Source organism: Homo sapiens, chromosome 8, assembly GCF_000001405.40.
Source record: "Homo sapiens chromosome 8, GRCh38.p14 Primary Assembly".
Taxonomy (NCBI): domain Eukaryota; kingdom Metazoa; phylum Chordata; class Mammalia; order Primates; family Hominidae; genus Homo; species Homo sapiens.
The window spans coordinates 42658200-42780095 of NC_000008.11; the positions used below are offsets into that span (position 1 = coordinate 42658200).

General features: G+C 45.1%; 2 protein-coding genes, 2 long non-coding RNA genes and 1 pseudogene across 8 annotated transcripts, besides 6 other annotated features; 1 reads left to right on the plus strand and 4 right to left on the minus strand.

Annotated features, from left to right (window-relative positions):
- Positions 527-821: a silencer, noted in NCBI's record as "tiled region #2659; HepG2 Repressive DNase matched - State 5:Enh, and K562 Repressive non-DNase unmatched - State 23:Low". NCBI's record gives its function as "represses a minimal TATA promoter and a strong SV40 promoter by Sharpr-MPRA in HepG2 and K562 cells {active_cell/tissue: HepG2 | K562}" and the evidence as "EXISTENCE:reporter gene assay evidence [ECO:0000049][PMID:27701403]".
- Positions 3575-4075: an enhancer, noted in NCBI's record as "H3K4me1 hESC enhancer chr8:42516917-42517417 (GRCh37/hg19 assembly coordinates)". NCBI's record gives its function as "activates a minimal SCP1, AML or CMV promoter by ChIP-STARR-seq in naive H9 embryonic stem cells {active_cell/tissue: H9 hESC(naive)}" and the evidence as "EXISTENCE:reporter gene assay evidence [ECO:0000049][PMID:30033119]".
- LOC124900250 (uncharacterized) lies at positions 38299-40692 on the minus strand. Its single transcript, XR_001745887.2, has 3 exons — positions 40613-40692; positions 39127-39301; positions 38299-38376 (listed from the first exon to the last, which is right to left on the minus strand). It is a non-coding gene; the product is annotated as an uncharacterized LOC124900250 (long non-coding RNA).
- Positions 39167-79208, plus strand: CHRNB3 (cholinergic receptor nicotinic beta 3 subunit). 3 transcript variants are annotated; one of them, NM_001347717.2, is made up of 7 exons: positions 39167-39399; positions 46150-46282; positions 50518-50669; positions 52191-52235; positions 72395-72504; positions 73468-74350; positions 78285-79208. In NM_001347717.2, the coding sequence occupies exons 4-7, from the start codon at positions 52209-52211 to the stop codon at positions 78417-78419; spliced, it is 1155 nt and encodes a 384-aa protein (NP_001334646.1). In that variant the 5' UTR covers positions 39167-39399; positions 46150-46282; positions 50518-50669; positions 52191-52208; the 3' UTR covers positions 78420-79208. The 3 variants fall into 3 exon arrangements, with proteins under 3 accessions (NP_001334646.1, NP_000740.1, XP_011542692.1); NM_000749.5 differs by lacking the exon at positions 46150-46282; XM_011544390.3 differs by lacking the exons at positions 39167-39399; positions 46150-46282; positions 50518-50669; positions 52191-52235 and adding an exon at positions 59216-59415.
- Positions 45778-54640, minus strand: LOC105379396 (uncharacterized). The gene is made up of 2 exons (XR_007060900.1): positions 54459-54640; positions 45778-47794 (listed from the first exon to the last, which is right to left on the minus strand). It is a non-coding gene; the product is annotated as an uncharacterized LOC105379396 (long non-coding RNA).
- Positions 62099-62598: an enhancer, noted in NCBI's record as "H3K4me1 hESC enhancer chr8:42575441-42575940 (GRCh37/hg19 assembly coordinates)". NCBI's record gives its function as "activates a minimal SCP1, AML or CMV promoter by ChIP-STARR-seq in naive H9 embryonic stem cells {active_cell/tissue: H9 hESC(naive)}" and the evidence as "EXISTENCE:reporter gene assay evidence [ECO:0000049][PMID:30033119]".
- On the minus strand, positions 67136-68050 carry RPL7L1P17 (RPL7L1 pseudogene 17; annotated as a pseudogene).
- Positions 83556-83745: an enhancer, noted in NCBI's record as "active region_27313". NCBI's record gives its function as "activates an Ori minimal core promoter by ATAC-STARR-seq in GM12878 lymphoblastoid cells {active_cell/tissue: GM12878}" and the evidence as "EXISTENCE:reporter gene assay evidence [ECO:0000049][PMID:35858748]".
- Positions 83916-83985: an enhancer, noted in NCBI's record as "active region_27314". NCBI's record gives its function as "activates an Ori minimal core promoter by ATAC-STARR-seq in GM12878 lymphoblastoid cells {active_cell/tissue: GM12878}" and the evidence as "EXISTENCE:reporter gene assay evidence [ECO:0000049][PMID:35858748]".
- On the minus strand, positions 94421-110587 carry CHRNA6 (cholinergic receptor nicotinic alpha 6 subunit). Of its 3 annotated transcripts, XM_047422396.1 has the most exons (7): positions 110398-110587; positions 110153-110259; positions 106866-107005; positions 100870-100914; positions 98729-98838; positions 97647-98625; positions 94421-95111 (listed from the first exon to the last, which is right to left on the minus strand). In XM_047422396.1, the coding sequence occupies exons 2-7, from the start codon at positions 110229-110231 to the stop codon at positions 94980-94982; spliced, it is 1485 nt and encodes a 494-aa protein (XP_047278352.1). In that variant the 5' UTR covers positions 110232-110259; positions 110398-110587; the 3' UTR covers positions 94421-94979. The 3 variants fall into 3 exon arrangements, with proteins under 3 accessions (XP_047278352.1, NP_004189.1, NP_001186208.1); NM_004198.3 differs by having other exon boundaries at positions 110153-110587; NM_001199279.1 differs by lacking the exon at positions 100870-100914 and having other exon boundaries at positions 110153-110587.
- Positions 110410-110479: an enhancer, noted in NCBI's record as "active region_27315". NCBI's record gives its function as "activates an Ori minimal core promoter by ATAC-STARR-seq in GM12878 lymphoblastoid cells {active_cell/tissue: GM12878}" and the evidence as "EXISTENCE:reporter gene assay evidence [ECO:0000049][PMID:35858748]".
- Positions 110588-121896: the final 11309 nt, after the last annotated feature.

The window sequence follows — 121896 nt, forward strand, 5'->3', positions numbered from 1 at the left end:
TATTTTTTGAACAGACAAGGTTTCACCATGTTGGCCAGGCAGATCTCGAACTCCTGACCTCAGGTGATCTGCCTGTTTTGACCTTCCAAAGTGCTGGGATTGCAAGCATGAGCCACCGTGCCTGGCCCAGAGACTCTTTATTGAAATTAGTTAACAAGTAAGGCTTTGTCTAAAAATTTGGAGTCAGCAGAAAGGAATGTTTAAGTTGAGATAAAGAAGCCTGCTAACCCAGCGGTCCCCAACCTTTTTGGCACTAGGGACTGGTTTCATTGAAGACAACTTTTCCAGGGACTGGGTTGGGGGGATGGTTTTGGGATGATTCAAGTGCATTACATTTATTGTGCACTTTATTTCTATTATTATTACATTGTAATATATAATGAAATAATTATACAACTCACCATAATGTAGAATCAATGGGTGCCCTGAGCTTGTTTTCCTGCAAGTAGATGGTCCCATCTGGGGGTGATGGGAAACAGTGACAGCTCATCAGGCATTAGATTCTCATAAGGAGCACACAACCTAGATCCCTGGAATGCACAATTTACAATAGGGTTCACGCTTCTACGAGAATCTAATGCTCCTGCTGATCTGACAGGAGGTGGAGCTCAGACAGTAATATGAGTGATGGGGAGCGGCTGTAAATACAGAGGAAGCTCACCTGCCACTCACCTCCTGCTGTGCAGCTGGTTCCTAACAGGGTTGGGGGCCCCTGTGTTAACAAATACATTGGCTCAGAGTGACCTGTAGGAGTGTGTGACTTAACCCTTGCCTGGCTCGGCCTTAGAGCCTGTTTATAATTTGGCATCTTATTGGCACAAAGAGTCTGTTTTGTCAGTCAGATCTCTATTTCGACATTAATGCCGGTCAGCCATCGTGTCTAACTCCAAAAGGGAGGAGTATCACCAGGCACGTCCGACCTCCCTTCCCGTCATGGCCAAGAACTCAACTTTGGAGATTTCTCTGGGGTCCCCTTAGCCACGAGGGGGTCTGTTCAGTCGGTGGGGGACTTAGGATTTTAGTTTTAGTTTATGGCTCCTAACAGCATCTCAGTCACTTTCTAGCATAGACACCACCGAGGGAAGTGAAATGGAGGGAGTAAAAGACAGAAAATGTGGCCGGGCATGGTGGCTTATGCCTGTAATCCCAGCACTTTGGGAGGCCGAGGCGGGCGGATCACGAGGTCAAGAGATCGAGACCATCCTGGCTAACGCGGTGAAACCTGTCTCTACTAAAAACACAAAAAATTAGCCAGGCATGGTGGCGGATGCCTGTAGTCCCAGCTACTCAGGAGGCTGAGGCAGGAGAATGGCGTGAACCTGGAAGGCGGAGCTTGCAGTGAGCCAAGATCGCGCCACTGCACTCCAGCCTGGGCGACAGAGCGAGACTCCGTCTCAAAAAAAAAAAAAAAAGACAGAAAAGGTGAGACATCAGTAACGCATCTAGCTGACTACAGCTTTCCTTTCTTCTTAGTGGCAAGGGGCTCCAATGCCTGTAGACTGCTGGAGTGGCCGTTTGTCCCCTGGAGGCCTGGCGTGTGTCTCCCTCCTCCTGTCATCTCAGCTGCTTGCCTGACTTTAGCAAAGCCACTGGCCCCCTTCTCCAGGACTTTTCTCATGGAGCTGCTGAGGAAGGTGACCTCTGGGGTGATGGTACTGTGTGCTCAGGCCATCAGGTGGCTTCTCGCTTCTGGGGTGACAGTGCTAGAAGGGTGTGTTCAGGCCATCAGAAGGTGGCCTCTTGCTTCTGGGGTGACAGTGCTAAATGGGTGTGTTCATAGGTGGCCTCTTCTGGGATGACAGTGCTAGAAGAGTGTGCTTGGGCCATCACAAGCTGCCTGCCCCAGCACATGGAAGATGCCCACCTACAACCAAAGTGAACACGCAGAGGGGAGTGAGGCAAGCTGGGATCCAGTTAGCCTGCGATGAAGTCTACCCCTCTTCCCACTTGCATGTGCCAGTGAGCCAAGATAGCTCTATTGCACTCCAGCCTGGGCAACAAGAGCAAAACTCTGTATTAAAAAAAAAAAAGTACAGTCTAAAAAAAATGTACAGTCTGGGCCATGTGTGGTGGCTCACGTGTGTCATCCCAGCACTTTGGGAGGCCAAGAGGGGAGGATTGCTTGAGGCCAGGAGGTCAAGGCTGCAGTGAGCTATGATTTCGCCGCTGCACTTTGGCCTGGATGACAAAGCCAGACTCTGTCTCTAAATGAACAAATAAAAAAATAAAGAGTTAGCAGAGAAGCCAGAGTTCTGCCCAATTTTCCATTCAAGGGCAAGGATGATCACCTTCCACAAACACATTTAAAAGGACAATAGGAGACGAAAACACATTTGTTTTGAGCACACCCCATGTGTCAGCAGTTAACAGAGGTCATGATGGAATGGATATGTTAAGAACTAAATACCAAAAATAAGTACAATGGAAATAGCTCTTAATGAATGTGAGGCATTTACCGAGTGCTCGCTGTGGGCAAACCACTGCCTGGGAATAGAAATAGTGATATCATGTAGCTTCTGACCCCCTGGGGCTGGCAACCTAAAGAAAGGACACAAACTTGATACACTCTGGCCTGAGATGGGCCAGGGTGACAGCTGTCAGTCAAGCTCCAAGCCTCTCACGAAGGAACGTGCTGGCCGCAAGTGTGTGCCCTGGCAAGGAGTGGAACGCAGCCAGGGAATGCGCTAGCTCAGACTTCTTTCGACTGTTTATTTTCTGTCCTGCTATTTTCAAGTATGCTATGTTTGTGTTTACTTTATCACTTGCTATTGTTTCATAAATAGAAGGCCAATTTCTGATTCTTATAAACAGGATTTTTTTGCAAGCTCATGAACAAGATGAAACTAAAAACTTCCGGAGGCTCAGAGTAGCTGTGACAAGGTCATTGTTAGCCAGCCTCAACATTTTTGAGATGCAACTTATTTTTAAATCCAAACAACGTAGATTGTGGGGAGAGGAATCAGGGAAGAATAGATACTTATGGAGGTCCCATCTTCCTACAGGAGTTTGGCTACATCTGTTGACCAATGTTCATCTAGTAGAAGCAAGAAAGAGGTGTGGGCACCCCCTTGTTCTCCAGTCACCTTGCCTGAGCGCCACCCCCATTCTCCCTCCTCCCCCACCTTCTTTTTTTTTTTTTGAGATGGAGCCTTGCTCTGTCGCCCAGGCTGGAGTGCAGTGGTGCAATCTCGGCTCACTGCAACCTCCACCTCCCAGGTTCAAGAGATTCTCCTGCCTCAGTCTCCCGAGTAGCTGGGATTACAGGCACTCGCCACCATGCCTGGCTAATTTGTGTATTTTTAGTAGAGACGGGGTTTCGCCATGTTGGCCATGCTTGTCTCAAACTCCTGACCTCAAGTGATCCATCTGTCTCGGCCTCCCAAAGTGGTGGGATTACACGCGTGAGTCAGCATGCCTGGCCCACCCCCATCTTCTGAAGGGCATCTATCAGGTGCTCACCCCACATGTGAGCAGAGCAAGAGCATGTGGGCAGGACACTCCCTGCATTCTCAGAGTGGAAGGAAGGAGAACCCAGGTGCCATCAGTAGAAGTTTCCATCTGAGAAACACCAGTGACAGTCTGGTCTGGGAGCGTGTGGCTGGGGAGATTAAGTGAAGACACGGAGCTCTGTAAGAAGGAAAGAACATGCCAGCAGGGTGGGGGCTTTGGCCTGAAGTCCACAGCGGGGGAGGGAGGCCCCAGCTCTGTGCAGGGAGCAGCGGCCATGATCAGCTGGCCAGCGTGTGGTGTCTTGGTGAGTAGAGCCACAAAACAAAGCCAACTAGCTGGGCTTCCAGATAGGAAACCACAAGCCATTTGCAGGGAACAGACTTGCCTTTTCTGCACATTAGTTTACTGTGGCTGCCATAACATCACCACGAACTAGATGGCTTAGAACAACAGAAGTGCATCCTCCAGTTCTGGAGACCGCAAGTTCAAAGTCAAGGTGCTAGCCAGGCTCTGCTCTAGGGTGGGAGCCCTCCTTGCCTCTTCCAGCTTCTGGTGGTTTGAAGGGCTCCTTGGTAGTAGCCACATAACTCTAGTCTCTGCCTCTACCTTCAGATGGCCCCTTCTTTCTCTGTCTGTTTCTCTTGTGTCTTTGCGTGATCTTCCCTCTTCTTATAAGAACACAAAGATTGGATTTAGGACTCACTCTAATCCAATAGGACCTCATCTTAATGTTTAGTTATATCTGCAAATACCCTGTTTCAAATAAGGTCACATTTTGAGGCTCTGGGTAGATATGAATTTGGGAGGTTTTTCATCTTGCATTGCTATAAAGGAATATCTGAGGCTGAAAATTTATAAAGGAAAGAGGCTTGTTTGGTTCATGATTCTGTGGGCTTCACAGGAGGCATGGTGCCAGCATCTTCGTCTGGTGAGGCCTCAGGCCGCTTCTACTTACGGCTGAAGAGGAAGGGGCGCTGGCATGTGCTGACCATATGGAAAAAGGGGAGGGAGGGGCCGGGCTCTTTTCAATAACCAGTTCTTGCTAGAACTAAGAGTGAGAACTTAACTCCCACGAGAATGGCACCAAGCCCCCAAGACCAACACACCTCCCACAAGGCCCCCTCCAACACTGGGGATCAGATTTCAACATGAGATTTGGTGGGGCCTAAAAAACCATGTCAAACCATAACGGGGGAAATTATTGAACCCACTACACCCTGATTCCACATTCACTGAGCAACGTTCCCATAGTGTTTTGTAGAGCTGACTGCATTGATCTGACCCCTATCAAGTTATGTGTCTTGACACAAACTTAAAGTCTCATTCTGACTTTATACAATTGGTGTGCATTTACTAAACCTCCACAGTCATGCCTGCCTAGAACAGGTTTTTTCTGGAGTTTCTCAGATGGGAACCCATTGCGTTTATTATTCCCTTGGCAGCATTAATGACAGCTTCATGAAGACAGGTATACACTGCTAATTTTATTTACCTATGTATGTCCTCACACAGAGCACAGTGCCTGGTATAAAGTAGGTGTTCAATAATTTTGTTGAAAAAAAAATTGTAATATTTATTTATTTATTGAGACTGAATCTCACTTTATCACCCAGGCTGGAGTGCAGTGGTGCCATCTTGGCCCACTGCAGTCTCCACCTCCCGGGTTCAAGAGATTCTTGTGCCTCAGCCTCCTGAGTAGCTTGGATTACAGGAACCTGCCACCAAGCGTGGCTAATTTTTGTATTTTTAGTAGAGACAGGTTTCACTATATTGGCCAGACTGGTCTTGAACTCTTGACCTCAAGTGATCTATCTGCCCACCTTGGCCTCCCAATGTAATAGTTTATTGAGCACTGTGCTTCATAGATTACACGAATGATCAGGTTGGATTATAACAGCAGCCCCTTCAGAAAACTACTACTTTTCATATCATTTTGAAAATAGGGAAACTAAGGCTCAGAAAGGTAGAATGGCTTACCACACTCTGGAAACAGTGCTCAGTCTGAAGCCCAGGAGTGACTGCTTAGGTGAATATAAGACAATCGCTTTCAGTCTACTCAATTCTGCTCACACAGTTGATTTCTGAAACAGAAGGCTGAACTCTGACCCCTTGACCTTGGGGATGCCTCAGGGAGATGCTACCTGTGAGGCCACTGGAGACCAGGCTCTATTTCATCTCCCTGAAACAACAACTCTGCCTTCTGCAGTTGGGTTGAGGTAGAAGGAGGGACTTGGCTCTGGGGGCAGGGCTGGGACTCCAGACCAGATAGAGAACTGGCTGAGACAGGGAAGAGACGAGGGCACCTCCCCATAAGAAATGCCTATCCATGCCATATCAACTGCCATTGCCATGGCAACACCGGAAGCTATCGTCCCTTTCCATGGTAACAACCTGATGACCTGGAAGTTACCACTCTTTTTCTGGAAGTTTCTGGATAATCATCCCCTTAATTTGGATGTCATTAAAAGTGGGTATAAACGTGATGGCAGAGCTGCCTCTGAACTGCTCCTCCAGGTTCCCTGCCTCAAGGGTAGCCCTGCCTTGCAAGGAGCAGTCCCTCTGCTGCCACCGTACACTGTCACTCCAATAAAAGCTGCGTCTAACACCACCAGCTTACCCTTGAATTCCTTCTGGGGTGAAGCCAAGAACCCTCCCAGGCTAAGCCCCAGTTTTGCAGCTTGCCTGTCTGGCATCAGAGTCAGCCAGGAAAATTCTTTGTATATCCTTCCCCTTAGCGTATCTCATATATTCTCTTCTCTTTGCCTATCTTCACGAGAAAAAATACCTTTCCTCTGCATCTCTCCTTTTTTGTGTTTTTAAGTTGATATATCATAGTTGTACATATTTATGGGGTATGTGTGATGTTTTGATCCCTGCATACAATGGGTAATGATGGAATCTGCATAATTGGGATAGCCATCACCTCAAGCGTTTATCTTTTTCTTTGTTTTGGAAACATTACAAATCTAACTATTTCAAAATATATAATAAATTATTGTTAGCTATAATTTCCCTACTGCACCATTGAATACTAGAACTCATTCCTTCTAACTGTGTTTTTATACCCATGAACCAGCCTCTCTTCATCCCCCCATCTCTGGATCTTTCCACCTCCTCCACCTTGCTCCATCAATCACCTGCTTTGCTTCCATTTTTGGTTTCTTGTTTTCTTCAATCCACAGACATGCTCAAGTCTTCCCACTCTAAAAGAAATTCTTTCCTTAATCCTGCTACTTTCTCAGATGCTGCTCCTACCTCCTTTTCCTGGCAAGATCACCTTTTGCTGATGTAAGCAGAGGTGGCCCCGCTCTGCTGGGAGGCACCCTCCGTATTGAGGAAAAAGCGGTTGGGAAGATGGAGCCCAAGAGGGAATACCTATGGTCAAGAGCATTCATTTACCCGCTACCTTCTGGCTCAATCCATACATGGCTTTGACCCTGACTCATCTTTATAGTCTTCATTGGTGGGTGGGAGGAATCCCAGAAGCTGACATTGACCACACATTCACTCCATCAGTCTGGATTCTGCCCACTCCAGTTTTTGCTGCTTTCAAGACTGGTATCATATACATCAACAAGGTCTGTTGGGAGCATTTTGCTGTGTTGCTTCTCCAAGCAATTCATAGTTTGGTAGAGAAGAAACACCACACCAGAGAGTTCACTTTATTCCAAGTAATAGAGTATTCAAATTAATAATGTTTTCAATATAAGAACATTTATCATCGCAGCATTGTTCACAATAGCCAAAACATGGAATCAACCCAGGTGCCCATCAGTGGTGGATTGGACAAAGGAAATGTAGTACCTATACACCATGGAATACTACACAGCCTTTTAAAAGAGTAAAATCATATCCTTTGCAGCAACATGGATGCAGCTAGAGGCCACTATCCTAAGCAAATTAACTCAGGAACAGAAAAACCAAATACTGCATGTTCTCACTCCTAAGTGGGAGGTAAGCATTGGGTACTCATGGACATAAAGATATGAACGATAGACACTGGGGTCACCTGGAGCAGGAAGAAGGAGGGGACAAGGGCTGAAAAAATAACTATTGGGTACTATGCTCACTATCTGGGTGGTGGGATCACTCATACCCCCAAACCTCAATGTCACACAGTATACCCATGTAAGAAACGCCTGAATCTAAAATAAAAGTTGAAATAATTTTTAAAAAATATAAAAGGATTTATTGTTTACTTAACAATGAGTCTAGGCTGCTTAGAGCTTGTTTAGTAGCTCAGCAATGGCATCAAGGATCAGGTGACTTCAAACACCCTGAGTGTGTTGACATCTCGTCCTCATGCTTGCTGACTCCTGGTCACAGAGTGGCTGCAGCTGTTCCAAGCACCACAGCCTCACACTGCACCCACAGCAGGAAGCAGCAAGGAAGGATGTGGGCAGAAAAGGGCTTTCTTTTTAGCAGACAGGAAAAACATCTTCGCAGAAGGTCCCCCATAGTTTCATTGGCCAGAACTCAGACATGGCCCTGAGTCTCAGTTTCACTTTTTTCTCTGGCCTCCCAAACAAGAGCATTTCTCTGAATTCTTCAGTCAAACTTAAGAGGTCTTCTGTGTGTCCTCTCCGCCTCATGTCTACCCCCATCACAAAACCTAATGCTTTTCATAGCACCAGATGCCTTCCATTTATTCTTTTTTTTTGTAGAAGGAGTCTCGCTCTGTCGCCCAGGCTGGAGTGCAGTGGCACGATCTCGGCTCACTGAAACCTCTGCTTCCCAGGTTCAAGCGATTCTTCTGCATCAGCCTCCCGAGTATCTGGGACTACAGGCACGCCCAGCTAATGTTTTGTATTTTTAGTAGAGATGGGGTTTCACCATGTTAGCCAGGATGGTCTCGATTTCCTGACCTCATGATCCGCCCGCCTCAGCCTCCCAAAATGCTGGGATTACAGGCTTGAGCCACCACGCCTGGCACACCTAATGCCTTTCTTCCTCAATAAATGCCACCTTTTCATCTTTTTATCTCCCTGGTTCTTGTAGCTTATAGGCACTTACACATGCATTTCTGAATGAATGAGTAAGAAAGGAAGGGAGGAGGGGAAAGACTCTATCCCAAGTGCTCCTCTTTTTCTTTTTCTTCTGTTTCTGTTCTGCCGGGGACATTATCTGTTTTCACAGCTTCAGCCCTGACATGCCTTCCAGTCTGAAGTCTTGCGTTTTTGACTCCTGCTGGAGTTGGGAAGCTCAAATTCAACACATGTAAAATGGAACTTATCATCTTCCATCAAAAATAAAGCTTCTGAAATGGAAATAATATTTTTGGAAATATGTCAGTTGCTTTTCTCTATTGCAGTCCCGTGTTTGATTTCTGGCCGTTCCTCTGCCTCTGGGAGGGTTAGGATTGTTGCAGAAGGAATGCAAGGAGGAGGAGGAGAATGTTCAGCTTTGGATACGCAGAGTAGGTTTTCAATAACAATCGCTTATCATGGAAAATTCCAAATATATCCAAAAATAGACAGAAGGGTACAATGATTTCTCATGTACTCACCACCCAGCTTCACTAGTTATCAAGCCATGATGAATTCATCCATATAACTCACCTACTACTACTATAAAGAAATCATTTAATATCCAACCTGTGTTCAAATTTTCCTTATTTCCTTATTGTTTTACAATTTGTTTGAATCGTGATCCAATTAAGATTTTTTTTAATTTTTTTTTTTTAATGGAGTCTCCCTCTGTTACCCAGGCTGGAGTGCAGTGGTGCAATCTCAGCTCACTGCAACATCCACCTCCCGGGTTCAAGCAATTCTCCTGCCTCAGCCTCTGAAGTAGCTGGGATTACAGGTATGCACCACCAGGCCTGGCTAATTTTTGTATTTTTAGTTGAGATGGGGTTTCACCATGTTGGTCAGGCTGGTCTTGAACTCCTGACCTCAGGTGATTCCCCCACCTCGGCCTCCCAAAATGCTGGGATTACAGGCAAGAGCCACTGAGCTTGGCTAATCTGATTAAGAGCTATACGTTGAAATTTGTTGATATGTTTCCTGTTTTTCAAAAAACTATTGGTTCCCTTTTATTACTCTTTTTCCTTGCAATTGATTGTTGAAGAAACCTGGAGTTTCTCACAGGCTGGTTTTTGCAGATCACGCCCCTAAGGGGTGGTTTACGTATCACTCTGTCCACTGTATTTTCTGTTAGTTGGTGGTTAAATTTAGAGCTGTTCAGATTCAGGTTTGAAGTTTTTGGCAAAGAGGCACATAATGTTTGGTGATGTTAGCAGCTGTTTGTGACCATTGCCTAGAACGATAAAGTAGACGTTGCAAATTTATGATATTTTATTATTCCTTCTTCATTTATTAGATAGCCTACTTCTTTTTTGTTTTTTCTTTTTTTGAGATGGAGTCTTGCTCTGTCACCCAAGCTGGAGTGCAGTGGCACGATCTCTGCTCACTGCAACCTCCGCCTCCCGGGTTCAAGCGATTCTCCTGCCTCAGCTTCCTGAGTAGCTGAGATTATAGGTGCGCGCCACCACACCCAGCTAATTTTTGTATTTTTAGTAGAGATGAGGTTTCACTGTGTTGGTCAGGCTGGTCTCGAACTGCTGACCTTGTGATCCGCCTGCCACGGCCTCCCAAAGTGCTGGGATTACAGGTGTGAGCCACCGCGCCCTGCCTAGGTAGACTAATTCTTTAAATAAAAAACTTCTCTCATCAACTCTTTGGTTATGATCAGGTATAATTTTATGAGGGAAGCTGGGCAAATGAATTCCACCCCCTGCTCCATGGTTCTTTCTAGTAGGAAATGATACCATGGTTCCTTTTAGTAGTAAATTATATTTATTTGTTTATTTATTTAGAGACGGAGTTTCACTCTTGTCGCCGAGGCTGGAGTGCAGTGGCGTGATCTTGGCTCACTGCAACCTCCACCTCCTGGGTTCAAGTGATTCTCCTGCCTCAGCCTCCTGAGTAGATGGGATTACAGGCACACACCATCACATCCCGCTAATCTTTGAATTTTTAGTAGAGACGGGGTTTCACCATGTTGGTCAGGCTAGTCTCAAACTCCTGACCTCACGTGATTCGCCTGCCTCGGCCTCCTAAAGTGCTGGGACTACAGGCATGAGCAACCGCGCCTGCCTGGAAATGCTATTTAAATATTACAGTCTGGATGGTAGGACAGCTTAGGGATGGTTGCTGTTTGTAGGGCTTTTCAGTGGATGGTATTAAGAAACACATTTTTCAAAGATAAAATACGCAATGAATTCATTCATTAATAGATTCAGATAAGTTGAAGTCAAATTCAGGACTACATTGTCCTTCCTTAGGCCTTTCAGTCTCACACCTGTGTCTCCTTTCTCCCATGCCCAAATCCTGGTTCTCAATGACACTGTGATAATTACTAGTTTGCTTCATCTCACACCCCGTATACACCAATCTCAAAATAATAATACCAACACTATTATCAAGATGAAGACTGAAAAGTTTTTTTTTTTTCATTTTTGTAGTTCTTTTTGTCCTTAGGATCTATTTCACTATGGATATATGATCAAATTTCTATGAATTAACATCTCCTGAACTATCTCACCTCTGTGGGTTATGTCACCGACTTAACATATAGATCCATTTGTTTCATTGTTTGCTATTTTTAGGGATCGCTTTTATCCTTTTTAAATTTAATTTTGTTTTATAATTATGCAGAATATTTACCTGCTTTCAAAAATTAAATCTACCAGACAAAGTAGGGTCAGAGAAGTCTCTCCTTTATACCTATTCTCTCAACTCTACTCTTGTTTTCTCCATTTGAGTAGGCCTTTTCCTCTTAATGGTGGGTTGTTGTTGTTGTTTTTTAAATAGTCTGTTGCCCAGGCTGGAGTGCAGTGGTGTGATCTTGGCTCACTGCAACCTCCACCTCTCGGGTTCAATGGATTCTCCCACCTCAGCCTCCCAAGTAGCTGGGATTACAGGCATGTGCCACCACACCTGGCTATTTTTTGTATTTTTAGTAGAGACAGGGTTTCTCCATTTTGGCCAGGCTGGTCTCGAACTCCTGAACTCAAGCCTCCACCTGCCTCAGCCTCCCAAAGTGCTGGGATTACAGGCATGAGCCACAACGCCCAGCCCCACTTTATGGTTTTTCTATTTTTAAAAATATGAGTTCAGATGTATTTAAAGAAAAATGTGTGTGTGTGTGTGTGTGTGTGTGTGTGCGTGTGTGCATATTCATATCCCTCCTTTTAATCATATAAATCACATAGGTCTATCACCTAAATGGTATACACATTTATATGCTATATATGTTTTTCCATTTGCTTTTTCCGTTTATAGATATAACCCAGAAATAACTACATAGTAATAATATGTAGAAATATCTTCTTTTTCAGTTGAATGGCTCTCCATTTTGTAAATGTACCATAAGTCATCCACCAGACCTTCTACTGAGGGACAGCTAAGCGGTTGCCTCTTAGTGAAGTAGTGCTGTAATAATAGCCAAGCGCACGCATCTTTTCATATTTTTGCCACATTATCTTTGGTATAAATACCTAAAAGCAGGAAAGCCAGCTCAGTGAATGACTGCATATGTAGTTTTGCTAGATATTGCCAAATTCCCCTCCATAGCAATTCTACCATTTCACATTCCTACCAGCAGTGTATAAGAATGCCTGCTTCCCACAGCTTGGTCAAGAATATGTTAAACATTTTTTACTTTTGCCAATCTGCTGGGTGAGATATGATATCTTGGTGAGTTATTTATTTATTTATTTATTTTTTTATTTTTATTTTTTTTTATTTTATTTTTTTGAGATGGAATTTCACTCTTGTTGCCCACGCTGGAGTGCAATGGTGTGATCTCAGCTCACTGTAACCTCTGCCTTCTGGGTTCAAGCGATTCTCCTGCCTTAGCCTCCCTAGTAGCTGGGATTACAGGCGCCTGCCACCATGCCCAGATAATTTTTTGTATTTTTAGTAGAGACGGGGTTTCACTATGTTGCCCAGGCTGGTCTTGAACTCCTGAGCTCAAGCAATCCACCCGTCTCAGCCTCCCAAAGGGCTGGGATTACAGGCGTGAGCCACCGCGCCCGGCTGTATCTTTGTGAGTTTTAATTTACAGTTTTCTTATTATAGGGAAGACTGGGAATTTTTTCATATGGTTAAGGGCCATTTGGATTTCATTTTCTATGACTTGTCTATTTCTCTAGTCCAATTTTCTATCAACTTGTTGGCCTTTTTCTTCTTTAATTTAGAAGCTACTCATATATTTAGGGATGATAACCCTTTGTCTAGAATATTTTTCCCAGTATGTGATATGTTGCTTATGGGTTTTTGGCCATGCACAGTTGTTTTAATGTCAACAAATTTATCAATCTTTTTCTCTCATTGCTTCAGGATTTTAAGCCTTAGGAAAGTTTTCTCTGTGCAAAAGTTTCAAAGGATTACACTCATGTTTTCTTCTATTAGTTGTAGGGCTTAATTTTGCACACGTAAGTCTCTGATTTGGAATTTATCCCAGTGTACCATGTGAAGAATGGAGTCCATGTTATATTGTTCTGCATGACTATCCAGATACCCTAAAACCACTTTTTTCTTTTTTATCTTTTGGAGACAGAGTCTCACTCTGTTGCCAAAGCTGGTGTGCAGTGGCGGGTCATAGCTCACTACGTCCTTGAACTTCTAGGCTCTTGCCTCAGCCTCCTGAGTAGCTGGAGCTGCAGGTGTGCACCGCCAGGTTTGGCTAATTTTTATGTTTTATTTTTGTAGAGATGGAGTCTCACTATGTTACTCAGGCTGGTCTCCAATTCCTGTTCTCAAGGATCCTCCTGCCTCAGCCTCTTCAAAGTGCTGGGATTACAGGCATAAGACCACCTTGCCTGGCCCTAAAACCACTTTAAAAAATGTCCTTCTTTCTCCACTGATTTGAGTTGGCTCTTTTATTATATACTAAGTTTCCATAAGCAATTGCATCTTGTTCTAGATGTTCTAGTCTGTTTCTTGGTCTGTGTGTCTATTTATGTGCCAACACCACACTGGTTTAACCACAGAGGCTTTGTAATATTTTTCCGTTTCTCCCATTCCTGTTACACATGTTTAGCAGAGGCTTCCTGGCTATTCTTGCTTTTATGATCTTCTAAATAAGCTGCTCGTTATTTTACAATTTATACATTACAAACTTCATAATCAACTTTACCTCCATGAGGTCATCAAGAGCCCTGGTGATCCAGCCAATTCCAACTCTGCATACCTAGATGCCTCTTGGAGAAAGACTAGAGGGCTGGGAGGTACCAGTGGGGTCTGGGTGGAGACTGAGCATTTGTTCAAGAAATCAAAGCATCCAGAGACTGAGGTACCAATCTTTGGCAAACTTTTTTTTTTTTTTTTGAGGTGGAGTTTTGCTCTTGTCACCCAGGCTGGAGTGCAATGGCGCGATCTCAGCTCACTGCAAATTCCGCCTACCATGTTCAAGCGATTCTCCTGCCTCAGCCTCCCAAGTAGCTGGGATTACAGGCACGCACCACCACACCCAGCTAATTTTTGTATTTTTAGTAGAGATGGGGTTTTGCTGTGTCAGCCAGGCTAGTCTCCAACCTCAGGTGATCCGCCCACCTCAGCCTCCCAAAGTGCTGGGATTACAGGTGTGAGCCACTGCACCTGGCCAATCTTTGGCAAACTTAAAGCCCAAGTACAGTTTCCTGTTACCCAGAAAATGGGATCTCACTTGAAAATTTTGGTTGGTTATGGAGAAATAAAGAAATTACATTTTCTTTACATATCAGCATAGGAATGTGAGTATATTTGTGATGCAACTCCTCTTTCTCTTGATTTTCTTTTTCTTTTCTTTTCTTTTTTTTAATAGGGTTTCACTCTGTCACCCAGGCTGGAGTGCAGTGGTGAGATCATAGCTTACTGCAGCCTGGAACTCCTAGACTCAAGTGATCCTCTTGCCTCAGCCTCCTGAGTAGCTAGGACTACAGGTATGTGCCACCACGCCTGGCTTTTTTTTTTTTTTTTTTTTTTTTGTTGTAGAGGGTCTCGCTTTGTTGTCCAGGCTGGCCTCTAACTCCTGGGCTCAAATGATCTCCTGCCTGGACTTTCTCTTGGTTTTCTTATTTATCTTAGTAGCATGACCATTTTCCTTGTCATCCAGTCAAGAAACCTCAGGGTTATCTCTGCACCCTCTCCTTCACACTTCTCATCCAATCAGTCATCCAGGGCTATAAGCTTCCGCCTTCACAATGTCCTCATGGTTTTCAGGATAGATGCTCCTCAGGACTTCAAGGCTTTCACCATACTGTTCAGCTGTAATTTTTAAAAATTTATTTATTATTATTATTATTGAAGACAGAGTCTCCCTCTGTTGCCCAAGCTGGTGTGCAGTGATGTGATCAGGGCTCACTGCAACCTCTGCTTCCTGGGATCAAGAAATCCTTCCACCTCAGCTTCCTGAGTAGCTGGACCACAGGCGCACGCCCCCACTCCTGGCTATTTTTTAATATTTTTTGTAGAGACGGAGTCTTGCTGTGTTGCCCCAGCTGGTCTTGAACTCCTGACCTCAAGGCATCCTCCCTCCTTGGTCTCCCAAAGTGTTGGGATTACTGGCATGAGCCATCACAACCAGCCTCACTGCAATTTTTAAAAGAAATGCATTATTTCCAGAGCCAACTCCATGTATACATACACACATACTCTTCTAATCAATTTTAATTTTAATCAATTAGCTTTAAGGAGCAAAGTACACCAAACTCCCTTCATGGCCTCATCTGCTCGCTGTGTAGCATAAATGTTGATGGTGTTCATTGTGTGACTTCAGAGCAAAACAGCATGCCTTCTGCAAACTGGTGCCAGTCACAATTAAAAATCAATTTTCTGTGGGCTGCAGATAGATCTCTGTAATAAATATCAGTACACATATCCAGAGATTGAAAAAAATGTATCTTCAGGAACAAAGATTTTAGAATCGAAAAATACTATCAGATTCTAGTCCTGAGTATTTAGCAAGGGTAATAAGCACACATGTCCACCAAAAGACATGCAGAAGAACTCTCATAGCAGCTTTAGTCACAATAACCCCAAATGGCAAACAACCCAAATATCCACCAACAAGAGAATAGATAAATACATTGGAGTGTGTTCCTTCAATGGCAACACAGCAATAAAAAGAATGAACTGCTGCTAAATGCAACAATACGGTGATTCACAGACATTAAGATGGGCAAAAGGAGCAGACCAGTGGGAGGGTCCATGCTGTATGGTTCCATTTTTATGAAGTTCAAGCCATCAAAAGCAACTTATGTGACAAAGTCAGAATAACGGTTATGGGAGGGGGTATAGTCAGGGAATCAGCATGAAGGAACCTCCTGGGGGTGGAGATGTTCTATATCTTCATTTACAGGGAGGGCACATGAGTGTATAGCTATGCAAAACTTTACTGAGTTGTATATTTAAGATTTGTACACTTTCCTCAATGTATATTATACATTAATAATAAAAAATAAAATCTCAGATAACCTATCCTCCTGAATCCCCAAAGACAGAAAACTTCTCTAAAATCTCCCTGTTCCCAAATACCTGGCACACTAAAAACCAATATCGTTGCCCAACACCGAAGTCAGAGAATATTCTATGTAAGGGTGCCCCCTGGAGCATAAGTGGATGCACGTTTTACATTCCAGTTGAAATGGAATCTCTCAGCCTCTCATTTCCCACCTTCCCCAGTCACCATGTGAGTGAAGAAAATCTGGCTCAATTTTTGGATATGCAACATGATAGAATGCTACTAGAATTTCCATAAAGGAAAATAGAAACTATCCTGCAAATACATAGCTGGATGCACAGGCAATTGTAAATTCCCTGAAGGTACAGAAACATCATCCTATTAATTGTTTTGTCCTTAGAGCTTTTTGCACTGTGTCTTTCCTGAACACAGTAGAAAATCAGAATGGATGGATGGATAAATGGATGGATGGATGGATGGATGGATGGATGGATGGATGGATGGATGGATAAATGGATGGATAAATGAATGGATGGATGGGTGGATAAATGGATGGATTGGATGAATGTATGGATAAATGGAAGGATAGATGGATAAATGGAAGGATAGATGGATAAATGGAAGGATAGATGGATAAATGGATGGATGGATGGATGGATGGATGGATGGATGGATGGATGGATAAATTGATGGATTGGATGAATGGATGGATAAATGAATGGATGGATGGATTGATAAATGGGTGAATGGGTGGATGAATGAATAAATGAATGAATGGATGGATGGATAGATGGATGGATTGGATGGATGGATGGATGGATGGATGGATGGATGGATGGATGAGTGGATAAATGAATGTAACTTTACATTCTCAGTGAAACAAAGTCTAGTCTTTCCTAAATGCATGTTTGCTTTGTGGCAAGTCCTCTGCAGGGCTTTATAATTAAACAAGCCTCCCTCATATTCTCCCATCCAGTTCTATTGTGTCTTTGATTAAATCGAATTATACCTAAATAGTTTTCTCAGTGTTCTTCCTTGTTGAAATACATCCTGTTTTCATGATTTATGTCATGCGGTGAAATTTTCCGGTGATAAGAGCTTGCATCTATTCTCTCATTTTCTTTCCTGGGAACTGGCGACACCCACAGTTAGAGTTAAGTTGGTTTAACATACACAAGCTATATAGATATTGAGATTTCTTGTTGACATCTTAATCAAACCATCAAGCATTTCAACCTAAGAAGAGTGAATTTCTCTTTGGGAACCAGCCACATCAGCTGGGGCCCAGGGCAACTCAAGGCCCTTTCACGCTGTGAAGGGGTTGAGTTAACTGGGACTTGTCCCTAGTGCTGGTCTCCCAGCCTTTCTGAGCCCGGATATTTAGCTCCTTGTTTGACTTCACACACCCCTCCCCCTGGGATCCCTCCTATAAGACCCCTTCCACCTTTTATTATTCTAAGCGAGCATGGGTTGGAGTTTATCCATTGGAACCAAGAAAGTGCTGGTTATCACAAACTGTAGACTTCACAAGGCCAGGATTCTGTCTTGCCGTTTTTTGTGTATCACTGATGGTTTCTATGACAGGTGGCCTCAAAATTGGTTTTTGAAGAGATACCTGTCGGCCAGGGGTGGTAGCTCATGCCTGTAATCCCAGCATTTTGGGAGGCTGAGGCAGGAGGATCGCTTGAGCCTGGGAGTTTGAGACAAGCCTGGGCAACATGGGGGCAAAACCCCATCTCTACAAAAAATACAAAAATTGGCTTGGCATGGTGGCACGAGCCTGTGATCCCAGCTACTTGGGAGGCTGGTGTAGGAGGATTGAGCCCGGGAGGTTGAGGCCGCAGTGAGCTGTGATCGTGCCCCCACTCCATTCCAGCCTGGATGACAGAGTAAGACCCTATCTCAGAAAAGATATATATCTATCTATATCTATATCGATATCTATATCTATATCTATATAAATTCTTTTTTTGGTGGGAGATTGGGGGTGGGGGAGACAGGATCTTGCTCTGTCACCCAAACTGGAGTGCAGTGGTGCAATCATGGCTCACTGCAGCCGTGACTTCTTGGGCTCAAGTGATCCTGCCACCTCAGCCTCCCGAGTAGCTGGAACTACCACCACACCTGGCTAATTTTAAACTTTTTATAGAGACACAGTCTTGCTATGTTGCCCAGGCTGGTCTCAAACTCATAGTGATTGGTTCTTAATATTGACATCCAAAGAGCAGCAGTTCTTAGGTGGCTTCCTGTTGTTGCCTCAAACCTCCATGCCTTTGTCTTGCCTGCAAGAGATGGTGCTGATACATCAAAGGACGGCCTATCTGGGACAGGTCAACTGCTTTTCTCCAGGGTGGCGTAGAGGATCTCCTTGGGACATGGTGTCTTCCCGCCTTGCTTGACTGTCACATAGGAGGCTGTCTAGTCTAAGAGGATAATCTTTGATGTGTGGAAAGACTGTTCTGTCGTAGCTGTGTTTGGAGTAACCTGTTAGAGCCTATATTAGATGGATAATGGTATCTTTTTTTACTTTAGATGGAGTCTCACTCTGTCACCCATGCTGGAGTGCAGTGGCGCAACCAGCCTGGCTCACTGCAACCTCCCCATCCCGGGTTCAAGCGATTCTCCTGCCTCAGCCTCCTGAGTAGCTGGAATTACAGGCATGCACCACCACGCCTGGCTAATTTTTGTATTTTTAATAGAGATGGGGTTTCACCATGTTAATTAGGATGGTCTCGAACTCCTGACCTCAGGTGATCTGCCCGCCTCAGCCTCCCAAAGTGCTGGGATTACAGGTGTGAGCCACCGACCCCTGCCTGGTATCATTTTTAACACCTATGTTAGTATTTAGTTTACAACTAATAAATGCATATATACATACATAATTGTGTCAATAGGTGGCATGTGGAATTGAAAACTCATTCCATGCTCCTCAAATTCCAGGTTTTGAATGTTCCTCACATCACTCATAAGGACCAAAAAGTGTGTGGGGGTGGAGAGGGGTCTCTGTGGTGGCTTCCTTATCTGCTCAGGGCTCCTGAGGTGGCTGCCCTAGGCCGATCCTTCTCTCCACTGTCGAGATCTTTGCCTCTAGCCCTTTAGGGATAGAAAACTCGACATTCCCAGTCATTGATTGGGTCCTCTGAATAACTAAAATCCATAACTCGAAAAACCCTGTCTTACCAGTGAGGAAAAGGACAACCTGGATCCCCTTTCTTTGGGGCCACCACGTTTGTTTTTGTGATGTTCACAACTCACCCTCTCCATGTTCAGTATCTGCATCCCACGTATCTGCTGGCCGCAGGCGATCTCCTGTGCTGCTGCATCAACCTATCAACCTGTCTCCCAGCAACAGAGGCCAGGACCCACAACTCCAAAGCTGTCTGCTGTTCAGGCATTTATCATACCTTGATCACTTACCCTACTATCCCAATCAATGAAATGGTGTGTTTAATCAATACCACTTATTTGTCATGGATCCATGCTGAATCTCAGTGGTAACCTTCATTTGTCTAGGAAGACTGTGTAGATTTTGTTAGGGATTGATATCCATGTGTAAGTCTCTAGTTTCTAGACTGTGTCTGCCTTTCCTTATTCAAATATTTCAGTTCAGGCCAGGCACTGTGGTTCACGCCTGTAATCCCAGCACTTTGGGAGGCTGAGGCGGGCAGATCACCTGAGGTCAGGAGTTCGAGACCAGTCTGGCCAACATAGTAAAACCCTGTCTCTACTAAAAATACAAAAATTAGCCAGGCATGGTGGCAGGCGCCTCTAATCCCAGCCACTTGGGAGGCTGAGGCAGGAGAATCACTTGAACTCGGGAGGCCGAGGTTGCAATGAGCCGAGATTGTGCCATTGCATTCCAGCCTGGGCAACAAGGGCAAAACTCTGTCTCAAAAAAAAAAAAAAAAAAAAAAATCAGTTCAGAACTGTTGGCCAGGACCCATCACCCCCGGAAACTGGAGTAAGGTAACAAATTGGCTGAAAGATTCTTTCCTTGATTTTCAATGAAATTTCTGTGGTTCTAGTCATGGCCAAAGAGAAGTAGCAGGTGGGAACATACTTGGTTATTCCTACTTCATGTTTTCTAAGAAAAATCCCTTTACTCAACCACTACACGTGAAGTTTTATACTTGCCAACTTAGTATTGCTTCAGGTAAGAACTCACAAAAATGAACTCAAACTAAAGCTTAGCACAAGCTGAAACAACAGAGAAAGGAAGTGAGTTCCTTACTTTCTGATGTTTGACACTTTCCCCAGAGAATTGAAAATCATCTCTAATAGGTCTGATGAGCTGTTTCAAAGAACACACCTCCCTGCCACTTATAAAACCTGAAAGCTACTTTCCTTAATACAGAGAGTTAACTGAGAGCCAGAGGGAAGAGCAGGGCAAAAAGTCCTGCCGGGTCATCAGCAACCCTCTCAGAATTTGTCTGTTTCCTTCCAGGATCAAATCCAGCATGCAGGTGACTACAGTCCCATCCCCCGGCGTTATCTCACAGTGGTACAGAAGGTCTGTGAGCTGCTGGAGACCCCATGAGCTGGGACAAAGGAGCCGAGGGGCAGCAAAGGCTGCTTCCCCAGCCCCACCCTCACTTCCACTCCAGTTCCCCCAGGCAGAAAAGTGAAGCCACCGGAGCCTGCTTTGTAATTCCCTACTCACTAAAGAAGCAAAAGGAAATGAAAAGTCCACAATTATCTTTCTGTCTCCCTCTATCAGCCCATAAACTTGGGTAAGGGGCACATTGTTCTTGGAATGGACTCAGAACAGAGTAGTTATAATATCAGAATGACTTTCTTTTAGGTAACCCTTAGCAATAAAGAGATACCCACACACCTTAAAAAGGTGACTAAAATCCTAAGTAGATGTATAGCAGGCTTAGATTTGCCTCATTCTCATTCAACAAAAGTTTTAAGAGATTTTCAATCCAGGTGCAGTGGTTTATGCCGGTAATCCCAGCACTTTGGGAGGCTGAGGCAGGAGGATCACTTGAGCTCAGGAGTTTGAGACCAGCCTGGCCAACAGAGTGAGACCCCCATCTCTATAAAAAAATGTAAAAATTAGCAGGTGTTGTGGTGCACACTTGTAGTCTCACCTACTAAGGAGACTGAGGTGGGAGGACTGCTTGAACCTGGGATGTCAAGGCTGTGGCGTGCTCAGCCCTGTCTGAAATAAAATAATAAAATTCTATGATTTACAGAACTGTGCTAAGGGGAGGCTCATGCACCTCACTAACTAGAAGCTTAATTTGTGCAGCTTATAGGCCCCTGCCAGGTTAGGGGTGTAATGACCAAACAAAAGAGGGCTGAAGTTTATGCTAGCAGCAAATGAACACTTAAAACACAAAAACAAAGAAAAAACTTTTATGTCAGAAAAAAACTTTAAGTCATAATTGCATCCAAACAACGTAATTGCACTCAAACAACAGCTATGTGGGGTTTTGTCTTTGTTTTTGTTTTTTGAGACAGAATCTCCCTCTGTCACTCTGGCTGGAGTGCCGTGGTGCAATCTTGGCTCACTGCCAACTCTGCCTCCTGGGTTCAAGCGATTTTCCTGCCTCAGCCTCCTGAGTAGCTGGGATTACAGGCATGCACACCATGCCAGGCTAATTTTTTGTATTTTCAGTAGAGATGGGGTTTCACCATGTTGACTAGGCCGGTCTTGAACTCTTGACCTCAAGTGATCCACCTGCCTCGGCCTCCCAAAGTGCTGGGATTACAGGTGTGAACTACCGTGCCCAGCCTCAAACAACAGCTATTTGGATAAGACAAAGTATTCCAATAGTCCTCAGCAGTCGCAAAAACAAAAACAAAAACCCAACACTTTGGATTCCCATATTATTATGCCTTATTGCTCCTTGACATCATTTGGATATTTGTCCCCACCCAGTTTTCATGCTGTGGGGCCTGCTGGGAGGTGATTGGATCATGGGGGTGGATTTCTCATGAATGGTTTAGCACCTTCCCCTTGGTGCTGTCCTTGCAATAGTGAGTGAGTTCCTGTGAGATCTGGTTGTTTAAAAGCGTGTGGCCCCGGCCGGGCGCGGTGGCTCACGCCTGTAATCCCAGCACTCTGGGAGGCTGAGGCAGGCAGATCACGAGGTCAGGAGTTCAAGACCAGCCTGGCTAACATTGTGAAACCCTGTCTCTACTAAAAATACAAAAATTAGCCGGGCATGGTGGCGCGAGCCTGTAATCCCAGTTACTTAGGAGGCTGAGGTAGACAACTGCTTGAATCCAAGAGGCAGAGGTTGCAGTGAGCCGAGATCATGCTGCTGCACTCCAGCCTGGGCAACAGAGTGAGACTCCGTCTCAAAAAAAATAAAAAGTGCGTGGCCTCTCCCCACTCGCTCTCTTGCCCCCCCTCTGCCATGTGGGATACCAGCTCCTGCTTCACCTCCTTCTTGGAGTAAAAGCCCCCTGAGGCCTTATAGGAAGCTGAACAGATGCTGGAGCCATGCTTGTACAACCCGCAGAACCCTGAGCAAATTAAACCTCTTTTCTCTATAAATCACCCAGTCTCGGGTATTTCTTTATAGCATCTCAACAGTGGCTTTACACATTCCTTCAACCAAGGTACATTTACTCTGTCATTTTGGAAAATGATGGGTGAGATTTCAGAAGCACCCAAGAACTCACCTAGAGGTCTACCCTTAAAACCTGATTGAGAATGTAGTTCATTCTGGTTCTTGGCTCAAGAAAGATCCTGGTAGTTTTAAGAAGGAAACAGCTTGCCACATGGGTAAGATGATTGTTCTATATGATGGAGGATTGGATAAGAGCAAACGAGGAAGGCACAGATATGTCAGCTGAATAAAAGAAGAAAAAGTGAAAAAGGAGAGTGCAGAAAAGCTGGAGGGTGAAAGAAATCTCCTCAAAGCATAGGTCAGGTTTCTGTTTACAAGTGCATTTTTCTCCTCTCCCCCACTCAGCTCCCATTAAAAGAGTTTTATTTATTTATTTATTATTTATTTATTTTTTTGAGATGGAGTTTCACTCTGTCGCCCAGGCTGCAGTGCAATGGGAATGGCACGATCTCGACTCACTGCAAGCTCTGCCTCCCAGGTTCAAGCGATTCTCCTGTCTCAGTCTCCTAAGTAGCTAGGATTACAGGCGCCTGCCACCACACCTGGCTAATTTTTGTATTTTTAGTAGAGACAGGGTTTCACCATGTTGGTCAGGCTGGTCTGGAACTCGACCTCAGGTGATCTGCCCGCCTCGGCCTCCCAAAGTGCTGGGATTACAGGCATGAGCCACCGCACCTGGCCAAGAGAGTTTTAAAAACTGCATTTGCACAAATTTCCTTAATCATACAGCTTAAAAGCCCCATGGCCTAGGAAGGCTACTGTCAAAATAATAATAATAATAATAATAATAATGTGTTGGTGAGGATGTGGAGAAACTGGAACTCTTGTGGGCCTCTGGTGGATATGTGAAATGGTGCGGCCGCTGTGGAAAACATTATGGTGGTTCCTGAAAACATTAAGAATAGAATTACTATGGGATATGGTCCAGCCGTTCCCCTTCTGAATATAGAAAATAATCAAAAGAGGTTTTATATGTCCATCGTCAGTCTGTTTTGTATTGCTATAAGGGAATGCTGAGACTGGGTAATTTATGAAAAAAAATGTATTTGGCTCACAGTTCTGTGGGCTGTACAGGAAGCACAGTGCCCCATCTGCTTCTGGGGCAGCTTCAGGAAGCTTCCAATCAGGGAGGAAAGGGAAGAAGGGGCAGCGTCTCTCATGGTGACAGAGGGAGCTAGGGAGAAGGAGGAGGTGCCAGCGCTTTTAAATTACCAGATTTTGTCTGAATTCACAGAGCGTGAACTCACTCATTACTGTGAGGACAGCACCAAGCCATTCACAAGGGACCTGCCTCCGTGTCCCAAATACCTCCCACCAAGCCCCACCTTCAACACTGGAGGTCACTTTTCAACATGAGATTTGGAGGGGACAGAACATCCAAACCAAGTCACCCATTGCAGCATTATTCAATAGCCAAAAGATGGAAGCAACCCACATGTCCATCTACAGATAAATGGATAAACAAAATGTGGCCTGCACATTCAACGGAATAGTATTCAGGTGGCTCACGCCTATAATCCAGCACTTTGGGAGGCCGAGGTGGGTAGATCATGAGGTCAGGAGTTCAAGACCAGCCTGGCCAAGATGGTGAAACCTCGTCTCTACTAAAAATACAAAAAATTAGCTGGACATGGTGGTGGGCACCTGTAATCCCAGCTACTCAGGAGGCTGAGGCAGAGAACTGCTTGAACCTGGGAGGTGGAGGTTGCAGTGAGCCGAGATCACACCCTGCACTCCAGCCTGGGTAACAGAGCAAGACTCCATCTAAAAAAAAAAAAAAAAAAGGAAGGAGGTTCTGGCACAGGCTGGCAAGTGCCTGTAATCCCAGCTACTTGGGAGGCTGAGGCTGGGCGCGGTGGCCCATGCCTGTAATCCCAGCACTCTGGGAGGCCGAGGCGGGCAAATCACCTGAGGTTAGGAGTTCGAGACCAGTCTGGCCAATATGGTGAAACCCTGTCTCTACTAAAAATACAAAAATTAGCCAGACGTGGTGGCAGGTGCCTGTAGTCCCAGCTACTCAGAAGGCTGAGGCAGGAGAATCGCTTGAACCCAGGAAGCAGAGGTTGCAGTGAGCTGAGATCACGCCACTGCACTCCAGCCTAGGGTATGGAGCAGGACTGTATCTCCAAAAAAATAAAAAATGAAAAAAAAATTAAAAACCTGGATGAACCTTAAGGACATTTTGCTAAGTGAAATAAGCCAGTCACAAAAAGAAAAGCAATGTATGGTTCTACTTAGATGAGGTCCCTAGAGTACTCAAATTCACAGAAACAGAAAGTAGAAGGTCTTTGCCAGGGGAAGAGAGAAGGGGAAGGTGGGGAATTATTGATTCATGGGTATAGAGTTTCAGTTTTGAAAGATGAAGAGGTCTGGAGATGGATGGCAGTGAAGGTTGAATAACAATGTGAATATATTTAATACCACAGAACTATACGCTTATAAATGGTTAAGATGGGAAATTTCGTTCTGTTTATTTTACCACAATTGAAAAGGAAGCCCCACAGCCCACAAGACAGGTTCCTCTCCTGGAGTTCGATGTCCCAGCTGCCCTATCTCCATGCATTGCCCTGGAATGTGATGGGTAACACATGAACCTTGCTGGAAACACAAATTATCAGTCCCACCCAGACCTCCTGAATCAGAAACTCGACCCTTGGGCCAGGCGCGGTGGGTCTCACCTGTAATCCCAGCACTTTGAGAGGCCGAGGCGGGTGGATCACCTGAGGTCAGGAGTTTGAGACAAGCCTGGCCAACATGGTGAAACCCTGTCTCTCCTAAAAACACAAAAAATTAGCCAGGCATGGTGACGGGTGCCTGTGATCCCAGCTACTCAAGAGGCTGAGGCAGGAGAATAGCTTAAACCCAGGAAGCAGAGGTTGCAGTGAGCCAAGATGACACCATTGCACTCCAGCCTGGGCAATAAGAGAAACTCCATCAAAAAAAAAAAGAAGGAAGGAAGGAAGAAAGGAAGGAAGGAAGAAAGAAAGAAAAATAAAGAAAAAGAAAGAAAGAGGGAGGGAGGGAGGGAAGGAAGGAAGGAAGGAAGGAAGAGAGAGAGAGAAAGAAATTCAGGCCCCAGAAATTAGGATGTTAACATACCCACCAGGCGATTCTGATGTCCCTCAAGACTGAGAAGCACAGCACTTGGGTGATAGAAGTGGAACAGTTAGAAGGGGTATGTTTTGAGAGCCAGGGTATGTTTTGAAGACGGAGAAAATGTGTCTTGGAAGTGGATTGGAAGTGGGGTAGACAATGAAAGAAATCAAGAGATGAGGTTGAACAGATACTTGCTGAATGAATGAATGAATGAATGTCTTTTAAAGCTGTTCTGCTCTTAATTTTTCTTTGTTTTCCTCTTGAGTCAGGAAAAAAAAAAAAAAGCATGCCTTCTCAAGCATCAGGTTGGAGAATGGGAAACAGGCCAGGATGGTTGACGTATAATCTTTAGAAATCTGGGAACAAAGATCAAAAGAGACAAAGAAGGCCATTACATAATGGTAAAGGGATCAATTCAACAAGAAGATATAATTATCCTAAATATATATGCACCCAATACAGGAGCACCCAGATTCATAAAGCAAGTCCTTAAAAACCTACAAAGAGACTTAGACTCCCACACAGTAATAATGTGAGATTTTAACACCACACTGTCAACATTAGACAGATCAATGAGACAGAAGGTTAACAAGGATATCCAGGACTTGAACTCAGCTCTGCACCAAGTGGATCTAATAGACATCTACAGAGCTCTCCACCTCAAATCAACAGAATATACATTCTTCTCAGCACCACATCGTACTTATTCCAGAATTGACCACATAGTTGGAAGTAAAGCACTCCCCAGTAAATGTAAAAGAACAAAAATTATAACAAACTGTCTATCAGACCACAGTGCAATCAAACTAGAACTCAGGATTAAGAAACTCACTCAAAACCGCACAACTATATGGAAAGTGAACAACCTGCTCCTGAATGACTACTGGGTAAATAACTAAATGAAGGCAGAAACAAAGATGTTCTTTGAAACCAATGAGAACAAAGACACAATGTACCAGAATCTCTGGGACATATTTAAAGCAGTGTGTAGGGGGAAATTTATAGCACTAAATGCCCACAAGAAAAAGCAGGAAGGATCTAAAATCGACACCCTAACATCACAATTAAAAGAACTAGAGAAGTGGCTGGGCGCGGTGGCTCACGCCTGTAATCCCAGCACTTTAGGAGGCTGAGGTGGGCAGATCACGAGATCAAGAGTTCGAGACCAACCTGGCCAACATGGTGAAACCCCGTCTCTACTAAAAATACAAAAATTAACCAGGCATGCTGGCAAGTGCCTGTAATCCCAGCTACTCGGGAGGCTGAGGCAGGAGAATCGCTTGAACCTGGGAGGTGGAGGTTGCAGTGAGCCGAGATCATGCCATTGCACTTCAGCCTGGGCAAAGAAGTGAGACTCTGTCTCAAAAAAAAAAAAAAAAAAAAAAAAAGGACTAGAGAAGCAAGAGCAAACAAATTCAAAGCTAGCAGAAGGCAAAAAATAACTAAGATCAGAGCAGCACTGAAGCAGATAGAGACAAAAAAAACCCTTCAAAAAATCAAGGAATCCAGGAGCTGGTTTTTTGAAAAGATCAACAAAATTGATAGACCGCTAGCAAGACTAATAAAGAAGAAAAGAGAGAAGAATCAAATAGACACAATGAAAAATGATAAAGGGGATATCACCACCGATCCCACAGAGATACAAACTACCATCAGAGAATACTATAAACACCTCTACGCAAATAAACTAGAAAACCTAGAAGAAATGGATAAATTCCTGGACACATACACCCTCCCAAGACTAAACCAGGAAGAAGTTGAATCTCTGAATAGACCAATAACAGGCTCTGAAATTCAGGCAATAATTAATAGCCTATCAACCAAAAAAACTCCAGGACCAGACGGATTCACAGCCAAATGATACAAGAGGTACAAAGAGGAGCTGGTATCATTCCTTCTGAAAATATTCCAATTAATAGAAAAAGAGAGAATCCTCCCTAACTCATTTTATGAGGCCAGTATCATCCTGATACCAAAGCCTGGCAGAGACACAATAAAAAAAGAGAATTTTAGACCAACATCCCTGATAAACATTGATGTGAAAATCCTCAATAAAATACTGGCAAACCGAATCCAGCAGGACATCAAAAAGCTTATCCACCACAATTAAGTAGCCTTCATCTCTGGGATGCAAGGCTGGTTCAACATATGCAAATCGATAAACGTAATCCATTATATAAACAGAACCAATGACAAAAACCACATGAATATCTCAATAGATAAAGAAAAGGCCTTTGACAAAATTCAACAGCACTTCTCGCTAAAAACTCTCAATAAACTAGGTATTGATGGAACGTATCTCAAAATAATAAGAGCTATTAGGCTGGGCATGGTGGCTCATGCCTGTAATCCCAGCACTTTGGGAGGCCGAGGCGGGCAGATCACAAGGTCAGGAGATCGAGACCATCCTGGCTAACACGGTGAAACTCCGTCTCTACTAAAAATGCAAAAATTAGCCAGGTGTGGTGGCGCATGCCTGTAATCCCAGCTACTCAGGAGGCTGAGGCAGGAGAATCACTTGAACTCAGGAGGCGGAGGTTGCAGTGAGCCAAGATTGCGTCATTGCACTCCAGCTTGGACAACAAGAGAGAAACTCTGTCTCAAATAATAATAGTAATAATAATAATAATAATGAGCTATTTAAGACAAACCCACAGCCAATATCATACTGAATTGGGCAAAAACTGGAAGCGTTCCCTTTAAAAACTGGCACAAGACAGGGATGCCCTCTCTCACCACTCCTATTCAACATAGTGTTGGAAGTTCTGGCTAGGGCAATCAGGCAAGAGAAAGAAATAAAGGGTATGCAATTAGGAAAAGAGGAAGTCAAATTGTCCCTGTTTGCAGATGACATGATTGTATATTTAGAAAACCCCATCGTCTCAGCCCAAAATCTCCTTAAGCTGACAAGCAACTTCAGCAAAGTCTCAGGATACAAAATCAATGCGCAAAAATCACAAGCATTCCTATACACCAATAACAGACAAATAGCCAAATCATAAGTGAACTCCCATTCACAATTGCTACAAAGAGAATAAAATACGTAGGAATCCAAATTAAAAGGGATGTGAAGGACCTCTTCAAGGAGAACTACAAACCGCTGCTCAACGAAATAAAGGAGGACACAAACAAACATTCCATGCTCATGGATAGGAAGAATCAATATTGTGAAAATGGCCATACTGCCCAAGGTAATTTATAGATTCAATGCCATTCCCATCAAGCTGCCAATTTCTTCACAGAATTGGAAGAAACTACTTTAAAGTTCACATGGAACCAAAAAAGAGCCTGCATTGCCAAGTCAATCCTAAGCCAAAAGAACAAAGCTGGAGGCGACACACTACCTGACTTCAAACTATACTACAAGGCTACAGTAATCAAAACAGCATGGTACTGGTACCAAAACAGAGAGATAGACCAATGGAACAGAACAGAGGCCTCAGAAATAACACCACACATCTACAACCATCTGATCTTTGATAAACCTGACAAAAACAAGAAATGGGGAAAGGATTCCCTATTTAATAAATGGTGCTGGGAAAACTGGCTAGCCATATGTAGAAAGCTGAAATTGTATCCCTTCCTTACACCTTATACAAAAATTAATTCAAGATGGATTACAGACTTAAATGTTAGACCTAAAACCATAAAAACCCTAGAAGAAAACCTAGGCAATACCATTCGGGACATAGGCATGGGCAAGGACTTCATGACTGAAACACCAAAAGCAATGGCAACAAAAGCCAAAATTGACAAACGGGATCTAATTAAACTAAAGCTTCTGCACAGCAAAAGAAACTACCATCAGAGTGAACAGGCAACCTACAGAATGGGAGAAAATTTTTGCAATCTACCCATCTGACAAAGGGCAAATATCCAGAATCTACAAAGAACTTAAACAAATTTACAAGAAAAAAACAAACAACCCCATCAAAAAATGGGCAAAAGATATGAACAGACACTTCTCGAAAGACATTTATGCAGCCAACATACACATTAAAAAATGCTCATCACCATTGGTCATCAGAGAAATGCAAATCAAAACCACAATGAGATGCCATCTCACACCAGTTAGAATGGTGATCATTAAAAAGTCAGGAAACAACAGATGCTGGAGAGGATGTTCAGAAATGGGAATGCTTGTACACTGTTGGTGGGAGTGTAAACTAGTTCAACCATTGTGGAAAACAGTGTGGCGATTCCTCAAGGATCCAGAACTAGAAATACCATTTGATCCAGCGATCCCATTACTGGGTATATACCCAAAGGATTATAAATCATGCTGCTATAAAGACACATGCACATGTATGTTTATTGTGGCACTATTCACAATAGCAAAAGCTTGGAACCAACCCAAATGTCCATCAATGATAGACTGGATTAAGAAAATGCGGCACATATGCACCATGGAATACTATGAGTTCATGTCCTTTGCCAGGGACATGGATGAAGCTGGAAACCATCATTCTGAGCAAACTATCACAAGGACAGAAAACCAAACACCACATGTTCTCACTCATGGGTGGGAATTGAAAAATGAGAACACTTGGACACAGGGTAGAGAACATCACACATTGGGGCCTGTCGCGGGGTGGGGGGCAGGGGGAGGGATAGCATTAGGAGAAATACCTAACGTAAATGATGAGTTACTGGGTGCAGCAAACCAACATGGCACATGTATACCTATGTAACAAACCTGCACGTTGTGCCCATGTACGGGTACCTAGAAGTTAAAGTATAATAGAAAATAATAATAAAGAAAAAAAATAAAAAATAATTTAAAAAAAAAGACATCTGGGCAAGGTAGGTTTCACACAAATGTGTACTTCCAAGACTAGCAGTGTTGAGCAGGTGGGCAGTGGAATCATACATTTGCTTCCTGGTGTCCTGATGGTCACCCACAAAGCCCACACACATGAACACACACCCCAGAGTGTTCTAAGGATGCCTCTTCTTTCTTACATACTGATGTCAGAGGGGGAATGATGTGGAATGTGGCCAGGGACTGAGGGGATTACTGGGACAAGGGACTTTCTATTTCAAAACTGGGGAAGTCCTAGGCAAACCAGGAAGCTGGGCCGCCCTACCTGTAACACGAACTTGTGGAATTTTCAAACCTAAAGAGAGCTTCGAGCTCATCTATTCTGTGGGTTCACCACTCTGGCTATGGATGAGAATTACCTGAGGAGCTTAAAAAAACAAAAAGGCCAGGCACAGTGGCTCACGCCTGTAATCCCAGCACTTTGGGATGCTGAGGCAGGCAGATCAGGAGATCAGGAGATCAGGAGATCGAGACCATCCTGGCTAACATCGTGAAACCCTGTCTCTACTAAAAATACAAAAAAAATTAGCCGGGCGTGGTGGCACCTGTAGTCCCAGCAACTCGGGAGGCTGAGGCAGGAGAATGGCGTGAACCTGGGAGGCAGAGGTTGCAGTGAGCCGAGATCACGCCACTGCACTCCAGCCTGGGCAACAGAGCAAGACTCCATCTCAAAAAAAAAAAAAAAAAAAAAGAAGTTCCTGGGTCTCTCATCATGAGAGGTGACAGCGTGCTGGCAGTCCTCACAGCCCTGGCTCACTCTGGGCGCCTCCTCTGCCTGGGCTCCCACTTTGGCGGCACTTGAGGAGCCCTTCAGCCTGCTGCTGCACTGTGGGAGCCCATTTCTGTGCTGGTCAAGGCCGGAGCCGGCTCCCTCAGCTTGCCGGGAGGTTTGGAGGGAGAAGCGCGGGCGGGAACCGGGGCTGCCTGCAGTGCTTGTGGGCCAGCGCGAGTTCCGGATGGGCGTGGGCTCGGAGGACCCCGCACTGGGAGCGGCCGGCTGGCCCCACTGGCCCCGGGCAGTGAGGGGCTTAGCACCTGGGCCAGCAGCTGCTGTGCTCAATTTCTCGCCGGGCCTTAGCTGCCTTCCCGCTGGGCAGGGCTCGGGAGGTGCAGCCCACCATACCTGAGCCTCCCCTGCCTCCCCCCACCCAGCCTCCCCCCCACCCCGCCTCCCCCCCACCCCGCCTCCCCCCCACCCCGCCTCCGTGGGCTCCTGTGCAGCCTGAGCCTCCTCGACCAGCGCTGCCCCCTGCTCCACAGCACCCAGTCCCATAGACCACCCAAGGGCTGAAGTGTGCAGGCGCCCGGTGCGGGACTGGCAGGCAGCTCCACCTGCAGCCCTGGTGTGGCATCCACCGGGTGAAGCCAGCTGGGCTCCTGAGTCTGGTGGGGATGTGGAGAACCTTTCTGTCTAGCTCAGGGATTGCAAATACACCAATCGGCACTCTGTATCTAGCTCAAGGTTTGTAAACACAGCAGTCAGCTCCCTGTGTCTAGCTCAGGGTTTGTGAATGCACCAATCGACACTCTGTATCTAGCTACTCTGGTGGGGACTTGGAGAACCTTTGTGTCCACACTCTGTATCTAGCTACTCTGGTGGGGAGGTGGAGAACCTCTGTGTCTAGCTCAGGGATTGTAAACGCACCAATCAGCACCCTGCCAAAACAGACCCCTGGGCTCTACCAATCAGCAGGACGTGGGTGGGGCCAGATAAGAGAATAAAAGCAGGCTGCCCCAACCAGCTGCGGTAACCCGCTGAGGTCTCCTTCCACACTGTGGAAGCTTTATTCTTTCCCTCTTTGCAATAAACCTTGCTGCTGCTCACTCTTTGGATCCACACTGCCTTTATGAGCTGTAACACTCACTGTGAAGGTCTGTAGCTTCACTCCTGAAGCCAGCGAGACCACGAACCCACCGGGAGTGAACGAACAACTCCAGACGCCCCACCTTAAGAGTTGTAACACTCACCGTGAAGGTCCTCAGCTTCACTCCTGAGCCAGTGAGACCACAAACCCACCAGAAGGAAGAAACTCCAGACGCGCCACTTTAAGAGCTGTAACACTCACCGCGAGGGTCTGCGGCTTCGGTCTTGAAGTCAGTGAGAGCAAGAACCCACCAATTCCGGACACAATCAGACCAATGAAATCAGTATGTCCAGGTGCAAGGCCCAGACATTAGTACTTTCTAGAAGCTTCCCAAGAGCAGTGAGCAGCCAGGATGAAGAACAGCGGATCTAATCCAGCTTCTCTCCACGATAGGCGAGGAGTCTGATGCCACAAAAGGTTGTCTAAGGTCACACAATTATTAAGAGGCAAGCTCAGAGTTCCGGATTCTTAGGCCAGTGTCCTTTGCATAGGACACAGTCTTTTTATAGATGTTAATTACTGACTCATTACCTGCAGTCGACCCCAGTGCTGTTAATCAGGGCAAGGCACCCACACACCACCAGTCTGGCCTTCAATAAAGCAGCGCTTTGAGCTTCCAGCAGGGTTTGTTGGGGGGTGGGGGGATCCCAGGCCTGTCCTTCTCTGCTCCCTCCTGATCTTCCTCCCCACACTGTTCTTAGTTCAGCAGTCCCGAGGCTGATCTTTCAAATTCAGCCCTTACTCCTTGCTCAGGGATCAGATTCAGCCCCTACTCCTTGCCCAGGGATTGCCTTTGCTCTGATTTACAGACGTGGCCCCAGCAGTTTGATGGCAGCCCTCTGTCCCCTCAGCTCTGGGCGTCCATCTGCTGTGGACACTGGGGTGGCTGACCGGGGCCAGAAGCCCAATACACCCGCAGCCTGTTTGGCCCATCCGCACCCAGAGTTGCTGGGACAAAGCTTCTTCAAACCCAAAGCCTATCGTGGTGGAAAAGCAGACTTTAGTGCCTGGCCAGTCTGAGCAGGACACTTCCTGGTCCTCCGACCAGGCTGCAGCCCTGAGGAACGGTGGCGGCGGCGAGGACAAAGTGTGGACGCTCCTGTCAGTCAGACAAGATGAGGGGAAGCCTCAAAAAAGAAACAACGACTGAAGGATGAAAGGAGAGGCGAGGCGCCCCTCTTCAACCAGGGGTCCCGTGCTGCACTCCGCGCCCCTCCCAGTGCCCCCCATATCTCCGGGATCTTCCTGGTCACGGGCACCCTCCTGGCACATGGTGCTTCAGTGTGATCGGGCCCTGCGGCCACTAAGCCTTTCCTCCTGGTCTTTGCGGAGGTTTCACTTGGAAAAGGCGGCCAGCGCGGTCAGGGTCTGGGACCCTGGCTGCTCTCAGAGAGCCCAGGCCCTGTTCCAGACCACCGGATCAGAATTGCAGTGGAAAACAACCAGGAATTCGTCTTTTTCTCTTTCTTTCCTTCCTTCCCTCCCTCCTTTCTTTCTTTCCTTTCTTCTTTCTTGAGACGTACTCTCGCTCTGTCGCCAGTGGTGCGATCTCGGCTCACCTGCAACCTCCGCCTCCCGGGTTCAAGCGATTCTCCTGCCTCGGCCTCCCGAGTAGCTGGGATTACAGGCGCCCACCACCATGCCCGGCTAATTTTCGTATTTTTAGTAGAGACGGGGTTTCACCATGTCGGCCAGGCTGGTCTCGAACTCCTGACCTCAGGTAATCTGCCTGCCTCGGCCTCCCAAAGTGCTGCGATTACAGGTGTGAGCCACCGCGCCCAGCCGAATTCGTGTTTCTTGAAAGCTCGCCAGATGGTTGGGAAGCACAGGGAGGTTTGGGAAACGCTGCTCATGTGATCCATTTAGACGGTTTCTTTCTGTTCGAACGCTTCTTCCCGCGCACACCTGGGTTCCCCCGGGCTGCGGCCCAGCGATTGATTCCAGCTGGGTCCCGGGCACCAACTCTCCCCTTTGAGGAACGCGCGGGCCTTCTCGGCTACAGCTCTTCTGGGTTTGTGCTGCCCTCCTGGCAAGCGGTACGTGGAAGGGCAGAGCTGTTAAACCAACAGCCCATTGCCTTCCAGTGCTTAGTTTGTGATTTACTCGGGCTGTTACTACCTTTTTATTTAAAATTTGAGGAGCAAATACCGTCTGAAGCACACACCCTTTAAAGGTTAAAGGCCTGCAGTGTGAGGAGTGAGCCACCAGAGGGCACCCGAGCCCCACAACTCACCCTGGTCTAAGGCCCCCGCAAGGCCCAGCCCAGGGAGGCCGTGCAGCGCGTCCAGGAGCCTGCGGCTTCTGAGGTCTGATCCCAGGAAAGAATTGGACACTTATTTAAAAGCCGGGTACGGTAGCTCACGCCTGTAATCCCAGCACTTTGGGAGGGCGAGGTGGAAGGATCTCTTGAGCTCAGGAGTTCAAGACCAGCCTGGGCAACATGGCAAGGCCCTGTCTCTGCCTAAAAAATAAAAGCCATGGTTTTCCCATCTCTACCAATAGTGAGAGGTGTGGCTATTGAAAAAATGTCATTTGTGTGGATAGAGCCCAGGAAGAAAAAGGGTTGGCTGATTGGATTAAAGTGTTATCCTGCCCAGTGGTGGATGTAATAAGATTTAAACCAAAACAATTACCTCTAGAGTGAAATTTTAGGCATCAAGAGATGAGAGGTTATTTAGGAGGGCAGTGAGAATTTCAAATTCAGATACTTTGGATCCTGAATCCAGACCTTCTGAATCCTGTGAACGCTGACAGCATCCCTGCTCCCTCCCACAAAACCTCCCTACTGGTAGTGAGAAGAGGATCGGAGTATTTGAAATGCTGGCTGGCTTAGAGCCAGGCAGGCTACAGCAGGAATGACTGAGGTTAGACATAAGGAAGGCCCCGAGGAAGGGAGCACTGGTAAACCCTGATGGGTGACTGAGGAAGGGGGAGCTCATGGACCTCCAGAAGGCAGGGAGTGTGTTCTCTCCATGATAAACTGGCACACTCTGGTTAGTGGGATTGCTTATTAAGTATCATGGTACAGAGACGGTGAGAGCACTGGGCTGTGGGAGGTGTGGTCCCAGCCCCAATCCCGCCCCCACCTCACTGTGACTTCACCTCCCCAGGTGTTGGTGAGGAGCAGGTAACTCACAAGTAAGCTTTTTATAGAGGAAAGACAGTTCCCTTAGACTTGTTTTTTTTTGTTTTTTGTTTTTGTTTTGTTTTGAGACAGAGTTTCGCTCTTGTCCCCCAGGCTGGAGTGCAAATGGCGCTATCTTGGCTCACTGCAACCTCCACCTCCCGGGTTCAAGCGATTCTCCTGCCTTAGCTTCCCAAGTAGCGTAGCTGGGATTACAGGCACGGGTTGCCACGCCCAGCTAAGTTTTGTATTTGTAATAGAGATAGGGTTTCACCATGTCGGCCAGGCTGGTCTCAAACTCCTGACCTCCTGTGATCTGCCTGCCTCGGCCTCCCAAAGTGCTGGGATTATAGGCGTGAGCCACCGTGCACAGCCAGGCTTCTTTTTTTCTCATCTAAACTCCTTGCTTTTTAATCTTTTCTCATAAGTCTTCCTTTCTAGATCCCGGGTCTCTCGATGTCCCCACAATAAACATATTTAACTTCCTAACTGTGTTGTCCTAAACAAAACAGTGCCCTAAGACGGCTCCAGACAGGCTGGGGTGCTGCTAGGAGTGCCATTCGTAGGGTGACCAAGTGACTGTCAGTATCATGTAGTTGTATTCTTTGCAGTTAAGGCAATTAATTAAATAAATACCTCAATGTGATTTTGTTTTTCTAACTGTAAAAAGATATAGAAATAAAATAATAAAGCAAAAAGACATTTTGTCCCAATTCACATAAATGTGGCCAAGAACTAAGCCAATCTATCTTACCAGCATGGGCCCAGCACCCCACACTTCTGAGGTCGCTGGGTATTGTGATTCTGTCCTGCATGGTAGATAAGCGGGTACGGTTTCACACTGGAAGGGACCTTGGCAATTGGGCTGGCTCTCTTATTTTTGTTATTTGCAAATCCACTAAGTGTATCTTCCATGCCTTCAAGATGTTAAATGTGTTAGATCCACGCAGCCCACCACTAAAGACCCTCTTCCAGGCTTGACATCCGTTTGTTAATCCACACCCTTGTTTACAGTTGCTTAATTAGTTCTGAGTCCCCTTACATGTACTACAGAACCAACCACAATGCTCCTTTTTGTCCCCTTAGAGGTCATGAAATAATTTCTCAAAGTTTCTCCTTTTCTCATCATTAATACCAAAATGTCCTTTTCTTTAAAAAATCTTTTGTCTTTCCTGCCTTAATAACCTTTTTAATGGTGTTGTTTTATATTCTAAAAAGTAAAAGTTATAAAAAGCTCAGTTGAAGGGTGTTGACTCATACATCAACTGGGTGACCACAATGCTATCATGCATGTTAGTGTGTGTGCTTGTGTGTGTGCACTGGAAGGAAGTAAAGCATTGATGGTGATTGGATTAGAATCATGGACTGTAAGTGGTCTTGAAATGTAGTATTAGGATTACACTGCTTTCATGATTACTAAATGCCAATCAGAACTTACATCTTCAATTGAAAGCACACCTGGCCGGGCTCGCACAGTGGCTCACACCTGTAATCCCAGCTCTTTGGGAGGATGAGGCAGTTGGATCACTGGAGGTTGGGAGTTCGAGACTAGCCTGGCCAATATGGTGAAACCCTGTTTCTACTAAAAATATAAAAATTACCTGCACGTGCTGGTGGACACCTGTAATCCCAGCTACTCAGGAGGCTGAGGCAGGAGAATTGCTTGAACCTGGGAGGTGAAGGTTGTAGTGAGGCGAGATTGCGCCACTGCACTCCAGCCTGGGCAACAGAGCAAGACAGCCTCTTTTCCTGTGTCTATTTGATGTCCGCTTTTCCCCCCAAAGTCTAAACTCAATGGAGAGATGATTTGAGGTTTCTACAGTGGGATGGTGAAGAGTTGAGTATCTTTGCAGGGAGAAAGGTGGCTGTAAAGTGAGACAGAAAAGAACTTCCCAAGGCATAGGAAGGGGCTGGCAGGTCCTTCTGGCAGCAGGACCGTGCCCTGCTCAGGGTTGCACTCAAGGGGTGCAGTCCTCAGCAGGCCAGGGTTGTGTGGGACCCAGGGAGGCAGGGTCCTGTTACCAAGGCCTCCGGTATTGGCAGAATCCTGGGTCTTGGCAGAATCCTTGGCATCGGAGAAGGCAAAGAGCAACCGAGCTGTTGGCTCCATGGGACCGTGTGGGTGGGGCATGGACCCCAGCTGTGGTCAAGGCAGCCTGGAGGATACAAGACTGTGCCATATTTTGGGGACCACAAAAGGCTTCCAGATTCAGTTGCTCCCCTAGGGAGAAGGCTGCAGGGCCTGCAATGACTGAGATTGGATTTCCAGCCAGTTCCATGGAAGGCTAGCTTCATTTTATTCAATTTCTTGAAAATAAAGGTGAAACTTCCTGCACACTTGGATTGGCGGTGGCTGATTTACTCCTGAGACCATTACAAATTCTCAGCAGGCTGGGAGCACAGTTGAGATGGATAGGAGGAAATCAGTGCATGGCTCCTTCCTTCCTCCTTGCATTCCCACAACGTTCTCAAGCATTTGCAGGTGTCAGGCCCTGGACACAGAGAGATACAGAGGAGACTCCAGAGGGCTGGAGACCAAGCCCTCCTGCAGGAGCTGGTGGTCTAGGAAGGGAGGCCAGGCAGGGCAGCGACATTGTGATGTGAGGGGCTCTGAGACAGGGGCCCTGAGGAACAGACAGGGCTCAAGAGCTCAGGGTCCCGGGGTCCTGGGCTAGACCTCTTTTCCACACATGATGCCTCCTTACCGAGCACCCTCTGGGTGTCTCAAACTCACTAATGGCACACAGAGGAGGGTTAAATTAAGAAATTTAAAAATTGGACTAAATCACTGCCGCTAAGACAGAATTCCTCCATGCCCTGGAGTGGGTTCCTCCAGCACTCAGTTCCCAACCAGATAGGTCTTGGCTCCCACCTGGCCCTCTTGTCTGTCTAGCCCTGACTTTGTACTTGCCATTCATTTGATGTATCATGCATTTATCAAGGGCCCTCTGGGTGTGCACAGCACTGAACTAGATGAAATCTGATCAACTGTGAAGAAGAAAGGATGGTGTTATTAGTGTCCAAGTCTCATACATAAAACACCACTAACCTCCCACCCTACTGTCCCCTGCAGTGACCAGAAGGTGGGCCTGGTGGGGTCAAGGGAGCCACAGAGAATGTGCTGATATTAACACATGTGGGAACCAGCAGAATAGGGAGGCTCCAGGACATACTCATGACTTCAGGTCCAACTGGAAAAGAGAATAGAGAGGCTGGGCGCAGTGGTTCATGCCTGTAATCCCACCACTTTGGGAGGCCAAGGCGGGCGGATCTCCTGAGGTCAGGAGTTCAAGACCAACCTGGCCAACATGGTGAAACCCTGTCTCTACAAAAATACAAAAATTAGCTGGGCATGATGGCAGGTGCCTATAATCCCAGCTACTCAGGAGGCTGAGGTGGGAGAATGGCTTGAACCTGGGAGACGGAGGTTGCAGTGAGCCGAGATTGCACCATTGCACTCCAGCCTGGGTGACAGAGTGAGACTCCATATCAAAAAAAAAAAAAAAAGAATAAAAAGAAAAAGAAAAGAGAATAGAGAAATAACGGGGATGAGAAACTTTTCACTATGGATGTGGTAAAGTGTGGTTCTTCTGTACGCAGATCTCCAACTGTAAGAAAAATAGCACAGAACATTCAGAAGTTGTCTAGTTTCATCCTTTCTCCAGTGCCCCGCATCTCTTGCAAGGGAGTAAATTAATAAGTCAGGAGTTAGGACCCAGAGATATGTTTTAGACTTACACGATCTGACAGCTGACTGCAAATCAATGAAGTGCACTTTGAGAAGCGGCACACTCGGCGAGAGGGGTTGAGATTGTTTTATTCCACTCCAGGTGTTGCTGTCCTCTTGGGTTCCACTTCGGATTTTGAACCCCTGTATTTTCTTTTCAAAACCCCCTTTTCCAGTGGAAATGCTCTGTTGTTAAAAAGGAAGAAACTGTCTTTCTGAAACTGACATCACGATGCTCCCAGATTTTATGCTGGTTCTCATCGTCCTTGGCATCCCTTCCTCAGGTAAGCACAAGTCACAGTAAATTAAAACTACAGTTGCAGAATTATTTAAGCAGAGGAGGCAAAACTATGGTGTTGATAATGTTAGAATTACAATATGTAATGCACAAGATACATTTAGGATAACCTTTAAAATGTGGCCCAAATGAGTAATTCTGTGAGATGTGGGGTTTTTTTTGCTGAAGAAATCATATCTATGATTTTCATAATGTTTATGTTTTTGTCATTTGCTGCGTTTCTCCTTCTGAATCACTATGAGCTTGGTAAGAAAATACAAAAGCAGGAAAAACATTATTGAATGCACTGAGCATTACTCAGAGAATTGTTCAAATATTTGGCACAGAAATTTACTATATCAACATTTTTCTATCATATTTACCAATAATTTCTATATCTGCATGTAGATATTTAATTTTGTCCAATATGCCCTGTAGGCCTATATATTTTAATAAATCTGTGTATGTAGGTAGATTTAGCATGTTTATATATCACAATTAAACACCAATGTATCAAAACTCTATGTGTTTTATGTGACTATTATCAACTGAAAATAGAGGAATTTTTGATAAGGATAAAGGACAAATAAAAGGAAAAAGTGAAAGATAGAGACAGAGATGCAGAGAAAGAACAAAAAGAGAAAAAGAAAGGGGAATAAAGTACTGAAAGGCTTTGGGGATTGGTCATTTGCACCTGCCAATTTCCTGGGTTTGGGAATCTTTTCACTTTTTGTGTAACTTGAGAACAGAAAGTTTTCCCCCATTGAATCAGAAACCATCTGAAACCGCAGCCAGATGGTGAGAAAAGTGTCAGTTCACTAGCAATTTGTATTAATTTCTCAGTAGTATTTTTGCCACGTTTGATTATTGTAATTTTCAAATGGAGAACTGGAGACACTAAGGGAGATTTGCCCAAATCCAGAAATAAATTCTACATTTCAAGTTCCCAAGGCTGCGAGGCACCTGAACATTATCCTGTTGTCAAAAACGCCTTTTCTCAGACCAAGGACTCAAAGTCAAACAGGAATTTCTAAATGCAGAAAGCCTCAAACTCACTTTCAAATATCATGAAATTTGGACTTTTCAAAGTCTTGAATGCAGTTTGCCAATCACAAAAATGATAAGAAAATTCTGTGTGTTTGAGCTTACCATTAATGTACGTGTGTCTGATGTTTTTCTGTCTTTATTATTCTATTTATTATAAGACAATTGATTCTTACCACTCTTTTCCCAAGGAATGATTTCTCTCAATGGTTAGCGAGGGTGTTTAGCATAAACTCTCTTGGTTCAGCTAAGTCTCGTCCTCTGTGTACAATCATGATTACATAAGAAAACTGGAATTGCTTGGCCTCTGGCATTGGTCTCCATTGTGTGGGCTGGAAGAGTTTGGGAAGATTGTGTAATCTTTCACAGATCTATAATAAATCTAATAACCTGTGATAAATCTTACATCTGTATTTCTAGATCCATCAGCATCTGCTCATATTTTTAAATCTGTCCCATATTTCCTTACATTTTTTAACTTTACTATTCATTGTAAACAAAATAGTTTCTTTTTGTTATGCAAAACTACTTTTTTCAAATTACAAGAGGCAACCCCTTCATTTTTATATTTCTGGCTTTGGTAAAAAGGAGCCTTGGGTGTGGCCATGGGTTGTCTCTCATATTGCTATTTCATATTTTGTGTGTGCTATCTGCTCTCAAAAAGCAGGAGGTGTATCTTATTTATCTTCCCATCTCTCTTACAACATGATGATATGATAAGACACAATGTGTTTATTCATTCAATAAATACTTATTGAGCATCTACTGTATCCTAGGAATGGTTCCAGTGTCTAGGAATGCAAGAGGAAATAAAAACAAAGCCATTTTCTAATAAGCTCTCAGCTGGGCATCATGGCTCACACCTGTAATCCCAACACTTTGGGAGGCCAAGGTAGGCAGATCACCTGAGGTCAGGAGTTTGAGGCCAGCCTGACCAACATGGTGAAACTCCGTTTCTACTAAAAATACAAAAAATTAGCCAGGCGTGGTGGCACACGCCTGTAATCCCAGCTGCTCGGGAGACTGAGGCAGAAGAATCGAATCGCTTGAACCTGGGAGGCAGAGGTTGCAGAAAGCCGAGATCACACCACTGCACTCCAGCTTGGGCAACAAGAGCGAAACTCGGTCTCAAAAAAAGAAGAAAAAGGTCTCATGCTATCAAGAATCCATTGAATATGCATTCTTTGATTTCACCATGAGGGCTAGCTCCATGGGTGACGGAAGAGGCTGCCATATTTGTGGTATGCTTTTTTTTTTTTTTTTTTTGACGAGGCGGCAATAGTGGAAGGAAGAAACAAAATATACCAAAAGGCATCAAAGCAAAAAAATCCACATTTCACAATCGTCTTTGCTGAGATTTGGAATTCTTCAATAATTTCTTTTCTTTTTTTTTTTTGAGATGGAGTCTCGCTCTGTCGCCCAGGCTGGAGTACAGTGGCGCGATCTCTGCTCACTGCAAGCTCCGCCTCCCGGGTTCACGCCATTCTCCTACCTCAGCCTCCAGAGGAGCTGGGACTACAGGTGCCCACCACCACGCCCAGCTAATATTTTTTGTATTTTTAGTAGAGATGCGGTTTCACCGTGTTAGCCAGGATGGTCTCAATCTCCTGACCTCGTGATCCACCCACCTCGGCCTCCCAAAGTGCTGGGATTACAGGTGTGAGCCACTGCGCCCGGCCTTGTTTTTTGTTTTTTGTGGTTTTTTTGAGACGGAATCTCGCTCTGTCACCCAGGCTGGAGTGCAGTGGCAATCTTGGCTCACTGCAACCTTTGCCTCCTGGATTGAAGGGATTCTCCTGCCTCAGCCTCCCGAGTAGCTGAGATTACGGGTGCCCACCATCACACCTAATTCTTTTTTATTTTTAGTAGAGATGAGGTTTCACCATGTTGGCCAGGCTGGTCTCAAACTCCTGACCTTAGGAGATCCACCCGCTCCGGCCTCCCAAAGTGCTGGGATTACAGGCATGAGCCACCATGCCCGGCCCAATTATTTCTTTTCTGTCCTGGCTGAGGATAAAAAAATGGCATTATCAGTAAAACCATAAATAATCCTGAAGATTTTTATGAAATCCTGTTCATAAAATTATGGACAGATGTTGATGGATCTAGAAATACAGATCTGAGATTTATAACAGGTTATTGGATTTAGTATAGATCTGTGAGAGAGAAAAGTTTTATCTGTTAAGTCTTATCAGTTGTTTGTACCTCAGTGTGAGTTTGTCAAATTTTGCTAAAAGTGGATGTTGATATGGAGGTGGGAAGAGAGCAGGGGCGTCTGAGAGACTGAGGAAACAGAATCAAGAATAAAGAGACTGGTCGGGTGTGGGGCTTACGTCTGTAATCCAGCACTTTGGGAGGCTGAGGCATGCAGATCATGAAGTCAGGAGGTGGAGACCATCCTGGCCAACATGGTGAAACCCCGTCTCTACTAAAAACACAAAAATTAGCTGGGCGTGGTGGCACATGCCTGTAATCCCAGCTACTTGGGAGGCTGAGGCAGGAGAATTGCTTGAACCAGGGAGTCGGAGGTTGCAGTGAGCCGAGATCACGCCACTGCACTCCAGCCTGGCGACAGAGCGAGACTCTGTCTCAAAAAAAAAAAAAAAAAAAGAATAAAGAGACCAAGGATGCTGCAATGGTTCACGTCTGTAATCCAACATTTTGGGAGGCCAAAGCAGGAGGATTACTTGAGCCCAGGAGCTCAAGACCAGCCTGGACAACATAGTGAGAGACATACGTCTCTACAAAAAATTTAAAAATTAGCCAGGCATGGTGGCATGCTCCTGTAGTCGCAGCTACTCGGGAGGCTGAGGCAGGACGATCACATGAGCCCAGGAGGTTGAGGCTGCAGTGACCCATGATCATGCCACTGCACCCCAGCTGGCAACAGAGCAAGGCCCTGTCTCTATTAAAAAATAAAAAGAATAAAGAGACCAGAAGGTCAGGTCTTCAATTCCAAAGGAAAATTTCTTTGTCTTAAAGTGTTACTAGGGACCTTATCAATATCTTTCATGATTTCATTCAGTGAGGCTGAGAGAGCCCCAACCCCCTCACAGAGGTGTCTCTCCAATCCCCTGGTAGCTGTGTTACTTTTACCTGACTGCTCTGTTGAGATAAACAGCAGCTTGAGTGAAGGGCTGCTCCCCAGTCATATGCACATCTTAAACTCTGACAGTCTTTTGTATCTTGAAAACAGCAAATATCTGGGGTTAATAGGCCACAGTTTGTGGATGTTTCATAGACACAAAGACCCTAAAAGCCTGGAAGGTGTGAGCTGCTGGAGGCCTCAGCCATCACCCATTTCCTTTTCTTATTGGGAGATGTTAACTGCTTGGAATCAAGACCAGAACCCATGGTCTCTAAATCAGAGTCCAATGCCTCTCATTATTAAATAAATATTTGTTGGATTCTCCTCCTAATGAGTGATGACTTCGGAAAGGGAATCAGCCTTCTGAGCCAGCAGCAGCACACTCTCCCAGAGCCTGTCCCAGCCTGAGCTCAGTGCACAGGAGATGACCAGCATCAGGCCAAGTGCACGCCATCCCTGTCTCTGCCTCCGAACTGAAGCCTTCACATTCGCTCTCTGCCTCTCCATCTTCCTTCCTCTGCCCATGGAGTTGTCTGTCTGGCCCTAAAGGAAATATATATATATTTATTTAAAATAGAAATAAACATTTATTTATTTATCAGAGCTTCTCTGCACCACCCAGGCTGGTCTCAAACTCCTGGCCTCAAGCAATCCTCCTGCCTCAGGCTCCCAAGTAACTGGGATTTACAGGTGTGAACCACCACACCCAGCCCCACAGGAAATATTTTGACAAAGAAAAATGAGACAAAGATTAAGCAAGGAGGCCAGGCACGATGGCTCACGCCTGTAAACCCAGCACTTTGGGAGGCCAAGGTGGGATCACCAGGTCCAGAGATCGAGACCATCCTGGCCAACATATTGAAACCCTGTCTCTACTAAAAATACAAAAATTAGCTGGGCATGGTGGCACGTGCCTGTAATCCCAGCTACTTGGGAGGCTGAGGAAGGAGAATTGCTTGAACCCGGGAAGCAGAGGTTGCAGTGAACCAAGATTGCGCCACTGCACTCCAGCCTGGCAACAGAGTGAGACTCTGTCTCAAAAAAAATAAAAAGAATATAATTCTTCCAGGTAGTAGATTGCTCTAAATAACAGTAAAGCATTCTGGAAAATACAATGCTAACAGCAAAACATCAAAAATAGCAATAACAGCAAATATATGTATATCGAATTGAATTTTTGCAATAAGGGAAGATGGCTGGCCTGGCCGCCAGAAGACCACGCAGGCCACCATCAGCTGGATGGCCCTGGGCAAGGCTCCTCTCGATGCCCCAGTATCTTCACCTGTAAAACAAGGGGCTGGGATGGTCCTGGAGGTACTTCTTGGCTTTATTGTCTTAGCTTCATTATCAGTTCACTTTTCCTTCCTCTTTCATTGAGGCTGAAATTGGGTCCAAGCTTCTGTAAGAGATTCATCCATGTCCGGGAGTGGTGGCTCATGCCTGTAATCCCAGCACTTTGGGAGGCCAAGGCGGGCAGATCACTTGAGGTCGGGAGTTCAAGACCAGCCTGACCAATGTAGCGAAACCCTGTCTCTACTAAAAATACAAAAATTAGCTGGGCATGTTGGTGCACGCCTGTAATCCCAGCTACTCAGGAAGCTGAGGCATGAGAATTGCTTGAACCCAGGAGGCAGAGGTTGCCGTGAGCCAAGATCATGCCACTGCCCTTCAGCCGGGGTGACAGAGCAAGACTTCGTCTAAAAAAAAAAAAAATATTTATATATATATATATATATATGTATCCACAATGGGGGACACTCATCTTCTGAGAAAAAATTCTTGGTTTTTCAATGGATTACTGAGATGGATCTTAGAATATAGTGATTAATTTAAAATATAAGTTATTTTGCAAATTTTGGTCTATGCACAACTTTCCAGGAATCCTTTTATTCCATAATACAAAGACCACTTGTCCTGGAAACCTTGAGCGCATCTGTGATTTTACATCTTCGGGAGCAGTGAGCCATGCTGGCTCTACCTCATTCCCCTGGGTCACAGAAAGCCCCGTTATGGCCTTTTGTTCATGTGTTCATTTGTTCATTCATCAAACATCATCAAATATTTATGGAGGCCCTGGTCTCAAAGGATCAACTGTGAGAAGCACTTGGCCTTTCTCATAATGTTCTATTTCACAAGAAGGACAAACCAGAAACATTTCCAGGCTTGTCCTCTAAGTCTGCTCCAATAATGCCAATGACTTCAGCTTCTATTTTGGAAAGGTTCTGGAAATTTGAAGATATTAGGCAGAAATCATTTAATCTTTGGCTTTTTTTATTAGGGGGATAAAGTCTGTTTTGGTCAGAACAGATTTGCATTAGTCAGGCTGCCATCACAAAATACCATAGACTGATTAAAAACAGACATTTATTTTCTCACAGTTCTGGAGGCTGGAAGTCTGTGATCACGTGCTAGAAAGTCAGTTTCTGGTGAGGGCTCTGTTCCTGGCTTACAAACAGCTGCCTTCTTGCTGTGTCCTCACATGGTGTGTCCTCTGCGCCTCCTCCTTATAGGCTCTGTTTTTAAATATAGTCACGTTGGGGGTTAGGGCTTAAACATTTGATTTTTGAGGGATATAAACATTCAGTCCCTAACAGCCAGTATGGTTCATGCTTTTTGTTAATTCAGACGGAAAGTGCACCTTCTGACAGTGGTAACACAGGTGGAGATGTATGCTGTGCGTGAAAGAGCAGAGCTGCTTGCTGCCCCTGGATCTTGGTGAGGAGCAGGATTCCTGTACCTTCACAGGGAGCACAGCTGCGTAAGTGCAAACGCTAAGCATGTCAGGTCAGAATTCTAGATTTCCCCTCCCAACGTGCAACTCCACCTCCTTTCAGAATGACTGGACAGTTTTTCTTTTGGGAAAGGAAGTTCATGGTTACAGTCCCTGCTCATCTTCAAGAACCCTCTCTCTTATGTGTCCAAAATTCTCCCGGCTCACAGTTGTCTGAGCTAATAGGTGTGTGTGTGTGTGTGTGTGCTTGCATGTGTTGGTTCAGGCATCATTCAGTTGTTCTCGGCCTCCCTGGAGTGCCTCCATCCATTGTGAGATGGTGTCTTCAGTAATTTGTGCTAATTTGGCTGACCTGGGACTCAGGGACTCTGTAAGAACTTCAGCATCTCAGCAGCTAGTCAGGTGGTGCAAGCAGCCATCAGGGCTGTGTTCAGATGCCTGTCAGTGGCTACAGTGGCTTAACCAAATAGGAGATTGCTTTTCTCACATACCAAGAAATTTGGAGACCAATAGTACAGGGCTATCAGAAACCCAGGTTCTGTGTGTCTTTCCATTCTGCCCTCCTATGTGTGTAGCTTTCATCAGGTTTTCAAGACAGATAAGTGGCCAAATCTCCAGTTTCAGACAAAAAGAAGGAGGCAGACATGTCAGATCAAGTCCATCCTTTTTAACAACCTTTCCTCTAACCACCCCAATCCCAACAGCTTCTGTTTGTATCTAACTGGCTACATGTGCCATAGGCCATTCCCAGATGCAAGGGAGCCCAGAGCTGAGCTTTTTAAGCTGGCACCATGCAACCCTGAATAAATTTAGCATCTGTTGCCAAGGAAAAGGGGGAATGCCTGTTGGGCAGGGAACTGGCAGTGTCTGCCACAGTGCTGCTGTGGTTTGAATGGGTTCCCCAAAGTTCAAGTGCTGGAAATTTGACCCCCAACGCAGTAGTGTTGGGAGGTGGGGCCTAATGGTAGGTGTTTGGGTCATGGGGGCACCACCCTCATGAATGGATTTATGCCATTATCATGGGAGGGGTTGGCACCCTCTTGTCTCTCTCACCCCCTCTTTGCCCTTCCATCATGTTTGATGCAGCAAGAAGGCCCTGACCAGATGTCAGTGATCTCACCAGATGCTCATGATCTTGGACTTCCCAGTCTCTAGAACCATAAGCCAATAAATTTCTGTTCATTATAAATTCCTCAGGTTGTGGTATCCTGTTGTAGCAGCACAAAATAAGTGAAGACAAGTGCCTTTCAAACAATATTCTCTGCCTTAGAGGAGGGGGCTGCCTGACCTGGGGATAGATGGAGGAGGACAGCTGTGTCCTCACTGCTTCCCTCTTCTCTTGAGCAATTCACCTCTGGTCCCAACTCTCCAGATGCCCCTCAGTAAAACAAAGTCCACGAAGCTGACTGCATTGTTGCTCGAGTGGTTGTCCACTCAATAGCCATTAGCTCAACAGCTGCTGGGTGACAGTCACTGTTCTAGGAGCCGGGAATACAGGAGTGAGGAAGACAATCCCCAACTTCCTGGAGCTGGCATCATCTAGGGAGGGGAGACAACAATAAACAGATAAATGTGATATGATTAGGTTCTCTACTGGAAGATGAAGTACCCTAAGAGGATAGAGAGGAGAGGGACTTTAAATAGTGTAACCTGAAATGACTTACTCAAGGAAATGACATTTGAGCAAAGACTGGACAAGTGAAGGGATGGCTGTGGGCTCTCCGGGTAAGGGTAAGAACTTTCCCCAAGCAGATGCATTCTGGCTTGTTCTGGGAATCGCAGACTGGCCCGAGGGCTGGGGAGGAGAATGTGGGCAGTATGGTGGGGGTGGTGCACAGTTAGGGCCATATGGGGTCAGGGAGACTGTGGAGGGACTTAGGATGATTCTTTCTGAGTGTGATGGGAAACCATCTGGAGCGCTTAGCAGGGAACTGACATAATCCTCTAGCTGCTGTGTGGGGAATGGACTGCAGAAAGGTCAAGAGTGAAAACAATTAGGAAGCAGTGCAGGAGCCCAAGAGAGAGAGCATCTGTGCCCTCAGCGTGGCCCCGGTGGAGACAGTGGGGAACAATCAGGGCTGGGATGTATTCTCAAGGACATTAAGACCCGACGTAGGGTGGGAGAAAAAGAGAGGAGTCAAGGATGACTTCAAGAATGTCCCTCTGAGCAAATGCCCCCTAGAGCCTGTGGGGTTCCAGGAAGGTTTCCTGGCTCTTTACAGACTGACACCCTGGTGGCTGCCCAGCTGGCTGCTCCCAGTGCTGCTCTTGGTACTAATAGTAATCAACAGATCAGTTTTTGTTTATTAAAAAAAATTTTTTTTGAGACAGGGTCTTGCTCTGTCACCTAGGCTGGAGTGCAGTGGTGCTACCACCACTCACTGCAGCCTTGACTTCCGGGACTCAAGCCATCCTCCTGCCCCAGCCTCCCAAGTAGCTGGGACTATAGGGGTGTGCCACCATGCCCGGCTAATTTTTTTATTTTTGTAATACAGGGTCTTCCTATGTTGCCTAGGCTGGTCTCCAACTCCTGGGCTCAAAAGATCCTCCCACCTTAGCCTCCCAAAGTGCTAGGATTACAGGTGTGAGCCACCATGCCTGGCCCACAGTTTTTAAGTAAATAAGCACAAATGTAAGGTTGCGTCTCTCCCTATCACTCATTTGCATTTTATGTGGAGGAAAATGGGGCTGGGAACCGTCAGAGGACACAGCCCACTTCACCCATGCCTCTGAGGTGCTGGGACAGAGGCACCTGGAATTGCTCCTCTCTTAGGAAAGTGCCTACAGAAGCCTCCTGCACACAGGGGGATGGTGCACTGTTGTGCTTTTCTTCCTAAAAGAATCCCTGGATTTTGAGTGGGCAAACCTGGAGGGTATGTCTCTCATGAGATCATTACCCAGCATGTGGATATCTCAGTGGGAAGAAAAAGGTTTTCTATGGTCAGGACATGGTGCAGAATGAGTTGCTGTAGGATATTAATCGGGTGCTGAACAGACAAGGAGGGGCAGGTTAAAACTCCCATGCTGATCAGTAATGGGACTGCACCTGTGAATGGCCACTGCACTCTAGCCTGGGCAACATAGTGAGACCCTGTCTTCTTTTTTTAAAAGTAGGGGCTTCCTTGTTTTAAATGTGATAGCACGGCATTGTAAGGAAATAGAACTCTACTTTGGGACTGGATTCCTAAGCCATTTCCCCAACTGGAGGGTTAAAGCTTAACACTGGGTGTTTCTGAGGTTCTCACATAGTGAGGCACTGGGCAGAGTGTGACATCCTGGCTGCTGACCAAGGAAGGACTTTGTAAGGAAAGACTCTTCCTTGGGAAAAGACAAGAGGACCGTGAGGGGCACACGGCTGGTGTTCAGTGACCATGTGCCGACTCTGACATCTACTAACACACATAAAATGAACACCCACTATGGGCCAGGCACTGTTCTAGGTGCTGGGTAAACATGATCAAATATAACGCCCATTGCTCCCATCGTCAGGGAGCTCCAGAGGAAGACAGGTGTGACAAATGACAAGAGACTTCCAAAGGGAGATGCTGGAGGCTCAGGGACGGAGAACAGCTTGGGGACAGGGCCCATCTCTGTGAAGAGGGAGCGTTGCAGATGGGACCAGAGGTAGGGGTCGGGGTGGCTGCAGATGGAGCTTTTGGGACCTGGGTGTTGACCCCATGATGGGAAAATCTCATGAGAGAGTGCAGCTCTGGGTAAAATGTGGATTCTGGGCCGGGCGTGGTGGCTCACGCCTGTAATCCCAGCACTTTGGGAGGCTGAGGCGGACAGACCACGAGGTCAGGAGATCGAGACCATCCTGGCTAACATGAGGAAACCCCTTCTCTACTAAAAATACAAAAAATTAGCCGGGTGTGGTGGCAGGCACCTGTAGTCCCAGGTACTCGAGAGGCTGAGGCAGGAGAATGGCATGAACCCTGGAGGCGGAGCTTGCAGTGAGCCGAGATCGCGCCAATGCACTCCAGCCTGAGCAACAGAGTGAGACTCTGTCTCAAAAAAAATACACACACACACACACACACACAAACAAAATGTGGATTCTGTTTTCAGCTGTGTGTGTTTGGAGGGAGGTGGGAGTGGACGTGGAGACTCTTGCATGCTCCAAGTTGCCTTTCAGGAACTGGGCTGTTTAGAAACAGACACAGCCTATGGTGCAGGAGGCCAAGGCCACAGGAGCCATGGGACACTCATCCAGGCATCGTGCCCCTCCCATTAACCCAGGTCCACCCATGATTCTTTTACAGCCACCACAGGTTTCAACTCAATCGCCGAAAATGAAGATGCCCTCCTCAGACATTTGTTCCAAGGTTATCAGAAATGGGTCCGCCCTGTATTACATTCTAATGACACCATAAAAGTATATTTTGGATTGAAAATATCCCAGCTTGTAGATGTGGTGAGTAATCCTTGGCACTTGGCTAAAAAGAACATGCATTCCTTAACCTGTTTATGAGTCTAAAATATATATTTTTCCCTATGTCTGCCATTTCAATTTTAAAAATAATTTACTGTGAGAGAAAATCTGCCCCCAAGAAGCCACTAAAATGACCCAAGGAAAGAACGAGAAGTTGTCACAGGGTAAATTTTCATTGCAGCACTGTTAGTGTGGGACGATTCGCTGCGGGGAGGATGTGGTTGCTAAGATAGTCATTGCTCCTGGCCCCGGTTTGCTGAACACCCAGGGAGGAGGGCTGGGAACTGCAGAGAAGAGGGGCTGAGCCTGGGGCTGACGTGCTGTGATCTTCGATCCTCCCTGGCTGTGCCCTGGGCTGGTAGGGGGCTCTGCAGGGAGACAGGGTGGTAACAACAGTGCCCAGAGCAAGGCCCATTCCTGCTGTCCCTAGGCAGCCCCGTCACCTCTTCTGAACTCACCCATGCCTTCACATTCTAATTTTCCTTTTGAGCTTGCCTTTCTGTCATGATTGTGTTCTTAGAAGAAACCAGTGAACTTTAACTCCCTAAATGCAACAAAATTGTCCTTCTATGATCCCCAAAGCCCCAGAAGAATCCTCCTATGTTGTCCATATTCTCCACCCTACTACACACATGTGCGCACACTCACCTGCCTGGCTGGCTCAATACCCCAGGATTCCTTCTAGGAAGTCATGCAAAGCCCGTCTCCAGTTTAGCTATTATTTCCCTCTACTTTGTACCTTCATTATTATTATTGTTGTTGTTGAGACAGAGACTCTGTTTCACACAGGCTGGAATGCAGAAGGGTGATCTTGGCTCACTTGCAACCTCCGTTTCCCAGGTTCAAGTGAATCTCCTGCCTCAGCTTCCTGAGTAGCTGGGATTACAGGCATGTGCCATGATGCCCAGCTAATTTTTGTATTTTTAGTAGAGACGGGGTTTCGCCATGTTGGACAGGCTGGTCTCGAACTCCTGACCTCAGGTGATCCACCCGCCTCGGCCTCCCAAAGTACTGGGATTATAGGTGTGAGCCACTGCACCCAGCCTACTTTGTACCTTTAAAGTGCCTTCTGGGTCATCCAATTTTATGTAAATATAGCCACAATGAACTGCTACTTGTTTCAGTTGTTTTTCATTTTAAGCAAAATCCGCATGCCATTTGACTATTTATATGCCATTTGACTGTTTACATGCCATTTGACTATTGTAAATTGAGAATCTTTTGCACTTTTAACACCTCAAAGGTAAGATTCAGATAGATTTTTCTGATCGAAACCAAACAAAAAACAACTGGGTGTGGTGGCGTGCACTTATAGTCAGCTCCTTGGGGGCTGGGGTGTGAGAATGGCTTGAGCCCCGGAGGTTGAGGGTGCAGTGAGCTATGGTGGCACCACTGCACTCCAGCCTGGGCAACATCTTGAGATCCCATTTCTAAAACAACAACAAAAATCACAACTTATTTTCACTTCAACTTACAGTATTTTTTAAATTTTCATTTTCTTAGGATGAAAAGAATCAGCTGATGACAACCAATGTGTGGCTCAAACAGGTAAATTTCAATCCAAGGATTGTGTCTGCTAACCCAGTCACTTATTTTCTATTTATAAAGGCTCCTATCTGAAAAACAATTATTTAAGAGGGCATATTGTGTTCCTCAGGGAGATTTGTGGGAAGGGTCTATGGCTTTTATTTTCTGTTGTGAGTGTTGGGGAGCTGATCCTGGCAAGCCCCTGGGTACACACTGTTGTGCGTGGTTGCTCTCAGCAGTAGAGCTGCTCGTGGAGCAGGCAGAGGTGACTCTACTGCCATAAGGCCTGGGGATGGGCCCTGGGACCACTTAGAGGAAACAACAAAGAGCCTCCAAGATGCACCACTTTCTCCCAGGTAGGGAACTGCAGCTAGGTAGGAAAATCAGGGCTACATCCTCCCTAGCCTTCTCTGGTCCTCTGTGGGTAGAATCTACCTCTAATACCTCTTGTTGCTTCCAAGGAAGAACTGAGCCCTGAATGGAGGAATAACGGGGCTGCCCATTATTAATTTCAGAACAGAGTGAAGCCCAAAACAAAATGATGAATACGTGTTTTCCTGACATCACTGAAAATGCATTTTGAATCGTTTTCAGCTTTCTTCTTAGATAATTGCTTTTAGCTTGGCTAGAGCTTATTTCCTAAAGTCAGGGGAGTGTGCCCAAAGGAGTTTGTTCTAGGATTGTCAGTAAATAATTACCATTCAAATCCCAGTTTCGCATATGTTATCTACAAAGAGAAAATATTGACATTTGATAGCAGGTAAGAAGTTTGGTTTATCCCAGCTATTCGGGAGGCTGAGGCAGGAGAATTGCTTGAACCCAGGTGGCAGAGGCTGCAGTGAGCCAAGATCATGCCACTGCATTCCAGCCTGGGTGACAGAGCAAGAGCCTGTGTCAAAATAAATAAATAAATAAACTTGGTTTAATTGCTTGTGTTTTTATTTTACCAGTGGTTTTTTTTTTAATTTAGTTTTCTCATATTCATTTACATATTTATCTGAGACACAGTCTCATTCTGCCGCCCAGGCTGGAGTGCAGTGGCATGATCTCTGCTCACTGCAACCTCTGCCTCCCAGGTTCAAGTGATTCTTGTGCCTCAGCCTCCTAAGTAGCTGGGATTACAGGTGCCCGCCACCACGCCCAGCTGATTTTTGTACTTTTAGTAGAAACAGGGTTTCACCATGTTGGCCAGGCTGGCCTCAAACTCCTGGCCTCAAGTGATCCGCCCACCCCAGCCTCCCAAAGTGCTGGGATTACAGACTTGAGCCACTGTATGTATTTATTTATTTTTTAGATTCAGGAGTTACATGTGCAGGTTTGTTTCATGGATATATTGTGTGATGCTGGGGTTTGGGCTTCTAGTGAACCCATCACCCAAATAGTGAACATCATACCCAATAGGTAGTTTTTCAACTTATTCCCCTCCCTTCCTCCTTCCCTCCCTTCCCCTTCATCTCTTTTGGAGTCCCCAGTGTGTTTTGTTCCCATCTTTGTGTCCATGGGTACCAGTTGTTTAGCTCCCACTTCTAAGCGAGAACATGTAATATTTGATTTTCTAAAGTTTTTTGTTTGTTTGTTTTTCTTTTTCTTTTTTTTTGAGACCGAATCTCACTCTGTCACCCAGGCTGGAGTGCAATGGCGCAATCTCGGCTCACTGCAACCTCCGCCTCCCGGGTTCAAGCTATCCTCTTGCCTCAGCCTCCCGAGTAGCAGGGACTACAGGCACATGCCACCACGCCCGGCTAATTTTTGTATTTTTAGTAGAGATGGGGTTTCACCATGTTGGCCAAATTGGTCTTGAACTCCTGGCCTCAGGTGATCTGCTCACCTCGGCCTCCAAAAGTGCTGGGATTACAGGTGTGAGCCACCGCACCCACCCTAAGTATTTTGTCCAGATATTGCCTAATTTGCCCCATTGTTTTAAAATATTCCTGGTGGGATATCTTTCTGCTAATGCTTTATAAGGAGCAATGGATACAAGAAACAGCAAGGAGCTTCCCCCAGCTTCATTTCATGTCATCAAATGTCTCCCACCCAACAACTTTAGTGAGATTTAGAGAACTATCATGATTTTCAGTGCTTTCTACTTATCTGATTCTCTAATCAGTAGAAACGGTCTGAATATTGTTTTACTTGCAAATAAAAATACCCAAAAGAAAATAATAAGCTTGGAATGTATATATAAAAATACCATTTAAATAAACATATCTTGCTATACACCCATCTCATTCCCCAGTGACTTACCCACTTTTGCAATTCAGAGGCCTGAGAATTGGGAAGTATTTTGAGTTGATAAAGGCCAAGAAGAAATCCTATATTCAAGTTTGCAGGGGAGAAAAGAACCCACACTTTCCTCTTAAGGTGAAAACAGGCTTAGAAGTTAACAAAAAATCAAACAAACACACAAACCTTTACTTCCTGCACACCTCCTTCCCCCACTGCTCTCTTTTTTTTTTTTTTTTTTTTGAGTCTGTGTCTCACTCTGTCGCCCAGGCTAGAGTACAGTGGCTCAATCTCAGCTCGCTGCAGCCTCTGCCTCCTGGGTTCAAGAGATTCTTCTGCCTCAGCCTCCTGAGTAGCTGGGACTACAGGCACGTGCCACCATACCTGGCTAATTTTTGTATTTTTAGTAGAGACGGGGTTTCAGCATGTTGGCCAGGCTGGTCTCGAACTCCTGATGTCAGCCCAAAGTGCTGGGATTACAGGCATGAGCCACTTTGCCTGGCCGAGATTAAGCTCTAATCTCTCACATAAAGCAGGGGTCCAGGGACTCTGGGCCTTCACATGGGTATAGTAGGTCTTTTCACTTTTCTTGTGCTTTTGAAAATTAGGAGTCGTTTTGGCCAAAGAGAACAGCATTAGACACAAAAGAGTGGGCGCCGAGGACCCTGAGGGCCTCAGCTACAGCTTTGGAAAGGACTTCCCACAAAGTGTGCCACCAGAATCCCAGAAGACTGGTGGGTGTCTTCAAGCCAAGGTGGAATTAAATCCTAAAAGTCAATTCAATACCCAAAACCAAGCAGGAGAAATCCACAGGCATGGAGCACACTGACACTTGGAAAAGTCAGCCCACTGACTGAAGTTCCCATTTAATAGAAGCAATGAGAATAATCGACTTTTTTGGGTATAAATATGTAAGGTACAAGTGCAGTTTTGTTACACAGATACATTTGTAGTGGTGAAGTCTAGGCTTCTAGTGTATCTAAATACTGATGTACATTGTAACCATTAGGTAATTTCTCATCCCTCATCCACCTCCCACCCTCCCACTCTTCCGAGTCTCCAATATCTATTGAGATTAATATACTTTAATTGTGTTTAATTCACAAATGCATAAATGAGGTTTATCTCATTTAAACCTCTCTACCACCTGACTTAGGAAAAGAGACATCATTACCCCTGTTTTATAGAGATAGAAGAGTCCAGTCCTCATCCAGCAGGAATCTGGGTTTCCTAACCCCTGGCCAGGATCTTTCTGGCCATATGCAGCCTCCTTCCTGAACACTAAGCCCTGCTTCTAGATCACAGGAGGAGCCAAAGCAGGAGAAACGAAGCTTCACATTCCAGAAAACTACAGAGGATATAGTCATTGCGACGTCCATTTGCACAGATTGAGTTTGGAGTGGGAAATGTTACAGTGGATATTAGTTAATACGCGCTGTTATGGCACAGACAATGTTGGGGCAGAAAAGAAAGGTCATTTTTATAACAGTGGGTGGCAAGAAGGGAAGGCTGCCTGTAACAGGAGGCATTGAGCTCTGCCATGATGTTATTTTTATGCTTTTTAAAAAGAGCTTTTTGGCCGGGCGTGGTGGCTCACGCCTGTAATCCCAGCACTTTGGGAGGCTGAGGCAGGTGGATCACAAGGTCAGGAGATTGAGACCATCCTGGCTAACACGGTGAAACCCCATCTCTACTAAAAATAAAAAATAAAAAAAATTAGCCAGGCGTGGTGGTGGGCACCTGCAGTCCCAGCTACTCGGGAGGCTGAGGCAGGAGAATCGGTTGTACCTGGGAGCCGAGATCGTGTTACTGCACTCCAGCCTGGACGACAGAGCAAGACTCTGTCTCAAAACAAAACAAAACAAAACAAAACAAAACTTTTTAAAGCTATATGGATTAAAGAAAGCTGAATGATTAAAAAAAAAACCATGAAAAGAAAACCAAGATAAAACAGATATTTATAAAAAGCTATCATTGGTTTTACACAGATCTTAGTTCCAGAGCAGCTAATAATAATATTTAAGATTTACTGAGTACTTATTAAGTGCCCAGGCACTATGCTAACTGTGTAACGGGAATAATCCCATTGAATTTTCACAACCATCCTATAAGGGAGGTTCTATTATAATCCTAACTTTGCAGATGAGGAAACAGAACTGGAGAGTGGAAGTGACTTGCCCAGGGTTAAGCACTGTTAGGGAAGTCGACTTATGTAGAGAAATCTTTCACTTGCCTTAGACTGGAGGGAGAGTTTGGAGAGTGTCCTGTTCTCCTGTTAGTCCTGTTGCTGTATAATTTCCTAACCCTGGTCTTCTAAGGCTTTGATTCCTCAGTCTCCGGAACATCTGATGGAGTTGGTCTAGAAAGAATTCAGGAGAGAATGAAGTTAGGATCCACTCCATCTTCCATCCCTTCACCAGGATTTATTGACATCCTATGTGCCAGGCGCCCTGCTAGATCCTGGATGTATAAAGAGCAACACACACCACCGCCTGAAAGAAGAGGACATAGCGTTAGTTACTAAAAAATAATTACCATGATAAATAGCACAAAGAAAGTACATATAAACCACTGTGGAGCTTAAAAAATGACAATGAGACAGGAAGAAAGTCAGGGAAAGCTCCCAGGAGGAGGGGATATTTAATTTGAGTCTTACAGGACTAACAGAAGTTCTACAAGCCAAAAAGGTGGGGAAGTTGTGAACCACCTGAATAGTGAATAGTAGTCCAATAACACCACTATCCAAAAGCTCTCACATTTGAGCAAACCCATTGGTAACTCTTTGCAATCATCTCTGTGTCCCTCAGTCAAAATGAAAACAAAAATGCCCAATTCCCCCTCTTTCCTCATTTGCCTCCCAGACACTGAAAAATGTTCTCTAATTCATATCCACATGGAGAAGAAAATTCTACATACTTGGAACAAAAGCATGTTCCATGGTAGCGCATGCAAATGAGATACTTGTGGGGTTTTTTAAGTCAATTCTCCTGTCTTATCCTGTTTCCATAGCTCTCCTCTGGTATATTTAGACACTCTTCTTCTATCCTCTCAACCAAAGAAAGAACTTTATAAAGCACAAATCTAGTGACATCCAGAGGAAGTCTTCTACATGGTGCTATTTTTATTTTATTGATTTTATTTTGCAAACTAGTTTGTCTTCCTCCTTTGTACTTCCAGACAGTAATCAAAACCCTATAAACTATAAATATATTGTTAACATTGACTCACTGGAACTATGTGAGAAAGTACTTACTGCTCCAGTCCCTCAGATCCTGCTCCATCATATCAAGGTTAGGAAAACGTGGAAAGCACCTTAGAGACAATGAAAATTAAACTGACCTTTTTTTTTTTTTTTTTTTTGAGATGGAGTCTTGCTCTGTCACCCAGGCTGGAGCGCAGTGGCATGATCTCGGCTCAGTGCAACCTCCGCTTCCTGGGTTCAAGTAATTCTGCTTCAGCCTCCCGAGTAGCTGGGATTAAAGGCGCCGGCCACCATGCCCAGCTAATTTTTGTATTTTTCGTAGAGACGAGGGTTTCATCATGTTGGCCAGGCTGGCCTCGAACTCCTGACTTCAGATTATCCACCCGCCTTGGCCTCCCAGAGTGCTGGGATTACAGGCGTGAGCCACTGTGCTGGGCGAAACTGACCTTTTTTGAAATGACACAAGGGTTGGCCGTTTTGCCTAGATGTTACAATAGAAATAATCACTATGACAACAAATGCCAAATTTACTCAATCCGTATTTCCTGAGAGCCTGCTCTGCACTGTGTAAGTGATGCAGGGCAGATGAACCCCAAAACTGGGGCTTAGTCTGGCTTCACCGAGGAAAGAACTCAAGGACAGCGGCAGCAGAGATACTGCTCCCTACAGACCATGGCTACCCACCAGCAGTGCGCCCAGGCTAGGGCTGCAGGCATATTTATACCCACCTTTAATTATATGCAAATTAAGAGGCAGTTTATGCAGAAATGTCTAGGTGGGTGGTAACTTCCAGGTCATTGCCATGGAAAGGGGTGGTAACTTCCGGGTATTGCCATGGCGATGGTAAACTGACATGGTGCCGTGGTGGCCCTGTCTTATGGAAAGCCGCCTCTGCCCGACCCTGTTTAGCTAGTTCTCAATCTGGTCCGGTACCCGAGTCCCCGCCTCCAGAGTCAGTTTCACCTTCTGCCTCATAAGGCCCTGAGCTGGGCGCTGTTGCATATAAAAATAAGGCAATGAGAGGACTAAATGACCCGGCTTCACTGTAGCTGAGACAGTTTGTTCTCCTCTCCCCATGACAATCCTGAGGAAAATAAAACTGCTGGAATATCTGCCCAGGCCAACATCTTAAAGTAGCAGTGTCTTTCCAACAGCTGATGTCTGTTTTAGATCAACAAAAAGTTCAGCAAACATGAAGGTCTTATTGGATAGACCCCTGGAGCTGATTTCCCAGGAAAAATAAGAAGCAGACTGGCCGGGCGCGGTGGCTCACGCCTGTAATCCCAGCACTTTGGGAGGCCGAGGCGGGCGGATCACGAGGTCAGGAGATCGAGACCATCCCGGCTAAAACGGTGAAACCCCGTCTCTACTAAAAATACAAAAAAATTAGCCGGGCGTAGTGGCGGGCGCCTGTAGTCCCAGCTACTTGGGAGGCTGAGGCAGGAGAATGGCGTGAACCCGGGAGGCGGAGCTTGCAGTGAGCCGAGATCCCGCCACTGCACTCCAGCCTGGGTGACAGAGCGAGACTCCGTCTCAAAAAAAAAAAAAAAAAAAAAAAAAAAAAAAAGCCGACCTGTTGTGGAAAGGTCAGGCTAGTACTAGAGGTCTGGGTGATCTCCCCAAAAGTCTACCATCCGCAACCTGGAATGGCACTTACAAGTTCATGAATTCATCTCAGATCTTTACTCATGATCTGATTTTCCTTCCTTTTCTACAACCTTACTCTGACCTTAGCAAAGGAGGCCAAGTTTGGACTTCTTACTCAAGTGGACCCTGGTAAGAATTGCGTAGGGGTCAAAAGGCCTACTGTATAAACTTGGGCAAGTCACTTCACCTCTCTGACCCTCAGTCTCTTCATCTATTAAATAGAGCTGATGCCTAGCTCACAGTGTTGTCTGGGGGGTTACATGAGATAATGTATGTGAATGTGACTAGCTCAATAAATGTCACTTTCTGTTGCCACCTTTGAGCTTTCTCATCCTTTTTTTTTTTTTTTTTTTTTTTTGAGGCAGAGTCTCACTCTGTCGCCCAGGCTGGAGTATGGAGTACAGTGGCACAATCTCGGCTCACCACAACCTCCGCCTCCCGGATTCAAGTGATTCTCCCACCTCATCCTCCTGAGTAGCTGTGATTACAGGCATGTGCCACCATGCCTGGCTAATTTTTGTATTTTTAGTAAAGACAGTTTCGCCATGTTGGCTAGGCTGGTCTGGAACTCCTGACCTCATGTGATCGCCTACCTGGGCCTCCAAAAGTGCTAGGATTATAGGGGTGAGCCACCACGCCTGGCCTTCATCCTTAATAACAAATGACATTTCTTGGCCTTAACAACTCATGAATTTAACAGGAATATGAAACATATAATATGTCATGTTGGTGCCTTTAAGATTAATATGAATCAACAAGAATTTGGCTTTAAGAATTTCACATCTAAGATGACTAGAGATCCCAGGGATGTCCCAGAGACTGCAAATCAAGACAACAGCAAAGGATATTTGTTCCTTATTATCTTTTGGTCCTATTAGCATTGAAGTAAGAATAATTTGGGGACTTGGCCGAGCATGGTGGCTCACACCTGTAATCCCAGCACTTTGGGAGGCTGAGGCAGGCAGATCACGAGGTCAGGAGATTGAGACCATCCTAGCTAACACAGTGAAACCCCATTTCTACTAAAAATACAAAAAATTAGCCGGGCATGGTGGCAGGTGCCTGTAGTCCCAGCTACTCGGGAGGCTGAGGCAGGAGAATGGCGTGAACCTGGGAGGCAGAGCTTGCAGTGAGCCGAGATGGCGCCACTGCGCTCCAGCCTGGGTGACAGAGCAAGACTCTGTCTCAAAAAAAAAAAAAAAAAAAAAAAAAAAAGAATAATTCGGGGACTTTTTTTATAGTTTTTTTAAAAAGCCTTACAATTTAGGTTTAAATAAAATTTGGCTCTGGGTTGTGGTTTAGCTAGACATTTATGAGTGATCGTTCAGGTAATACATCTAAGAAAAGACAATTTTAAGGGATTATATATATTTGATATGGATTTGAAATTGCAATTTTCTGAATGAGGAAGCCTAGAGTTGGAGTGTTTTTCCATTTTTTTCTTAGTCATAGATTAACTTTGATATTTGGCTCTGACATATCCTGTGCGATCCTGTTTCCTGCAAAAACACAGCTCTCAAGTCGGGAACTGCTGTGATGTGGAGCTGGTGTTTGACGACGGCTTTGAGCATCTCAGCTAGAACACACTATGCAAACATGGAATATTATTTCTCATCTCTTACCCTAAGAAGGGAGAGACAGGAGCTTAATCCCCAGATGCCACCAGGGTTTCAGAGAGAACAAAGAAGTGACCAGAAAACCTCGCAGCCCCTTAGAGAACGAGATAGAGGTTTGGGCTCTGGCTGCTCAGCTGGGCACTGCTGACTCTGCCACTTGCAAATGTCCTGTGGCTTGTGCCATTCTAAACCCACAGAGGTCCTGGTCTACAGGGCACAGCCAGCTCTGTGGTGAACACACATCCTGGCAGGAATTGGGTGGGCTGGGCATGGTGGCTCCTGCCTGTAATCCCAACACTTTGGGAGGCCAAAGCAGGAGGATCATTTGAGGCTAGGAGTTTGAAACCAGCCCGATCAACATAGGGAGTCCCCTGTCTGTACAAAAAATAAGAAAAATTAGCCAGGCATGGTGGTGCATACCTGTAGTCATAGCTACTAGGGAGGCTGAGGTTGGAAGATGGTTTGAGCCCAGGAGGTTGAAACTGCAATGAGCTATGATCACACCACGGCACTCCAGCCTGGGCGACAGAGTGAGACCCTGTCTAAAAACAACAGAAAAGAAACTGGATGAGCCCTCTGATGGGAATCTCAGGGAGAACGCTCTGTGATTCCCTGTCTGATAGCAGAAGGACACTAAGGTTGTGAAGAATGCTCTCTCACCCTTGCAAAGCAATGCAGCAGCTGGAGATCAGTGACTCGTCCAAGTTGTACAGCTAGTAAAGCACAGTCCTAGTGTGGAGCTCAGGGCTTGTGAGTGGAGTCCAGTGTGCTTTCTCTTTTGAGGCCACCAGTGTTAGCAGTATTGACCACAAGTCCCACCTAGCCTCTTTTTCTTTACTGGTTAGGAGCAACTGAGTCTGCTCTAGATCCCTTTAAAATCCTCCTCAAGGATCTGAAGGCAGCCCGCATTCATGATCTCCTTCCTTCCTGCCCCAGCACCTTTCCACAGGCAGTTCCATCTTTGGCCAGCCTTCCTTCCCCACGCAACCCTGCCCCACTCAGAAGCCTTCTTTTTTTTTTTTTTTTTTTTTTTTTTTTTTTTTTGAGATGGAGTCTTGCTCTGTCACCAGGCTGGAGTGCAGCGGCACGATCTCGGCTCCGCCTCCCAGGTTCAAGAGATTCTCCTGCCTCAGCCTCCTGAGTAGCTGGGACTACAGGCGTGTGCCACCATGCCCAGCTAATTTTTGTATTTTTAGTAGAGACGGGGTTTCACCATGTTGGCCAGGATGGTCTCGATCTCTTGACCTCGTGATCTGCCCGCCTTGGCCTCCCAAAGTGCTGGAATTACAGGCATGAGCCACCGCGCCCAGCCCTCAGACTGCTTCTTACCCTGCATGTTTAGTCTAAATGTCGTCTCCATGGAAATGCCTTCCCTGTCTACTCCACTGTTCTGTATCCCATACCCAAACTGTCTCCTTTACAGCAACTGTCAGGAGGTGTGGGTATTTGTTAGTTTACTGGTTTATCATCTGAGTCAGCCCCAGGATAAGAGGTTGAGGCAGCTGTGCTCAGTGCTAGTACATGCCTTGCATATTTGATGAATGAATGAACTCTTTGAAAACAGTGAGCCCCATAAACCACTATCTCTGTTTTATCTCTGGTCACAGCTGTTAATCCTGCTGTTGAAGGTCAGGTAAGCAACACAAATCTTTCTGACTTAAAAATACCTCCCCCTGAGGCTTGCCCTAGTTCTCTTAGAACAATTTATAAAGCTGGTATTTGTTTGCTGCAGTTTTGCAATTTGCAACAAGACAGAAGTGCTAGAATTTTAGTCATCCCCCATCCTCCTTTGCAGGATAGAACTGGGTGTAGGTAAAGACCTTCGGTGCCTGTAGAAGGAAGGAAACTGGATCCAAGAAGCAGGTGATTTCATTTCCATCAATCTTTAGGTTCCAGATGGAGGAGCTGTGCATTTGGGCTCATTAGCTGTGCTCACTAAAGATGGACCTGGAGCATGACAGCACAGCCCTAGCTGGTCTGCCCAAGTCTGTGCCTGTCCCCAGTGCTCTTAGCTATGTGCTTGCAGCGTGCTGCAGCTGCATAGCCACCCAGGTTCTTCCCAGGATCAGCTGAGAACATTTTAGTTGCAAGTGACAGAAAACCTCACATAAACTAACACTAGCAAAAAGAGAACTTATTAGCTTTCACAATCGGAAAAGTCCAGGGACAGGGCTGGCTTTACCTGCAGCTTCATGCTGGGCCCCTGCTATATTCCCAGGACCTGGTTCCTCTCTGGGAGTCTCTGGGCTTCCTGTCCTCTGTGTTGATTCCATTCTCATCCATACCCTCCCCCGGAAGCAGGATGTCTACATCAACTCCAGACTCAAAATGCTTCCTATAAGCCAGGCGCAGTGGCTCACACCTGTAATCTCAGCACTTTGGGAGACTGAGGCAGGTGGATCACTTGACCTCAGGAGCTGCAGACCAGCCTGGGCAATGTGGCAAAACTCTGTCTCTACAAAAAATACAATAATTAGCTGGGCATGGTGGTGCACTCCTGTAGTCCCAGATACTTGGGAGGCTGAGGTGGGAGGATCACTTGAGCCTGGGAGGCAGAGATGCAGTGAGCCGAGATCACACTACTGCACCCCAGCCTGGACAAAAGAGCGAGACTCTGTCTCAAACAAAACAAAACAAAACAAAACAAAACAAAACAAAACATTTCCTGTGTGCAAGTTCATCAGGGTAAGAGTGTCCCACCTCTTTTCCAGTGGTCTCAGAAGCCCTGTGGTGTCTTGCCAACTCTGATTTGGTTGCCTGTTGTCCCTGAAAATCACAGTGGGCAGGTCTGAGAGGCAGGCCTGGAGCAGAAGGATGCATCAGCTCCCCCAAAAGCTGATGGACTGAGAGTGGAGTGAGGTTGTTCCACAAAAGGAAACTGGGGTTCTGTTACCAAGAGAAAGGCAGGTGAATTCAAGGCAACAGACATAGCACGTGTCCTTTTTATCTCCTAATCTGATTTCCTCCTCTTTACATAAAGATCTCTTGGTGGCCAGGCGTGGTGGCTCACGCCTGTAATCCTAGCACTTTGGGAAGCCGAGGCGGGTGGATCACTTGAGGTCAGGAATTCGAGACCAGCCTGACCGACATGGCAAAACCCCATCTGTACTAAAAATACAAAAATTAGCCAGGCTTGGTGGCACATCCCATCTACCGGAGAGGCTGGGGCAGGAGAATGGCTTGAACCCAGGAAGCGGAGGTTGCAGTGAGCAGAGATCGCGCCACTGCACTCCAGCCTGGGCGACAGAGTGAGACTCCATTAAAAAGAAAAAAAAGAAAAGAAAAAAAAAAGATCTCTTGGTGTGCCCCTCCTTCCCGTGGCCTTGCCGAAGCAGAGGATGACCAAAGGCCTGTGTCCCTGTGGCGCATTCCTCATCTCATAATTCTCCCATTGTTCATCACGGCACTTGGACACAGTACAGTATGATTTTTTGTATAATTCCCCCGACTTTTATTCATGTATTTACTTATTTATTTTGAAACAGGGCCTTGCTCTGTCTCCAAGGCTGGAATGCAGTGGTGCAATCACAGGTGCCTGCAGCCTTGAACACCCAGGCTCAAGTGATCCTCCCACTTCAGCCTCCAAAGTAGTTGGGACCACAGACACACAACTACACCCAGCTAATTTTTGTTGTTGTTTAATTTTTGAAGAGATGGGGTTTCCCTGTGTTGCCCAGGCTGGTCTCAAACTCTTGGGCTGAAGCGACCCACCTGCCTCAGCCTTCCAGAGTGCAGGGGGTTACAGATGTGAGCCACCTTGCCCAGCTCCCTCTTGGGGGAGGGATGGCTTTAACAGATATTTTACTGTTACTTATATATTTTACTATTTAGATATTTACTCATTTATTTTACTGTTTAGATATTTACTAACATATTGTAAGTAATAGGATATCCTATTACTTAGATATTTACTAAAATATCGTAATAAGATATCCTATTACTTAGATATTTACTAAAATATCGTAATAGGATATCCTATTACTTAGATATTTACTAAAATATCGAATAGGATATCCTATTACTTAGATATTTACTAAAATATCGTAAGTAATAGGATACCTATTACCTAGATATTTACTAAAATATAGCAATAAGATATCGTATTACTTAGATATTTTACTATTGCTTATATTTTATTATTACTTTTAACAGATATTTCACTGTATTTTACTGTTTGCCTTTTAACAGGTGTTTTGCTATTAAGGCCAAACAGTTTTTCTGTTCTATCATTGTTTTTTTTGTTTTCTCTCTTTGATGGAGAGGAGATGAAATGAGCTGCTGTTTAGCCTGAGTACACCATTGTGCTTTATATCTATCAGCACCAGAAATACCCCTGAGAGCTGAACCGTAGAAAGCTTTCTAGAAACAAATGAACTTATGAAGCATTTTAAGCTACAGGTTTTCCCACTGCAGTGCATCATGGGGAGAGGTAAAAGCGTGGAGGATCTGGCTTCAGGCAGACCTTAGCTTAAAGCCCATTAAGGCCACCAGGCTGCACATCTCCTGGGGGCCCCCTTCACAGCAGACTCAGTGTGCAGGGCACCTCTGGAGTAGTGGCTGCATGGATGACCCAGCCATGTGCAGCAGCCTTGAATCCCGTTTCCCTCACTGACTAGCTGTGTGGCCTTGGACAGGTATTTGAACTCTCTAAGCGCTGGTTGCCTCATCTAATACAGCATTAATAAATATTTATTATATTTTAGTCCGGTTGTGGTGGCTCACGCCTGTAATCCCAACACTTTGGGAGGCTAAGGCAGGTGGATTACCTGAAGTCAGGAGTTCAAGACCAGCCTGGCCAAAACGGTGAAACCCCGTCTCTATTAAAAATACAAAAATTAGCTGGGCGTGATGGTGGATGCCTGTAATACCAGCTACTAAGGAGGCTGAGGCAGGAGAATCGCTTGAACCCTGGAGGCAGAGGTTGCAGTGAGCCAAGATTGCGCCACTGTACTCCAGCCTGGGCAACAAGAGCGAAACTCCATCTCAAAAAAAAAGAAAAAGAAAAGAAACCTAGGCTGGGCGCAGTGGCTCATGCCTGTAATCCCAGCACATTGGGAGGCTGAGGCGGGCAGATCACCTGGTCAGGAGTTCGAGACCAGCCTGACCAACATGACAAAACCCCAAACAAACCTCAGGAAACTAGTAATAGAAGGAATCCTCCTTAATCTAATAAAGGATATTTACAAAAACCCCCAACACCTAACATAAACACTTAATGGTGAACAACTAAATGCTTTCCCCCAAAGTTCAAGAACAAGGCAAGGATATCCTACTTAACATAATACTACTCAGTAATTTTTTTTTTGGAACATAGACTCACAGCAGAGACAAGTGAACATTTATTTTTGTGCCTTTCTTCCTATGTGTATTTCAAGTCTTTTTCAAACAAAGGCCCCAGGAATCTCCAGATTCAATTATGTCCCTGGGGTTGGTCGACTGCTACAGGAGTCTTAGGGAGCCTTGGACAAATGCTAGAGTTACTCATTTACCACCATTAAACTCTAGGATAGAAGATGCAGCAAAGCAGGACTCCTTCCTCCATGGAATGTGCTGATTTCAGACGAGGCGGCAGCCAATGTAGAAAACGCTGGAATTGGCCGGGCGCGGTGGCTCACGCCTGTAATCCCAGTACTTTGGGAGGCCGAGGCGGGCGGATCACCTGAGGTCAGGAGGTCGAGACCATCCTGGCCAACACGGTGAAACCCCATCTCTACTAAAAATACAAAAAAAATTAGCTGGGCATGGTGGCAGGCGCCTGTAGTCCCAGCTACTTGGGAGACTGAGGTGGGAGAACTGGCTTGAACCCGGGAGGCGGAGGTTGCAGTGAGCCAAGACTGTGCCACTGCACTTCCAGCCTGGGCAACAGAGTGAGACTCCGTCTCAAAAAACAAAAAAAGAAAACACTGGAATTTTTTCCTTGGAACTGGACTGTGATGAGAGGTGCTTGCCATGAACATAAGCTACTGTCTTTTCTTTTTTCTTTCTTTCTTTTTTTTTTTTTTTTTGAGACAGAGTTTTGCTCTTATTGCCCAGGCTGGAGTGCAATGGCGCAATCTTGGCTCACCGCAACCTCCACCTCCAGGGTTCTAGCAATTCTCCTGCCTCAGCCTCCCTAGTAGCTGGGATTACAAGCATGTGCCACCATGCCCGGCTAATTTTTGTATTTTTAGTAGAGATGGGGTTTCTCCATGTTGGTCAGGCTGGTCTCAAACTCCTGACCTCAGGTGATCTGCCCACCTCGGCCTCCCAAAGTGCTGGGATTACAGGCGTGAGCCACCGCACCCGGCCAGCTACTGTCTTTTCTTTGACCCTTCCTTTCCATTTTTTGAAGATAAAGCAGGAAATAATCTTCTCTGAAGATACTTGATAAAAATTCCCCAAAATACAAAAACACATGCTTCCACTTCATTGATAAAAATTTACTGCAGTTTGGCACCTGGGTCTAGTTCAGCTGGCAGATGAGCTGATTGATGCATTCACCCTGATAGCCAGGTATGCCCATCTCCTTGAGGAAGCCCACTCTATTTTTGGTAGCATGACGGGCCACTGAGAGGTGGAAAGGGCACAAGAACCACGAGATCTCCTGGAAATGCTTCTCCAGGTGCTCCTCAATCACTGTGTTGTCTGTCAGAGGGATGGTCTTATTCGTGACCTTGACTTGTCCACGTTTCAAAATGAGTTCCCAGACAGACTTCAGATTTGGAAATCCCTAGGTCACATAAGTTTCCACTATACGCAGCATTTTTAGGTTCTGGGGGGTGACTTTTACAAAGACACCACTAAAAATTTTCTTTGGGCAAAGTCTCGCAATGGTTCTCTGCACCAGTAAACTCACGCCATCAATCCTTTCGATGCGTACAACAAAGGCCAAGGAATGTTTATCTGGCAATTCCAAGGTGTGGTTTCACTTCTAGTCGTCTGAGACGTACCTTGTCACGTTTCTGTCACCAGGAATCTTGTAGGAATGATTCCAGTTGTTTAAACCTGAGCCCTTTTCTTTTTCTCTGCTCCTTCTTTGCCAAAAGTGCCTGCTTTGCCTGGGTGGCTTTGAGGGCTTGATAAGCTGTCCTCATTTTCAGGAGATTTTCTGGAACCAAAGGGATTTATCTTTGCTCTTGCTCTGCCATCTTTCTAGTGTTGCAGCTACTACTACTCAGTAATTAAGGCAAGGAAAAGCAGTCAAAGTTATTCAGATTGGAAAGGAAGAAATAAAACGCTCCACTTGCAAATGACATAATTGTCTATGTAGAAAATCTACAGAAAAGATCCCAAAATTAAGTGAGGTAAGCCAGGTCACAGGACATACGGTCAAAATGCAAAAGTAGATTGTATATTTAGATACTAACAATGAACGACTGGAATTTTAAAAATTAAATGACTTTTTTTTTTTTTTTTTGAGATACAGTCTAGCTCTGTCATCCAGAGCCAAGCTCTGTCATCCAGGCTGGAGTGCAGTGGCGCGATCTCAGCTCACTGCAACCTCCGCCCCCAAGTTCAAGCGGTTCTCCTACCTCAGCCTCCTGAGTAGCTGGGATTACAGGCACCCACCATCATGCCCGGCTAATTTTTGTAGAGACAGGGTTTCACCATGTTGGCCAGGCTGATCATGAACTCCTGACTTCAGGTGATCCACCCGCCTTGGCCTGCCAAAGTGCTGGGATTACAGGCGTGAGCCACTGCCCCTGGCCTATTTAGGTATAAATCTAACTAAATATGTGCAATGCCTGTAAGCCTAAAACTGCAAAACACTAACAAAACAACAACAACAAAAAATCAAGACCTAAGTAAATGGAGACATAAATAATATTCCTGGGCCAGGAGAATCTATATTATGATGCCAGTTCTCACCAAACTAATCTGTATATTCAAATCAATCACAATTAAAATCTTGGCAGGATATCTTATAGATAGCCACAAGCAGATTCAAAAATTTGCCTAAAGCTATAATAACCAAGACAGTGTGATATTGTCAAAAAGACAGATGCACAGGGCCGGGCGCCGTGGCTCACACCTGTAGTCCCAGCATTTTGGGAGGCCAAGGTGGCTGGATCACTTGAGGTCAGGAGTTCGAGACCAGCCTGGCCAACATAGTGAAACCCTGTCTCTACTAAAAACACAAAAATTAGCCGGGCGTGGTGGCACATGCCTATAATCCCAGCTACTTGGGAGGCTGAAGCATGAGAATTACTTGAACCTGGGAGGTGGAAGTTGCAGTGAGACGAGATCCCACCACTGCACTCCAGCCTGGGCGATAGAGTGAGACTCTGTCTCGAAAAAAAAAAAAAAAAAGAAAGAAAAAAGAAAGACAGATACACAGATCAGTGAAACAGAACAGTCCAGAATGGACCCATGCACATACACAGTTAACTACATTTTGACAAATGTACAAAGGAAGTTCCGTGGATAATGTTTAGTCTTCTCCACAAAAGGTGCTGACAATTGGACACTCACATGCAAAAGAAAATGAACTTCAACCCATTCCTGCACCTTTATAAAAGATTAATGGAAAATGGATCTTAGACTTAAGTCGAGGCTGGTGGGCCACGAGGTCAAGAGATCGAGACCATCCTGGCCAACATGGTGAAACCCCATCTCTACTAAAAATACAAAAATCAGCTGGGCATGGTGGTGTGCACCTGTAGTCTCAGCTACTCGGGAGCCTGAGCCAGGGGAATCGCTTGAACCCAGGAGGCAGAGGTTGCAGTGAGCCGAGACTGTGCGACTGCACTCCAGCCTGGCGACAGAGCAAGACTCTGTCTCAAAAAACAAACAAACAAAAAACTACAAAATTTCTAGCAGAAAGCATACGAGAAAATCTTCGTGACCCTGTGTTAAGCAAAGATTTCTTAGATATGACACAATCCATAAACAATAAAACTGATAAAATGAACTTTTAGAATTTCTGACTTGTGAAAGACATTAGTAAAAGGAAAAAAAGACTGAGAGAAGATGTTTGTAAATCAAATATTTGACAAACCACTTTTATTCAGAATGTATAAAGAACTCTAAAAACTCAGTAAGAAAACAAACAACTTGATTAAACATTATGCACTTCACCAGATAAGATACATGGATGGCAGATAAACACATGAAGATATTCATGATTAGTCATTAGGAAAATGCATATTAAAAAGCACAATGAATCTGGGCTCAATGGCTCATACCTGTAATTCCTACACTTTGGGAGGTGAGGCAGGAGAATTGCTTGAGCCTAGGGGTTCAAGACCAGTCTGGGCAACATAGGCAGACTTCATTTCTACAAAGCAAAACAATTAGCCGGGTGTGGTGGTATACACCTGTGGTCCCAGCTACTTGGGAGCCTGAGGCAGGAGCAGAAGGATCACTTGAGCCCAGGAGGTTGAGGCTGTAGTGAATCATGATGTCACCATAGCACTCCAGCCTGGGAAAAAGAACAAGATCCTGTCTCAAATTAAAAAAACAAAACAAAACAAAAAACAAACATGAAGAATCTAAATGCATTGCTAAGTAAAGAAGTCAGAATTGAAATGTTATGTTGATTCCATTTACATGACATTCTAGAAAAGCTGAAATTATAGAAACAGAACAAATCAGGGATTTCCAAGGGCTGGAAATGCAGGAGGGGTTGATTACAAAAGGGCAGCACCTGGGAAATATTTTGGGCAAAAAAACTGTTTTGGCATCTTAATGCCTGCAGTTATTATACAGCTATTTGCATTAATAACTGTAAACCAAAGAGTGAATTTTATTGTAAGTAAATTTTTACGAAGTGCATAAAGTGGAATTGAAACAAACCACAAATGCTACTGTAAGTGAGTTCCCTCCAAGATCTCTGAGACTCAGACCTACCAATGATAGTAAGAGTCTCCTTAGCAGGAGACAAATTATTCCTAGGAAGGAGATTATATTTGTTCTTCGAAATTGGAAGAGGAGGAAGAAAAAAAGAGAAGCCCATGAGCACCAAGTAAACATGGTGAATACTTTATTATTGGGCTCTTAAATTGTCAGTTTCATATGCGTGATTTCCCATAAATATCATGCCATTGGCCGGGCACGGTGGCTCACACCTGTAATCCCAGCACTTTGGGAGGCCGAGGCGGGCAGATCATGAGGTCAGGAGATCGAGAGCATCCTGGCTAACACGGTGAAACCCCGTCTCCACTAAAAAATACAAAAAAAATTAGCCGGGCGTGGTGGCGGGAACCTGTAGTCCCAGCTACTCAGGAGGCTGAGGCAGGAGAATGGCGTGAACCTGGGAGGCAGAGCTTGCAGTGAGCCGAGATCACACCACTGCACTCCAGCCTGGGCAACAGAGCGAGACTCTGTCTCAAAAACATAAATAAATAAATAAATATCATGCCATTTTGTTATACTTCAGATTCTAGCTTTTTAAAGGCCCATACATCTTAAACTTTGTTTTTTGGGGATCAAGTCTCAAAAATGTTGTCTAAGATAGACAATGTTTCCTCTGGGGTGTGGAGTTCCATCATTTGTCAGGCATCATGCATATTTCAGTATTTTACCATCTAGTGACATCATCCATCTGCTGACTCCTGATGTTTTAATGACAAAGTTGGCATCACTGGGCTCCGGGAAGCGTCATGCTGGGCATGCCCTTCTAACTCTCTGAACTCCCGCATCCTTACTCACCTATCCACACGAGGGGCTGTAGAATAGAAAATTTTAATTTTCAGGTCAGATTTCCTATGATTCTGGACCCTAAAATCTTTGTAATAGAGTCCACTCTGCTGTGATTGGGTCATCCATACATCATCCTCTTGACCTTCACAGTCTGATCAATTCATGGTCAGGTTTATTTATCTGGATTCATCAGCCCCTGTAAAACATGCCATGTGATTTCATCCTTATGAAGAAAAATGTGTAAGCGCCTGGAGGCTAACGATATTAGGAATGCAATTTAAAATTATAATTGGGAGCTCCAAAAATAAATTCAGATTAAAACTTAAAAGAAAATGCTGGGAAAACATTTTTTTATTGGATACAAGTTCTAATGTGATCAAGAAGAATTCATGGAAAATGGATGTCTCATATTAACATAGCAGGTGGATGTTCATCTAAGCCTCTTGAGTGGTGTTTAAAATCACTTGTACCAGTTAGCATGTGATTTAAGTATCACTGGACCCACCCTCCTAGAATAAACTGAATTAGACACATCATTGCTTTTCTTTTGTTTGTTTGTTAAGAGAAAATAGGATGAAAAGATAGATCATGAATTAGTGGCGTTTGTTGTAGAGCCTCTTCATGGTGAGGCAGATACAGTAATTTTGGAAATATGTAACATGCAAAGTGTGTGGGCCTGGGTGAGATCAGAGGCCAGGCTGGCTCAAGGTGAATCCTGTACTGAGTCCCCAGTAGGGTCACGCAGTCCAACCGGGACAATTTCCTTTTCTTAATAAAACAGTGGCTTGGTAAAGCTAACAGAAACTTGAAGATTTCAAGATCTAATACATTGAACTTTCGGAATAAAATCACAGTGTACTAATTTCATGCAGGAATGGACAGACCACAAGTTACGCTGGAATCCTGATGATTATGGTGGGATCCATTCCATTAAAGTTCCATCAGAATCTCTGTGGCTTCCTGACATAGTTCTCTTTGAAAAGTAAGTATCACATTGTTTCTTACTTATGGGGAAAAAAATAAATTTTTTAAAAAGTGAAAAAAAGGCTGGGCGCGGTGGCTCACGCCTGTAATCCCAGCACTTTGGGAGGCCGAGGCGGGTGGATCATGAGGTCAGGAGATCGAGACCATCCTGGCTAACAAGGTGAAACCCCGTCTCTACTAAAAATACAAAAAATTAGCCGGGCGCGGTGGCGGGCGCCTGTAGTCCCAGCTACTCGGGAGGCTGAGGCAGGAGAATGGCGTGAACCCGGGAAGCGGAGCTTGCAGTGAGCCGAGATTGCGCCACTGCAGTCCGCAGTCCGGCCTGGGCGACAGAGCGAGACTCCGTCTCAAAAAATAAATAAATAAATAAATAAATAAATAAATAAAAAATAAAAAGTGAAAAAAAGGAAAGTAAGTATCACAGAAGAAAACTATTTTGGTCAGATTAACACTAGGAATAGAAAATTCTGATTCAGGCAAAATACTTAAAAGAAATATTCAATTTTAAATAAAAAAATTGTTTATTAAAACAGTTACCTGGCGTTGTGGTAGAAAAGTCCTAAAATAGGGCAGGGTGTGGTGGCTCATGCCTGTAATCCCAGCACTTTGGGAGGCCGAGGCGGGCAATTCATGAGGTCAGGAGTTCGGGACCAGCCTGGCCAACATGGCGAAACCCTGTCTCTACTAAAAATACAAAAACTTAGCTGCGCATGGTGGCCGGTGCCTGTAATCCCAGCTACTCAGGAGGCTGAAGCAGGCAAATTGCTTGAACCCGGGAGGCGGAGGTTGCAGTGAGCCGAGATGGCGCCACCGCACTCCAGCCCGGGCGATAGAGTGAGACTCCATCTCAAAAAAGAAAAGAAAAGAAAAGTCATAAAACAGAAATAGTCAATGCTGGGAAAAAGAACAAAAACTAGCAGGTGCTCCACCGACTGCTAAGGTGAAACTGCTTTGATTGCAGTGCTGACGGCCGCTTCGAAGGCTCCCTGATGACCAAGGTCATCGTGAAATCAAACGGAACTGTTGTCTGGACCCCTCCCGCCAGCTACAAAAGCTCCTGCACCATGGACGTCACGTTTTTCCCGTTCGACCGACAGAACTGCTCCATGAAGTTTGGATCCTGGACTTATGATGGCACCATGGTTGACCTCATTTTGATCAATGAAAATGTCGACAGAAAAGACTTCTTCGATAACGGAGAATGGGAAATACTGAACGCAAAGGGGATGAAGGGGAACAGAAGGGACGGCGTGTACTCCTATCCCTTTATCACGTATTCCTTCGTCCTGAGACGCCTGCCTTTATTCTATACCCTCTTTCTCATCATCCCCTGCCTGGGGCTGTCTTTCCTAACAGTTCTTGTGTTCTATTTACCTTCGGATGAAGGAGAAAAACTTTCATTATCCACATCGGTCTTGGTTTCTCTGACAGTTTTCCTTTTAGTGATTGAAGAAATCATCCCATCGTCTTCCAAAGTCATTCCTCTCATTGGAGAGTACCTGCTGTTCATCATGATTTTTGTGACCCTGTCCATCATTGTTACCGTGTTTGTCATTAACGTTCACCACAGATCTTCTTCCACGTACCACCCCATGGCCCCCTGGGTTAAGAGGCTCTTTCTGCAGAAACTTCCAAAATTACTTTGCATGAAAGATCATGTGGATCGCTACTCATCCCCAGAGAAAGAGGAGAGTCAACCAGTAGTGAAAGGCAAAGTCCTCGAAAAAAAGAAACAGAAACAGCTTAGTGATGGAGAAAAAGTTCTAGTTGCTTTTTTGGAAAAAGCTGCTGATTCCATTAGATACATTTCGAGACATGTGAAGAAAGAACATTTTATCAGCCAGGTGAGTAAACTGGTATTCCTGATAATGCTGCCGTAAAGGTAGGCCAAAGACAAATATTTTGACATCTGTTTACAATAAAATATTGTCATGGTTTAAATGTGACGTTATATAAGACATGCTTTTTATACATATAACATTTAAAGCAAGCCCTGACATAACATAGCGACATTAGTATGAATTTTTAGGAAGTAGTTCACAAAAACATAAGGAGCAAAAGTGAAGCAACTGTTGATTAAGCAACTGTTGATTAAGCATTGTTTCTTATAATTCTATATTAAATAATTCAATTACACATTTTAAGTTGGTTAGCCTGGTTTCTGGTAATTTATCTTTCATTTTTCATTGGATGATAAATATGTTCAACCACAGTATTTAGAAATAAAAGATCAGAAAGAATGAGATTTTTAAATTAATATAAAATGTAGTGTTACAACAGATATTTTGGTGAGGAAAGAGGATGTGGTTATTTAGTTTACAGATTTTTTTTTTTTAAGTGTGAGCCAGGCACAGTGGCTCATACCTGTAATCCCAGCACTTTGGGAGGCCAAAGCGGGTGTATCACTTGAGTGCAGGAGATCGAGACCAGCCTGGACAACATAGTGAGACCCTGTCTCTACAAAAAATTTAAAAATTAACTGGGTGTGGGTGGGCGTGCTTGTCCTAGCACTTTGGGAGGCTGAGGCAGGAGGATGACTTGAGGCCAGAATTGAGACCAGCCTGGGCAATAAAGCAAGACCCTCATCTCAGAAAAAAGAAAAAGAAGATAAAAGAGAAGGAGAAAGAAAAGAAGTAGCGTGGGAAGAGTGTGAATTTCAGACTGAAAACAGTCCTGGGTTCAGATCATAATCTGAATGACTTAAGACAAGTTACTTAACCTGAGCCTCAGTTTTCTGAATCCTACCTTGAAAAGTTTGTGTGAGGATTAAATGACATAAAATACAAACATGCACAGTGTACCCAGCACACAGGGGCTCAGCTCCGTTGTATAAGCAGTCAACAAGTGTGAATTCTCGCCTTTCTAATTATCATCCTCATCCTTCTTCTTTTTTTTTTTTTTTTTTTTTGAGAGGAGTCTTGCTGTCACCCAGGTTGGAGTGCGGTGGTGTGATCTCAGCTTACTGCAACCTCCGCCTGCTGGGTTCAAGCGATTCTGCTGTCTCAGCCTCCCAAGTAGCTGGGACTACAGGTACACACCACCACACCTGGCTAATTTTTCTTGAATTTTCATTAGAGATGGGGTTTTGCCATGTTGGCCAGAATGGTCTCGAACTCCTGACCTCGGGTGATCCACTGCCTCAGCCTCCCAAAGTGCTGGGATTACAGGCATGAGCCACCGTGACCAGCCCATTCTTCTAAACAGTCCTTCCCCAGTGGAATGAAAATATTATTTGACGTGCAGATATTAAGCGTAAAAAGTGATCTGTTGGGCCAGGCACGGTGGCTCATGCCTGTAATCCCAGCACTTTGGGAGGCCAAGGTGAGTGGATCACGAGGTCAACAGATCAAGACCATCCTGGCCAACGTGGTGAAACCTGATCTCTACTAAAAATACAAAAATTAGCCAGGCGTGGTGGTGGGAGCCTGTAGTCCCAGCTACTTGGGAGGCTGAGGCAGGAGAATCACTTAAACCTGGGAGGCAGAGGTTGCAGTGAGCTGAGAGTGCACCACTGCACTCCACTCCAGCCTGGCGACAGAGCGAGACTCCATCTCAAAAAAAAAAAAAAAAAAAAAAAAGTGATCTGTTGCCTAAAGCAAGTTACATATTTTCAATTTATATGAGAACTTCAATTTATAGGGTTCAAATATTTTACTCTAAAATTGATGAAAATTAGTGCCAAGAGCCTGATCCCGTAAACAAACTGATGAAAGAATTTTTTTTTTTTTTTTTGAGATGGAGTCTCGCTCTGTCACCGAGGCTGTAGTGCAATAGCTCGATCTCAGCTCACTGCAAGCTCCACCTTCCGGGTTCGTGCCATTCTCTAGCCTCAGCCTCCCGAGTAGCTGGGACTACAGGCACCCGCCACCACGCCTGGCCAATTTTTTGTGTTTTTAGTAGAGACAGGGTTTCACTGTGTTAACCAGGATGGTGTCGATTTCCTGACCTCGTGATCCGCCCACCTCGGCCTCCCAAAGTGCTGGGATTACAGGCCTGAGCCACTGCACCTGGCCAAGAATTTTTTTTAGAAATATCCTTCTACATTTTCTCTTGCGTTCACAGACACTGCCTCATATGTCCTCTCTCTTAACAATCTGTCATGTTTTTCATCCACTTAAAATTGTTTTTAAAAGCACTAGAAAAGTGACTGCTGCTAGACAAGAAACATTCAGCTGTCAAGTTGGGAGAATTTTTTTGTTTGTTTCTTAACATCTTTTAAAAACACTAATACAGGGCCAGGCGCGGTAGCTCACGCCTGTAATCCCAGCACTTTGGGAGGCCGAGGCGGGCGGATCACGAGGTCAGGAGACGGAGACCATCCTGGCTAACAGGGTGAAACCCTGTCTCTACAAAAAATACAAAAAATTAGCCGGGCGTGGTGGCCGGCGCCTGTAGTCCCAGCTACTCGGGAGGCTGAGGCAGGAGAATGGTGTGAACCCGGGAGACGGAGCTTGCAGTGAGCCAAGATCATGCCACTGCACTCCAGCCTGGGCGACAGAGCAAGACTCCGTCTCAAAAAACAAACAAACAAACAAAAAAACACTAATACAGGCCGGGTGTGGTGGCTCACGCCTGTAATCCTAGAACTTTGGGAGGCCGAGGCGGGTGGATCACCTGAGGTCAGCAGCTCGAGACCAGCCTGGCTAACACGTTGAAACCCTGTCTCTACTAAAAATACAAAAATTAGCTGGGCATGGTGACGAGTGCCTGTAATCCCAGTTACTCGGGAGGCTGAGGCAGGAGAACCACTTAAACCCAGGAGGTGGAGGTTGCAGTGAGCCAAGATTGCACCACTGCAGCCTGGGTGGCAGAGTGAGACTATGTCTCAAAAAAGCAAAACAAAACAAAACAAAACAAAAACCTAATACAAAGATTTCTTTTTTTTCCCCAAGACGGAGGACATTTATTTACTCTAGAGGGATGAGGACTCCCCTTCCTTTCAGACTTCCCCAGCCAGTCGTGCCTTGACTTTGTGTTTATGGACCTGTTGCCCACTCTCTGCACCTCCCCTTCCTAATAAAGGGGACTCAGTTTCTTGTCTCCTTCATGAATTCCTGTCTTGTCCTGGTCGGTTCTTCTCCTTGGCAGCACCCTTCCTTCTGGAGCTGCAGCACAGGTGGAGTGGAAGAAAAGAAAGCCTGTGACATTTGGCCACAAAAACTCTTAAATTATAAACTTGTGATTCTTTTCATACGTGTATCAGGAAGCACCCTAGTAAGATATACTGGCTTCCTAAGATATGCTCTGTCTCCTGGGTTCAAGCAATTCTCCTGCCTCAGCCTCCCAAGTAGCTGAGATTACAGGTGCCCGCCACCATGCCCAGCTAATTTTTGTATTTTTAGTAGAGAGGGAGTTTCACCATGTTGGCCAGCTCGTCTCGAACTCCTGACCTCAGGTGATCCCCCCACCCCCAGGCCTCCCAAAGTGCTGGGATTACAGGCGTGAGCCACCGCACCTGGCCTATAGTGGCTCTTTATTCATGTAAAAATCAGACTTTTCCTATTCTGATCAGGAATGTTGACATATGCATACAGAATTCTATTGTTTCTATTTTCCTTCTTCAGTGCTGATGAGAGTGTTCCAAGCTGCTTCTTTTGGGCACAATTAGCGAAGTCCCTGAAAGAACCTGAGCCTGTAGTGTGGTTGGGACATTAGATGCATTTTGAAAACTTAAGTAAATGCTATAAATCTGAATGTTACTCTTTTTTAATCCCTTGAGATGAATACAGAACAGTTGCTCAGTGTCTTGAGTGAAAGGCATCTTTTTCTCTTTTGCAGGTAGTACAAGACTGGAAATTTGTAGCTCAAGTTCTTGACCGAATCTTCCTGTGGCTCTTTCTGATAGTGTCAGTAACAGGCTCGGTTCTGATTTTTACCCCTGCTTTGAAGATGTGGCTACATAGTTACCATTAGGAATTTAAAAGACATAAGACTAAATTACACCTTAGACCTGACATCTGGCTATCACACAGACAGAATCCAAATGCATGTGCTTGTTCTACGAACCCCGAATGCGTTGTCTTTGTGGAAATGGAACATCTCCTCATGGGAGAAACTCTGGTAAATGTGCTCATTTGTGGTTGCCATGAGAGTGAGCTGCTTTTAAAGAAAGTGGAGCCTCCTCAGACCCCTGCCTTGGCTTTCCCAGACATTCAGGGAGGGATCATAGGTCCAGGCTTGAGCTCACATGTGGCCAGAGTGCACAAAAAGCTGTTGCTACTTGGTGGAGGAACACCTCCTAGAAGCAGCAGGCCTCGGTGGTGGGGGAGGGGGGATTCACCTGGAATTAAGGAAGTCTCGGTGTCGAGCTATCTGTGTGGGCAGAGCCTGGATCTCCCACCCTGCACTGGCCTCCTTGGTGGTTTTGTCTGAGCTGCAAACTGGGGCCGTGTTATGCTTGTTAGCAATGGGCCAGGCAAATCTCAACAAGGGTTTGGGGATTACACTGGCAGGATAGCTGGCACTGCACACTTAACAATAACACAGATTCCAAGTTGCCTGGCCTACCGAAGCAGGTGTTATTCATGGTTTATTCCCAGCATGATAAGGCTTTCAGATGGTGAAACTGGAGCCCACTGTGAGCTGTGACTTCCTTTAAGGTCATGCATACCAAAATAACTCACAATAGAAACAAAGCCCTTTGCTACCAGAAGTGGATTCATTAATACCCATTATCTTTTCCTAGTAAACTAGTGTACAGAACATTCTCTGATTAATGGTTTTTGATGTCACCTCGTCTAATCGGATCCATACCAACACTATCCCCTAGGCTCCACCTGCTGTTTCCCTGTCTCCTGGCACCTGGGTGGGCTTCACCCCCACCCACCATCATTCCTTCTCTAAGACTCCGAGGGGAGTCTGCTCAGGTTCTTCTTGCCCTCCAAAATTGCTGCCTCTGCCCAATCCTTCCTGAATTTTAGCTTAAAGCAATTTTTCTCTCTGCCCAGTTATAAATCCAAATCCCTTTCTGGAGTACTTTTAGGCATGGCTCTTGCAAGCAGTTTGCAATCTAGGCTGGGTGGAGTGGCTCACACCCATAATCCTAGCACTTTGGGAGGTCAAATCAGGAGGATTGCTTGAGGCCAGGAGTTTGAGACCAGCCTGCTCTCTACAGCAAGACCCTGTCTCTACAAAAAATTTAAAAAATTAAAATTTTAACAATTTTAGTGATGTGTGCCTACAGTCTCAGTTACTCAGGAGGCTGAAATGGGAGGATCACTTGAACCCAGTAGTTGGAGGCTGCAGTGAGCCATGATTGCTCCACTGCACTCCAGCCTGGGCGACAGAGCAAGACGCAGTCTCTTAAAAAAAAATCTAAGTGGCTGGGCGTAGTGGCTCACGCCTGTAATCCCAGCACTTTGGGAGGCCAAGGTGGATGGATCGCAAGGTCAGGAGATCGAGACCATCCTGGCTAACACAGTGAAACCCCATCTCTACTAAAAATACAAAAAATTAGCCAGGTCCATGCCTATACTCCCATCTACTTGAGAGGCTGAGGCAGGAGAATCACTTGAACCCGGGAGGCAGAGCTTGCAATGAGCCGAGATTGCGTCACTGCACTCCAGCCTAGGCAACAGAACAAGATTCCATTTAAAAAAAAAAAAATCTAAGCATGAAACACCTTCACATATTGTTACCACTGATGTATTTCGTCTTATTAATGCCATTTAGTTTGTGCTTTCTGTATAACATTCTCTTGTTCCTTCACCTTTTTCCCTTCACCTTTTCCCCCACTTTTTCAGCCTTGGCCGAGTTTGTAGTTTGTCCATTCCTTCTTTGCCTTTAATGGCTTGAAAGTTACATGTCCGCTTCTATTAATTTATTAATAAACATTCAACTTTTTAAATCAATGTTGAGAATTAGTGTTTGTGGCTGCCACTTTCTACACAAAATAATTTCTTTAGGACCCTCACTTCCCCTCACCTTCATTTCACTTTTATCACTTTCCACATTTTCTTTAAATCATCCAGAATTTTAGTTCTACATGATTAATTTTTATATTATGTGTTCCTTTCCCTAAGAACCATGTATTCACCACACATTTTGTCCATAACCACATGACAAACAATTTCATTTATTTGTTCATCACTGTTTTTTATCTTAAGCATTCCTCTTTTCCTGCTTCATTTCTTCCATTATTTCAGAAGAGCATGTCTTCAAGTAATTCTTTCAGGAAATATTTGAGTGTGGTAACCTTCTTGAACCCTTGCTTTTCTGAAATTGTAATTTATTTTGCCTTCACATTTAAATAATGGATTGGCTGGGTGTGGAATTCTGGTTCAAAATCATTTTCCCTCGGAGCTTTGAAAACATTATTGTATAATATCCCGTGCTCTAGATGGGAAGCATGCTGGGGTTGATTATTATTCCTCACTCGATAGGTCCCTCTAGGGTTTCAGTTTCCCAGTCAGTAATAAGAAGTATCGACGAAAAGAGTCAAACTCTGCAAAATATTTGAGGAGATGTATTCTGAGCCAAATATGAGTGATCATGACCTGTGACACAGCCCTCAGGAGATCCTGAGGACATGTGCCTAAGGTGGTCAGGGCACAGCCTAGTTTTATACATTAGGGAGACAGGAGACATCAATCAAATACATGTAAGGTTTACAGTGGTTCTTTTTTTTTTTTTTTTTTTTTTGAGATGAAGTCTCGCTCTGTCACCCAGGCTGGAGTGCAGTGGCTCCATCTCGGCTCACTGCAAGCTCCGCCTCCCGGGTTCACGCCATTCTCCTGCCTCAGCCTCCGTAGTAGCTGGGACTACAGGCGCCTGCCAGCATGCCCAGCTAATTTTTTGTATTTTTAGTAGAGATGGGGTTTCACCGTGTTAGCCAGGATGGTCTCAATCTCCTGACCTCGTGATCTGCCCACCTTGGCCTCCCAAAGTGCTGGAATTACAGTCGTGAGCCACCGCGCCCGGTCTACAATGGTTCTATCTGGAAGGGCAGGACAACTCAAAGCAGGGGGGTTGGAGGGGGTTTCCAAGTCATAGGTAGATTTTAAAATTTTCTGATTAGCAATTGGTTGAAATAGTTATTATCAATAGAAAGGAGTGTCTGGTTGACAATGAGGGGTTGTGGAGATCAAGGTTTTATCATGCAGATGAAGCCTCCAAGTAGCAGGCTTCAGAGAGAAGAGATTGCAAATGTTCCTTATCAGACTTCTGATCAGTGTTGATGTTAATTCTGGTTGGCTTTTCCTGAATTCCAAAAAGGAGGAGGGTATAGTGAGGCATGTCTGAGCCCCACTTCCATCATGGCCTGAATAGGTTTTTCAGATTAATTTTGGGCTGCCCTGGCCAAAAGGAGGGGACCATTCAGATGGTTGGGAGGCCTTAGAATTTTAGTTTTGGTTTATAGGAGTTATGATTCATGCATGACCTTTGAAGCTCTCCCCTGCTCTAAATTTCTATATTTTGGATAATTTTACTGGAGCTTTCACAGTTTTTAAACCACACAACTCAGTGTAACTTTGTTCCTTTGGGAAAATTGAACCTGCTTTATCAGTACTTCAGGATGGGATTTGCAGGAATACATTGTGATGAAAATCAAGGATTCTTTGCCTTAAATTATTGATGGGATTGTGGATTCAAAGGGCAAGCCACTATTCCTCTCCTTTTTATTGAGAATACTATTGACTTTAACACACCACTTAACTTTAACTCTTAGTTTGCTAGGTAAATGATGTCAATCTAAAATAATCAAAAGGGTCAGAATCTAGTTTAAGCAGTTTATTCAAGTGCAAAGTTTGAGGACAACCCTCCCAGGAACCACAGATTCCAAAGAATGGAAGTCAGCGTTCCAAAGTTAGAAATTTGGGATCACTTTTATAGACAAAGCTTAGGGAAGTTTAACAGAATTTTAGCCTCTTTCTATATAAGGCTTAATGCATAGTCACAATGTTCTCATTAGTCAAGGTGGTTCTTTTCTTTTGGAAAAGGTATATTTAACATTCTACACTGAAGATGGAACTGTCATGGGGTCCCCGTTTGGGACACCATCTGGCCTGAGTTAGGTACAGGATAACAAAGGAGGCAGTTAATCTATCACAATGATCAGTGTTTGGAAGAGGGAGGTCTGGTCTTTCCTAGTTAATGACAGAACAAGGACAATGAGAAAGAGAGTTAAGCTATAATCTAAGAAACAGACGTGACAACAACATGCCATATAACTCAGATCACAGCCACATCTCTCTCAAAGCTTAAAGCGTTTGGGGGTTTCCAACAGCTTTTAAGTTTTATTTATTTTCACAATGATTATACTAATTTCAGAAAAATGTGTTTAGATATGAATTCAGTTTCAAAGTTTGAAAAAATGCCAGTATGAGCCGGGGGGGTGGCTCATGCCTGTAATTCCAGCCACATGGAAGGCTGAAACAGGAGGTTCACTTGAGCCCAGGAGTTGAAAGTTTCAGTGACCTATGATTGTGCTGCTGCACTCCAGCCAGGAGCGGCAGAGTGAGCCCTCATGTCTAAAGCAAAAACAAAACAAAGTTAAAGGAAAAAAAAAAAGGAAATACCAGCATGAAACACCTTCTACAGGAAGCTTCTTACTGATCAGACACAGATTCAGAAAAGATTAAGCCTTCACATGTGTACATGTAGCCAAGGTGGGAGATAATAACAGCTTCAAACACAGAAAAGAACAAGTATTTATATAACATAATAATCCTAAGGAAGTAACCACAAATGATCACTCTAAGGCAAAGAAATTTTAATTCCAAATGTATAGCAAGAAAAATCTATGTGCAAAATCTGCCAATTAATCCAAGAAGTGGAAGTTGCAAGAACGATTTCTCTCTGTATCACACTGCAGCAGGATGAGCCGCAGACAAAACCTCTCAGACACCGAGATGTAGAAGCAAAGGCTTTATTCAGCTGGGAGCATCGGCAAGCTACTGCCTTAAAATCCAAGCTCCCCGAGTGCACAATTTCTGTCCCTTTTAAAGGCTCACAACACTAAAGATTTCACGTGAAAGGGTCATGATTGATTTGAGCAAGCAAGGGGTACGTGACAGGGGCTGCATGCACTGGTGGTCAGAGAGAAACAGAACAGGGCAGGGAGTTTCACAGCGTTCTTCTATACAATGTCTGGAATCTATGAATAACATCGGTTTCTAAATTATGAGTTGATTTTTAACTACTGGGTTTAGGCCAGGCAGGCCCAGGCCTAGTTTCAGGCCTGGCGCCAGGCTGCCTGTCTTTGGTTTTACTTCCTTGTTGTTTTTTTTTTAAAACAGGTACTGAGTATAAAACAATGTGAGAGGATCTCTCTCTTCCCTCAACACGTGTGAGTGTGGGACACACGTGTGCAGGCACACACACGGGGGGCCACAGAGAGCTGTCCACATTATGTGCAGCCTTCAGATTTCTGCTCACACACCCCCGCCACTGCTCCTCCTGAAGCCTTCATAGAACACATGGCCCCCACTGGGCTCCCTGTGTTGGAAAGCCAGTGGCATTTCCAGTGTATGCTGTATGGTTTAGAATATCATTTCTATTATTAAGTGAACCTCATTTTCTTAGCTATACCAGTATATTCTCCATCATACCCCCAACAATATCTAATAGAGCGTAGTCCACAGTCAAGGCTTACTTGATATTTGTTGATTAATTAAACCAGATACCAGGAATTTTGGATGAAGTTGTCTAAAATGGGGACAAATGTGTACTCTTGCTCAGCCCCTCCAAATATTTCTAGCTCTGTGTGTGTAATTTTCAGTATTCTCCTTAGAAAAACATTTTCTTACATTAAAACAATCTCCAAAATACTATTATCATACTTAGCAAAATTAGTAATTCTACATTCAAGTTCCCTGCCTCAAAAATATCCCAATTTGATATTTAGCTTGTCTCAAATAGGATTTGACCCAAGACCATTTGTTATGCCTGTTAAATCTTTTTTTTTTTTTTTTTTGAGACGGAGTCTTGCTCTGTCGCCCAGGCTGGCACGATCTTAGCTCACTGCAAGCTTTGCCTCCCGGGTTCATGCTATTCTCCCGCCTCAGCCTCCCGAGTAGCTGGGACTACAGGCACCTACCACCACGCCCAGCTAATTTTGTTTTTGTATTTTTAGTAGAGATGGGGTTTCACTGTGTTAGCCAGGATGGTCTCGATCTCCTGACCTTGTGATCTGCCCACCTCAGCCTCCCAAAGTGCTGGGATTACAGGTGTGATCTTAAATCTATTTTAATCTCTTTCTTGGCACTGATTTGTTGAAAGGACCAGATCCGTTTTCCCCAAGTATATCTCCCTATTTGGAGTTTGTCTGGTTGCTTGCTTCTGGTGGCATTTACCTTATTCCTTTGTCTCCTGTATTTTCCTGTAAACTGAAAGTTACATCTGTATCCCTAAACATATTTCCCCTGGGACAGAGTCTCACTCTGTCACCAGGCTGCAGTGCAGTGGCATGATCTCGGCTCACTGAAACCTCCACCTCCCAGGTTCAAGCAATTCTCCTGCCTCAGTCTCTTGAGTAGCTGGGATTATAGGCTTGTGCCACCACGCCAGGCTAATTTTTGTATTTTGAGTAGATATGGGGTTTCCCCATATTGGCCAGCTGATCTTGAACTCCTGGCCTGAAGCAGTCCTCCCCCCTCAGCCTCTCAAAGAGCTGGGATTACAGGCATGAGCTACCGCACCCAGCTCAATCTTTTTGTTAGGGATGTGCTATAGATGATAACATGGTGTTCATATTATACCATAGTGAGGAGGGAGGCTACTTGGCTATCTGATCATTAGAGTTAAGATTAATCCCTAGATTAAGGTAATGCAAGTCTGATCTCTCCACTGTATCCAGTGGTAAATCTTGTGGTCTAGCCTGAGGCCACAACACACAGCAAGGTTACAAAAACTCTTAGCTATGATCTTGGTCCCTTTGGAGATGGTGTATAGCCAGCCAACATTGGAACATAGTAATTTCCAGAGAGTAACATTCTTATGTTGGAATGGACCTTTCGGTTGTGTCAAAATTCTTTCTCTGAAGCACCTACTGTTATCTACTTAAATTAATTCATTTAATTAACACAGTGATTACCATATATGTTTAACCTGACATGTATTTCTTCTTTGTATTAAAACTTTCTGTTCAGTATGTCAATCAAGTACCAGTGACCATAAAAGTAACACTATGTCACTGGCTCATGGACATAATCTTGGGTTTGGGAAAACTAGGTGAGAGCAGCAATCCGTGCCCAGATGTGGACTGTCACCCCTCCAGGCAGTGTTGATGGCCATGGGACAGGGCAGCCCGGCCTGCTGTGGAATTAGACATGCTCGTCTGAATGCTCAAGGACAGTCTCAGCTCTGGGCATCAAGAGGAGAGTCAGCCAGGCCAGAAGATCACAGTGTTCAAAAGGAAACAATAGAAGGATGAAAACTGTGACATTAACTCAGGCAAACTTAAAGAAACAGCCCTGTGAGGAAAGCGCTATTATCATTCTTGTTTTACAGATGAAGGTTCTCTTCATCTGCAAAATTCCATGAGGTGGGAGTGGGGAAGGATTCACCCTACTTTACTCGGGCACCCCCAGTCATTGTGGCAGCCAAAACACCCCTTTATACATTTCCAAACACCAATGGGAAATTGTATGAGAGTGTGTGTGCGTGTGTGTGTGTGTGTGTGTGTGTGTGTAGAATGGGTGCGATGGCATCTCCAGTTGAGAATAACTGGTATCTAAATGTATTCAGGATGCTATATAAAAATACCATAGATTGGGTGGCTTCTAAACTGCAGAAATTTATTGCTGACAGTTCTGGAGACTGGGAAGCCCAAGGAAAGGTGCTGGCAGGTCTGGTGTGTGGTAAGGGTTGCTTCCTGGTTTATAGACAGCCCTCCTCTCCCTGAGTCCTCACATGGTGGACGGGGTGAGGGAACTCTCTGGGGTCTCTTTTATAACGGCACTAATCCCATTCACGGAGTCTCCACCCTCATGACCTAATCACCTTCCAAAGGCCCCACCTCCTAACATCATCATATTGGAGTTTAGGATTTAAACTTCTGTGTTTGAGCCAGGCACTGTGGCTCACGCTTGTAATCCCAGCACTTTGGGACACCGAGGTAGGTGGATCACTTGAGGTCAGGAGTTCAAGGCCAGCCTGGCCTACATGGTGAAACCCCACCTCTACTAAAAAATTTTTAAAAATTAGCCAGGCATCGTGGCAGGTGCCTGTAGTCCTAGCTACTCAGGAGGCTGAGGCAGGAGAATCGCTTGAACCTGGGAGGCGGAGGTTGCAGTGAGCCGAGATCGCACCACTGCACTCCAGCCTGGGCAACAGAGTGAGACTCTGTCTCCAAAAATAAAATAAAATAAAATACACGTATGGGTTTAGGGAGAGCACACATTCAGTCTACAGCAGCTGGATATGCTGAAGTACTGAAACGATCGCTCCAAAGTCTAAAGGGGATGGAAGAGGGGAGATGTGCACATGTGTGCCCCCGTTCTTATTGCCTTGTTCCTGAAACCGCCTTTGTAAAAATTATAACAGTGAGAAAAGAGATCTGACCTAACCCACTCCATCTTGCCTTTAACCTCCAAGCTGCCATTGTTCATCCCTGGACGTAGGCCAAACTAACTGGGAGAAATTTAGTTTATAGTTTTAACTTTGTTGTTGTAGTTGTTGTTGTTGATCTATTTTTATTTTTCTTTGAGACAGGGTCTTACTCTGTCACCCAGGCTGGAGTGCAGTGGTGGGATCACAACTCACTGCAGCCTTGACTTCCCAAGCTCAGGTGATCCTCCCGTTTCAGCCTCTCCAAGTGGCTGGGACCACAGCGAGGCACCATCACGCCCGGCTAATTTTTGTATTTTTTTATGGAGATGCGGGTCTCCCTGTGTTGCCCAGGCTGGTCTCGAACTCCTGGGCTCAAGCACCCACCTGCCTCGGCTTCCCAAAGTGCTGGGATTACAGGTGTAAGCCACCACGCCCAGCTTGATTCTTTCCCTTTTTCCTCTCCAGATGTTCACCTTCTCTTATGTAAAATGCACCATTCGCAGCCGGCCTGTCCCTCTCCCTACTCGCCCCACCCCCACCTCTAAGGACGTATATAAATGTTAAACCTCCTGAAATCCTCTTATGAAAAACAGCCACAGGTGTGTCCCACAGGTGCGGTGTTTTTCCCAGACCCGCCCTCAAGTGGCTTAATAAACCTCGATGATCAAGACACGCCTCAGTCCTTCATTTTGGTCATCATTCTTTCTCTGAAAAATCAGATGATCAAGCACCTGAGGCCACATCCAGCACATGGCTTTGAGGGCTCCCGAATGGAGCTGGGTGAGGGCACAGAGGTGTCTGCGTGTCTTTCCCAGCCAACTCCAATCTGGTTCATGAGCCCCCAGGATGACCTACCCTGGGCATCGCCCCTCTGCACTCAGCATCTGCTGATGTCAGTGGTTTTTCCTCTGCCCACTTTCTGCTGCCTCTGCCATGGGAAGTGTGACAGGGTGGGTGGGGCAGAGCAGTGGGAAGAGGAAACCTGGGATGCTTCCATCTGGCCTGTGACTTGTCTTTCTCCAAATGTCGACCACGCAACTCAGCTTGCCACCTCCATGACTGGTCTCATTGTGAAAACTTGTATACATTAGATATTTTTATCCTTTATGCTCATTAAAATAAACTTTCTCAGGTTTTGTTTTGGTTTTTTTTTTGGTTTTTTTTTTTTTGTTTTTTGCCAACTGATAGTCCTGATCTTCCTTTTTTCTTTTTACTTATTTATTTATTTTTTGAGACGGAGTCTTGCTCTGTCGCCTAGTCTGGAGTGCAGTGGTGCCATCTAAGCTCACTGCAAGCTCCGCCACCTGGGTTCACACCATTCTCCTGCCTCAGCCTCCCAAGTAGCTGGGACTACAGGTGCCCGCCACCACGCCTTAGACATGAAATGAAACTCATAGATTATTTAACCCAAGTCTTATTTTATCTCAAAAGATAGAGTAGTTTGCCCACAATCATACAGCTAATTAATAACAAATCCAGCACTAGAAAACAAATCTCCTGACTCTTTAACCATGTCTCTACCTCCTGTACAATTCATCCTCTTCCATGAGATGAGAGTAGAAAAAGAAGTAAATCAATTGAGATGGTTCATCCTGTCCCCGCCCCAACTCCAGGCTCACCACCACAGGACAGGGGTGGCAGGGGGACGCCCGAATTAGGGAGAGTGGCTTGGGGGGCAACTTTCGGTGTCAGTAGTCAGTAGGGAGAAGAAGGCTTTGAAATGTAAACCGTGTCAGGAAGAAGAAGAAGCAAACTGCCCACTTATTTTAGGAAGATCAGGGGCCAGGCGCGGTGACTCACGCCTGTAATCCCAGCACTTTGGGAGGCCGAAGCGGGCGGATCTGAGGTCAGGTGATCGAGACCATCCTGGCTAACACGGTGAAACCCTGTCTCTACTATCATTGATTCTATAGTTCAGATACACAGACAACCCCGAATGCATGTGCACACATGTGAACACACACACACAGAGACATTAATGATGAAATCATAATCAAGAGTATTTCAAGTCAATTCTAAAAGTTAAAAATCTCAGGCCAGGCGTGGTAACTCATGCCTGTAATCCCAGCACTTTGGGAGGCCAAGGCCGGTGGATCACCTGAGATCAGGAGTTCGAGACCAGCCTGGCCAACTTGATGAAACCCCATCTCTACTAAAAATGCAAAAATTAGCTGGGCATGGTGGCATGCATCTGTAATGCCAGCTGCTCGGGAGGCTGAGGCAGGAGAATCGCTTGAACACAGGAGGCGGATGTTACGGTGAGCTGAGATCGCACCACTGCACTCCAGCCTGCGTGACAAGAACAAAACTCCAGCTCAAAAAAAAATTTAAAAAAAAATAAAAGTTAAAAATCTCAATTAACAAAGAGATCTTTAATGTTTTACTCCCTTCATGCCCCTTTATGCATTTTCAATCCATGCTTTCCTTTGGTTCTTCTGAACAAATGCTGTGATTCCCTTTTTTTTTTCCCCAATGCTTAGTTCATTTCTTCTTAAAAGTATGTTGCTAGTTTGTTTACTTGTAAGTACAAGATCCTCTCTCCCCTAAGGCTCACTGAGCAACTTCTGGAAAGCTGAACTGGGCAGTCTAAGGCATGCTCAAGTAGAAAGGTATGTGTTAAGAAGTCAGAATGGGGTTTCCTTGACCCTGGCTGGGAGCACTCTCCTCCCATCTTCCTGGGATGCAGTTCCTTTTTCTATTTTATTTGTTTTATTTTGTGACAAGGTCTCATTCTGTTGCCCAGGCTGGAATGCAATAGCATAATCATAGCTCACTGCTACCTTGATCTCCTGGCCTCAAGTAATCCTCCCACTTCAGCCTCACAAGTAGCTGGGACTGCAGGTGCCAGCACACCCAGCTAATTTTTGTATTTTTTGTAGAGACAGGGTTTCACCATATTGCCCATGCTGGTCTCAAACTCCTGGACTCAAGCCATCCCTCCGCTTCAGCCTCCCATAGTGCTGGGATTACAGGCATCAGACACTGCACCTGGCTGCAATGCAATTCTTCTTTCTTTTTTTTTTTTTTTTTTGAGACGGAGTCTCGCTCTGTCGCCCAGGCTGGAGTGCAGTGGCGTGATCTTGGCTCACTGCAAGCTCCACCTCCCAGGTTCACGCCGTTCTCCTGCCTCAGCTTCCCTAGTAGCTGGGACTACAGGCGTCCGCCACCACACCTGGCTAATTTTTTGTATTTTTAGTAAAGACAGGGTTTCATCGTGTTAGCCAGGATGGTCTCAATCTCCTGACCTCGTGATCCGCCCACCTTGGCCTCCCAAAGTGCTGGGATTACAGGCGTGAGCCACTGCACCCGGCCAATGCAATTCTTAAAAGTCTCGTTTTTATATCTGATGGGCGATTAATATACAGAACATATCAAGAACTCCTACAACTCAACAATTCAAAAAACAAATAACCTGATTTTCTTTTTCTTTAGATGGAGTCTCACTCTGTCGCCAGGCTGGAGTGCAGTGGCACAATCTCCGCTCACTGCAACCTCCACCTCCCGGGTTCAAGTGATTCTCCTGCCTCAACCTCCCAAGTAGCTGGGACTACGGGTGCACACCACCACGCCCAGCTAATTTTTGTATTTTTAGTAGAGACGGGGTTTCACCATGTTGGCCAGGATGGTCTCGATCTCTTGACGTCGTGATCTGCCTGCCTCGGCCTCCCAAAGTGCTGGGATTACAGGCGTGTGCCACCACGCTAGGCCACAAATAACCTGATTTTTAAAATGGGTGAAGGACTTAAATAGACATTTCTCCAAAGAAGATATACAAATGGCCGGTAAGCACATGAAAAGATGCTCAACATTGCTAATCATTAGGGAAACACAAACCAAAACCACCACAAGACACCACCTCTCACCCATTAGGATGGCAACTGCCAAAAACCCCAGAAAATAACAAGTGTTGGTGAGCATGCCGAGAAATCAAAACCTTTGTGCGCTGCTGGTGGGAATACGTAAAATGGTACAGCACTGTGGAAAACAGTATAATGATTCCTCAGAAAATTAAAAATAGAATAACCATGGGTACAAAAAAATAGAAAGAATGAATAAGATCTAGTATTTGCTAACACAACAGGGTGACTAGTAAAAAATAATTGTACATTTAAAAATAACTAAAAATATAATTAGATTGTAACACAAAGGACAAATACTTGAGGTAACAGACACCCCATTTATAATAATCACCAATGTGATTATTACACACTGCATGCCTATATCAAAATATCTCACATAACCCATCAATATATACAAGTCCTATGTACCCACAAAAATTAAATATTAAAAAATAGAATAACTGTCTGATCCAGCAATTTCACTTCTAAGTATATACCCAAAATAACTGAAAGCAGGGACTCAGAATTATTTGTAAGCCCAAGTTCATGGCAGCAGGCAAAAGGTAGAAGCAACCCAAGTGTCCATTGACAGGTGAATGGATACATAAAGGGCAGTAAATACAGACAACGGAATATTATTCAGCCTTGAAAATGAAAGAAATGTTGACACATGCTACGATACAGATGCACCTTGAAGCTGTTACATTATGTGAAATAAGCCAGTCACAAAAGGACAAACACAATATGATCCCCCTTATATGAGGTACCCAGAGTGGTCAAATTCATAGAGACAGAAAGTAGAATGGGGGGTTGCCTGTGAGGTAGGGGAGAAGGAGCAGTAACTGCTTACTGGGTACAGGGTTTCAGTGTTGCAGGACAAAGAGTTCTGGAGATGGATGGTGCTGAAGGTTGTACAACAACATGAAGGCATTATGGGCTGGGCACGGTGGCTCACGCCTGTAACCCCAGCACTTTGGGAGGCCGAGGCGGGCAGATCACGAGGTCAGGAGATCGAGACCATTCTGGCCAACATGGTGAAACCCTGTCTCTACTAAAATACAAAAAATTAGCCTGGCATGGTGGTGTGTGCTTGTAGTCCCAGCTACTTGGGAGGCTGAGGCAGGGGAATAGCTTCAATCCAGAGGCAGAGGTTGCAGTGAGTGGAGATTGTGCCACTGCACTCCAGCCTGGCGACAGAGCAAGACTCCGTCTCAAAAAAAAAAAAAGGAGGGATTTAATGTCATTGAACTGGATGCTTAAAAATGGTTAAGATGGGAAATTTTACGTTATGTGATTTTACCACAGTTAAACAAATTTTAAATGAAATTAAACATTGATTGGGCTTAATAATAAAAAATAAAGTATTGCGTAACAACCAACCCTCTATAAAGACAGGAAGATAAAAGGTAGGTACTACAATCACCAATATTATAGGGAATAAAAATGCTCTAAAATAGAGTCATTCAGGCTGGGTGCGGTGGCTCATGCCTGTAATCCCAGCACTTTGGGAGGTTGAGGCAGGTGGATCACTTGAGGTCAGGAGTTCGTGACCAGCCTGGCCAACATGGCAAAACCCCGTCTCTACTAAAAGTACAAAAATTAGCCAGGCATGGTGGCGGGCCCCTGTAATCCCAGCTACTTGGGAGCCCGAGGCAGGAAAATCGCTTGAACCCGAGAGGCAGAGGTTGCAGTGAGCCGGCATCATGCCACTGCACTGCAGCCCAGGCGACAGGGAGAGTCTGTCTCAAAAAAATAAAGAAAGAATAAAAAATAAAATACAATCATTCAAATTCAAGACCTCTGCCTAATGTCCCACAGAGAACCTCATGCTCCAGCAGAAAAAAGACAAAGAAGAATTCACATGGTAATTATAAAAATTACGAGAACCAACACAATGGTAATTATACCATCACAAAAATTATACTTCAAGACTCTGTAAAAGAGAATGTTGCTAATATTATGTTTTAAGGAAACAGCATTGCAAGGTAAAATTGAAGTGTTTACATACGGACAAAGACTAGAAGGGAAAAGGCACACATGAAATTATTTCCTTTGTTAGATTTGATTTATTGTTTTCTGCCTTAAAATACATGTTTAAAATTGTTATAATATTTATACGACAAATAAGAAGATAATCAGAGTACGATAAAACAGAATTCCCAAGCTTCTCCCTCTCAGAAAAGGAATTGCTCCAAAAGCTCCAAGATTATAATTCCTTATATAAGAAATATGCACGTGGCATTGGACCCAACTTAAAACTAAAAACCTAAATGAAATTTAAAAAAAAGAAATAACTGAGGCCGGGCACTGTGGCTCACGCCTGTAATCCCAGCATTTTGGGAGGCCGAGGCAGGCAGATCACCTGGGGTCAGAAGTTCGAGACCAGCCTGATCAACATGGAGAAACCCCATCTCTATTAAAAATACAAAATTAGCTGGGCATGATGGCACATGCCTGTAATCCCAGCTACTTGGGAGGCTGAGGCAGGAGAATCGCTTGAACCCCCGAGGCGGAGGTTGCAGTGAGCCGAGATCGCACCATTGCACTCCAGCCTGGGCAACAAGAATGATACTCTGTCTCAAAAAGAAAAAAAAAAGAAAAAAGAAAAGAAAAGAAATAACTTTATTTTCAGTATCAGTACAATGAAGAAATGAAAACTGTTGATGAAAAAAGACTAGACTGCCGGGCACGGTGGCTCACGCCTGTAATCCTGGTACTTTGGGAGGCTGAGGCAGGTGGATCACTTGAGGTCAGGAGTTCGAGACCAGCCTGGCCAACATGGTGAAACCCCGTCTCTACTAAAAATACAAAAATTAGCCGGGCGTGGTGGCACACACCTGTAGTCCCAGCTACTTGGGAGGCTGAGGCAGGAGAATCACTTGAACCGGGGGAATCAGAGGTTGCAGTGAGCCGAGAATGCGCCATCACATGCCAGCCTGGGCGTCACAGCAAGACTCTGTCTCAAAAATAAAAATAAAAATAAATTAAAAAGACTAGAAAGACAACTTTTTCCAACCCACAACAAAGGGGTTGCTTTAGGCTTGCCTGGACACGTCACGTCATGTTCTCCTATTCTGGTTGCTCTAGTGACATTCCCCAGATGACATCTGGCCTGCAGTCTTCATAGCTACGACTTTTCCTAAGAAGCTACAAGCACTTGTGGGAAAGAACCCATTGCTTGTCACCCTTGCAATGCCTAGCACAGTGCTGAGTTTCCACTTAAGCTTCTTGCCAGATGAATGCTAAGCAAATACAGCCTGTTGAGAAAGACCCTATCTGGTAGTTTTTATTTATTTATTTATTTTTGAGACAGGGTCTCACTCTGTCACCCAGGCTGGAGTGCAGTGGTGTGATCATGGCTCACTGTAGCCTCAGCCTCCCAAGCTCAAGCAATCCTCCCCATGTCAGCCTCCCAAGTAGCTAGGACCACAGGTGCAAAACACTACAGTGGCTAATGTTTTTATTTTTGTAACACAGGGTCTCCCTATGTTGCCCAGGCTGGTCTTGAATTCCAGGGCTCAAGCAATCCTTCTTCCTCAGCCTCCAAAGTGCTGGGATTACAGGCCACCACACCTGACCAAACTGTTTTTTTTTTTTTTTTTTTAAAACTAACAATCAGTGTATCAAATAATGCTGAGGAGGGTGAGTTACATTACAGAGACATGCACAAGAAATCAAGGATGCAATAGTTCACAAAGTGTTGCAAACAGTTCACAAATGTTGCATGGTCCAATTCCCAGAGTTCACCTGTCACATGTCATAATACTGAGAAACAGCATCCACTGGAGGTACAGCAGAACTTTTTAGTGTGGCTTGATGTTAATTACATAATTAGGCTGTATTGTAAGTCATTCTTGTCTTTAGAAGCCAAACACACAGACACGAGAAACCTGACCTGATACTGTAGCCGTGGGTGCTGCCCAATCAGGGCACTAATGTCATAACACTTCTCACTTCTCCCCCTGTGCTACACTGGAGGATATTCTGCTTCCTAATGTGCAAGAAAGTCCTCTTTTTCCATGTAGCCATCAGTTTTAGCAGATGGGGGACTTGGGTGGGAAGCCTTTGCTTTCCTTTCCTTGTGGCAGGGAATGCAGAACAAATATGGTGTCTGTAAATTTCTGAACATAAAAGAAAATACATTTTAAGATTTTCCTGTGTTCCCAAGTAGTGGCTGTAGAAATAGCCCTGCAGTTCCAAATACACAGACAATTATAAATACCCAAAGAAATACTCTGTCCACCACCATGGCCACGTATTTCCAGTCATCTTCTACCTGAAATGCAAACAAAAATTAAGAGCTGTTTTAAAAAACCAAAACCATAAGAAACATGCCTTGTTTCATCAATAAGCTGCTTCTTTTTTGAAGAAGATTTCTCCGGCACGTTTTAAAGCAAATATCAGCTGGGTGGGAGGATCATCTGAGGTCTGGAGTTCAAGACCAGCCTGGGCAACATGGTGAAACCCTGTCTCTACTAAAAATACAAAAGATAGCCAGGAATGGTGGCATGTGCCTGTAGTCCTAGCTACTCAGGAGTCTGAGGCAAGAGAATCGCTTAAACCTGGGAGGTGGAGGTTGCAGTGAGCCACGATCACACCACTGCACTCCAGCCTGGGTGACAGAGTAAGACTCCATTTCGAAAAATAAATAAAAATGAAAATAAAGCAAATATTGGTATTTGGTGAATCCAGGTCTCCTGTACAGGACACATAAGAAATTTTGTTTCGTTTGCAGAGGGCAGATGCACAGCCTCTGTGAGTGCCTCAGACAGCAGAGTCTGCGGCAAAGCCCTGACTCCGTGGGTCACCAGGGACTTTCCCAACTGCAAGAAACGCTCCAGAGAAGCAACTGCTCAGAGAGCTAGACTCATTCTTTGCAACGGTGGGTAGTCTGGCTCCATGGCAAGTCTGGGGAATGAGTTTGAGGCAGGGGGTGCCACTGGGGGCGGAGGACATGGAGGGGTATGATTGAGAACCACTTTATCAGGAATAGGCAGCCCTCCAGCCCTCAAAGGGATGCTGGCCATGGAGAGCTGGTTGTGTTTCTCCCAGTTCCTGACCCTCCAGCCTTCTGCCACTGTATCTGTACTTGTGTCTTGAGAGCCCTAACTGGTAGTGATTAAGTCAACAGCAGCTGTTTCTTCGATTAAAAAAAAAATGTTAGGGACAGGATTTTGCTGTGTTGCCCAGGCTGAAGTGCAGTGGTGCGATTGTGGCTCACTGGAACTTGGAACTCCTGAGCTCAAGCAATCCTCCCGCCTTAGCCTCCCACATAGCTGGGACAACAGGCTTGGCAAATTTTTTTAAATTTGTTTTTTAGAAATAAGGTCTCAATATGTTGCCCAGGCTGGTCTCAAACTCCTGGCCTTACTTAAACAATTCTCCCGTCTTGGCCTCCGAAAGTGCTGCAATTACAGCCATGTGCCACCATGCCCTACTAATTTTTGTTTTTTTTGTAGAGAGAGGGTCTTCTTTTAAATTTTATGAAGGTGAATTTTTCTGGGCTCTCTTGTCCGGTGACACATCTGCATGACAGCCATTCACAGCATCTTCCTTCTACACCAACAGGGCGGACTTTCGGTTTCACAGTATCCTTTCACTAGGAGCGATGGCTGCCAGCAGCTGCAGTCCGAGGTCAAACCTAGACACCAGGCCTGAGTTTCAGATGCCTTCCGCTAGTCACCCACATGGTGTGGGAAATTGGCATGATTCTCTTGAGCTCTGTCTTTGGAAGCTGAGGGAGGTACATGCTGCTATAGTTAGACTCTGGACAGCAGGAACAGAGTACGTGAACGCTAAAAATATCCCTGGGGCTCATTTCACCAGCACCTAAATCCCTCAAGTAGGACAAGTGGGGCCAGAGCTGCCGGAACGAATGCACTCTCGCCCTCTCCCACATCTCCCAGCACCCCCAGGCTGCACGCTGCTCCGAACTCATTTCTCCTTCCCTCTGGGGCAGCTTTTCTCTTTCTACCTTTTTATTTGCTGCTGTTTCTTGTGCAGGGGCTTTTTTTTTTTTTTCCTGAGACAGGGCCCTGATCTGTCGTCTATCTCCCAGGCTGTAGCCTCAACCTCCTGGGCTCAAGCAATCCTCCCACCTCAGCCCCTTGAGTGGCTGGGACTACAGGTATGCACCAACACGCCTGCTAATTTTTTTTTTTTTTTTGGTAGTTCAGGGTCTCACTATGTTGCCCAGGCTGAGGCTCTTAGTTTCATTAACTGAGGTTGCCCTGAATGTTTGTTTGTTTGTTTTTATTTTTGAGATGGAGTCTCTCTCTGTCACCCAGGCTGGAGTGCAGGGGCGCCATGTCAGCTCACTGTAACCTCCACCTCCTGGGTTCAAGCGATTCTCCTGCCTCAACCTCCCAAGTAGTTGGGATTACAGGCCTGTGCCACTATGCCTGGCTAATTTTTGTATTTTTAGTAGAGATGGGGTTTCCCCATGTTGGCCATGCTGGTCTCAAACTCCTGACTTCAGGTGATCCGCCTGCCTTGGCCTCCCAAAGTGCTAGGATTACAGGCGTGAGCCACCACGCCCGGCCCTGAATGTTCATTTTAAGCAAATTTTACTTGAGTTCACATTTCTGGAGGTGGAGATTTGCTCTGGGGCTATTGCACCTGACCCCGCTCCACTGGCAGGTCTGACCCTGTCAGTCCACCCATAACCACATAATAACAGAGCCAGGTCTCAGAGCAAGGCCGCCTGACCCTCTCAGGAACAAAAGTCACACTGAAGGTCTGACTGTGCATCCAGAGTGCCCATAGGCTGCAAAGGGTGCAAGCTGGCTGGGTGGAGGGAACACACATTTACCTCCTTGGTTTCATTGTGGCTCTTCATGTTTTCTGCTATGAACTGAACACTGTTAATCACATCTTCAACTTCAGGCGAGTGCTCCGAATTTTCCACCACCCACTGTAATGGCTGATGACTTAATCTTCTCTTGCTTGTGGCAAGCTCATTTGATTTGTGACAATGGAAGCATTCTTTAAGATGTCTGGGTTCCCCATGGCTTGCAAGCTTGCCTTTGGCAGGCCTCCTGGCAAGGCCTCTGGGCACTGCATCAGAGCCTGTGCCCCTTGTCTTGTCCAGAGGCCACCTCATCAGCAGGACCTGGGGCAGCAGCTTCAGGAAAACTGTCTTCACCCACCTGGGCATTGTGTGCGTGGTTGGGGTGCGGTAGTGTATGTTCAACACAAACACAGTCACCACGATGGACAGTGTGACAAAGATCATGGTGAACAGCAGGTACTCACCCACCAGTGGGACCACCAGAGATGTGGATGGGATGGTTTCTGTGATGACCAGCAAAAACACAGTCAGAGAAAGCAGGACTGAAATACAAAGCGTCACTTTTTCACCACAGTCCGAAGGAAGGTAAAAGACCAACACGGTTAGAAATGAAATAAAGAGACAAGGGATGATCAGATTAATCGTGTAAAACATCGGCAATCTTCTAATGTAGAAAGAATAGGTTATATCTGTGTATATCTCTTCACAACAGTTGTATTTGATGTCATGTTTGTAGCCAGAGGCATCAATGATTTCCCATTCACTGTTTTCCCAAAAATCATTCATATCCACTTTTGATCCAATGATTAGAAGATCAATTTCAGCTTTGTCATACGTCCAGGAACCAAATTTTAGGGAACAGTTTTGATGATCAAAAGGGAAAAAGGTGATATCCATAGGGCAGGAACTCTTAAAAATAGCTGGTGGAGTCCAGGTTATCATGCCATTGTATTTAAGAAGAGCTTTTGTTTTGCCTTCTACTTGGAAGTCACCAACAGCACTGCAAAGCAAGTCAGACACCATTAGTAACACTCCCTTTGCTATAGGCCAGAATACACCAACAGCAGCTTTGGAAAGAGGCTACGGTGGTCAGAGACCCATACTTGTTATAGAGAACAATGTCGGGCTTCCAAATCTTATCTGCAGGAACGCGAAGAGTCTCAATGCCATCATATTCCATTGGATCCCAGCGCAATTTATAATCATTCCAGATCTAAAATAAATAGAAATCAGCTTTTAAAATTTCTTAATAACTTTCGGGCCAGGCATGGTGGCTCACGCCTGTAATCCCAGCACTTTGGGAGGCCGAGGCAGGCAGGTCACTTGAGGTCAGGAGGTCGAGACCAGCCTGGCCAGCATAGTGAAACCCCGTCTCTACTAAAAATACAAAAATTAGCCGGGTGTGGTGGCCAGCGCCTGTAGTCCCAACTACTCGGGAGGCTGAGGCAGGAGAATCTCTTGAACGTGGGGGGCAGAGTTTGCAGTGAGCTGAGATCATGTCACTGTACTACAGCCTGGGTGACTCTATCTGGAAAAAAAAAATGTGTTTCTTAATAACTTTCTTCCAATGTTAACTTTATGATGGTTCAACAGTTGTTGTTGAAAAAAGAATACATTTGGCCAGGCGTGGTGGCTCACGCCTGTAATCCCAGCACTTTGGGAGGCCGAGGTGAGCGGATCACTAGGTCAGAAGATTGAGACCATCCTGGCTAACACGGTGAAACCCCATTTTTACTAAAAATACAAAAAAAAAAAAAAATTAGCCAGGCATGGTGGTGGTTGCCTGTAGTCCCAGCTACTCCGGAGGCTGAGGCAGGAGAATGGCATGAACCCAGGAGGCGGAGCTTGCAGTGAGCCGAGATCGTGCCACTGCACTCCAGCCTAGGCGACGGACCGGGACTCTGTCTCAAAAAAAAAAAAAAAAAGTGGCCCGGCGCGATGGCTCACGCCTGTAATCCCAGCACGTTGGGAGGCCGAGGCGTGCAGATCACGATGTCAGGAGATCGAGACCATCCTGCCTAACACGGTGAAACCCCGTCTCTACTAAAAATACAAAAAAAATTAGCCGGGCGTGGTGGCGGGCCCCTGTAGTCCCAGCTACTCAGGAGACTGAGGCAGGAGAATGGTGTGAACCTGGGAGGCGGAGCTTGCAGTGAGCCGAGATCGCGCCACTGGACTCCAGCCTGGGCGACAGAGCGAGACTCCGTCTCAAAAAAAACCAAAAAACAAAAAAAAAAAGTAAAAATAATACATTCTTATTTGAAGAATGCATTGGTTGCTATCAAAATCTGGACAATTATATCCATGGGGAACAGGGAGCTAAATAGCTGAGCTGATTTAGGCAAATATTTCATTAGATAATTATGTATTGATTATTAGTTAGCTGGTTAAAGTTTTAGGCTCAACTTCCATATTCCGTGAGCTATACTCACACTGGAGTATAGCTCTAATATCAAAAAGTTCAAGGGTATGATGATAAGCTTTGAATTAAAAAAAAATCTGTATAAACGATTAAGACTTCCTTTCTGTTTTTTTTTTGTTTTGTTTTGTTTTCAAGACAGAGTCTCGCTCTGTTGCCCATGCTGGAATGTAGTGGTGCAATCTCAGCTCACTGCAACCTCTGCCTACTGGTTCAAGCGATTCTCCTGCCTCAGCCTCCCGAGTAGCTGGGATTACGGGCACCCACCACCACGCCGGGCTAATTTTGTATCTTTATTAGAGACAGGGTTTCATTTCACCATGTTGGCCAAGTTGGTCTCGAACTCCTGACCTCAGGTGATCCGCCCACCTTGGGCTCTCAAAGTGCTGGGATTACAGGCATGAGCCACTGCACCCCTCCAAGACTTTCTTAAGGAAGAAAGGTATAACTGATAAAACCAGCTGCTGGGAATCTCATGTACATGCTCCCAAGCTCAGCTACTGACTTCTCCAAGCCTGGTCAAGCAGGGATCAAAGAGCAGGCAAGCATCAGACCCTGGAGCTCAAGTTACAGAAAAGTGGAAGATCTGAGAGCAGCAACCAGGAAGGATGGAAACCTCTATGTCAGAGGGACCTTTGTCACTAAGTGTCTGCACCTGTGAAGCATGCATCAAGTCAGCTATTACCAGAGCTGAACTTTAGGCTTTGGAGATGACCTAGTGGATAATATTTTATATTCTATAACCAGTTGGAGATGGAACAAGGTAGTGCTTGTGGGTTTTATCCATTCAACATCATTAAGCCAACACATGATATAGGCACATACGTGACGCAGCCACAAATTGGTTTCCATGATCTGGTTTACTTCATCCTGGGAAGAAGAAATAATACTTTTAGCCTCAAATGTGCTTGCCATAGAGGTGAGACTTAGAGCAAAAATTACAACTAAAAAGAACCAAATCTGACTTATTCATGCCAATAGAAGAAGACTTCAAGGCAATGTGTGAAAGCATTCAGCATGCAAGCAGAAATGCCGCATTTTCACATCTGGCTCCAGCCCTGTGGATTTTGAGAGGCAATGTGGCTTTAAACTCTTTCATAGCTGATTTAAGCCTCACCTCTTCTGTGAAGTGCTTCCGATCTCTGCAGCCCATAAAGGTTTCTAGTTCCATGAAAGGAAGGAAAGAAAAGAAGAGCGACAGCAGGTAGGAGGGAGGGAGATGCTGCAGAAAGTGGTGAGGATTCCAACCCCGCACAGTGTTTTTGCCTGTTCCCTAAACGCCTCCCATCCTCGACTGTGCCTCAGGGCTCTCTGGGCTCTGAGTCCTGAGACCCCTGCCCTGGGATCCTATCTTGAAATGCCAGCCTCAGCCAGCTGGGCGCGGTGGCTCACACCTGTAATCCCAGCATTCTGGGAGGCCGAGGCGGGTGGATCACCTGAGGTTAGGAGTTCGAGACCACCCTGGCCAATATGGTGAAACCCCGTCTCTACTAAAAAATACAAAAAAATAGTCAGGTGTGGTGGCGGGCGCCTGTAATCCCAGCTACTTGGGAGGCTGAGGCAGGAGAATTGCTTGAACCAGGGAGGTGGAGGTTGCAGTGAGCGGAGATCGTGCCACTGTACTCCAGCCCAGGCGACAAAGACTCCATCTCAAAAAAAAAAAAAAAAAAAGTCAGCCTTGGCCACCATGGGGTTTCCAGCTGGCAGCTGCTACTCACCCCCAGCGAAGCCACCACTTCGATCGTTCACTACACAAATATTTATTGAGTAACCACTATGTGCTCTATAAATATTGGGAATACAGCAATAAGAAGTTGGGAAAAGGTCCTGCCTTCATGTGTCTTAGCTGTTAGATGGGGAGACATAAAATTACTAATACATCTATACTATAACATAAGACAGCGTTAAGTCCTATGAGGACAAATAAAGAGGGATGGAATGGTCCATGTGTGGACACACACACACATATGCACACACACGCACACTCATACACACGCACACTCATGCACACTCACACACTCATGCACACACATTCATACACACATGCATATACACGGTACTCTCATACACACTCATGCACACTCACACTCATGCGCACACACACTCGTGAACACACAATCATGCAAACTCATATACCCACTCATGAATTCTCATACACATTCGTACTCTTATACGTATACTCTCATACACACACTCGTACGTGTGCACTCACACTCATACACACACACTGGTGCATACTCACTCATGCACATGCACTCACTCATGCACATGCACACGCTCATGCACACACTCATACCCACTCACACTCAGGCACACTCACACAGTCATACACAGGCTCACACACTGGTGCACATGCACACACACTCAAACACACTCATGCACACACACTCACAGTCATGCACACACACGCTAGCACACATGTGCACATGATCTCAGTCACACACACACATCTATTTTAGATGGGATGGGCAAAGAAGGCTTCTTTGAGGAGGTAATGTTTAAGCAGATACTTAAATGACCAGAAGACAGTCAGGGCTGTGTGGAGGAAGACCATTCCAGGTGACATCCCAAATGTAATGAGTTCCTAAGCTACCACCTCTCAGTGGGAGAACTACCAAAGACACACCTGGCACCTTGAGTGGCCTTACAGCCCAGCAGCCTGGTGGCTGTTTATGTCCCCAGTGGCCAGCAGCAGATTCACAAGTCTTCCTCAGCCAACCTTGCTTCCCAAGACACCCAGGCACCCTCCAGAGTAAATGAGCTCCATGGTGGTGGCTGAGGGAGTCGTGGTCAGACTCAGACACCAGCTTCCCCTGGGCCACGTGGCTGCCCTGCAGTTCTCTTCTCCCCTACTCCATCCCCACTGCTGCCCCTTCTGGAAAACTCTAAACAGAAACCCTGCTGGGCTTCCTCTTTCAAATGGGCCTGTGACAAGACAGGGTAAGCCCCGGGATTTGAAAGGTCAGCAAAGGAGTTACAGTCATGGGTTCCTGTAGTCCCAGGAAGCAAAGAAATTATCTGTGCTTATCTATTGGTCAACCAATTCATGGCTTTACGATTACACAAGCCTGCGGTCATGCCTTCTGGTAATGAGCGTCCCCTTGCAATCTGCAGAGTCCAGCAGGGGCCATGTCCATAAATCCACTCACTGTTGGTCAGGAATGGACTAGCCCTGCAGTCTCGGTTCCAGGAAGGCCTTGGGGGTGAGGGCATAAGCCCTAACTGCCCTTCAAAGCCTGCTTTGTCTCTGAATAAGCACACTGTGTTCAGAAGGCTGAGATCAGTTGGCAATAGCCAACTCCACAGCCTCACTTCCGCAGGCTCGGAGAAGCTCCAGGTGGTATGGACATGGCCCATGGGGATGTGGACACCTTCAGAGATGTCAGCTGACCCTATGGAGCAGGACCTGTCTGGCAAGTCATACTCTCTCTCCATCCAATTCCAGATCCCACCAATGGGCATGGCACTGCTATCAGACATCTCTGCCGGAGGAGTCCAAAGACCCACAGCATCAACTCCATTCCTGGTGCCATCACCCTGTACCTCCTTCTTGGAAAAATCAATTAATTGACACAGCAGCTGCATCAAAGGCTTTGAGTTATGATTTCAAATGGACTCATTTCTGGAGCAGCAGCAGACTTGGAGACTCGGATCAAAAAGACCAAGTGGGCTGCATTACACCAAGGCTTTATCTTTGTCATTTCAGATATGCCAGGCCAGCACAAACACTGGATCCCTCCGAGGGGCACTTGGCCTTGCTCCTGTACTGAAAGAAACCAGAAAATTTTCTGGCCAAGGTCATTTTGCATGACACAAACACACTTCCAGGTAGAGCCCTGGTGCTCCAGAGCCAAGCTGGGGATCAGACAGCGGGCCTTTTCCAAGGCCTTCCAGAAGGGAGGGGCAACAAAGCTTCCTGGCTGTGCCACTTCTCTCGGCCACCCCAAGTTCACCTGACAACACACAGCTATTGCACTCCTGGGCATTTATCCCAGAGACATGGAGGTTTATATTTACACTAAAACCTGTACACAAATATTCACAACAGCTTTATTTGTAATAGACCAAAAACTGGAATCAGCTCAAATGTCCTTTAGCAAGTTAATGGTTAAACAAAGCGCCATGGTCCAGGTGTGGTGGCTCACACCTGTAATCCCCACTTTGAGAGGCCAAGGTGGGCAGATCACTTGAGGTCAGGAGTTCGAGACCAGCCTGGCCAACATGGTGAAACCCCGTCTCTACTAAAAATACAAAAATTAGCCGGGCATAGTGGCACATGCCTGCAATCCCAGCTACTTGGGAGTCTGAGGGAGTAGAATCGCTTGAGCCCGGGAGGCGTAGGTTGCAGTGAGCCAAGATCACGCCACTGCACCCCAGCCTGGGTGACAGAGTGAGACTCCATCTCAAAAGCAAAACAAAACAAACAAACAAAAAACAAAGCACCCTGGAGTACTACTCAGCAACAAGAAGGAATGAACTACTGATAACACTCAGTGACTCGGAGGAATCTCTAAAGGATGATGCTGAGGGAAAAACCCAGTCCCACAAGTTTACCTGCTCTATGATTCCAGTTACGTATAACATCGTTGAAATGAGAAAATTTCAGAATTGGAGGGCAGATTAGTGGGAGAAACAGGCAGAGTCTACAAGGGATCCCTCCGTTATTTCTTACAACTGCATGTCAATCTATAATGATCTCAAGAAATAAAAATTCAATTTTAAAAACCTGCAGTTCCAAGTCTGCCTTGCAGCTGGAGGTAGTCAATGAGATGGAAAGCAGCAGCTCTTACGGAAATCACAGAAGTCTAGGATGTACACTTTGCTCTTTTTCTCCCTTCCTTATGTTTCTTGCCAAGAATGTGAATGTGAGGATGGGAATACAGCAGTTATCTTGAACCATGAAGCAACACTGAGGGAAGAAGCCACGTGAAAAGGGTGGTGAAATATGAAAGAAGGAAGGAATCTTGGTCACTGCTGCCTCATCTGGTTTATGCCTTTAGAATCACAGTCCGTTGGAGTGACATCCCCTGGAGTTGTGCGGTGCATAACCTGGGCAACTAAACATACATGTGCAACCACTAACACCGTGAAACTGACTGATATTAATCTCCTGGACTGTTAACCTTTAGATTTCTGTTGCATAAGACAGGAATAAACTTGTTTTGTAAAGGCTGTGGGTTTTCTCTTAATCTCTGATACTTGCAACCAAATGTAAATGTCAAAATCTGCATTTACCAGCCCTTTCACCCCCATCTTCAGAATAACCTCCTGCAAAGGTGTGTCCAGCAGGGTTATGGAGAGACGCCATGCAGTGAGGTAGCCCTCACAGACTTCAGAGGAAACTCAGTTCAGCTCTTGGTTCACAACAACCCAGTCCACAGCAAGAACTTCCAGCCCAGCAGGAGACCAGGAACCAGGACAAAGCTACTGGAGTTGGGAAGGGGATTAGAACAGGCACCAAATAAATACTCACTAAAGGATGGGAGAGCGCATCCAGGTGAGGGGAAACATCTGGCTTTATTTTTTTCAGCCAGTGCATGCACACTTTCAGCCTGGGTCACAGACAGAGGACTGGACCAGGGTTGGCTTCATCCACTGAGAAGCATGGACTGGAGAATGTGGTGGGGTCTGACTCATGCCTGTCATTAGGGTCTTTCCTCAGGTGTACCCAGAAGGGCCACCGCCGCCTCACCCACAGAGCAAAGTCTGGGAGGAAGGAGATCCCTTCCCCATCCATGGCTGGGGCTGACTTGAGCAGGGCTCCCCCTCTGTGTCCTGTAGTCTCAGGAATGCTCTAGCGCCCCTCTCTGGAGACACTTCAGACCTTCCTTGCTTCCTAAGCCTGCATCTTCCTAGAATTTGGTCTGAGCCCTGGAGCCCAGACCTTGCTGTACCCAAGAGTACGGGCCTCGCCACTTCCTCTCCCTGCAATGGGGGGGCGCAAAGATTATCCAAAACAAAGAGCTCCAGTCCTACTTGCCCTTGAACATGGTAGCAAGGAATGAAATTAAGATCCTCAAATTCCCAACCTCTTTTTTTTCCCAAGGCTGAATGGAATTGCATTTTTTTCATTCTCACATAACATAGAAGACTTCATGCAATTCTTTTTTTTTTTCCTCTGTCACCCAGGCTGGAGTGCAGTGGTGCAATCTCGGCTCACTGCAGCCTTGACCTCCTGGGCTCAAGCAATCCTCCCACCTCAGCCTCCCTAGTAGCAGGAGCTACAGGCATGTGCCACTACACCTGGCTAATTTTTGCATTTTTATAGAGACAAGATCTTGCTATGTCGTTCAGGCTGGTCTCGAACTCTTGAGCTCAAGGGATCCGCCTGCTTCAGCCTCCCAAAGTGCTGGGATTACAGGAGTGAGCCACCACGCCCGGCCTTAAAGCAATTTTTAAACTGTGGAGTGAAAAGGGCATGAGCTTTGGAGTTAAATCTCAATTTTGCCATTTTGTAGTTGTATGACCCTGGGAAAGTCACTTAACTGAGCTTCCATTTCCTCAGCAGTGAGATGAAGATGTTGGCCACACAGTGTAAACAGGCGTCTGGTGCATAATGGGTGCCCCGTGAAGTTAGCTCCCTTTCACTCCCCTGCAACTCTTTGTTTCGTAAACTGGTTCTCAAAGCACTTCCAGGAAAAACACTGCCTCACACAGACAGTTACAGCATTGGTGGGAAAACTGCCTGCCTCCCAAATGGATGGCTTTGAAGGGCCAGATCTCGTGTAGATTTGCATCTATCTGTATTTCTAAAATTCCTTCATTTACCACCTGCAAAAGTGTAACAATGCTGGGGAAAGCTCTGATCAGAGGGCACTCACCACGTTGGCCAGCTGGGTGATGGCCACTTCAAAGTGTACCGTGACAGGGTCGGAAACGTTTTCCACAGGCCTGATGAACTGGTTGTAATGAGAAAACAGTTTGTGGAAGAGCCTCTCCTCAGTTGCACAGCCCACACAGCCTGTGAGGCCAAACAAAGGGGAGAGTTAGAGCCAGCCCGGCCACTGGCCACTGCAGCGATTCTAGGCAATTCTTCCCGGGCCCTGTGGGGAGCGAATGTCCCAGCCCATGACTGCATCCTGGTATTGTTACCACCTGTGCGTGCTCCACCAGTGCCCATCTCACCCCACCCTCTGTGCCTCAGCTGTTCACCTTTACAATGGAGATAAAAACAGCAATGTCTGCATTTCAGGACTAGAGCAGTATCAAAGAAAATGATGTCGGTCAGAGCATTTCTTAAAGTCTAAGGCACTGCAGATATAAAGGAGTAGACACAAGGCTTGGAATCTTCACTTATGTCACTGAAGTAACTCGCAGTCTTACTGATGGCACTAGACCCTTTCCAGTAATTCAGGAAAATCCTGTCCTTTCTTGTCTAAAATACTGAATCAACTAAAATCTGTATCTACACCAGCAAGGTGCTTAGCTGGGGAAACTTCACTAAGGAAACTGAAATAACTAGTAATTTCATGATGGTCTTCGCAAGTCATGTTCTTTTAAAAAATCAACTTTGAGGACATGAACAGACACTTCTCAAAAGTAGACATTTATGTGGCCAAGAAACAAGAAAAAAAGCTCAACAACACTGATCATTAGAGAAACGCAAATCAAAACCACAATGAGATATCATCTCAAGCCAGTCAGAATGGCAGTTATTAAAAAGTGAAGAAATAACAGATGCTGGAGAGACTATGGAGAAATAGGAATGCTTTTACACTGTTAGTGAGAGTGTAAATTAGTTCAACCATTGTGGGAGATGATGTGGGGATTCCTCAAACACCTAGAACCCGAAATACCATTTTACCCAGCAATCCCATTACTGGGTATATACCCAAAGGAATATAAATCATTCTATTATAAAGATACATGCATGCGTATGTTCACTGCAGCACTATTCACAATAGCAAAGACATGGAATCAACCCAAATGCCCATCAATGATAGACTGGATAAAGAAAATGTGGTATAAGCCAGGTGCGGTGGCTCACGCCTGTAATCTCAGCACTTTGGAAGGCTGAGGCGGTTGGATCACAAGGTCAGGAGATCGAGACCATCCTGGCTAACACGGTGAAACCCCGTCCCTACCAAAAATACAAAAACTTAGTCGGGCATGGTGGTGGGCGCCTGTAGTCCCAGCTACTTGGGAGGCTTAGGCAGGAGAATGGCATGAACCTGGGAGGCGGAGCTTGCAGTGAGCCAACATCGTGCCACTGCACTCCAGCCTGGGCGACAGAGTGAGACTCCGTCTCAAAAAAGAAAGAAAGAAAGAAAGAAAGAAAATGTGGTATATATGCACCATGCAATACTATGCAACCATAAAAATGAACAAGATCGTGCCCTTTGCAGGGACATGGATGGTGCTTGAAGCCGTTATCCTCAGCAAACTAACACAGGAACAAAAAACCAAACACTGCATGTTCTCACTTGAAACGGGGAGCTGAACAATGAGGACACATGGACACAGGGAGGGGAACACCACACACTAGAGCCTCTTGAGGGGGTCCAGGGAAGAAGAGCATTGGGAAAAATACCTGATGCATGCTGGGCTTAATACCTAGGTGATGGGTTGATCTGTGCACACCATGGCACACGTTTACCTATGTAACAAAGCTGCACATCCTGCCCATGTACCCCAGACTTAAAATAAAACAAAAATCAACTTTGAAATTCAGTTATTGTGGAGATTTCTGAGAATGCAAGATTTTTAAGGCAAATTTATTTGAAACTTCCTTTTTGTTGTTGAGATGGAGTCTCGCTCTGTTGCCCAGGCATGGTCATGCAGTGGCATGATCTCGGCTCACTGCAAGCTCCGCCTCCCAGGTTCATGCCATTCTCCTGCCTCAGCCTCCCTAGTAGCTGGGACTACAGGTGACTGCCACCACGCCCAGCTAATTTTTTATATTTTTAGTAGAGACGGGGTTTCACCGTGTTAGCCAGGATGGTCTCCATCTCCTGACCTTGTGATCCGCCTGCCTCTGCCTCCCAAAGTGCTGGGATTACAGGCATGAGCCACCGCGCCCTGCCACTTGAAACATTTTTAAAAGTTGAAATTGGTTCTTAAATAATAGCACTTTCAGTCACTAAATTCTAGACAATAACTTTATGCATATCTCTTTGTATTTTTCCAAGAAAACCTTAAATGTGGGGTTACTTTTCCTCATTTGACATAATTCATTTCATTACTACCTCCTCTACAATTTCCTCACAGAATTTAAATTTGATATCTAACATAGGACTCCACAAATTTCTCAAAGGGATTTACACATTGAAAGAAAAAAAATGGAAAGGGATTGAAAAGCTCATCAGGCAACATAAATGGAAAGATCTCTGTTAAATTACTAAATGGAAAGAGTTGCCTGACGAATACCTTAGGAAACACTGAGACACTAGAGTTTTAGCAGGAAGGACAAATTTAAGGTAAAACATCATTCTTGCCATCATAATTAATCATGATGAACATATTTCTCCATGACAGACAATAAATAATCCTCCTCATTACCCATTTTCTTCCTCTTTAAGACATTTTATAGCAGATAAACCCTCCATCAGCCTTGAAAAGCAAGTCCCCTGCAAACCTAACAGCATAGAAATGTGATTTTGTTCAGCAGAACAGCAGTGGTCCGTTTCTAAGTTGTAACTTTTAAAATGAATGATCTTACTCATGGGATAGTTTCAGCATAATCACGTGATGTTTCCCCAAACAAACATGATTACCTACAAAATGGAAGGGTTCATTGACTGAGTAATAGTATCAGCTAACAAATAAATTACCACTTTGAAAAAATATTAAACATAACTACAAATAAATAAGCTCAATACAGCCACAGGGGAGATGAATAGAAAACTGTATCATTCTCCTTATTATATTTTAATTGGGTTTGCACTATGTTTCCTGGTCCTCTCCTCCCCACCCTACCCCTCAGATTTCATCTTTTGTATTACACCTAACAAATAAAAACCAAATAGATTAATTAGCAGTTGTAACAGTGGTGGCTCCTATGCAGACCATAGAAACTTTTATTAATATATCTTCTCAAGCACAACTAGAAAAGAGAGTAAACACATGTAGCTAAAAAGGGAATAGAAGATAAAGCAGAAATGAAACCTACCTTTAAAGAAAGGTGTGAACACACACAGCCAGAGACACAAGCCCCCATGAAGGAATCCCTGCCCCTTGCTGGTCAGCATGGTTAAAACACACTTGGATTCCTTTTTCCTAGGCAAAGGATTGTGGAAAACAAAGAGCTATCAGTCAGCCACATGCATCCAACCTTGACATCATCAGAAGCCCACTGCAATCCGTGTGTGTCTTCTCAGAAATCAAAACATCCCCGGGACTTCACACGGTTATTACCAGGATCAGAGACTGAGGCAGACATGAAGGGCGAATAAAAAAGATTCGATCTGATGTCAGATGAGTCATCACATTTCCTGACAGCCTAGATGTCTCTTCATGCAAGAAAGGGGAAGAAAAGCAGAAAAGAAATGCTGGGGCAGACAGGACCCCGGGAGGATGAACACCTGTGAGTGGCTGAGATCTTTCTGTGGTGCAATCTCAACCGTAATCTTAGGGGAATTCACTGAGCTCCAACTACAGGTAAAGCTCATGCTAGGTCCCAACAAGTTTGTTCTGACTCATGGAGTTCTCCAGTTAATCAAGGCTCAACCTTGTTAGAAAACTTTCTAAAATATGAATCCTCATTTCTGTCTTAATGAGTGCAGCTTGGAGAGAACAGAAATTTGTTTTTGTTTTGCTTTTTTCTGACTCCAGGGTTTCCAGTGCCTTCTCTTTTTTGAGTTCAGTGATGATCCATGACTAGAGACTAGATGTCAGAGAATGAGAGGAATGGATACCACCTGGATATTTTCACATTTATTTAAATATTCTTATTGCAAAGCATGGTGGATCATGCATTAATCCCAGCACTTTGGGAGGACAAGGCAGAGGATCTCTTAAGGCCAGGAGTTTGAGACCAGCCTGGGCAACATAGTGAAACCTCATCTCTACAAAAAATAGAAAATTAGCTGGGCGTGGTGGGCATGCCTGTGGCCCCAGCTACTTGGGAGGCTAAGGTGAGAGGATCACTTGAGCCCGGTAGATCAAAGCTGCAGTGAGCTGAGATCACACCACAGCACTCCAGCCTGGAAGACAGAGCAAGACCCTGTCTCAAAAATAAATAAATGGGCTAGGCGAAGTGGCTCATGCCTGTAATCCCAGCACTTTGGGAGGCCGAGGCAGGCAGATCACGAGGTCAGGAGCTCGAGACCATCCTGGCTAACACAGTGAAACCCCATCTCTACTAAAAATACACAAATTATCCAGGCATGGTGGTGCACACCTGTAGTCCCAGCTACCCAGGAGGCTGAGGCAGGAGAATCACTTGAACGCGAGAGACAGAGGCTGCAGTGAGCTCAGATGTCATCACTGCACTCCAGCCTGGGTGGCAGAGTGAGACCCTGTCTCAAAAATAAATAAATAAATAAATAAATATCCCTGTTAAACTGGTTTTCTTATAATTTTCCTCTTTTCTGTATAAGTTTAATGTCAGTGGGTTTCTTTTTTTTTTTTTTTTTTTGAGACGAAGTCTCGCTCTGTCGCCCAGGCTGGAGTTCACTGGCATGACCTCTGCTCACTACAAGCTCCGCCTCCCGGGTTCACGCCATTCTCCTGCCTCAGCCTCTCGAGTACCTGGGACTACAGGCGCCCACCACCACGCCCTACTGATTTTTTGTATTTTTAGTAGAGATGGGGTTTCACCCAGTTAGCCAGGATGGCCTAGATCTCCTGACCTCGTGATCTGCCTGCCTCAGCCTCCCAAAGTGCTGAGATTACAGGCGTGAGCCACCGCACCCGGCCATGTCAGGGGGTTTCTAATTAATTGGGCCTCTGACCAGATATCAGTGTTGGTTAAACAGGAGTTAGAACTCAAGAAAGACCAGGCGTGGTGGCTCACGCCTATAATCCCAACACTTTGGGAGGCCAAGGCGGGCAGATCCCTTGAGCTCAGTTCAAGACCAGCCTGAGCAACATGGTGAAACCCTGTCTCTACAAAAATTACACAAAACAATTAGCTGGGCATGGTGGCATGCACTTGTAGTTCCACCTACTTGAGAGGCTGAGGTAGGAGGATCACCTGAGCTCAGGAGTTCGAGGCTACAGACAGCCTTGATCGTGTCACTGTACTCCAGACTGGGTGACAGAGACCCATTCTCAAAAAAAAAAAAAAAAAAAAAGCCACTCTAGAGGAGGAGTCCTTTGGAATACGCCAAAAGTCAGCGCTTGCTCCATTCTAGGAGTAGGTGAACTGCGTCCCCGTATACCAAGGGTGCAGAGCAGGAGGATGGGGGGCTTCATGTCTGGAGGTTGCAGAAGAGCTCTGCAGAGGCGAGGAATGCAGGAGAGAGAATATGGACTCTGGAGTCAGACAAACCCAGAGCTGGACTCTGGTCCTGAGACTCGCCTGGGGGACACTGGGCAACTCACTGAAGCTACCTCAGCCTGTCCTCATCAGAAAAATGTGATTAAATTTAGTAATCATTGAATCTCTCTCTACCAATTTTGCATGTAATTATTATTCACTCTCTTGCCAGTTCAAATAGGTAACACAATATTTAAGTTATTCTTGGAGCCTGAGCTTATAAGGATACAGTTTAAGTGCTTATAAAGAAAATACATTCTCCATTCAAAGAAAACATTTAAACTATGCCCCCATCATCAGAAAAATGCTCGAGATTTGTCATTGAATTATGTGTTTTTATCCTGCTCCAAACTCTTTTTGAAAATTGCAAAAATCAGGCCAGACACAGTGACTCACGCCTGTAATCCCAGCATTTTGGGAGGCCGAGGACCGAGGATCACTTGAGGTCAGGAGTTTGAGACCAGCCTGACCAACATGGTGAAACCCCGTTGCTATTAAAAATACAAAAATTAGCCGGGTGTGGTGACACTCGCCTGTAATCCTGGCTACTCAGGAGGCTCAGGCAGGAGAATCGCTTGAACCCGGGAGGTGGAAGCTGCAGTGAGCTGAGACCACACCACTGGGCTCCAGCCTGGTGACAAAGTGAGACGGAGTCTCAAAAGAAAAGAAAAGAAGAGAAAATTGCAGAGATAGAAGTTAAAAGCAAACACATGGATAGGGAGAAAATAAATATGTTTTCAAAAAAGAAAAAAAAAAGAAAAAAGATTTAAAGACATTCTATCTTTTCCTGATGTTGCTTGATACTGCTTCATGTTCATATTCCAGGAATTAGTTTTTGTTCAGCTATATTGTTGAAACAGTCTAAACTTTAGAGTGCTGTCCATGGTTTAGTGAGGTGGAAAGGATGAAGGGAGGTGGAGGGATACATGGAGCCTTGGACGGAAAGAGGCTAATTAATACTGGAAGAGCTTTGGTGTCTCCTGCCCCTTATTTCCCACTCCATGTTACCCCTAATTCCTCGTAGCCATTTTTAAAGAGAAATAAGAAGCAGCAGTGGATCTTAACTTTTTCAGGTCCATGAGTCAGATTGAAACTATGGATCCTGCCGGGTGTGGTGGCTCACGCCTCTAATCACAGCACTTTGGGAGGCCGAGGTGGGCGGATCACCTGAGGTAAGGAGCTCGACACCAGCCTGGCCAACATGGTGAAACCCCATCTCTACTAAAAATACAAAAAAATTAGCCAGGTGTGGTGGTGCACACCTGTAGTTCCAGCTACTCTGAAGGCTGAGGCAGGAGAATCACTTGAGCCCAGGAGGTGGAGGTTGCAGTGAACCAAGATCACACCACTATATTCCATACTGGGTGACAGAATGAGACTCTGTCACAAAAAAAAAAAAAAAAAGAAAGAAATACCTCCCCATATACGTATGAGGATTAAACAGAATTTTGCATATGACTTCTGGGAACTCACAGATCCATAAAAAGCCAGCCCTGCATGGAGGGTAATTATAGTTGGTTTCACAGTTTCCCCCAGTATCTGTCCCCAATCACTCTATACTATCCCTATTAAAAAATTATACATTCTTGGGGCTGGACGCAGTGGCTCACACCTGTAATCCCAGCACTTTGGGAGGCCGAGGTGGATGGATCACGAGGTCAGGAGATCGAGACCATCCTGGCTAACATGGTGAAACCCCATCTCTACTAAAAAATACAAAAAAATTAGCCGGGCGTGGTGGCGGGTGCCTGTAGTCCCAGATACTTGGGAGGCTGAGGCAGGAGAATGGCATGAACCTGAGAGGTGGAGCTAGCAGCAAGCCCAGATCGCGCCAGTGCACTCTAGCCTGTGTGACAGAGCAAGACTGCATCTCAAAAAAAAAAAAAAAAAAAAAAATCCTACATTCTTGGCTGGCTGTGGTGGTGCATGCCTGTAGTCCCAGTTACTTGGGAGGCTGAGGTGAGAGGATCACTTGAGTGCAGGAGGTCAAGGCTGCAGTGAGCTGTGATTGCATCACTGTACTCCAGCCTGGGCAACAGAGTGAGATGAGACCCTGCCTCAAAAAAATAAATAAATAAATAAATAAACAATACATTCTAAAGAGCTAATGTGTTAGGAAACTGATAGACTTCAGGGAATAATTGTTGGGTTTCTTTTTCTGTTTTATTCATAGAAGCTCATTTCAATTTGGAGGTTTTCTGAAAAAAAAAGAGGTTGATACTGTTTAATATGAAACTTTTTTTTTTTTCTTTTTGAGACAGAGTCTCACTCTGTCACCCCAGGCTGGAGTGCAGTGGTGCAATCTCGGCTCACTACAACCTCCCCCTCCCAGGTTCAAGCGATTCTCCTGCCTCAGCCTCCTTAGTAGCTGGGACTACAGGCACCTGCCACCATGCCTGGCTAATTTTTATATTTTTAGTACAGACAGGATTTCACCATGTTGGCCAGGCTGGTCTCGAACTCCTGACCTCATGATCCGCCCACCTCGGCCTCCCAAAGTGCTGGGATCACAGAGATGAGGCACCGTGCCCGGCCAAAACTTTTATTATAAAAATTATTTCAAGCTTCCCCTCCAGCCCCATTTGCTAAATTAAATCCAGTGGCTCATTCTGCTCTGAAAATAAAGATGATTTGATATGGTTCTATAAAATTGGCTATGCTCTTGTTTGAAGTTTGAGGGTTTTTTGGCATAGAAACTGCACGAATGAACATTTTTGTTGACCTTTATCCAACTGTCAGTTCTCTTTAAACTCAAAATGAGAACATTCTTTAGTTGTCCATAAAGAAATAGAAAGGAAATAGCCCTTTAAACATGTATTATTTATAACTCCACTGCAGCAAAAACATCATCAATAATTTAATGATCCCATCTGCTTTTTTAAAATATCCACTGTCATTAACTCTCACATGTTCCACATCCCTAGTCGGTAGTATTTCACATCCACCACTCTTGACATGTCCAAATCACGCAGGGAAAATGAAACAGCAGTAGGGTAAGTATTCAAATTAAATGCTAATTTTAAACCACAAAGAAACATTTAATAAATCACTAATTATAAGGCAGGCTCAAATGAACTCTACAATGCCCAGTTTTTGTCCATCTAAATTTTAAGAAAAAAAGAGAGGCTTAGAACCTGGGATGGAGTCAAGCAGTGAAAGTTAAAACTGTGTTGAAAATGTTGAGATATTGAATAATAATTAGAGCTTCCTCTGAGCACGTGCTGTATGTCAATCACCATGCTAGAGTCTCGAAATTCTCTCTTTTAATCTTCACAGCAGCTCTGTGAAGCAAGACTCGATTTTTCAGGTTAGGAGATGGACACTCAGGGAGCAAGGTGACTTGCTTAAAGGTCCATCACAGCTGATCAGTGGCTGAGTTGGAATTCCAATCTAGGTCTGTCTATATCAAACCTATGCTTTAACCTTAAGGTGATCCAAAAGTGCTGTTTGATCCATAAATACTTTATAAGTTCAATATATTTGTAGAAAGCTGTTACTGACATGGGCCACGCTTAGCTCCACCTGCGTCATTATTCACCACTGACCCCTTGTTCCACTCCACAAGGTGAGGAAGCCAAGGCTAATTAATAGAGGGAGTTGAAATGGCAGACATAATGTGAGACAGAAGTGGGAGCTGGGGAGAGTGCCCTCTTAGGCCACAAACTAACATCAGGCAAGTTCCCAACCCTGGGAGAGTGGCCAATGACAGCCACACACATCCAGGCCGTGCTCTTGCTAGCTGTGCCATGAACATCTTGAAGCTAAGAGCTGGTGAAGAGCACATGGGCCACACCCCTGCAGCCAGAATGACTCCTGTACAGACCTTTGAGAGCCTTCTATCAATAATAACCTTCTATTATTTCCCTCCAGCCTTTAACAAACATCTCTGGGCCTTTCAAGGTAGAATGAAATGTGCCTAAATTTTAAGTCCCTTAAAACAATCAATTTAGTTATCATTGTCCTAGAACACAGCAGTTATTATAATAAAATTTATTCTACTATAGTAGATCCAGCTCTGTGATTGTAAATGAAAATCACAATACGAATGTGTGTTTGTTTCCTAGGACCACTGTAACAAATTACCACCAACCTGGTGACTTCATAGAGCAAAAAGTCATTCTTTCACAGTTCTGAGGCTAAAAGTCTTTTTTTTTCTTTGAGATGGAGTCTTGCTCTGTCGCCCAGGCTGGAGTGCAGTAGTGCAATCTTGGCTCACTGCAGCCTCTGCCTCCCAGGTTCAAGTGATTCTCTTGCCTCAGCCTCCCGAGTAGCTGGGATTACAGGCAGGCACCACCACGTCCAGCTAATTTTTGTATTTTTAGTAGAGACGGGGTTTCACCATGTTGGTCAGGCTGGTCTTGAACTCCTGACCTCCCACAGTGCTGGGATTACAGGCATGGGCCACCACGCCTGGCTAAGGCTAAAAGTCTTAAATCAAGGTGCTAGGGCAAGGCCACACTCCCTGTGGAGGCTCTAGGGGAGGATCCTTCCCTGCCTCTTCCAGCTCCTGGCTGGAATCGCCCCAGCCTCTGACTCTGTGGTTGCACTGCTTTCCCTGTGCCTGTGCCTTCTCCTCTTCTGTCTCTTACAAGCAAACTGGTTATTCTGGGGCCTCCCAGCTAATCTCAGATAATCTCATCTCTAGATTCTTAATTAAATTACATCTGCAAAGATCCTTTTTCTAAAGAAGGTCACATTCACAGGTACCAGGGGTTAGGACGTGAACATATTTTTTTGGAAGGCCACCCTTCAGCTCACTACACCATGTCCCAGGAGTGTGGTGAGTATTTCATTAGAAAATGTAAGTAACAGCAGCTACTGAAATACACAGAGGCAATGCACATTAATTTTCTTCTTCCAGAGAACAACATTTTGATGGGTATAATGACAGGCTTTTGGAGCCAGTGGGGAGACCCAGAAACTATAACTGCTTTTACAGGAAAATTATACCAATTTCTTGTTCATTTGAAGAAAAAAACCCCTGAAAATCTGTGGATATGATGGTTCCTGATTAGCAGTTCTCAAATTTTAATGTGCATCAGAATCAAAGGTGTGGGCAATCTTATTTATTTATTTGTTTATTTATTTTTTGAGATGGAGTTTCACTCTTGTTGCCCAGGCTGGAGTGCAATGGCAGGATCTTGGCATACTGCAACTTCCGCCTCCCAGATTCAAGAGATTTTCCTGCCTCAGCCTCCCAAGTAGCTGGGATTACAGGCATGCACCACCATGCCCGGCCAATTTTGTATTTTTAGTAGAGATGGGGTTTCTCCGTGTTGGTCAAGCTGGTCTTGAACTCCCGACCTCAGGTGATCTGCCTGCCTTGGCCTCCCAAAGTGCTGGGATTACAGGCGTGAGCCACCACGCCTGGCCTCTTTTTTATTTTTTAGCTTTTTGTAGAAACAGAGTCTCCCTGTGTCACCTGGGCTGGGATGCAGTGGCACGATTATAGCTCACTGCAGCCTCAAACTCCTGTGCTGAAGAAATCCTCTCACCTCAGCCTCCCAAGTAGCTGAAACTATAGGTGTGAGCCACCATGCCTGGATAATTTTTTTACTTTTTGTAGAAACAGTCTCAATATGTTGCCCAGGCTGGGTCTTGAACTCCTGACCTCAAGTGATCCTCCTGCCCCAGCTTCCTATAGCACTGAGATTACAGGAGTGAGTTACCACACCCAGCTGGGCAATCTTAAAAGATCAGTTTACAGGACCCATCCTTAGAAATTCTGATTTAGTGGATCTGGCGTGGGGAACCAGATTTAATTGCAGTCTTTAAAAGCTTCAGAGTGACCCTGATGCAGGTGGCCAGCACTACGCATCTGAGGAGCACTCCTCCAGACAGTTGCAGGAAGATTTCCATGCAGTCCACTTATGGTGTGGTTCTGTGATATTATAGAGTTAGACGTTTCTGGGACATCTGTGTCCCCATAAATTTGTATGTCACAAAGCAAAAAGGTTAGAGATATTCCAAAGTTACTATATAAGGCACTGTGTTTCACGTGAAAAAGCTAACTCAACATTAGGATAAACTCTACTATGTTCTGGGCACAGTGATAGATGCTGAAATATAGTTACACAAAATGCACATTTATTTTTTTCAGGTACCCATGGATTTATAAAAATTGACCTCTTGTTAAGGCACAAAAAAGTCTCAACAAGCAACAAATAATCTATATCATATAGAATATTCTCTGTCCACAAAAAGCAAAATTAAAAATCAATTGCAAGATAATAAGCCAAACTTCCCTTTGTTGCAGTTATTAAAATATTACACCAGTTTTCTATTTTTAAGAGGCAGTTAAACTAATTATGGATAAAATATGGCTTCGGTCTCTCCAGTCTGTGAATACAACTGGGATATTAATCACAAGGTCATAACTGCACCAGTTCTAACCCCCTACAGTCATGCTGAATGCAGCCCCCTCCCAAAATTGCCCAGTTATTTAGGAATCTGTGAGAGCTTGACTCTGCCCCAGGCTTCCCTGCTACCTTGCTGGGCACAGCGGTCTTCCCAAATGCCAAAGCCACCCTAGAGTCTGGGTTAGTGGGAGAAGAATGAGAAATGGGGCTGGGAGGGGGATCCAGGCAGGTGTGCCAGAAAGAACCTACGCCCAGCCAGAAGACAATGGAGCAATATTTTTAAGGTATGAAAAGGAAAATAGAATTCTATTCCCAGCAAAAATTTGTTTTGCAAGCAGAAGTGGAATAAATATTTTTGCAGCTATGTAAAAGCAGGAAAATGTCATCACCAGCAAACCTATGCTATAATAAATGCTTTAAAGCTACTCAAGGAGAAGAGAAAATACCAGATAAAAATGTGGATCTAAACAAAGAAATGAAGAGCTTAGTGAATGACACATATGTGTGTAAATATAAAAGATAGTTTTTCTTATTTTAAAAATCTCAGCTGGAGGCAAAGCACAGTGGCTCACACCTGCAATCTCAGCACTTTGGGAGGCTGAGGTGGGCGGATCATTTGAGCCTAGGAGTTCAAGACCAGCCTTAGCAATGTGGCAAAACCCCATCTCCAAAAAAAAAAAAAAAAAAAAAAAAATCTCAGTTGGGTGCAGTGGCTCATGTATGTAATCCCAGCACTTTAGGAGGCTGAGGCAGGAGGATAGCTTGAGCCCAGGAAGTCATGGCTGCAGGGAGCCATGTTCACACCACTGCACTCCAGCCTTGGTGACAGAGCAAGACCCTGTCTGAAAATAAATAAATAAATAAATAAATAAATAAATAAATAAATATCTCTTTAAAAGACAATCACCTTTTAAAAACAAGTGTTAAATGTACTGTGGGGTTAGAAAAATGTATGATAATAATAGCACAAAAGCAGGAGAGGAAAAATGGAAGTCTATTGTTATAATGTTCTTATACTACATGTAAAATGGTATAATATTACCTGAAGATAGACTGTGATATGTTAAAGGTGTTTACTACAGATCCTAAGGCAACCACTAGACTTGCATAACAAAAAAAGCATAGCTTTGTGTTCACAAGAAGTAGGAAAAAAGCAAAGAAAAACATAGCTAATAAGCCGAGAAAAGAGATAAAATGGAATAATAAAAGATATTTATTTAACACAAAACAAAGGGGAAAAGGAGAGCAAGCAAACAAATAAAAAATAGGACAAATAGGAAAAAGTAGTAAAATGGTAATATAAACCTATCGGGGAACCTGCCTTGATATTCACATAGGTTCTTTTCTATTTTCCTTAAAGCATTGGCCAGCTTAAGAAATAAAGGGACAGAGTACAAAAGAGGGAAATCTTAAAGCTGGGCATCCGGGGAAGACATCACATGTTGGTAGGTTTCGTGATGCCCCACAAGCTGCAAAAACCAGCAAGTTTTTATTAGGGATTTTCAAAAGGGGAGGGAGTGTGCGAATAGGTGTAGGTCACAGACATCAAGTACTTCACAAGGCAATAGAATATGACAAGGCAAGTGGAGGCAGGGCTAGATCACAGGACCACAGGATGGGGCGAAATTAAAATTGCTAATGAAGTTTCAGGCACCATTGTCATTGATAACATCTTATCAGGAGACAGGGTTTTGAGAGTAACCGGTCTGACCAAAATTATTAGGTGGGAATCTCCTCTTCCTAATAAGCCTGGGAGTGCTATGGGAGACTGGGGTCTATTTCACCCCTGCAATATCGACCATAAGAGACAGGCATACCTGGGGGGGCCGTTTATAGGCCTATACCTCCAGGCGTGTATTCTCTTTCCCAGGGATGTTCCTTGCTGAGAAAAAGAATTCAGTGATATTTCTCCCATTTGCTTTTGAAAGAAGAGAAATATGGCTCTGTTCTGCACGGCTCATCGGCGGTCAGAGTTTAAGGTTATCTCTTATTCCCTGAACAATTGCTGTTATCCTGTTCTTTTTTCAAGGTGCCCAGATTTCATATTGCTCAAACACACATGCTGTACAATTTGTGCAGTTAATGCAATTATTACAGGGTCCTGAGGCGACATACATCTTCCTCAGCTGACAGGATTAAGAGATTAAAGTAAAGACAGGCATAGGAAATCACAAGGGTATTGACTGGGGAAGTGATAAGTGTCCATGAAATCTTCACAATTTATGTTTAGAGACTGCAGTAAAGACAGGCATAAGAAATTATAAATATTAATTTGGGGAACTAATAAATGTCCATGAAATCTTCACAATCCATGTTCTTCTGCCATGGCTTCAGCTGGTCCCTCCGTTTGGGGTCCCTGACTTCCCGCAACATAAACCAAATCATATTTTAAGAACTCATTAAATGCAAATGGGGTCTTCCACCAGTGGCTCATGTCTGTAATCCCAGCACTTTGGGAGGCCAAGGAAGGTGAATCACCTGAGGTCAGGGGTTCAAGACCAACCTGGCCAACACGGTGAAATGCTGTCTCTACTAAAAATACAATAAATTAGCTGGACATGGTGGCACATGCCTGTAATCCCAGCTACTCAGGAGGCTGAGGCAGGAGAATTGTTTGAACCTGGGAGGCGGAGGTTGCAGTGAGCAGAGGTCTCACCATTGTGTTCCAGCCTGGGCAACAAGAGAGAAACTCCATCTCAAAAAAAAATGTAAATGGATAAAACACATCCATTAAAAGACAGTAAACATTTGTTAGGCAGTGAAGCTATTTGATCCTGGTCTTTTCTTTGTTGGAAGCTTTTTGATTACTAATTGCCCTGGTTCATTTTGTGATGCTATAACAGAATATCACAGGTTAGGTAATTGATGAGGAAAAGAAATTTATTTCTTACAGTTCTTGAGGCTGGTAAGTCCAAGGATGAGGAGTTGACATCTAGCAAGAGCCTTCATGTTGTGTCATATAATGGCAGAAGGCAAAAGAGCAAAGAGGGCAGGGGAGAGAGAGCAAGAGTGGGCCAAATTTGCTTCTATTACAGATCAACTCTGGCAATAACTAACCCAATTGTGTAATAATGA

Bases quoted from the DNA above. Each gene is read 5' to 3' on its own strand.
- CHRNB3 (NM_000749.5), top strand. From the start codon at position 39,348: ATGCTCCCAGATTTTATGCTGGTTCTCATCGTCCTTGGCATCCCTTCC. The intron at 72,505-73,467 runs GTAAGTATCACA...CTTTGATTGCAG, and splicing joins GACATAGTTCTCTTTGAAAA to TGCTGACGGCCGCTTCGAAG. The intron at 74,351-78,284 runs GTGAGTAAACTG...TCTCTTTTGCAG, and splicing joins AAGAACATTTTATCAGCCAG to GTAGTACAAGACTGGAAATT.
- CHRNA6 (XM_047422396.1), bottom strand. From the start codon at position 110,231: ATGCTGACCAGCAAGGGGCAGGGATTCCTTCATGGGGGCTTGTGTCTC. The intron at 107,006-110,152 runs GTAGGTTTCATT...TTGGCCTCACAG, and splicing joins GTTCACACCTTTCTTTAAAG to GCTGTGTGGGCTGTGCAACT. The intron at 98,839-100,869 runs GTATGTGCCTAT...TATTTATTTTAG, and splicing joins CCAATTTGTGGCTGCGTCAC to ATCTGGAATGATTATAAATT.